The sequence below is a fragment of the Suncus etruscus genome, chromosome X, assembly GCF_024139225.1.
Source record: "Suncus etruscus isolate mSunEtr1 chromosome X, mSunEtr1.pri.cur, whole genome shotgun sequence".
Classification (NCBI taxonomy): domain Eukaryota; kingdom Metazoa; phylum Chordata; class Mammalia; order Eulipotyphla; family Soricidae; genus Suncus; species Suncus etruscus.
The window spans coordinates 62417511-62561689 of NC_064868.1; the positions used below are offsets into that span (position 1 = coordinate 62417511).

General features: G+C 40.8%; 1 protein-coding gene, 1 non-coding gene and 1 pseudogene across 4 annotated transcripts; all 3 read left to right on the plus strand.

The window, feature by feature from the left end:
• Positions 1 to 23279: 23279 nt before the first annotated feature.
• OGT (O-linked N-acetylglucosamine (GlcNAc) transferase) lies at positions 23280 to 76693 on the plus strand. Of its 3 annotated transcripts, none has more exons than XM_049767163.1 (22): positions 23282 to 23509; positions 26758 to 26938; positions 28740 to 28983; positions 39665 to 39733; positions 43201 to 43317; positions 49085 to 49164; positions 50476 to 50671; positions 50923 to 51063; positions 52266 to 52366; positions 52517 to 52670; positions 52765 to 52866; positions 53018 to 53197; positions 58879 to 59037; positions 59162 to 59251; positions 62815 to 62940; positions 63648 to 63818; positions 63926 to 64042; positions 64122 to 64292; positions 64924 to 65076; positions 70690 to 70942; positions 71624 to 71747; positions 74492 to 76693. In XM_049767163.1, exons 1-22 carry the CDS (start codon positions 23473 to 23475, stop codon positions 74664 to 74666), a joined length of 3141 nt encoding a protein of 1046 aa, XP_049623120.1. In that variant the 5' UTR covers positions 23282 to 23472; the 3' UTR covers positions 74667 to 76693. The 3 variants fall into 3 exon arrangements, with proteins under 3 accessions (XP_049623122.1, XP_049623120.1, XP_049623121.1); XM_049767164.1 differs by having other exon boundaries at positions 23283 to 23509; positions 26788 to 26938; XM_049767165.1 differs by lacking the exons at positions 70690 to 70942; positions 71624 to 71747; positions 74492 to 76693 and adding an exon at positions 68468 to 68590 and having other exon boundaries at positions 23280 to 23509.
• A 3907-nt stretch (positions 76694 to 80600) lies between these two features.
• On the plus strand, positions 80601 to 100894 carry LOC125998870 (E3 ubiquitin-protein ligase TRIP12-like; annotated as a pseudogene).
• Positions 100895 to 113989: 13095 nt separating this feature from the next.
• On the plus strand, positions 113990 to 114096 carry LOC126000118 (U6 spliceosomal RNA). The gene has a single exon (XR_007492483.1). It is a non-coding gene; the product is annotated as a U6 spliceosomal RNA (small nuclear RNA).
• The last annotated feature ends 30083 nt before the right edge of the window (positions 114097 to 144179 follow it).

The following is a 144179-nucleotide window of genomic DNA, read 5'->3' on the forward strand; positions in this document are numbered from 1 at the left end:
CTGGTTGACCTATCAAGTGTTGACATGGCCGTGTTTAGGTCTCCCACAATTAGTGTGTTATTCTTAATATCCTGTTTCAAATTTGTCAGCAATCGTATTTTTCTGGTCTCTCATTGGGTGCGTAAATATTTAGTAGTGTGATTTCCTGTTGCACATATCCCATGATTAATACAAAGTGTTCATTTTTATCCCTTACAATTTTTCTGAGTCTAAAGTTTGTGTTGTCTGATAATATGGCCACTCCAGCTTTTTTTTTTGGGGGGGGGCCACATCCGGCGGTGCTCAGGGTTTACTCCTGGCTGTCTGCTCAGAAATAGCTCCTGGCAGGCATGGGGGACCATATGGGACACCGGAATTCGAACCAACCACCTTTGGTCCTGGATCGGCTGCTTGCAAGGCAAACGCCGCTGTGCTATCTCTCCGGGCCCAACACTCCAGCTTTTTTAATGGTGTTGTTTGCTTGGATTGTTTTCCTGCAGCCTTTGATTTTGAGTCTATGTTTGTCCTGACTATTCAGGTGTGTTTCTTGTAGGCAGCAGAGGGTTGGATTCATCTTTTTGATTCATTTGGACACTCTGTGTCTTTTAATTGGTACATTTAGTCCATTGACATTGAGGGAGATGATTCTCATGAGATTTAATGTCATCTTTGTGTATAAATTTGGTGTGTCTGTTGGTCTGTCTTGTGTTAAAGTAGACCTTTCTGTTTTTCCTTTAAGGCTGGTTTTTCCATCTGCAAAGTTTCTGAGCTGTTGCTTATCCTTCCTATGCTATGTATCTTTCCTTCAAACCTGAATGTGAGTCAGGCTAGATGCAGTATTTTAGGTGAAGCATCCATTTCATTCAGTCTTGTCACAATATCCCAGCACTGTCTTCTGGCCTTGAAAGTTTCTTTTGACATGTCTGCTGTAAATCTCAAGGATGCTCCTTTGAATGTAATTTCTCTTTTTGATCTTGCTGCTTTCAGTATTCCTTTTTTTTTTTTTTTTTGGTTTTTGGGCCACACCCATTTGACGCTCAGAGGTTACTCCTGGCTATGCGCTCAGAAATCACCCCTGGCTTGGGGGGACCATATGGGACACCAGGGGATTGAACCGCGGTCCATCTTACGCTAGCACTTGCAAGGCAGACACCTTACCTCTAGCGCCACCTTCCCGGCCCCTGCTTTCAGTATTCTATCTCTATCTGTGGGATTCGTCATTTTGACTAGGAAGTGTTTTGGGGTGTTTTCTTCGGGTCTCTTTAAGGTGGTACTCTTCGGTCATGCAGGATTTGATTGCATGCAGTCTTTAGTTCTGGGAGATTCTCTGTGATGATGTCTTTGACTGTTGGTTATTTCTGGGGATCTCCTTCCTTTGCCTCTGGGACTCCAGTGATTCTCATGTTGTTTCTGTTGAGTTTATCAAAGATTTTCTTTTCATGTGTTCACATTTTTTAGTACTTTTTTCATTGTCTGATCGTTTGCCTTAAGGTTTTTTACCCAACCTCTTCTGCTATATGGGGTTTTTCTGCATTTCATCTTCCAGTTCACTGTTTTTTGTCTTCAGCTTCTGTTACCTTGTTGGAGAGGCTTTCCATTGAGGTTTTCAATTCAGCTATCCTGTTTTTTAGATCTCGTATTTTATATTGAAATTTTCTGATTTCTATCTTTGTGTTCTGTTCAGATAGAGCTATGTTTTCTTTAATTTCCATGAGGATCTTTTATATTTCTATTCTAAACTCCTTATCTGAGAGATTAATCAGATGTTTGTATTTTTTGGGTCATCAGGGTTATCATCTTCATTCTCTGTGCATGGTGTTTGCCTGTGAGGCATACTCTGTTTGCCATTTTTGTGGGTTTTTTAGGGTCACACCTGGCAGTGCTCAGGGGTTATTCCTGGATCCAGGCTCAGAAATTGCTCCTGGCAGGCACGGGGGACCATATGGGACACTGAACTGATGTCCTCCTGCATGAAAGGCATATGCCTTACCCCCATGCTATCTCTCCGGCCCCTGTGTTTGCCATTTTTAAGCTTGTAGTGTGATTTTTTTTTCTTGATTGTTATGGTGTGGTTCATTAGTAAGAAAGAGCATGCAACCACGAAGCGAAGTGGAGTGACTCTGCTCTTCTGGAGCCTCCAGGATAGTGTTTTTGCTAGGCCTTTCTTGGCCCTCTCAGGAGAGGTTAAGAAGACAGAATAGTAGGAAAACACACAAAGGTGTCAGGTCCCCTTTGTCTCTTCCAGTTGGTAATCTCACAGCAGGGTCAAACGTCTCCCATCTGGCTTCACAGACAAAGAATCTTCCTTACTGCTGGTGCACCTCTGGTAGCTGGTTTTCACTCACTCAGTCTTTTTTGGCTTTTCAGCTTGGGAACCTCTAGGAGAAAGTTTTTGCTGGGCCCTTCTTGGCCCACTCAGGAGAGGTTCAGGAGACATAAGAGTAGAGAAACGCACAAAGGCAGATTTTAAGACAAAGAAATAATTATCATCTTCCTTTTTATGTCTTTGTTCCCTCTCAGTTCTATTCAGGTCTTCATGGAGACCAGAAATAGAAGTCTTAGAAGTACCGTATTTTCTGGTGTATATGACAACTTTTATTTTTGTTTGTTTTTGGGTCACAGACAGCAGTGCTCAGGGGTTACTCCTGGCTCTATGGTCAGAAGTCGCTCCTGGATGGCTCAGAGGACCATATGGGATGCCGGGATTCGAACCACTGACCTTCTGCATGCAAGACAAATGCCTTACCTCCATGTTATCTCTCGCCCCATATAAAAACTTTTTAACCCACGAACAATTTCTTAAATTTTGGGAGTCCTTTATTACACCAGTATATGGCATGCTGAAACTTACTCCAGCTTCAGAGAGAGTGATGTGCCTTCCTCTTACCACCTCATTCCATCCATCTGTCAGGTGTCATCACTGTTAGGTGTCATCACTCAGTCCTCTGCTTATCCTGATTCATCCTTCAGGGCACACAAAGGAGTGGAGTTTCCGAGTGCTGAATCTCATCCAGCCACTGGTATGCGACTTTCCAGTGCTCAGTCCTTTGTTTAGCTTTTATGAGACACAGAGGAGTCGCTCTGTCTTCCTCTCGCTGTCTTATTAATCACTGAACCTCAGCCAGCTGCTCTTGAGGAGCCCCCTCTCCCTGTTCTCAATGTAGATCACAAAAAATCACAGTCAGGGGTGGTCCAAGTGCAGTGGTGTTTACAATTAATTGATCACAGCCAGTTACAGATTTCTTTGTTCCTTCTCCACTTCCACTGCTTCACTTGACTAGCCTAAAAAATCATAGACACTCACTACAAATGACATATATAAAATGATTGTTGGCACTCCAAAGTCTAGCTTTATTAAACATATACTTTAACCTTGAGGGTTCTACTTTTTTCTCTCCTTTTTAAATTTCCATTTGGTGTGCGTTAAAAGAGAGGTAGTCTTATATGGTGAATATAGCCCAAACCCTATATTTTAACAGGAAAAGTAGGATGTGGTCTTATACACCCAGTCATCTTATACACTGGAAAATATGGTAGTTCATGTGGATTTTGTTAACTGTGTCCTGAAAACTGAACATTTAGCTTCGCATTGCTTATCTTAATGTCTTTTGAGTTAATATATATATGTTGTCTTGCCCATAGGGGTTTCATAACTTTAACAAATTCTTTTCCCACTTGGCCTTTAGTTTCAATGCAGGTGTCAGCAATCTGTGGCTCCGGAGATGCATGAGGCTCTCTTGAAACTTTGTCATGGCTCTGGTAGCAGGGCAGATAACAGAGGTCAGGGAATGGTATCACTTACCTCTGCCACCTCCTGACACTCTGTGTGACAAATTGCCATAGAATTGGCATTATTATGCAACCACAGCATCCCTGTCCTGGCCCAGCATCCTCCCTCACATCACAGTGTGTGATTCATTGAGGGCATGCTAAGCATGCACCTTTGCACTGGGGAGGAGGTAAAAGAGAAGTGCTGACAGAGGGGACACTGAAAAATAATTTTAAAAAAGCAAATAAGAGAAAAAAGGGAGAAGGAAAAAGAAGACAGAGAGGACAGAGAGGGCTGGAATAAGAGAAAGAGGGCTTGCAATGCGACTATTAGTGGGAGTCGGGCCAGTACAGTGAGTGGAGAATAAAGTCTAAAAGAGAAAAAACAGCAGCCAGGTTAAATAAATTAACAGATACTAATTTTTGTTGTCCGTTAATCATTGAAGACAGGTCCTTTTGTAAGGTGACACTGTAGGAAAGTTGTGACTATTATATAAAAACAATTTTAAGTAAATAAATTAAATTATTATTTACATTTAATACTTGTAAATGTATGTGAGCAGGTCCTCTCCAACATTATATTAAAAACAAACATCAATCATGCCTCACAGATGATAGCTTACAAGCCTGTGTGAAAATGAAGGTAACATCTTACAATCCTTATGTGCAGACACTGTGCACTGTGGTTCAGGAGCAAAATTCTCATTAAACAGATAAATTAAATATTTAAGTTAGGATCCGGAGTGGTTGTGCAAGCAGTAGGGCCTTATGTGCATTAATCTAGGATGGACCATAGTTTGATCCTCAGTGTCCCATATGATCCCTCCAAGCCAGGAGCAATTTCTGGGCACATAGCCAAGAGTAACTCCTGAACATCACTGAGTGTGGCCCCAAAACAAAAAAAAATTTTGATTAGCTATTAATTTGCACAAATATATTTTACATTTTTAAGTGAAAAAGTGTAGAATCAAATAATTAACGATGGGGCTGGATGGCGGTGGATGGCGATGGATTTCTTTCTGCCATCCCAGGCCACGTGGCCTCGCAACCCCATCTAGCCGGCGGGTCGCAGGCCCAGGTGAACGGCGTAATGAAGACTTACTCACAGGCAGGCTTCAGGAAGCATCAGCTTTATTCATGCCCTATTCACCACATGTGTGTGGCCTATCTCATAACCTTTTAAGCATTCAGCCATTCTAGGCTACCCTGCATCTTAACCCTTTCAGCCATCTTCCCTTTGGCCTCCATGCTGGTCAAAGACCAGAACACAGAGGCCCACAAGCCAGAGCGCCCAGCAGCGCAGAAAGGGGCCGAATCCCCTTGGTTCAAGGCTTATCTAACTTTTCCAAGACCCCTCCCAGGAATGGGCAGGGTCTTGCAGGTAAGGTAACACCTAATATTCAGTTCCCAAGACCCCTCCCAGAAATGGGTGGGTCTCAGGTAGCTACACCCAGATCCAGGGTCTCAGGTACACTACATTTCCCCCCTTTCTGAAATATAAAGACCCTTTTGTAATTTTGACTCCACCTGTAGCCAAAGGTGGGTTAATATTTTCATGCACCAACGTAATAAAGTGAAAATTAATATACCAGCCCTTTTCAAAAACATAACATTTCTGCAAAATATACTATACACTTGTAACTTAAAATTCTTAATGCTTTTTTACCAAGCACTATTTTGGAACTTTCATGTTCCTATACTTTTAAACTCTATTGGGGGAACTTTCTGTTCCTATAAACCTTTCCTACACACAAGTACTACAGCATACATGCATAACATACATTTTAAAAACAGGCTAAGTACATTAAAATACACACAGTAAAACATTTTGCAATTGAAAATATTAACTATGGGGCCCGGAGAGATAGCACAGCGGCGTTTGCCTTGCAAGCAGCCGATCCAGGACCAAAGGTGGTTGGTTCAAATCCCGGTGTCCCATATGGTCCCCCGTGCCTGCCAGGAGCTATTTCTGAGCAGACAGCCAGGAGTAACCCCTGAGCACCGCTGGGTGTGACCCAAAAAACAAAACAAAACAAAAAAAAAGAAAATATTAACTATGAAAAACAACAAAACACATTTAAATTATAAAGAAAATGACTTAATGAAGACAAAGATGCAGTCCGAAATTTCCAAAGTTGAAATCCAAATTCAAGCTGAAGGTTGTTCTCAGAAAATCAGTCCACTTTAAATACAGTCTTTTTTCTCCTTCGTTTCCAATTTAGACTTTTAATAAGTCTTTGAAGAGGCCGAGGTTTTTGTTTATTGTAACAAAGTCTTAGTCCTAGGCCTGGGCCTGGGCTGGAGGTGATGCAAGCTTCCACCTCCCTTGTTTCAATGGCCTTTGAGCCCCCAGATGGGGTGTCGGCCATCTTTGAAAGTTGTTGCACGTGGCCCAGGGTTTTGGGCTCAGTGCACCCAAAAAGAGCCAAAATGAAACTGAAAAGCAGAAATCTCACCATCATCGCTGTTTTGTTGGGTCCAGGATTCAGGTCAAAGTTCGGAGCACCAGTTGTTGTATCAAATAATTAAGGATGGGGCTGGATGGTGGTGGATGGAGGCCTTTGTGCTTAGGCCCCAGCCACATGGCTTCATCCCCCATCCAGCCAGCGGGTCCCAGGCCCAGGTGAACGGCGTAATGAAGACTCACTTACAGGCAGGCTTCAGGAAGCATCAGCTTTATTCATGCCCTATTCACCACATGTGTGTGGCCTACTCATAACCTTTCAAGCACTAGTTATTCTTGGCCCTGCATCTTAAACTCCTTTCAGCCATCTTCCCTTTGGGCTCCATGCTGGCCAAAAACCAAAACACAGAGGCCCAAAAGCCAGAGCGCCCAGCAGCGCAGAAAGGAGCCGAATCCCCTTGGTCCAAGGCTTATCTAACTTTTCCAAGACCCCTCCCAGGAATGGGCAGGGTCTTGCAAGTAAGGTAACACCTAATATTCAGTTCCCAAGACCCTTCCCAGAAATGGGTGGGTCTCAGGTAGCTACACCCAGATCCAGGGTCTCAGGTACACTACACATCTTCAGATCGACAGCTAAATATGTAGTACTTATTTGTTTTAAATGCCGCAATGGTTTTGCAGCTCCCAGGCTTTTTCCCCTTTGGAAATGAGTCCAAGTGGCTCCTAATGTCTTAAAGATTACAAACTCCTGTCCCAGTGGATTTGATCTGTTAATATCATCCTAGTAATGTTTCTGGTTAAACTAATCAGTCAAACTTGAAATATTACACAGGTATTGTAAAATATTGAGTTCATGTAACATGTGTTTCCTAAATTATGAAATCTATTGAGAATTTGATAGGTTCCCTCATCTACAAAACCAAGGTTCTGTAACTGGTCATTTCTAATCCCTCTAGTTTCTGCCTCTGTGTGAGGTATTGATTTATTGTCCTGATTATCTGTTAAGGTTGTTGTTGGTTTCCTACTTTTGTTCTCTCAAATAATCTGTGTTGGGGTTGGGAGGAGGCAAGCAGTCTTTGGTTTGGAGGTTTTTTTAATCATGCACCAGTGTCTGAGTTTCATCACTTGTGAGAATCCTGGTTTTGACTAGGTGTAGTGGAACCCAGAGTTCTTTGCAGGGTTGCCATCTGTAGAAACATAAACATTTCCTCAAATGAGGAGATTACCAGCAATCCATTTATTATCAATTTTTACCCAAATAGGTGAATTAATTTTTTGTACCTGTGCATCCTCTTGAAAGTCTTTCTGCAGCTGTGTGGGGCTTTCCTTGGGGGGAAAATTCAAGATGTTTAGTGAAAATAATGTTAAGAATATATGGTCAATTGGTAGCATGCCCCTTTTCCTGTATTTTAATAATTGGAATTTAAGGGTTCAGTGAGATTTTTCAGCTATGCCTTGTCCTTAGAATCCAGTGATGTATTTGTTTTGTCATTCTTTGCAAAGTGACTAAAATTTTTTACTGGTGTAGGTAGAGCCTTTGTCTGTTTTATGGATTGGGGAACGCCCATGATGGAGAAACATGTTAGCAGGAAGGTCTAAAAAGTCTTAGCTCTTTCAGACACCACAGGTATGACCCAAAAGAAATGAAAGTAAATATCCACCGCCACATGGAGATAGGATTTTTTTGGAAAGAATTTAACTGTGTAGGGCCAGAGAGATAACACATTGGCAGGGCATTTGCCTTGTATGCAGCCAATTCAGGATGGATGATGATTTGAATCCCGGCATCCCATATGGTCTTCTGAGTCTGCCTTGAGTGATTTCTCAGCACAGAGCCAGGAATAATCCTTGAGTACTGCTGGGTGTGACCCAACCCCCCTCAATTCAAATGTGTAACATCCATTTGCCATAATTCATTTGTCTATAAACCTTAGGGGTTGGACCCAGCTTTATGTGATCTTCTATTTTATTTTGGTTTTTGGACTACACCCAGGGGGTACTCCTGGCTATGCACTCAGAAAGTGCTCCTGGCTTGGGTTCATATGGGATGCTTGGGGATTGAAGTGCGGTCCACCCTAGGTTAGTGCATGCAAGGCAAATGCCCTATAGATTGCGCCAATGTGCTGGCCCCCATATGTAATCTTTTATGAAAAGGCACTCAAATAGTACATTTATTAACAATATGTCTGGCATGCATCCATGGAATATGATAGTTTATGTGAAGACAGCAGATGTTTGTATGAAGGGTTGTATGTTCTTTTGCAGGTGACTTAAATGACCAAATGGTTATTGGTTTCATTTCCTTGAACCATTGGCCTGAGGAGGCCAGAATGAGATCTTATATGATTAATGAGAATTGGCTTGGAGAGCTTTTGTAAAATGGTAATGTAGGTACTGAAGCATATCTTGAACCACCTGGTTATGGGCATTTAAATAGGCAGTGACAAGTTCTGGAAATAAGCTGACAACATAAGCTGAGTCACTCTCTACATTGCATGATCCATGGAAACATGGGAGAGTAAGTAAAATTTTTTTAACCTTATTTATTGATTGATTGGTTGTTGGACTACACCCAGCAGTGCTCAATGGCCATTACTGGCTCTGCACTCAGAAATTGCCCATGGCAGGCTACCGGACCATATGGGATGCTGGGAGTCAAACCAGACCCCCTCCTCCATGTAAGCTGCATGCTTCACCGCTGTGCTATCTCTCTGGCCCCAAGAGTAAGTGAATTAAAGTAGCAAGTTCAATTAGTTGAGCGGATGTGTAATTTGTAGACACTGTTGTGGTCTGTGAGTGGTCAGTGATACCAGTTTTTCCTGATGATGATCCATCAATGTAAAACATGGAAGCATCAGATATGGGGGTGGAATGGATTATTGAAGAGATTACAGAATGCTCCCCTCTGAAAAAACCCCAGGCCTATCCAGCAGAATAATGGGAGGTTATTTCACCTGAGAAGTCTGATAAGGCTCTTTGAAGGACCTCACTGAGATAATATGCATTCTACTTCCTTTTATGGAATAGGTAGGGCTATGCTTTCAAAACATAACAAATAAACAGCTCTAAGCCTTGCTTTGATGATAAGGGAAGCAATCAACTCTAAGTAGGGCTCAAATATGCATTGTGTAAATAAACACATTCTAATAGCCCTGATAACTGAACAATAGCTTCCATAGGAGAATGAGGTTTTTTTTAAATTAATAGCCATACTTTATATCCTGCCATGAACCTGGAAAGATAGGACTTTAGAAGCCAGTCCATGAAGAAATCCTGTTTCTTTTAGGCTTTTTGAGTTAAATGCCTTGGGATATTTATTTCTGATGTTCCTTCTGGGGTGATAAATAATTTGCTAAATTCAGAGTTTGGAATACTACGGGAGTGATGGATTCAGTTTATGTCACCTAAGAGTTTTTGAAAATCATTAAGGGTTCTTAGATTTTTCTGACAATAGAGATTTTCTGGGGGCATACTAAAGTACTCTCTAAGACATAACTCAAATTTTGAAATGGGGGCAAAGTCTAATTTTTTTCCTGTGGCTATTTATTAGACCAGTGGCTGACAGTCAAGTGATGACATATGTATACAAATATTGTAATTCTCTGTCCATAGAGCAGGCCAGCAGTATGTCACCCATTCATTGTAATAAATATGCTTGGGAAAACTTTTTGAAAGCTGTAGGACCACATCAACAAAATATTGTTGCCCCAAAACATTGTGGATGAATTAGTCATGGCCTGAGGTAAAACAATCCATTGAAGCCACCACATGGGAGATTTATTGTTGAGAGAAGGAATTTAAAAAGCAAAATGCCGGGCCGGAGAGATAGCACAGCGGCGTTTGCCTTGCAAACGGCCGATCCAGGACCAAAGGTGATTGGTTCGAATCCCGGTGTCCCATATGGTCCCCCTTGCCTGCCAGGAGCTATTTCTGAGCAGACAGCCAGGAGTAACCCCTGAGCAATGCCGGGTGTGACCCAAAAACCAAAAAAAAAAAAAAAAAAAAAAAAGCAAAATGCCTTCTGTCCTTGGAATGTATGGAAATGTTGTAAAAAATCTTTTAAGTCAATTACTACAAAAGGCTAGTCTTTTGGAATCCTTGCTGGGGGCCACCAGGTTATAATTTATCCATGGGAATAATGCCCATGTTGACAGCTAAATCAGATAATAGTCACCAGATGCCTGACTTTTTTTGGATGACAAAACAGAAGAATTCCAGTCAGAATATGATGTCTCACTGTGTCTCAATTTTAGCTGTTCCTTAAGAAGTTTTTTTTAGGGGCCGGAGAGATTGCATGGAGGTATGGCCTTGCATGCAGAAGTACGGTGGTTCAAATCCCAGAATCCCATATGGTCCCCCCGAACCTGCCAGGAGCTATTTCTGGGTGTAGAGCCAGGAGTAACGTCTGGCTCGGCTGGGTGTGACCCCCCAAAAAAAACCCAAAAAGTTTTTTTAGTGCCCATCATTTTGTATTGTTCGTGGTACCTGAGTGTCCATGCAGGAACACTTGATTTCCATTCAATTAGAATAGGTGCCAGTGTACTCAGTGATCCCAATAAAAAGGCAAAACCTCTTAGCTAGTAGGCCAGAGGAGGTTTGGACAAGAAGGTGAAATATGTGGTCTGGTGATTTAATATGGGGTTGGGCAAGGAATGTGGTATTCCACAGCCAGTTGTGTAAATATTACCCGAGATATTAAAGAAAATTGGAGTCACACATGTTGAGAAAGCAGCTTGTTAGACTTCTGAGCCTGTGCATTTTAGCAATGTTGCACTTTGTCAAATATATAATGAAGACAAAACATCACCTATTCTTTCCAGGCCATAGGTATATCTTTCAAGACCTAATTTTGGGGCCAGTTTTGTAAAGATATTACAGATACCTCTGTTCCTGTGTCAAACATGCTTTCAAATTTCTTGTCCTGAATTTCAAGGGTTAACATTAGACATTTTTCTTTAAGGTTAGCAGTAAAGGCTATCAAAGAGTTAACAGAGGCATTGCTGTTTGTAATACCAAAACCTCCAATCCTGGGCGATCTGAATAGCCAGGCATAACATAAGGATATAATAAAATTTGAGCTATGTTTTCACTTTTTGAGAGGATTTTGGGACACACCTAGCAGTACTCAGGAGTTACTCCTGGCTCTGCACTCAGAAATCACTCCTTGCAGGCTTGGGAGACTATCTGGGATGCTAGGGATTGAACTAGGTCAATCACATGCAAGACAAGTGCAATGCTCACTGTGCTAAAGCTTTGGCCTGTTCTCACCTTTTTTTTAAAGTCAAAACTGTGGGCACAGAAGTAAGAACTATTATTTCTCCAAGATGATCATAATCTATTATTCCCAGATGAACATAAATACCTTTAATAGTCAGACTTCTAATTATCAAGCCCACAGTTCCTGAAGTAATCAGCTCTTTTATGCCAAATCTTAATTTATAAGAGCATTGTGCTGATATAGTCAGTGCCACAGGGCAGGGAATATCAATGCACAGCTTCCTGAAGCTGTAATGAGTCTGTATCTTGCAGCTTGCTTGGTCCTGATTGGGAAGCTGAATTGTTGATGAAAAGGTTCCCTTGATTTTGTGGGGACTGGGATTAGCCATTGACCCAGTTTCCCAAGACAGGATGATTAGGTCTTGGCATCAAGGGGTCAGGTTAGGGAGTAATCCTGGTCATTTTGCAAATGTCCCAGTTTGCTACAATTAAAGCATCTGACCTGACCTTGTGGACCTGGGGTTAAAACTCTTCCCTAGTTATTTGACACATGATGAAAAGGTGACAGACAAGTTCCATCCCAATAGAATCCATTGTCATACATTTGGATTAATCAGGTCCTTCCCTATTCTCCACCCCAGGTCCCTCCCTATTGTCCTTCTCAGAGTATAATCTGGATTCTTCCTAATAAAAACCTCAGGTTTCAGAGAAATGCTCTCTTGCATTTCTGGCTTTTCTCCACTGAGCTATCTACTTCTTAGTAGGGGATGGCTTGCATGTTGGAATCCCTGAACCCATTTCACCCCTTCAGTATGTGGATTATCTCCTGCACTTGCTTCCAAATCCATGTCTCTCCAATGTCCTGTGAGAGCATGAACAGTTCTTGGAGCATGATACTTCCATCACAGCCACTCCTTGGACAAAGTCCAGGGTGGCAACCTTGGATGGGGAATATTGCATGGGCCTCCATATATTCTAGAAGGATAGCTAGATTCTTTCTGGTTCCCTGGAGATTGTTTCTTTATGGAGTAGGTATCTAAAGCATTATTTTAGGGATTCACATGGACCTTGAACACAATTGATCCAGCATTTCTTTTTTATTATTATCTTTAAACACCTTGATTACAAATATGATTGTAGTTGGGTTTCAGTCATGTAAAGAACATCCCCCTTCACCAGTGCAACATTTCCTAACACCAGTGCCCCAAATCTCCCTCCTCCTCAGCCCACCCCCACCTGTAATCTAAAAAGGCTTTCCACTTCCCTCATTCATTCACATTGTTATGATAGTCCTCAATGTAGTTATTTCTCTAACTGCACTCATCACTCTTTGTGGTGAGCTTCATGAAGTGAGCTGGAAGTTCCAGCTCTCCTCTCTTTTGTCTCTGAGAATTATTGCAAGAATGTCTTTTATTTTTCTTAAAATCCATAGATGAGGGAGACTATTCTGCATCTATCTCTCCCTCTGACTTATTTCACTTAGCATAATATTTTATGTACATCATGTATAGGAAAACTTCATTACTTGATATCTCCTGACAGCTGCATAATATTCCATTGTGTATATGTACCGCAGTTTCTTTAGCCATTCATCTGTTGAAGAGCATCTTGGTTGTTTCCTGAGTCTGGCTATTGTAAATAGTGCTTCAATGAACATACGTGTGAGGAAGAGATTTTTGTATTGTATTTTTGTGTTCCTAGGGTATATCCCTAGGACTGGTATGGCTGGATGGTATGGGGGCTCAATTTTCACTTATTGTAGGAATCTCCATATTGCTTTCCATAAAGGTTGAACTAGACAGCATTCCCACCAGTGAATAAGAGTTCCTTTCTTTCTACATCCCCGCCAGCATTGCTTGTTCTTATTCTTTGTGATGTGTGTCAATCTCTGTGGTGTGAGATGGAACCTCATAGTTTCTTTGATTTGCATCTCCATGATGATTAGTGATGTGAAGCATTTTTTTCATGTGCCTTTTGGCCATTTGTATTTCTTCTTTGAAAAAGTGTTCATGGGCCCGGAGAAATAGCACAGCGGCGTTTGCCTTGCAAGCAGCCGATCCAGGACCAAAGGTGGTCGGTTCGAATCCCGGTGTCCCATATGGTCCCCCGTGCCTGCCAGGAGCTATTTCTGAGCAGACAGCCAGGAGTAACCCCTGAGCACCGCCGGGTGTGGCCCAAAAAAAAAAAAAAAAGAAAAAAAGAAAAAGTGTTCATTTCTCCTCCTCATTTTCTGATGGGATTAGATGATTTTTTCTTGTAAAGTTCTGTCAGTGTGTTGTATATTTTGGATATTAGCCTCTTATCTGATGGGTATTGGGTGAATAGTTTCTCCCACTCAGTGGGTGGCTTCTGTATCCTTGACACTATTTCCTTTGAGGTGCAGAAGCTTCTAAGCTTAATATATTCCTATCTGTTTATCTCTACTTCCACTTGTTTGGAGAGTGCTGTTTCCTCCTTAAAGATGCCTTTAGTCTCAATGTCATAGAGTGTTTTATCTACATGTTGTTCTATATACCTTATGGTTTTGGGTCTGATTTCAAAGTCTTTAAACCATTTCGATTTTACCTTTGTACATGGTGTTAGTAGAAGGTCTGAGCTTGGTTTTTTGCAAGTGATTAATCAGTTGTGCCAACACCACTTGTTAAAGAGGCTTTCCTGCTCCATTTAGGATTTCTTGCTCCTTTTTTTTTTTTGGTTTTTGGGCCACACCCGGCGGTGCTCAGGGGTTACTCCTGGCTGTCTGCTCAGAAATAGCTCCTGGCAGGCATGGGGGACCATATGGGATACCGGGATTCAAACCAACCACCTTTGGTTCTGGATTGGCTGCTTGCAAGGCAAACGCTGCTGTACTATCTCTTCGGGCCCTCTTGCTCCTTTATCAAAACTAGGTGGTTGTATGTCTGAGGAATATACTCTGAGTACTCAAGCCTATTCCACTGATCTGATGGTCTGTCTTTATTCCAATACCATGCCGTTTTGATAACTATTGCTTTGTAATATAGTTTAAAATTGGGGACAGTGATGCCTCCCATATTCCTTTTCCCAAGGATTGCTTTAGCTATTTGAGGGTGTTTATTGTTCCAAATAAATTTTGAACTCTTTGTTCACTTCTTTAAAGAATGTCATGGGTATCTTTAGAAGGATCACATTAAATCTATACAATGCTTTGGGGAGTATTGTCAGTTTAATGATGTTAATCCTGCCGATCCATGAGCAAGGTGTGTGTTTCCATTTTCTCATGCCTTCTCTTATTTCTTGGAGCAGGGTTTTATAGTTTTCTTTGTATAGGTCCGTCACATCTTTAGTCAAGTTGACTCCAAGATATTTGAGTTTGTGTGGCTTAAAGGGGGGCACACCCTGGTGATGCTCAGGTGTTACTATGACCCAAAGCCAAGCTATTGTCATAACTTTGAACCAGGTAGGAACTAGATTCTTTTTATCCAAGATTCTTTTTATCCATTTGAGTAACCACGAAATCACTCCAGGGAACATCTCTCCAGTTGTAAATGAGGTCCTAGTTCCTGGCACCCGGTGTTTTGGAAATATCATGTCCAGAATTGTTGGACTGGAAGCAATGCTGACAAAAAAAATAATCCACACAAGATTAGGAAGATAGAACATATTCAGAAATTTCCACCATAACCTCTCTGCAAGCAGGCAAAGATACCAGCAAGCAGATAGGCTAGCTGTGGAACTGAAACTGTAAGCAGTCTTTCTGATCCAAGGTTTTTTGGAGAAGAGGACAACCTCATGGATGGAGAACAGGTAGAGTTATGGACCAATCCAGAGGTATTTCCAGTTTATGAGTGACAAGCACGACCAAAGAAAAATTATCCTGAATAGAGTAAATCTCAATTATTCCAATAATCCACCATCCATGTGGTCTCTTCTAGGTTCTGGTACAGAACTGCAGCTTGTCTTGATCTTCTTGGCTCACTTGATATATATTTGGATGCGTTTTCAGCTGTGATGCCCACATGGTAATTATGGATCGTGTCCATGAGTCCATCTCAGAGGATGCTCTGACTCAGGGGGATTAATCCACTCTTTACTTCTATACGAAGGTGGGCCTAGTGTAGGACACTGCTCATGTTCTCCTTGTCTTCTGCAGCCACAATATGGGCAACTCAACCCTTAAAGACTGCAGTGTGAGACAAACAGATTTGAGGCCTTAGCTGCAGATTATCTGGTAGCTCACAAATGACTTCTGACACCTCTTTGGAAGCTGTGGTGGCCTGTAGTAAAACAGTCCTGGATGGTGATGGATGATGGTAAGAGGGATGGAGGGTGAGGCCTTTCTCCTCCAGCTTGAACCATGTGCCTCCAACCCCTACAGCCGGCAGGTCTGAGGGTTCAGGATAGTGGCGAGGAAATGATCCACAGCAGACAGGTTTTAGGAGACATGAAGCTTTCTTTATTCAAGGCTCTAGTCACCTAGGTTAACCATTTAAGCAGCCTATTTCACTGCCCTGTCATCTTTTTTTTTAATTTTTTTATTTTTAATTATGAGAACAAGGATGCAAAGAAAGAGGACAAGGTAAAGTTACAGTGGAAGGACAATCACCCATAACATAATTCTCAGAAGTCCCCTTGCTGATATCTTAACTTTGAAATTTCAGCCAAAGAACATTAAGATAAATAAGACAGAATCCATGTACAATTACTTTGTCCCTCAAGTCCCCAGATTGTAACACATTATAATATTTCTTAACAGCACACAAGGCAATCTAAAGCATAAAACTTACGTAACTCCTTAAACATTACAGGCATAGTATATTTTTACATTTCCATATACATGCATATTAGCTTAAGTTAACCTCAAATTTTAAGTGGGTTCTTTTTAAGGATTAGAGTCAAAGGAGCACAGTAAAAATGGTGTTAGAATGGCATGCCCTGTCATCTTAACATGTTTCTTCTACCTCCATCCTGCCTGCTCTCTCTCACTGAATCTCTCCAAATCCTCTTTCTGCCCCTGAGGTAATCCTCTTGATACCTCCCAAAGAGCCCTCCCAGAAATGGGCAGGTCTTACCCCCAGGCTAGGTTACACAGGAAGATGGTGGTGGGGTGACAGTGGCCCTCTTCAGAACTTCTTTAAGAATGTTGACATGGGGGGCCGGAGAGATAGCATGGAGGTAAGGCGTTTGCCTCTCATGCAGGAGGTCATCGGTTCGAATCCCGGCGTCCCATATATGGTCCTCCCGTGCCTGCCAGGAGCAATTTCTGAGCCTGGAGCCAGGAATAACCCCTGAGCACTGCCGGGTGTGACCCAAAAACCACAAAAAAAAAAAAAAAAAAAAAAAAAAAAAAAGAATGTTGACATGGGGCTGGAGAGATAGCATGGAGAGATAGTATTTGCCTTGCATGCAGAAGGACGGTGGTTTGAATCCTGGCATCCCATATGGTCCCCTGAGCCTGCTGGGAGCGATTTCTGAGTGTAGAGCCAAGAGTGACCCCTGAGCACTGAGGAGTGTGACCCCCCCCAAAAAGAATGTTGACCTCTTGCTCATGATCTGCAAAGGTAGACAGGACCCTATAAAATGCTCCTGAGCTTGAGATGATGTCTGTGCACACTGCAGAGGCAATGGCCATGCAGTCTGTACTTGTACTCCTGTCATACATTCAGTTCCCACATACAGAAAGTTATTGGTCACCTTTTGTTTTTTGGAAGAGGGGCATACTCAGAAGTACTCTAGGCTTACTCCTTGCAGGCTCTAAGGACCATATGGGACCAAACCTGGGTCGGGCATTATTCTACCTGTTGTGCTACTGATCTGGCCCTAAAAGGTCACATTTTAAAAATACATTAAGGGGGTGGGAGCCAGAGCGGTGGCGCAAGTGGTAGGACATTTGCCTTGCATGTGCTAACCTAGGATGGACCATGGTTCAATCTCCCTGAATCCCATATGGTCCCCCAAGCCAGGAGCGATTTCTGAGTGTATAGCCAGGAGTAACCACTGAGATTCACTAGGTGTGGCCCAAAAACCCAAAACAAAAAATACATTAGGGGACCTTGACATGCATGGCAATGCCCAAGCAACTATTGTATCCTTGGGTCCTTGCATTGAATTATTTCATTGATTGGTGATGATATTTCTGAGAGTGAATCTTATACTATCTGAACACCTATTGGGAACTCCTCCCTCCCAAAATTAAAATGATTATTAAGGTACCTGTATCCAGAGTGATAGTATAGGTAGTAGGACACTTACCTTGTATACTGCTGACCTGAGTTCAAACCCAGGTAATCTATATGGTCTACCCAGCACTGCCAGGAGTAATTCCTGAGTACAGAGCCAGAAATAACCCCTGAGCATCTCCAGGTATGGTCCTCAAACAAACAAAAAACAATTAAGGCTAAGCATCTCAGTGCTTCATTCTGCTCCATTCCTCTCCATCTTTCTTCCTTTGCATTGTTGGGATTGAATTTAGGGCCTCACGCTCTGTGAGTGTTGAGAGAAGAGAGAAAGTCTTTCCTCACCCTCATGGACCCTTGACCTGAACCCAGCATGCACAAAGAAGACTTGGAAGTACAAATTCTTCAGCCCTATGGCAGCTGAGAACTCTGAGATGCTGAAGGTGAAATTGCTAAAATTGCTGGATATTCACAGAAAGACCAGGAAGCACCCATCTGCCAAAGGCCATCAGGCTCTGGACTGAGGATGAGATCAGGTGCTTCATCCAGGAGTGGGAACTTCTGGGCCACTAGAAAGGGAGGAATAATCACAAAATTGCCCAACTCATCGTGTAGAGGCTCAAAATCAAGGGCATCCATGGGCCTGGAGAGATAGCACAGTGGTAGAGCATTTGCTTTGCATGAGCCCCGGGGGAGGGACCAGGTTCAATTCCTGGCATCCCATTTGGTCCCTCAGCCTGCCAGGAGTGATTTCTGAGTGCCCAGCCAGGAGTAGCCCCTAAGCAATGCTGGGTGTGGCCCCAAAATCAATCAATAAATTAAAAAAAGTTTAAATAGAATCAAGGGCATCCTAAAGAGCCATAAGCAGTATTTAGATCTGTATGAGAACCTACAAGAACTATATTGGCTCATCATCCACCAGGTCAATCAGCAGCCCTGCAGTGAGTCCCTGCCCTGCCCCTATGGAGAAGTCCTGTATGGGATCCTGGGCCCCCAAAATCAGAACCAGGTCTTTGGTTCAACTGTGACCATGAGGTCCATCTGTTCCCTCCTAAGGCCCAGCTCTTGTTCTGAGACACAGCAGGCCTTTAGGAGGGGTCAATGTGGAGACCCCCACTGATGTTCTTTGTGGGTGCATCTGCTTACAGTACACATGGCTCAATGTGCCAGATGGGAACCCAGATCCTCTATCCCAATCCTCCATTGATTCTCTCCAAGCTTGCCTACCTTTGTACCCCCAAAGGCCCTCAGTCCTCTGAAGACCACCTCACAGGCCCCAGCCCTCAGACAAAGTAATTCACCTCCTCTTAATACTGATACAAACTAGCCTGCACTCCAGATAAGCCAAACCCTCCTCCCAAAACAGTGATGTGACTGACATTTAACAAAGTGACCTTCCCCCCCAAAAAGAACCTAGAGCCTCAAATCTGCAAAGCATGTTAAACTACATCACTGACCCTACAATTTTTCAAATCTGTACTAGAGTAGCTGTCAAATAAAAAATCATGTTTTCAAAATTGATTGGCTAGATATAGTGTTTGTACTACTATCAAATCAGTTGTTTAATTTTGTATTGTTCAAAAATTTATGGGATGTTTAAAGACTAGTTTTCCTTGTTATGAATAGTTATCTCATAAGGGGGCTCCACACACCATGATTCTATGTTGAGAAAGCGGCTGAGAGGGTGAATCAAACTTGGTTGGGCAACTTTCAGCCTCATTGAGCGAGTGAGAGAGCTTTCTGCCAGAATTGCAGGTGTTTTGTTTGTTTGTGTTTTGGGACCACACCTGGTGACACTCAGGGGTTACTCCTGGCTATGCACTCAGAAATCGCCCCTGGTTTGGGGGACCATATGGGATGCAGCTGGATCAAACCGCAGTCCATCCTAGGCTAGAGCGGGCAAGGCAGAGATGCCTTACAACTTGTGCCACTGCTCCGGCCCTCAGAACTGCAGTTTTTATTGAATACAGAGACAACCTGTAAGGACAGAAGGCCTATCCTGAATCAGTCCCATTTAGGTATGCTTGAGACATGTAAACCAAGATGATAAGTAGGAAAACCTCTGTTGTGGGTGAAAACAATTTGTAAACAAACAGAGACAAAGAAACAAGGGATTATCTTTGTTTGGGTGAAACCAAGATGTAGATAAACAGATACAAAGAAACCAGGAATGATCTTTGTTTTGGGTGAAACCAAGTTTTAAATTGTAAGTCAACTTCTTCAGTATTGTCTTCAACAGTATTATCCCCCAAATATTTGGAGAGTGATGGTGCTACAGCTATGTGTTTTCCAGCGTCATTTCACCTTTGGAGCCATTTTCTGCCGCTGCCAGTAGCACCTGCTGTGGAGGTGGCAACAGCAACAACCAATGGACAACTGCCTGCTCTCTTGCTGAGCGCTGGCTCTGCTTCTGTGAATTGTGGGCTGTCTTAAAACGCGAAACCTATGGCCATTTGATTTAACAGAAAACGAATGCCTCATTAGCAGTTATTAGGTTGGTAAAATTTGGGATTGAGGTCGAAGATTCATCTGATGTATTTCAGATGATTCTAAATTTAGAAGTGCTGAACATGAAAAAAGAGCCCAGATATTTTTGGAATTCTGGGGAAAAGAAGAAACAAAATCATCTGCTTTACTATTTTAATATTTAGGCCTTCTTCACCAGCCTAAAGTGAATCTCCCTTCCACAGATATTTAGAAATACTTTTTTTTTCTGTGCCAGGGATCTCCCAGATATCAGACATGCAAACATGAACTCTTACACTGACTCACATCCCTGACCCCTAAACATGAACATTTTTTGTTTTGTTTTGCCTTTTGGGGGGGGGCCATACGCGGTGACGTTCAGGGGTTACTCCTGATTATGCGCTCAAAAATCGCTCCTGGCTTGGGGGACCATATGGGATGTCGGGGGACCATATGGGATGTCAGTCCTAGGCTAGCACACACAGGCAGACACCTTACCAACGCTCTGGACCTGACACGGATGTTTTATTTTAAATAACTTTTGTTTTGTCCTCTACTGGCTTTTTGTATGCACCTAACTTGTTTGTTTGTTTTGGTTTTGGGGCCACACCTGACGGGGCGCTCAGTGGTTACTCCTGGCTCTTTGCTTAGAACTCGCTCCTGGCAGCCTTGGGGGACCATATGGGATGCTGGGGATCTAACCCGGGTCCGTCCTGGGTCCAGCGTGGTATGCACCTAATTTGGCTTCAATTTCTTGGGGGTGAAGATAATTTACTTTTGGCATTCAGGGTTCTAATCCAGAGTCTCACACAGGAAAGTATTTTGCTGAGTGACTTCCCAGAAGAGAGCAGAGATCTTATCTAGTTGATTTGCATAACCCCTACAAGGTTTTTCTCAGTACATTCTACTTGATTGGGTAAAGATCTTTGTTCTTCAAATTAACCGTCTCCCACCTCACTGTACTTGGAGAGGATTCTCAAATTCCCACAGGGTTTTTTTTTTTACTCAATCACTGTGTGCTCCACCATTTAACTTTCTCCAGGATCAATAACATTCTCCAACTTTAAACCACCCATGGGTCAAATAGCCTATTTAACTGGGAATATAACCTTATATTTAACAACAAAATCTTTTATTTAATTACTTTAAATTAATTAGTCAATATCCAGTAATCAGTAAGGTCTAAACATCTGTCAGTGAAATCTGAGAAGTAAGTTTTCTAAGTTGAAAAGCTAAATTTATTTACCACAGATGGAGCACTTTAAAAGAGTAAATGTTTACTAATTAAATCAGTTTAAGGAAACATCCCAATTTCCAGGATAATTTATGTAATAAATTTTATCATTTCCCAAACACAATCATGTATGTAATCAAGGTGTTAAATAAAAAAAAATATCATTTCATTGACTCTTTATTGTGTGTGTGTGTGTGTGTGTGTGTGTGTGTGTGTGTGTGTGTGTGTGTAAAAAACACCCCTGATGGTTCAGGGTTTACTCTTAGCCCTGTGCTCGGGAATTACTCCTAGAGGCTCTCAGGCGACCATTTTCAGTTGAAGTTGAGTTTGCTATGTGCAAGGCCAGAAACTTACTTGCTGTATTCCAGCCTCATTTCGTTGGCTTTTGCTTATGCATATGATAGAACAACTAATATATTTCTTTATGCTCATATTTACAAGAAATAGTGTGAGCTGCCTTAAAGAACTTGGGGCCGTAGTGGTGGCACAGGCGTAGGGTATTTGCCTTGCACACGCTAACCTAGGACGATCTATGGTTCGATCCCCTAGCGTCCCATATGGTCCCCCAAGCAGGAATGATTTCTGAGCGCACAGCTAGGAGTAGCTCCTGAGTGTCACCGGGTGTGCCCCTCCCAAAAGAATTTGTAATCTAAGGACTTAGTTTTCCCACCTTTTTGGAGGAGGTGATTGGAATAGAATCCAGGAATTAATACCCTGACAGATATGTGCTTTATCAGTAGACTACATCTCCCAACAGGTATTTTGGAGGAAGTGTGTGCTGGGGATATAATCCAGGTCTTCACATATAAGTACTAAGTAAGTACTTTAAGGCTGATGTATAGACCCCACCTGAAATGATTTTTTAAATTTCTCTCTAGCTCAATGCCCCGGCAGTAGAAATACTCCTCTAAAGACATTCACTGAAAGTAATTCTTAGATCAAGAACTTTTGCAATGAAAAGTTCTGAGAAACCCAACTTGCTGCCTATATTGCTTAGCAATAATCTTTTTCCCACGTGAGATGGTACACTAAATCCTTTTTGGAATAAGAAGTGAAGTATTGCTAAAAAAGAAGAAGTGAAGTATGAGTTAACACCAATGTAACAAAATGTCTGAACAGCAGACTTAAAATTGCAGGAGGATTTTAAGACCTAATCTGTTGACGGAAGTGGAGGCAATTTTAATTCTATCTAAGATGTGTGGTTAAGGTAGATGGCAAGTGAATTCATTTATCACTGTTGAATTGTCTTTAACAATTGGACTCTCCCACTGTGATTATATGCAAAGTTCTAAGATGAAACTGAAGTCAAAGGTCAGACGAGTCACTGCATTTAAAAGGAATATGAATCATCTTGAACATTTTTGCCTTTGCAATGTAAGTTCTTTGTATGTTCCTGAAGAATTGAAGCATTTATTCTACTCCCTTAGTCAGAACTAGCCTGAATACTGAAACTATTTTGAAATGTCAGGGGCTAGGACCCAAATCAGAGCTGTTTCCGTACATCTGGAACCTTTTTCATCAAAGTGACTAAATCAATAGCTGATGTCAGAATCAAGACATGTTCAAATCGAAACCCTCTTGAGCATGGTGCTCAGGGACAATTCTGATGTCCACTCGGTAACCATTTCCAATGAACTTTCTCCGAATTGATTGGTCAATTTGGTAATTCTCCACTTTGGTGCAAACTTTTTCAGATGCTTTTGGGTAGATCGGCTACAAGCTCTAATATTAGCCAGCTAACAGATATTTTTGGCAAAAATGTATTCGTCGTGTGAGACTTCCGCTAGAGTATAAAAAAAATGAGTGCTACCCCAATTTCCTCACCAAAATTGGTGCTACCCCAATTTCCTAAGCCAGAGCGAGTTGACAGGGCTGCTCGCATGCGCTCTGGGCAGGAGCATGTTTGTCGCAATGGGCCCCGAGCGGAAGGTTACAGAGAGACTGATGATTCGAACCCGCTAATTTGTCGCTATTTCGCCTCTCGCCGCTTCCGCGCTGGTACTTGATTGTAAGAGAAAGTAGTTCCGGCCTGTGTTGTTTCGGCTCGGAGCGTTGGCCGCCATTTCAAGACTGTGCGAGACAGCTAGCCTATTAGGTTTGGAGGTTAGAAGCCTGTAGCTGCTATTGTAGCGCAAGCTTCCCGAGGCAGTACTTTTTTTTTTTTTTTTTGCATTACTGTTGCCCGTTTGCTACTAGCTCTGGAAACATTTTTTGCCAGCTGTGGCGGCAGTGAAAATCAATTACCCTCTGGTTCTCTCAAGCAGCTCCAGATGGCGTCTTCCGTGGGTAACGTGGCCGACAGCACAGGTACCGGTGTTCCATTCTACCTTGGGAGCCTCCTTGGGGTCCTGAGCCCCCCCACCCTTCCCCAACTCCTATCATCCCCGTCCTTTCCTCTGGTCATCCTCCCACCCCCATTGCATCACTCGCATTGCTGAGCTTTCCCGTCGTGTCCTAGCATCTGATCGGGATTTCCATTCTGGCTGCTTCTTAGACATGACTTGTGTGCTTGCCATTTTCTTTGCTTTGCTTTGCTTTGCTTTGCTTTGCTTTGCTTTTCTATTTTTTCGCTTTTTTTTGAACCCCGCAGAGCGCTCGCTGGTTCCTCCCCGGGAACACATCTCTGCACACGTGCGCGCTGAGAATGTCTGGGAAGGAACCGCATCCGAGTTCTCTCTCCTGCGCCACCGATTCCCTCCGATCTCCCCTTCTCGCCCCCTCTCCTGGCGTTCCCCCATTTCGCCTGCCCCCGCCCCCGCCCCCGTTAAGCTCGGGCGGGGATGCCATTACGAAGTAATCAATCCTCACTTTGCATCCCCCGAGGGCTAGGCCGAAAAGCAAGCAAGCCAGCAAAACTGCTCGCTCGCTGGTCCGTTGCCCGAGCTTGGGGGTGCTGCTCTAGACCAAGGGACCGGGAACGGCCCCCGGCGAGCGGCGCCTTCCCGGCTGCTCTGCCCGGGTGGCTGGGTGCAGCCTGGAAATTTCCAGAGGCCTGCCATCGTCAGTTTCACCCGCGGGCCCCGGGCTGGGTTTCCCTGCCCGATCCCCCTCCCCGCCCACGGGAACCACACCCTTCCCTTCCCTGCCCTTCCCTTCGCGGGGTGGCCAGACCTGCGGGGCTGCTTCCTACCTTCGGGGAGCCGCCACTCGGCGGGTTGGCGCTGACCACCCCTGCCCGCCGAATTCTTGGCTTTGTGTTATTCTCGCTGTATTCCTCCGCCGCCTCCGCCTCTGGGTTTTCCATCCCCATTCTTTCGCTCAGTATCTCTTTATTTATGCGGGGTGGTGTGTGTGTGTGTGTGTGTGTGTGTGTGTGTGTGTGTGTGCGCGCGCGCGTGTGTGTGTGCGTGTGCGTGTGTGTGTGTGCGCTAAGTTTTCATCCCTGCTTGAAGAATTTGTAAAGCAATTGGAGTGTGCCTGCACAAGTGTAATGTTGGCTGCTCTTTTAGACGATCCACACGAGAGCATTTCGTACTCAAAAGAAGAAACCTAGCCAAATAATAGGGGTGCCCTTCAGCTAGCTGCCTTTCCAAATCGAGGCCCTTTGGGGCGAGGTGGGATATATGGAATAAATTGGGCTCAGTTTCTAAGAACCCCTTTTGAGTCTCACAGTGGAGATGTGTCAAAGGTTTCGTTCTTATGGGAATTTGCGAATGTCCCATTTCCATGATTGTAGATAATAGTGTTCCCCACTTTTCCTCAGAAGTAGGTTAAAAAAAAAAGATTCGGTACTAGTTTGCCCTTTTCCTATGTGTGTTATTTAGAGAAAGTTGTCATTTCCGGTGTTAAACAGCGGATAAGTTTAAGGAGCTAGGAATTTTCTACACACTTAGTCTAAAATGTAATTTTCCAAAGTGTCTGGGAGACATTGGCCTTCCCCAGATTCTGCCTCTGCTCTTTTGTTAGTGGTAACTTCTGTCAAGACATGTACTTTTTGGTTTCCTAAATTTACAGATCATTGACCAGCTGTGACGGTAAACTCAAAATTAAACGTGTCACAGTGACCTTGGTAGTATTTAATTTGTCAATGTGTTCCCATTCCAATTCTCCGTTTCAGTTACGCTAGTAATCAAATTCCAGATATTTATAGCTGTGTAAGTCCCAATGAGACTTAGTTGTTTGTCATTTTCCCTTTCTGAGTTTTTTTTTTTTGTTTTTTTTTTTGTTTTTTTGTTTTTTGGGTCACACCTGGCGGCGCTCAGAGGTTAATTCTGGCTCTGTGCTCAGAAATCGCTCCTGGCAGTCTCAGGGGACCATATAGAATGCCAGGATTCGAATTGGGGTCCGTCCTGTGTTGGCCACGTGCAAGGCAAACGCCTTACCATACTGCTATTGCTCTGGCCCCCCTTTCTGATTTTTTAAACTGCCCTTCACGTATCTAAATTAAGCAGAATTTCTGTTACGAATGGAAGTCACATATCCACAGCAGAGTTTTTTCAGTTCGAATCTTGGCATCCCATATAGTCCCCCGAGCCTGCCAGGGCCGATTTCTGAGTGCAGAGCCAGGAGTAACCCCAGAGCGTCGCTGGGTGTGACCCCAAAACAAAACAAAACAAAAGCATTGCAGTTGTAGGTAACTGCTTGGTTTATATAGATCAGATTAACACTGTCTTAAAGCCAGAGCTCTTTGGAAAATGCTGGTGTTAAATCTGCATGGATGGGATTGAGCTAATTTGGTTTTACTGTAAGTTTGCAGTGGCAGAGAAACAATGTATTATTCTTGGGTCTTTCCTGAAAATGTTTGACCCCTTTAAACGTTTTGCCTCATGTTAAATAAATTTTCACTATTAGTTATGAAAATGGCACCATGATGATCATTATTATTTTTTGGACATAACTGTGGTGCTGAAGGACTTCTGGCACTGCTCTGAGGGATCATGTAGTGCTGGGGATTCAAACCTGGCCTTTTGTAGGCTGAGCACAGACCCACTGAGCTATCATTCTGCCCCCCTCACCGTGATTTTCAAATTTCTGTTCAACCTTTATACTGATCTAACTTAATGAAAATTGTAGAATATAAACTGTATATGTATGCACACACATATTTTAAGAGCTAAACACTTTTGGTGTCCTTAGGAAGGTGTTAGCAGTACTCAAGCACTAGAATTACAGCCTAAAATATGGGACAATATATTTCCCTGGTAAATAACTTATATTTTGTTTCTGTATTCTTCCTCAGGCATAAGGAATTGTTCAGTGAATCTTTAGATACTGCCTCTTATCATTTTAAAATAAGTATTTAGCATAACATGTTATTTCTAGTATCAATGTTATGACCCATAAATAAATGTTATTTATAATATAAATGCAAATATAACATGTTATATTTCTGTCTAGTCTGTGAAGGAAAGTTAATGGGTGAATTTCTAATGCCAATTCTGCACCTGATATTAACTTGGGAGTGTAAATTATGTGCAGAACACTCTTGTGCTTTACATAGTTTCAAGCATTTTCATCTTTTAAGTTTAATATACCATATTTTTACATTTTTTTGTTTGCTTTCTAACTTTTTGTTTTCCCCCCTCCTTCCCTCAAATGTTTTGATGATTCTCCAGAACCAACGAAACGTATGCTTTCCTTCCAAGGGTTAGCTGAGTTGGCACATCGAGAATATCAGGCAGGAGATTTTGAGGCAGCTGAGAGACACTGCATGCAGCTCTGGAGACAAGAGCCAGACAATACTGGTGTGCTTTTATTACTTTCATCTATACACTTCCAGTGTCGAAGGCTGGACAGGTAGGAGCTGTGGGGGTACCTGGTGGTGATTGCCGCCTCTGGGTGCTGGACTTGGAAAATGAAAATATTTGAATTTGGAACTTTTTCAGTGCTGGGTTTCCACTGAGCCACCAACGCACATCTGATCTCTTCCCACTTGTGACATGCCTAGCTGCCGTTTTTCTCCTGTTCTGATTGTGATTATTAATATGACTAGGTTTCATTTACAGATTTTTCTCCCCACCTAAGTGTACTACTTTCTTAACTCTTTTTAGATATAAATCATTCTAAGTATAAATCTGAGCATCCAGTTTCACCTTTCTAAGATGTGTCAGCTTGAGGAATGGAGATGCTCTAAAATGATAGTGTATATGATATGATAGATGCATATGTGGTTGAAGTTGAAAATGTTATCATAAAGTTACATATTTTAGCTAATCAGCTGTACACAACCAAAGAGAAGATTTTGCTTATCCTTTTTACTAGAAAATCTTTTTTTGTTTTTGGGTGCTCAGGACTCACTTTTGGCTCTGTGTTTATGGATCACTCCTGGCAGGGCTCAGGGGACTTATAAGGAGTGCTGGGGATTAAACGTGGGTTGGCATTGTCCAAGGCCAGTTCCCTAACCTCAGTCATCGCTTCGGCCCTGTGTACTTGTCTTTTAATAAATTGTCATTCTGATTTATTTAGACTTTTAATGTTTTTGGTACACCTGGTTTTGCTTAGGGTGTACTCCTGGTTTTGTGCTCAGGGATCATTCCTGGTGGTGCTCTCAGGACTGGATGCAGTACCAGGGATCAAACTTAGTTCAGCTGTGAGCGAAGCAAGCACCCTATCCACTGTACTAGATATGAGGCCCTCTTTTTTTTTTTAATGAGCCATATATAGCAGTATTCAAGGGTAAACTCTAGCTCTTTGTTTGGATGTCACTTGTGACTTCTCAAGGGACTGCCCTGTGGTGTCAAGGATCGAAGCTGGGCCTCCTAAGCCTGTACTCAGCACCTTGAGCTGTCTTTCAGACACTCTTTACAGTTTAGTTTAGTAAAATAGTTTTTAAATGATTTTTTGGGCTGCACCTGGAGGTATTCGGGGCTTACTTCTGTGTCTGTTCAGGGATGATTCCTGGCAGGCTCAGGGGACCATGTGGGGTGCTGGGAATTGAACTCAGGTCAGCAGCATGCAAGGCAAATGCTGTACTACTCTGGTCCCTGAAGAAAAAAAGGTTTTATTTAGGAATTATGAGAGAGAAGGGTGGAGAGGAAGGAATCTCATAAAATAAAAAAATTACATACTTTAAGCTGGGATGTAGATTATTCCAGACATTTAAAAATGTTATTAAAATAGTATAAACAAATGCAAAAAGGCATATATGTAAAACATTTTTCCCTCTCACCCTTCCTCTCACGCTCCTTTCCCTCCTTCCTTCCCTTCTTTCTTTCTTTCTTTCTTTCTTTCATTTTCTTATAACTGGTGTTGTTCAGGGCTCATTCCTGGACAGTATATGGTGCTTGGGGACCAAACCTGGGTCAACCACATTGTACTATTTCTCAATTCACTGTCTTTTTATTTTGATCTTTTTATTTTGATAATGGCTAAAATAAGGCATTTTGTTAATATTCTGGTAAGTGTTTTATTTCATGTAGGGGAAAAGTTTAAATTAGAAATTTGAAAATTTTAACCTTTTTAATATTTTGGTTTCCAGATTTTTCCCCTACTACCATAATTAGCAATAGCACAAGATCTTCAGAAACTGTTTCAATTGGGCCGTTCTTCCTGTCTTTACCATACATACCCATGCATCGACACCTTTTGCCTTTTCCAGATCTGCTCACTTTAGCACTTTGGCAATTAAACAGAATCCTCTTCTTGCTGAAGCCTATTCAAATTTGGGGAATGTATACAAGGAAAGAGGGCAGTTGCAGGAAGCAATTGAACATTACCGGCATGCATTGCGTCTCAAACCAGATTTCATCGATGGTTACATTAACCTGGCAGCTGCATTGGTAGCAGCAGGGGACATGGAAGGAGCAGTGCAAGCTTATGTCTCTGCTCTTCAGTACAATCCTGTGAGTAAAAATTTCATGGTGGTAATTATTCCTTTATAATAGCCCAGAAATTAATTTATGTTAGACATGAAAAAAGATTTTTGAATGAAGTAAAGACTTGAGTTGTGTGTTGTTTGTTTAGAATGGTGAAACTGTTTTGTCTAGGAGGTCTGCATTATTTTCTTTTTTTGAGGGGATGAGGTGGGTGTCATATCTAGTGGGGCTCAGGAGTTGTGCCTGTAGGTTTTTTTTTCTTTGTTTTGTTTTTGGGTCATACCCAACAGTGCTCAGGGGCTACTCCAGCTCTGCGCTCAGAAATCGCTCCTGACTGGCTCGGGGGACCATATGGGGTGCCGGGATTTGAACCACCTTCTGTCCTGGGTCGACTATGTGCAAGGCAAATGTCCTACCACTGTGCTATCTCTCCAGCCTCAGTTGTCTCTGTCTTTTTTTTTTTTTTTTGTTTGTTTTTGTTTTTTTGGGCCACACCCGGCGGTGCTCAGGGGTTCCTCCTGGCTGTCTGCTCAGAAATAGCTCCTGGCAGGCACGGGGGACCATATGGGACACCGGGATTCGAACCAACCACCTTTGGTCCTGGATCGGCTGCTTGCAAGGCAAACGCCACTGTGCTATCTCTCCGGGCCCAGTTGTCTCTGTCTTGATGCTCTTTTTGATACTTGCCTCTCAGCAGTGCCCATGAGCTGATTTGGTACTGGGGATTGAATCTGGGCCTCCTGTAGACAAAGCATGTGTTCCAGCCATTTGAGCCAACATGCCTGTCCTCTACAACTTTTTTGTGTGGGTAGTGAGTGGATGTGTCTCAGAAACAATACTCAGGAAGCATTAGGCCGCCTCCTTACCAACCTGGCCATAGTTCAGTGCATGAAGTATAGATTGTACAAAAAAAGAAACTCTCACAAAAACTCAACAACCCCCCAAAGCAAACAAAAACTTGTTCAGAACTTTTCTGGTGCAGTTAGATAATGAAGATAGACATAAGTTTATGAGGTAAGTATAGGATCATTAGAACACTTGTCTTGCCTGTGTGAGGATACTTGGATTGATCCTTAGCACCATAAACAATGCCAGCCCCAACAAAACCTTACAATTGCCAAACTTTATTGAAAGTCTATTACGGATTTCGACATGTTACCCATTTAAGATGTAGGTCTAATTTAATATTCACAATGATCCTTTAAAATAGATAGTATTTCTGGTTTTACAAGTGCAACTTCTCATGGGATCATGCAGTAATAAAGTAGATATCAAAACTGGAGCAGTAATGAAGTGGATATCCAAACCAGAATGTTGATATTTTGAAAGGAGACACTGAAGCAAGATGAAATAAGACTGTGCATTGGGGAGGGTATTTGCCTTGCTCCTGGCTGCCCTGGGTACTGACCTGCATACTTGCTTGATACTGATTCCCAGTGTCCCATATTGTCGTACCCTGATCCTGCCAGGAATAACCCCTGATCGCCGTTGGGTGTGGTCCAAAGACCCCCCAAAAAGGCCTACAAGGTAGCCCTTGAGCAATTTTCAAATCCTATTCTGCTGTTTCATAATTCCCTATTTTTCTGACTAGGAAGCTGAAACTAAATTTAGTATACTCAAAAGATCTGAAATAAAATTTTACCATTACAGCTGTTAACAATATCTTTTTGTTTTTGTTTTTGGGTTACACCCAGCAGTGCTCAGGGGTTACTCCTGGCTCTACGCTCTGGAATCGCTCCTGGCAGGCTCGGGAGAACCACCGACCTTCTGCATGCAAGGCAAACGTCTTTTACCTCCATGCTATCTCTCCGGCCCCTGTTAACAAATATCTTTCCAGTCGGTTTATTTGGTGATTTCAGTGCTTTGGGTTTGCTCCTAGTGTTGACTGGGGCAGGGCAGGCAGTGCTGGGGATCAAACTCAGGCCTCCCACATGCAGAATATGTGCGCTAGCTCTTTGATCTATCTCCATGAACCTTTTAAACTTTAAAAATTTGAATATGTTTACTATTGCTTTTTTATGGATACAGTGAAAGTTTCTCAGTTAACTTTGGAGATAGCTAGTGAAATTGATTTCATAGGTATTCTTTCTGAGATACTTTGCATGTATGTTTGTATGCAACTTTGAATTGCTCTACTGAGCAACTTAGTTTTGATTGTGGGTGCATTGCATGAGAACTGTTGTCTTGATCATTATGTGTTTCTGTCATGTTGTTACTCAAGCCTCATATAACTGTGCTACAGTAAATGACTTAATTCTGTGTCTTTTATCTGAGTGATCTTTTGTAATCTTTTGGCTTTGGGGCCACAGCTGGTGCTGATCAGGGCTTATACTCACTTTGGGGAGGGGGATTGAACTCAGGTTGGCCTACCTTACTGTATTATTTTTCAGACCATATCTTTTTATAATTTTTGTTTTTGGGCCACACCTGCCAGTGCTCAGGGTTGCTCCTGGTTCTGCGCTTAGAAATCGCTCCTGGCAGGCACTGGGGACCATATGGGATGCCGGAATTCGAACCAGCATTGGTCCTGGGTCGGCCTCTTGCAAGGCAAATGCCCTTCTGCTTTGCTATCTCCTGGCCCCTTTTACAATTTTTTATATTTTATTTTATATTTATATTTTTGGGTAGAGGGCCAGAGGTTTGGGATTTTGGTTTGGGATTTATATTTATATTTTTGGGTAGAGGGCCAGAGGTTTGGGATTCTGGGCCACACCTGCCATTGTTCAGGCTATTTCTTACTTTGCTCAGTAGTGATCGTAGTGATCTCTGGAAGTTCCTGGAGAATTATATAATGCCAGGGATTCGAAGTGGGATTGGCCACATGCTTGACAAAGTACCCCTGTACTTTCTTTCTGGCCTGTTGTCATTTTGGGAGGATAGTCACTACTGCCTGTGCTTAGGGTCCATTTACAGTACAGTGCTTTGGGGTTTACTCTTGGTGCTGCTCAGGGAATAGACCAAGCCGTGGTAGGGATAGAACCTAGGCTTTATGTAACACAAGCATAATACTCCTTGGAGTTATCTTCTCAGCCTCCTTTTGTGACTACCCATCTTTAGTTACCCACAGAAAGATTTTTGGAGCTCCTGTATGTACTGCTACTGGGACTGTCGTTGTTTCCAGAGCCTGGGGCTCAATAGGTGCATCAACTTTTATAGAAAGTTCTTTTCCTTTATTAATCATTGTTGGTTTCATCCTTCACTTGTTGATGTATTACAGACTTATTTTGCCTTCTTACACAACAGTGGCCCCAAATATCATGAACTCTGATTCCCTTGGCTTGGGTTTCCAGTTGCCTCATGTGTAGCTGAGCAAGCAGTTAAAAGAGTCTGTTGAGAAAGAAAAAAGTGGAAGGCAGAATTATGCTTTTCATCGTCCAATCTATCTAATTTGAAGTTTATAGTTGTGCCATACCCCTTTTAGCATTAAACTATGCATTCCCATCTGGTTCTGTTGCCATTAGAAGGTGATGCTTTATCATTCCCAGGAACAATGTTAATGGGTTTTTTTTTTAAGGGCTGCCTGGATTTCAATCAAATAAGTCACAGTGATGTTTTTATTTCAGGACATGAGGCATTCCCCCCAGTGCAGGAAATCACTGACAGTGGAGCTGTCAGTGCATATGCATGTGGCACATAGGCAGGGGCAGAAATGTTTCAACTTGTGACCTCAATCTTGCTGGGAAGGCATCTTAATTTGCTGCTGTCTTCTATATGCTCCTTGCTCCCCATATAGACTTAACTTACCTTATTGTCAGTTGCCCATTTTGGGTAAGTTCAGTACTGACATATTCTTGACTCTTCTTAAATTGTGCTTGTTTTTTTTTTGCAGTGCATTGTTGACCAGAATCATACTTACATGATATACACAATTTAGCTATTTTTTATTTAGCAGCAGTGAAAAGGTGAAATGTTGATGATACTATTTTTAATAGTATGTTTTCAGTACTGTTTATCTTTTTTGGTTTGTAGTCGAGTCATATCAAACAGTGATCAGGGTCTACTCTCACTTGGGATGTTATCCTGTGGTGCTGGGGGACCATGTGGTATTTTGCATTGAACCAGGCCTCCAACATGCTAAGCATGTGTTCAGTCCATTGAGCTGTTACTGTATCAGCAATGCTTATTTTTTTTAAATTATTTTTGGGGCCACACCTGGTAATGCTCAGGGGTTACTCCTGGCTTTGCACTCAAGAATTACTCCAGGTTGGCTTGTGATATACCAGGGATCTGATTCTAGTTAGCTGTGTACAAGGCAAACTTCCTTTAATCACTTACTTCACTGCTTTGTCAATTTAGAGGTTATTCTGTGACTAGATGTTAGAAGGTTTTTTTTGGGGGGTGGGGTCTGTGGTTTGGGGTCACACCTGATGGTGTTGAAGGGCTATTCCTACCTGTGTTTAGAAATTCAAATTGGCATTGCAAGACAAGCACTTTACCTCTGTGCTCTCTCTCCTCCTTCCTAAACATTTTTTTTTTGTTTTGTTTTTGGGCCACACCCAGTGACGCTCAGGTGTTACTCCTGGCTATGCACTCAGAAGTCGCTCCTGGCTTGGGGGACCATATGGGACGCCGGGGGGGGGGGGATCGAACCGCGGTCCTTTCCTTGGCTAGCGCAGGCAAGGCAGGCACCTTACCTCTAGCGCCACCGCCCGGCCCCTTTCCTAGACATTTTAACGACAAATATTGCATATTCTTACATTCTTAGCTTTTGCAGTATTTGCTTTTTTTTTTTTTTGCAGTATTTGTTAGGTGATTTATGGTGTCTGATTTTCCCCCCCATATCTGGCAGTGTGCAGAGGCCTGTATGGTGCTGAAGATTTTCATACCCGAGCCACGTAGTTGCTCTAAGGAGCTCTGCTTTAAGTTTGTAGTTGTTGAACCATTGATTCTACTTTGTGGATTGGTGGCATTGAGAACTGCAGTCATTCTGATCATCATGTCATTTTATTTTATTTTTATTTATTTATTTTTTTGGTTTTTGGGCCACACCCGGTAACGCTCAGGGGTTACTCCTGGCTATGCACTCAGAAGTTGCTCCTGGCTTGGGGGACCATATGGGACACCGGGGGATCGAACCGCGGTCCATCCAAGGCTAGCGCAGGCAAGGCAGGCACCTTACCTTTAGAGCCACTGCCCGGCCCCATCTTATCATTTTATTACTTATTTGTTTCTGTGGGCCACACCTTATGATACTCAATGGTTACTCCTGGCTCTGCACTCAGAAATTACTTCTGGCAGTGCTTGCAGAACCATATGGAATGTCAAATCAACCCCTGGATCAGTCGTGTGCAATGCAAAGCTTTACCAACTGTGCTATTGCTCTGATCCCCCCCCCCCTATGCCTTACTGTCACTTTTTACTGTTGTTTTTTTGTTTTTTGTTTTTTTGTTTTTGGGCCACACCTATTTGATGCTCAGGGGTTATTCCTGGCTAAGCGCTCAGAAATCGCCCCTGGCTTGGGGGGACCATATGGGACACCGAGGGATCAAACCGCGGTCCTTCCTTGGCTAGCGCTTGCAAGGCAGACACCTTACCTCTAGCGCCACCTCGCTGGCCCCCACTTGTTACTGTTTTAAACTTCATTTACATAGTGAAGCTATACAACCATATTTCTCTCTGTGCTTTATTAAAATAGAATTTGCTATGCAAATGTCATTAAAATATTTGAGTGTTTATTTTGTGTATAGTGCTTTGGGAAATTGGGGAGATGTGTGGTGGGATAAAGCTTAATATACAGGTCCTGACTCTTAAAGGAAAAGGGGAAAATTTCCTGGAGAATTGTTAGAGTATTAATCAGAATATTTTTCTTGAGTGGATGCTTATGGCCTAAAGCAGGGGTTGGCAACCCTGGCTCCAGAGCCAAATACAGCTCCAACATCAGGGCCCATAGCAGGGGGCTGGGGAGTGGTATCACTTACATATTTTAATTGGCTATTACTTTGCAAAACATGTTTTACATTGTTAAGTAAAAACGTTCTTTTTTTCTTCAGGTCCACAGCTAACTGCAACATCTTATAGGTAGCATTAACATAAGAAACAATGTATTGTAATAAAAAAGAGAAACAATGTATGCAGTGCTGTTTTGTTTTAAATGTTGCAATGGTTGTGCGGCTCCCAGTTTTTTTTTCCTTCTGAAAAGGGTCCAAGTGGCTCTTTATGTCTTAAAGGTTGCCGACCCCTGGCCTAAATGTGTGTGTGTGTGTGTGTGTGTGTGTGTGTGTGTGTGTATATATATATATATATATATATTAGGGTATATAAAAAAGGTAACTATTAAGTAAACTTGCTTGACTCAAGTGGTGAGTCCAGTAGTAACAAGAAGTGAGTGTAGTAGTCAGTTGGAAGATTTACAAAGAATGGAGACAGGAGTTTGAATTTAATTTGAGAGGACATTGAGGTATTAGGTTTTCATCAACCTAATTTTACTTGTGTGTATAGACATTAGGGAGAAGTAAGGGGACTCTAGAGGGAAAGAAGAAACCTTTCTTAAGCCCAAACACTCCTAAACTAAGCAATCCCTTCATATATCTTAGAAAGGATGGTTCTAACGGAAAATCTTAACATTTCTATATTTACTTTTTTTTTTGGGGGGGGGGGTCACACCCGGCAGCACTCAGGGGTTACTCCTGGCTCTATGCTCAGAAATCACTCCTGGCACGCTCTGGGACCATATGGAATGTCGGGATTCGAACCACAGACCTTCTGCATGAAAGGCAAACACCTTACCTCCATGCTCTCTCTCTGGCCCCTCTATATTTACTTGTAATCTCCTGTTTTCCCTTACTATACCAATTAAAGATTACTCATTCTTTAATTGCCAGCTGAAATTTCTCTTTTGACTTCATTTACTTACCTAAAATTTTTTGCTTTTTCTCTGTATAGTTCCAGGCACATTATTGATTTTTTTTAAGTGCATTAGAGGGTCCAGATCAATAATGCAGCCTGGGTTTGATCCCAAGCATTCTTTATGGTCTCCCAGTCCTGCCGGGAGTGATACCTGAGTGCATTGTCACGAATGCAGTGTCACCCCTTTAGCCATTGCTGGCAGGCTAAAATACAAAACCAAAATACACTAGGTTTGAGAAATGGCCCACCCTCCCTCCCAACCTCCCTCATATCCACGATGCTCAAGGCTTACTGCTGCTTCTGTTCACTTCTGGCATATGCATGGGATCATGTGTGGAAGCATGGATGGAATCCAGATTGACCTATTGTATATCTCTCTAGCTCCTTGAGAAATGATAGTCTGTTAGCAAATTTTGTTTTGTTCCAACGAAGGAAGAAGAATTGATGTCTTAGGTTTTAGACTCGGTACTTGAATTTTCTAGAAATGAATGAACTATTTGTGCCTAATTGTATACTAAGTAGGAGAATAGAGTTTTTTTTTTTGTTTTTTTTTTGGGGGGGGTCACACCCGGCGGTGCTCAGAGGTTACTCCTGGCTGTCTGCTCAGAAATAGCTCCTGGCAGGCACGGGGGACCATATGGGACACCGGGATTCGAACCAACCACCTTTTGTCCTGGATTGGCTGCTTGCAAGGCAAGCGCCGCTGTGCTATCTCTCCGGGCCCGAGAATAGAATTTTAATATTTAATGTGATTTTTTTTTACTTTTCCTAAAATTGTCTCATTATTTTGTGATTATCTTGAAGACAGTCTCTTCTTACCCATTATTATTGTTTTGCCTTGATTTGATATGCTGTGATATCTCTATGTCAGAGATTCCCAAATTGATTGGGCCTACCATCCCATTTTCAGAGGAAAAAATCAGAACCCTCTGTTTACATACTTCTTTTAATTTAAAAAAAGAACAAACAGAAAGTACCCATCATTTGCTCCTGAGGTTTCTGCTGCTTCCTCCCCTGGATGCCCACTTTGTGAAATATTGCTTTTCTAGACCAGTATTTCTTTTTTTTTTTTTTTTGGACCAGTATTTCGAAAGGGGGATGATGGTGCATATCTCTCCCTGTGGGTCCCTAGGATAAGTCAGTGAGGCGAGGGGACAGGAATAGGGGTGGGGCAGTGTCTAGGAAGGAAACAAAGTTGGCACCATTAGAAAAGGTTGAGAAACACTGCTCTAATAGCTACATATAGGTAAATATATGTACATTGTCACAACTTGCTTCCATCGAAGAGCTGGTAGAAGCTAGAGGGTAACATTTGCAACAGTTGCAATTTCAGTTGGCTGAAATTGTTGGAAAATGGCTGTAGGGAAAAGTCCAAAGGCTGCACAATAATCAGGTGTAGCCAAGGAAATGTGCTTGACCTGATTGAATTATTCAGGTGTTTGCCAAAACAGGTAATCCTAACATTTAGAGAAGTGACTCAAGATTATGGAATCAATGACGTCAGAGTATATATAAAGAGTGTTTAAATTCATTAGGGGGAAACGTCTAAGATAAATGATTAAATAATATACCTCTGATATTTTAACTATTAAATAGCCTTTGAGTGTTATGCTTGAGGTCATGGAAGAGGGTCTAGTATTGTTAGTCAGGCCAACTGTCAGGATACTGTTCTGTGTGGCTTATTTGCTGCCTTGGCTAAGTTTACTTGACAAATGATACTGCTCAATGATGAAAGCTTTTTTTATGTGAAGATAATCGCCTGATTCTGGAAGTCATAATGTGGTTGTACATAAAATATTATAGAAAATGATGATACTTTGGCGGGGCTGGAGAGATAGCATGGAGGTAAGGCGTTTGCCTTTCATGCAAGAGGTCATCGGTTCGAATCCCAGCGTCCCATATGGTCCCCCGTGCCTGCCAGGAGCAATTTCTGAGCATGGAGCCAGGAGTAACCCCTGAGCACTGCCGGGAGTGACCCAAAAACCACAAAAAAAAAAAAAGAAAATGATACTTTGGCATCATTGACAAGATTTTACTTTCTGGAACTTAAAGTTTGGTTGGGGCTAGTGGGTAAGTGCTTTACTCACTGTATTCTCTGGCCCTTATTGTTTTTCCCCTTTTCCCCCTTATTTTTAGGGGGCCTCACTCAGCTGTGCTAAGGGCTTCTAGCTCTGTGCTCAGGGAATCACTCCTGTTAGGTCATAGGACTATAGGTAGTGCTGGGCACTGAATCCAGTGGCTGTATGCAAGGCAAGTGCCTTACTTGCTGTAATACCTCCTCGATCCCCTAATTTTAACTTTATTAACCCTTGTAACTGGTTTGGAATGATAAACTGACTGCCTATAGTCATTGTCTCTGTTGATGATAGACGTAAGGCAAATAAGGACAAATAAAATATTTGTTATTTTAAAATATTTTGTTTCATGCCTGGTGGTCCTCATATCTTACTCCTGACTATGCTCACTTCTGGTGGCTCGGAGACTATTGGATGTCAGGGATCGAACCTGGGTGGGCCACATGCAAAGCAAGTACCCCATTTAGCATTTTATTATTGTTATAGACCTTAATACTCCTCATTGCTTATGCTTTTAGTACTGATGAACAGATTGGTAAATCATGTGACTAGTAGCAACATGGTATTACTAATAAAAAGTAGAATCAACTGCTTTTTTGTTTTTTCATATTTTGGGCCACATTTGGCAATGCTCAAGGCTTAATCCTGCCTTTGCATAGAGATCACTCTGGGGCTTGGGAGACTATATGGTATGCCATGGATTGAAGTTGGTCAGTCGTGGGCAAGACCTGATGTACTAGTCCCTCAGTTGATTTTCTTCATTCACTTAATTATAATTGCACTTGATACTAATGAATATTAGTATTAAGTGGCAGGTGCCAGAGTGGAAGATTTTGGTTAGATGGTAATCCTAATAAAATGAAATCAGATTTCTAAATATGGTAAACAGCCTAAGGGTAGGTTTACTAACAGCCAGTCATAGCTAATCACTTTTTTCCACTAAGGAAAAACTTTAATCCTTGGTTGACAACGACTAACTAGTTGGACAAAGAGGTGGTACCATTTTTAAAAGCGTGACTGACATTGAGGAAACTATAAACAAATTTCCATAATCTTTTTTTTTGAGATTTACTTATTTACTTATTTATTTATTTAAACACCTTGATTACATACATGATTGTGTTTGGGTTTCAGTCACAAAAGGAACAAATTTCCATAATCTTATCTGAAACTTCTAGGACTAAATACAATTTGATTTATTTTTTATTTTTATTTTTCATTTATTTTTCGGCCACACTCGGTGACTCTCAGATTACTCCTGGCTATGCACTCAGAAATTGCTCCTGGCTTGGGGAACCATATGGGATGCCGGGGATCGAACCGAGGTCATCCTGGGTCAGCCGTGTGTGTGCAAGGCAAATGCCCTACTATGGCGCAATCGCTTCCGCACCAAAATACAATTTGAATTTAAGGAGGTTTATTTAGGCTTTTAGAAAGTTGATGATACTATATATAAAACTCAGGTATGTCTGGAACAGCATCATCTTCTGCAGTTTATATTTCTGCAGTAGAAGGTATGAATCCCCACACTGAGCCAGATCAGTACATTCTATAAATTGCTTTTTACCAGTTCAGGTCAGGTGTAACGAGCCAAGGGGTTTTTAGAATTTTCTAAGATTGGAGTTGAAGATGGACTCACTTTAATTCTGAACTTTTAATTTTTAAGCAGTATCTTTCTTTAGTTGACTGAATAAAATGGCTAAAAGTTATAACCCTAGCAGCAATATTCAAGTTATTTTATGACTAAAGCAGAGTATAATTAATGAAAAGTTTTTCTGGGTTTCTAGGATTTGTACTGTGTTCGCAGTGACCTGGGGAACCTGCTCAAAGCCCTGGGTCGCTTGGAAGAAGCCAAGGTAGGTGTTTGCTAGAACACGTTTAAACATCAGTGTTACAAAAACTTGTACTTTTGCCAAGTCTTCAATTCTCCATTGAGCTATCTTCATAAAACAGTCCTATGAAACTGAGGAAAACTGACGACATGAATCACCCCAGACTAGAGCAGGGCCAGGCTTTGGCATATCTGTTCTAAATCTGGGAGTAAAGCAAGAACCTGAACATTTTGGAGCCTTTCTGCTGAGCTAGATCATCTTTTAACAGTGGGCTCCGACATGATGTCATGTTGGAATAAATAACATTCCTTCAAATCTGAGGCTTGCCTGCTGGTGACAAGCAGAGCGCCTGTGATTTGGCTCAAGACTCCTGTATGATGCAGGTGCCATTGAATATGCTGCTCTTCTAAGTCCTTTGTGGCTTGTAAGTGGAGAAGAATTTCATCCAAATATTACCCTGTAATACTGGCATTTAAAATTCTTATTTAACCTTCCTCCCTCCATCTTACCCTTTCAAAGTGGAAGAAAGGCTGATAAAGATGATTGCAAATTAATAATTGGAACACCCTGCCTCTTGTTTCCACGTCTCAAATTCCTTTTTCCTCTTTCCCAATCCTAGTTGTCTACCCTCCCCCTCCCCTCCCCTCCCCTCCCCTCCCCTCCCCTCCCTCCCTCCCTCCCTCCCTCCCTCCCTCCCTCCCTCCCTTCCTTCCTTCCTTCCTTCCTTCCTTCTCTCCTTCTCCCTCCTCCCTTTTCTCTTTCCTTCCATTCCTCCCCTTCCCACCTCCTTGAAAAAAAAAGTTAGAAGAACAAAGCCTGGCTTGTTTGGGAAATGGACTGATCGAAAGAAAACTTGCCAAAGTGGAAAGGTGGCTTTTAGCATTCCTTGTTTCTAAAGAATGAATTTGATTACCAGGTTGGGTTATTAAAGCTTTTGGTATAATTTTAAATTAAATTTTTAAACACAATTGTTTTGTTACAAGCCACCTTACGCAACCGCGTTGCAGGGGTGAGGAGTGGGGAGAAACCAGACTGCTTCTGAACTCCCACCTGTTGCTCTGAGCCCCACGCGCATGCTAATGCGTGGAGTGTATGCGCAGCGTAGCTGTCTGTTTGCTTCACCCAGGGAGGGAGAAGGCTTTTCAGCATCATCTAATGTTAAAAGGCACTAGTTGGAAGTGCGTAGCTCATAAATTTTGCTGACACTCCGGATTAATCTTTTGTAGGTTTCTGGCTACTTAATTGTATTTGATTTCAGTCCTAGCTGTAAATCTAACTGGTATTTTTTAAATGAATATTTGAGAAGCTCCTATTAATTATCACCCCACCAAGCGGACAGCTAACATGAATTGCACTTCACTGCAGCTTTAGAGATTGGTTTAGGCTGAGACATTGCGCCTGCCTTAGGTTGCTGACTTCTTTATTTCAGAGCTCTGGAGACATCTAGTTTGAAAAATGTTCCTCTGTTTTTGTGAGAACCTAGCAAACAAGAAAATACTCTTGTATGAAATGCAATGTATTTCTTTTGTAATCAGTGCATTTGAAAAGTCAAGCCAGCATGTTCCTAGTACCTAGAAGCAAAATTAAGTTTTCTTTGTAGAAAGTAAAGAGCCTTTCTTCCAGCAAAAAAAAAAAAAAATCCATGCTGTATGCAATAGCCCTGATTAACCCTCTCCCTTCTGCATGTTTCCCATGTTACAGACTTGAGACTGTCCTCATTCCCATATGTAATTGACATCCAAAGAATTTCAATTGCTTTGTTGAACTTTTACTAATGATCTTGTTTTTATTTTCTCTCTTGTTTTTGGTTTTTCACCATTGATATTGTATTTAGAAGGTTTCAGGTGGGTGAAACCTCCTATTCCATGCGTAAGGTGCCTCGCTGAAGGGAGCTCGAGGCCTGGATCTAGGGCAGACACACACCTCCTCCTCTTCCAGCAAGGAACGCACCGAAAAGTCACATGATGAGAAATATGGTAACGGGTTTGTAACTGCCACAGCGAAACAGTTTGCCTCCATGCCTGAATCTTCTGTCTTGTGGCTTCAGAAACAGCTTAAAATAATTTTATTACAAGCAAGTTATGTAAGAGAATGTTTTATACTATGGCCACAATTCTGTCAAAGATAAGTAAAAGTTAATTGATATTAAAATTATTAGAGATAATTTACTAGTTAAAGCTTCTAACTCTTGTTGTTCATTTTTTTCCTTTTTCTTCTTTGTTTGGATTGCAGCACTCTGCTCTTCTGATGATGCGCTGTGACCCTGCAGTAGCGCAAAGGCTGCGCAGCGTTAAAGCGCAATGCGTATGATGAGCCCCTGTGAACGGTTGACTAGATGAGTAATCTGATTGACTGGCTCCCTCAGTCCTATTCTGTAATCTTTTTGGATAAAATTGGGTTGTAACATACTTTGAGTCCAACTAATATCATTAAACAAATATTCTATCTGGGCCTGTCTAGTAGATTAATGGATCTGGTTGGCCGTTTGCTGCGTCTAGGGGTGTTCTATGTAGCGCAGCAGTTCACAGCGATTGCGCAATGCGGTGCTGTTAGGTTGCGCAGGCGATGTTTGCGCTTGCATTACAGGGACCTCAACCTAGGTGCAATCCTGTCATATGAGGTTTCGGCTTCAGTCCCTCTTGAGAGATGGAGGCATTGTAAAGATGCAACTTTAATTTTAAAACTAAAAACTTTTTTTTTACAGTGCTAGGGATCAGAACTAGGACCGTGCCCGCTGAGGCCTCTACACTACAACTGGGCTACATATCTAGTCTGTGAGGATATGGCTTTATGAGATCTGATCTGGCATAAAAGCACTTTTTTTCATTCTCTTGCAGTTTTGATGTTAGTGTGGTCCAGTAATATTTAGAGAATTTTCTCAAAATGTGTTTTATAACTTTCTGAAATATGTCCAATGAAAGAAGAGTTCCATGGTCGACTAAGTTTAGGGGATCTGGCATGCTTTTGCTTAGGAAAGTCCTGTAGTAAAGAAACCTTTTTTTATTTATTGGATTATGAAACCCCCTTTTCCAGTGATACCTATTAGTGCATTATAAAATACACTTTAGGAAATGGGATGTGTGTGGAAGAAGGCTGGGGAGGAGATGGAAAAAGTGGCCTTAAATGATACTCCAAAGATACCATTTATAAATTTATCAAGAGCCCTTAGGTATTCATTCAGATACGAGAAGTCCAGCATAGCTTTCAGACAACTGACATAAGTTCCACCCTAAGATTTGGTCATTGGTTGGCAGAACTGAAAATGGTGGTTTGCACTTGGGTTCTGGTGGCGCAAGCGCAGGAACAGCCAGCTGTGGCAGCGCATTAGTTTTGGCGCAAGCGAGCCTATGCTGCAGGGTCACTTTTGACTGGTCAGAGAAGGAATAATGATACCACTTTCTTCCCCCCCCCAATCTTTTTCCCCCTTTGCAAATTTTCCCCTTTCCCTTTACCTTTTCCCCTCCCATCTTCTTTCATTAACCCCTCCTAAGGCATGTTATTTGAAAGCCATTGAGACGCAACCGAACTTTGCAGTAGCTTGGAGTAATCTTGGCTGTGTTTTCAATGCACAAGGGGAGATTTGGCTTGCAATTCATCACTTTGAAAAGGTTAGTCTTCAATACTGGTATTTATGAAGTTTTTATGTGTGTAGGGTGTTTTTAACTAAATAATAAGCCTTTACCCATATAATGTCTTTGTTTCTCTGACACAATTGTGGTGTTTTCTGGATGCTAATGACAGTTTCTAATTTGCATTGAAAATGTACTTTAGTAGTTAACCTTTTTAAAAAGTTAGTTTTTTTTTTTTTTGGGCCACACCTGGCGGTGCTCAGGGGTTACTCCTGGCTGTCTGCTCATAAACAGCTCCTGGCAGGCACGGGGGACCATATGAGACACCGGGATTCGAACCAACCACCTTTGGTCCTGGATCGGCTGTTTGCAAGGCAAACGCTGCTGAAAAGTTAGTTTTTTCACAAAGAAGCAGAAAATGCTGAAAATAGTGATTCCAGCAATTGGGCAGGAAATGTACAAAATATGTAAATAGTGCTTTGTCACACTAGAAAACAAGGAATTTTTTTGTATTGTGTCAGAAGAACTCAGGAGGACTTTAGAATAAGTAGTAGTAAGTACATTGAAGCTATCAAAATGTATTTAGTTCTGTGATTTCATAATTATGCTAAGAGGAAATTAACTGGTCACCTTTGGAAGATGAGCTGAACAAGGGCCTAGGGATATGACTTGGTTTGGAGGTCAAGTTACTTGCCTTGCATGTATAGGATTTGTGCTCAATGCCTGGCAATAAACCCCCCCCCCCCCCGCTTAATACCTTTGTTTTCCTTCAGTATAAGAACTAGATCTCAGGGTCACCCACTAGCAACAGATGATTAAGGAATGTTTATTATATTTATTTATTTTTTTGGTTTTTGGGCCACACCCGGTGCACTTGGGTTACTTCTGGCTCTACACCCAGAAATTACTCCTAACAGGGTTGGGGGGACCATATGGGATGCCTGGAATCGAACTTGTTCAGTTGCGTGCAAGGCAATTAAACTGCTCATGCTATACTACTGCTTCAGCCCATATTTTTTATTTTCTCAGACATGAGGGGAGAGGAGATAAGTATGTGTTCAAGTGGAAAAAAATAAAGATAACAGAAGACAAACAAGAAAGATATGTATTTAAGGGGCCGGGAAGGTGGCGCTAGAGGTAAGGTGTCTGCCTTACAAGCGCTAGCGTAGCACGGACCGCGGTTCGATCCCCCGGCGTCCCATATGGTCTCCCCAAGCCAGGGGTGATTTCTGAGCTCATAGCCAGGAGTAACCCCTGAGCGTCAAACGGGTGTGGCCCAAAAACCAAAAAAAAAAAAAAAAAAAAAAAAAAAAAAAGATATGTATTTAAGGGAGAACATGGGCTTGAAAAGCTAAGTCAGGGAAAGTTTTTTTTTTTTTTTTTTTTTTTTTGTGGTTTTTGGGTCACACCTGGCAGTGCTCAGAGATTATTCCTGGCTTCAGGCTCAGAAATTGTTCCTGGCAGGCACAGGGGACCATATGGGATGCCGGGATTCGAACCGATGACCTCCTGCATGAAAGGCAAACGCCTTACCTCCATGCTATCTCTCCGGCCCCGGGAAAGTTTATTTTTATGGAAGTGCTTCTATAAATAAATGAAATAAATAAAAGAAATATAAATAATAAAATATAAATATAAATAAATGAAAGACTGATAGAGTATTATGATTAGTAGATATAGGCACTCGTCAGTGGTCTATATGTATATGGACTGAGTGATAGTGCAGTGGCAGGGCACATTTCCAACCCAGGTTTGGCATCTTGTATAATCCCCCATACCTTCCAGGGGTGATTCAGAGGCAGGAGTACCCTGAGCATTGCCAGATGTGGTCCTCAAAGATATAAATAAATAAATAAATAAATAAATAATAAATAAGTGACACAAGCAGACATTATATACCTTGGTTTAGAAGTTGTAACAGTGAAGTGACCTCACAGAAAAGAGAAAAGTCAAATCTGCTTAAGCTTTTATATTTCTTTTTTATTAAATATAATTTTTATTTTAATCATAGTGGCTTACATATCATTGACAATATTTTAGGTACATATTTCTAAGTACCACTACAGCAAATGTATGGGTCAAGGAAGCATATTCAAGGACATCATAGGTATGCAGCCAACAAAATCCACACAATGGGAAGAGTTATAGGACAGTGATTTCTCTTGAAGCAAAAATACCCCAGTTTTTATTTGGGACTGGAGTGATAGCACAGAAATAGGGCATTTGCCTTGCACGCAGCTGATCTATGACAGACCTGGTTCCATCCCTGGAGTCCCTTATGGTCCCCCTAGCCAGCAGCGATTTCTGAGCACATAGTTGGCCATATGCAAGGCAAACACACTCCCTACTGTACTATTGCTCTGTCCTGTTTTTCAGTTTTTCGGCCACATTCTGTAGTGCTTAGGGGTTCAGAGAACATAAGCAGTGCTGGTGATTAAATCAGATTGGTTGAGTTCAAGGCAAGTTCCCTACCCTCTATACCGGTCTCTACCCCCTTTATTTTTATTTTTTATTCAGATTTTTATTTTTATATAGTTACTATGACTTCCTTTTATATATTTTTGTACATACCAGCTGCACTTAGTGTCTATTCCTGGGTTTATGTTCAGGAGTAATCCATTGCTGGGGTGCCATTGTGGCGTGATGATGATTTAAACTCTGTTGGGTGGGATGCATAGCTAAGTGCCTTTTACCTCTACTATCTATCCAGCTCCCATTGGTACCTTTATTTTAATATTTTTTGGCCACACCCAGTGGCCACTCTTGACTCTGCACTTATTCCTGGCAGGCTCCAGAGATCAAACCTATGCTGGCATGTAAGGCAAACATCCTCTCTGCTGTGCTGTTGCTCAGGTCCCCATAGACACCGTTTAGAAGGAGAATTCTTACCATCGATGGTAGGGGCTCAGGAGGCTAGGCTCCAGGGATTAAGCCTAGGCTGTCTGAATGAAAATTATGCTTCCCAGCCATCTCTTTGACCCTAGATCCGTTCTTAGTATACTGCTAGGGTTGAGGATCACTACTCTAGATGTATCAGAATTAATGTGGATAATATAGCTTAATGCATAATTGCTCTTAAGTAATGTATCTCACTAAATGTGTGGTTCTAATTATGTATCTTACTAAGGTGATACTATGTATACTGTTGTAGATATTGAGTACATATTTCCTCTTTCAGTTAGTTTGCTTCCTTATTTTTTTCAGAGAATTTGGGTAATTAACAGTGTATAAAATAAGCTCAACCATTTGAATTATTCAGATCAATAAATTGGAGTAGACTCGCTTTACAGTTATTACAAATTATTGGCTGATATAACTCATTGTTTTATATAGAGAAACAAAACCAGGAAATAGATAGTATCTAACAATTTTAAATTTTTCATCCTGGATTACAAAACAGATTACCTGGAGGTGGTGGAGAAGGGCTTGAGGAAATAATGAGGTTGACTAGAAGTAACATAAGGACAGTGGTGGTAGATATAGGGCACTACTTTGTGGCGAAGTGGTGGTAACTATATCAAAACCATAACCATTTATGATACGGTAAAACATGTTACCTAAACTATAATAACAAAAGATCAGTGGTTTTTAAAAGTGTCAGAAAAGAACTAAGTATTGCTTTAACCTACTTTGGGAAAACTAATCTATAGAGGAGGCAGAGAATTTGTTTAAATGACGGGAAAGTGGTATATGGATTGAATGAATAAGAATGTATTTAAGGGGCCAGGAAGGTGGCGCTAGAGGTAAGGTGTCTGCCTTGCAAGCGCTAGCATAGGACGGACCGCGGTTCGATCCCCTGGCGTCCCATAAGGTCCCCCCAAGCCAGGGGCGATTTCTGAGCGCATAGCCAGGAGTAACCCCTGAGCGTCAAATGAGTGTGGCCCAAAAACCAAAAAAAAAAAATGTATTTAAGTGAAATATGCACTAGTAAAGGATGTTTTATATTATATGAAATTCAATCATGAACAACTCTGTACTGGGAAAATAATCTACCTTATATACTCAAGTATAAGCCGACTTGCGTATAAACTGACCCCCTCCAATTTTACCCTAAAAACTGGGAAAACTTAGTGACTCGAGCATAAGCCAAGGTGGAAACTGCAGCAGCCACCGGTAAATTTCAAAAATAAAAATATATACCCAAAACAATTACAGTAATTGAGGAATCAGTAAGTTAAATGTTTTTCAGTATTTATTGCTTATGAAAAACTGTAAACTAGCAACAGTAACTTTAAAACTTTAAATAAAGTGCAGAAAGCCATAGTTTAACAGGTAATCAATTTAAATCACATAGATTAAAATCCTTCAAAACTGAATTCTTCCTCCTCAGCATCTGTATGTCCAATCAGAACTTCAGCTGTATCTGTTGTGAGGATATCAGCATAGACATTGCCATCATCGCTGAGTTTGCAGATATCATCACTGCTGTCGGTCTCATACAAAGCACAGAATATTGTGGGTTAAATAGTTCAGTGATATACAGTTCAGTTCAGCGGCCTACCTCTTCAGCTCAGTCACGACTTGTGAACTGAGCTGAAGCACTACCTCCTTCAGCAGATGGCAGAAGATGACTGGCACAAATTTTGTGCTGAAAATCTCAGCTTATACTCAAGTATATAGGTACATCATGAACAACCTTGCAAACCACAGTGTTTAAAGTAATTTAAGAAAGAATGTTAATTTTTTGGGTACTATACTTGTCATTGCTCAGTGGCTACTCCTGACTCACCCCTGGCAGTGCTCTGGTGACCATGTGATGCTGGGGAGGACCAAACTCAGGCCTACAGCATACAGTTAAACAGTTAATTCATGCGGTTAAACTGTTGAATTAACCCTTTTGACCCATGTTTAAATATTAAAGGTTAACAGTGTCTTAACATGTGAAAGCCAGTAGTGGAAATTAAGAATGAAATAAAATATACCTTTGAAACCCTGGTATCACAAAAAATGTAAATAAATTGTATTACTTTAGGACACCTGGTTAATGGTTTTATGTTATATGAGGAGTCATAAGTAATTCTAATAATTGGGCTTTAAAATGAAAGAACTAAAGGGGGGCTGGAGAGAAAGTATAGGGATTAATGTGTTTGCCTTGCCCATGGCTGACTCTGATTTGATTCCTGATAAAAGTTCCCCTGAGCACCAAAAGTGTTCTCTGAGTACTGCCAGGTTTGGTACCAACACCTCCATAGGAAAGATTGTTTCTTTAAAAAATAAGGGTCTGGGGCCTGGAGAGATAGCACAGCGGCTTTGCCTTGCAAGCAGCCGATCTAGGACCAAAGGTGGTTGGTTCGAATCCCGGTGTCCCATATGGTCCCCGTGCCTGCCAGGAGCTATTTCTGAGCAGACAGCCAGGAGTACCCCCTGAGCACCGCCGGGTGTGGCCCAAAAACCAAAAGAAAAAAATATATATAAGGGTCTGGAGTGATATTACAGTAGGTAGGTCTTCAGACTCTCATTGTTACCTGAACCTGCTAGAGTAATTCCTGAGTCTTGCTGGATGTGACCCCTAAACTAAACAAATAAAAAATTAAGAATTTTGCTAGGTGGGCCAGAGCTATAGCAGAGCAGTAGGGTGTTTGCCATGCAAGTGGCCAACCCCGAACGGACCCCAGTTTTATTCCCGGCATCCCATATGGTCCTCTGAGCCTGCTAGGAGTAACCCCTGAGCACTGCCGAGTGTAACCCCCCCACCAAATTTTTTGCTAGGAAACAATTCTAAAATGATCTCAGCATTTAAAGGTTAAAATTGAAATTAATCCAACAAAGTCTAAACTTGCTCTAAATAACTTCTCTGTAATTTTAGGCTGTTACCCTTGACCCCAATTTTCTGGATGCTTACATCAATTTAGGAAATGTCTTGAAAGAAGCGCGGATTTTTGACAGGTAAGAGGATGTTTTATTTGATAATTTTCCCAAGTCTTTGTTTTATTGAAAGTTTGAAGTTAAATTATGGCAATGATATGTCACATACATTTTTCTTTTTTTTCTCTTTTTGCTTTTTGTTTTGGGTCACATCCAGCTGTGCTCGGGTTACTCCTGGCTCTACGCTCAGAAATCACTCCTGGCAGGCTTGGGGGACCATATGGGATGCAGGGATTCAAACCACTGACCTTCTGCTTGCAAGGCAAATGCCCTACCTCCATGCTATCTCTCTGGCCCCCATTTTTCTTTTTTTGTATGTTGCCTTTTACCTGTTTATGACTTCTGTGTTACCTTTTATTTTTAAGGTGCTGTTGCCTCAGCTTTCATTGTTGGTTTTCCAGGAAGTTAAAAAGTTTTTTATTGTCAGACTTTTGAAATGGTGTTCTTTTAGATTGTTTCTTTAAATCAGATTCAGAGAGCTAAGTAAATCCTGGATTAACATTTTTCGTTTTTAAAAAGTCAGCTGTGAGGCCAGCGAGGTGGCGCTAGAGGTAAGGTGTCTGCCTTGCAAGCTCTAGCCAAGGAAGGACCGCGGTTCATATGGTTCCCCCAAGCCAGGGGCAATTTCTGAGCGCTTAGCCAGGAGTAACCCCTGAGCATCAAATAAGTGTGGCCTGAAAAAACAAAAAACAACAAAAAACAAAAAAGGGCCCGGAGAGATAGCACAGCTTGGGCGGCGTTTGCCTTGCAAGCAGCCGATCCAGGACCAAAGGTGGTTGGTTCGAATCCCGGTGTCCCATATGGTCCCCCGTGCCTGCCAGGAGCTATTTCTGAGCAGACAGCCAGGAGTGACCCCTGAGCACCGCTGGGTGTGGCCCAAAAACCAAAAAAAAAAGTCAGCTGTGACTTCTGTATAGCTGTGACTTTATTGGATGTGCCCATTTCCTTTTCACTGTCACAGGCTTCTGGCTATGTGGTAGCAGCTGTACTTGGGTTAGGGTGGTTCTTGTTCTTGTGGGCCATGTGGTTGCTGCTGTAGGTGGCATGTGAGTTCTTTTTGATGATGTTTCACATGTGAGAGGTGGTGGCTTCTCCTTGCCTGATACCTGCTTTATGACCCCCACGATGCCCTTATAGTTGCTGCTGGTTCCACTCCCACTGTTTTATAGTGGATGAGCCTGTTGGGGCAGAAGGGCATGGTGGGCCTTGAGATTATATATAGTATGGCATGATTCATTGTAATCAGATACAGTGTTTACACTTTGTATAGTGTTACCTGAATGATAGCAAAGCATCTATTAAACGGTGGTTGTGCTGTGTGTTTCTTTACAGAGCTGTGGCAGCTTACCTTCGTGCCCTTAGCTTGAGTCCAAACCATGCAGTGGTACATGGCAACCTGGCATGTGTATATTATGAGCAAGGCCTGATAGACCTGGCAATAGATACCTACAGGCGAGCGATTGAACTGCAACCACATTTCCCCGATGCTTACTGTAACCTAGCCAATGCTCTCAAAGAGAAGGGCAGTGTAAGGATTTTTATTCAGTCATGTTTCTTTGTTACCGGATAGGATTAAAAAAAGTCTTTTTGTATTTTACTGTTTATAATTGTTGAGGTGTGGTAGATAATTTTACTTTGTATTTTTATTGAGAGGAAGACTAAAGAAAATTTGATTTCTGAAACATTACTCATTAGGTTTACCTACGCAATTGAGATAATATCAGTTTTGCCTCTGTGATTCTTTGCTATAAGTTTCGAATAGTTTGTTTTGTTTTCTAGGTTGCTGAAGCAGAAGATTGTTACAATACAGCTCTTCGCCTGTGTCCCACCCATGCAGACTCTCTGAATAACCTAGCCAATATTAAACGAGAACAGGGAAACATTGAAGAGGCAGTTCGCTTATATCGTAAAGCTTTAGAAGTATGTTGAGTTGTGGTTGAGTATTTTGTTTCTGTGCTATTAGAGGGTTAGGTTTGCCATGCCATTTGCCATTTTTTTAAAAATGCTGATTGAGTTTTTCACTGAACCAGCAATTAAGTGCCTCAGATATGACTTTGGGGTACTTGATGACCTTCAAGAAGACCTCTATGTTGGAACATTGTATGACTGAAACACAACCATCAAAAATTTTTAACACTGTATTTAATGGTGATTCAATTAAAATTATAAAAATGATCCCAAAATGCAGTTTAGTTTATGTGCATAATCTACACAAATGAACTAAACAGTTGTAGATCAGGAGGAGCCACCAGTACATACATTGACAAATTTTGACAGTTTGACTTACATTTTTTGGGGGACAACACCTGCCTGTGCTTAGAGATCACTCCTGGAGGGACTCAGGGAAACATATAAGGTGCTAGAGATTGAATCAAGGTTGGCTGCATGCAAGGCAAATGCCTTTATCTGATTTACTATCTCTCTGGCCCTCTGAACTTAATAAGATTTTATGACTGTTGGTATCAAAGTGAATTCATTCAGTGCAAACTGTTATATGATGTGATATGCTTTTGTGCTGACCATGGTCTCAGCATTTTCAACTTAGGTTATTTTTAACTTTCTTTTGGAGGAGAAGGTTGCTCCCAACCAGTCCTTAGGGTACCTGCAAACCTTTTTTGTCGATTCTTGGCTGATTGGTTCAAAGTGAGGGGCAGGGACCACTAGACTCAAGCTTGGGCAATATCTGGCACTGCTCACAGGACTATTGTGCTTGTGATTAAACTAGTGTCTGGTTCATGCTTTACCATAATTTTTGGACCTAATTTAGGTATATTAAGATTTATTGGGATGTAATTCCATTGTAAGTCAAGTCAGGTCTGCCTGCATTTTACTGTATACCTGTCAGCTGTAATGATGGTAGAAGTGGGAGTTCAAAGGAGAGGGATTTCAATTTTAGGTGGTGCTGACTTGGTGGATATAAATTCATTGTTTTAAAGCAAAGTACCAAAGAAAGAGGTATAATTGAGCTTCTTGCTAGCTAGCCTTTGAAGACTAGTCTTTGTGAAGGTAGAAATATAGGTAAAGTATAGGTATATAAAAGTCTTTGAGCAAAGTTTTTGTTGTGATAAGTTAATATTGCTATTTAGCATTTTTTAAAACCTTAGTTATTTTGGCTCTAATAGGTCTTTCCAGAATTTGCTGCTGCCCATTCAAATTTAGCAAGTGTACTTCAGCAGCAAGGAAAACTACAGGAAGCTCTAATGCATTATAAGGAGGCTATACGGTAAGAGACTCAACCCCTTTTTTCTGTTTTTTTTTTTTTTTAATGTTTGGCAGTGCATGCTGAAATTTCATTTGATAATAGCTGTAGTATTACAGGGGATTAAAATTGCAGGGGTTTGGATAAATAAAGCTTTTGTCCTTTCTGTTTTAGAATCAGTCCTACTTTTGCTGATGCCTACTCGAATATGGGAAATACTCTAAAAGAAATGCAGGATGTTCAGGGAGCCTTGCAATGTTATACTCGAGCTATTCAGATTAACCCAGCATTTGCAGATGCTCACAGTAATCTAGCTTCTATTCACAAGGTACTGCTACATGATCTTGGGATAATATTTAATTTATGGCAACCTTTAATTTATTCTTATGCAATTTTTTTTTACTTTCCCATTTTATTTTCAGGATTCAGGGAATATTCCAGAAGCAATAGCGTCTTACCGTACTGCTCTGAAGCTTAAGCCTGATTTTCCTGATGCTTATTGTAATTTGGCTCATTGCCTTCAGGTAAAGAATAACAAGCCAGTAATAAGCTTTCAGCATTATTAATCACATTTTAGTCAACATACATACTGATCCATGTATTTTAATATGTTATCTGACCTATTTCGCTTAGGTCAAAGATTGTCTGGATGGTAAATTCTTTTTTGTATTTCAGATTGTCTGTGATTGGACGGACTATGATGAACGAATGAAGAAGTTGGTCAGTATTGTGGCTGACCAGTTAGAGAAGAATAGATTGCCGTCTGTACATCCACATCATAGTATGCTATACCCTCTTTCTCATGGCTTCAGGAAGGCTATTGCTGAAAGACATGGGAACCTCTGCTTGGATAAGGTACTGTTCTTTTGAGTGTTAATTTTTTTGTGAAATAAAACCTAGGTACAAGAAATGATAAAGAAATGTAAGGCCAAATTAATTTTTATAATTGAAAATGGAAGGTCAAATAAGTGCATACTTTTCATGCAGGAGACTAGGGTTCAATCCCTGGCACCACAAAAGAAGAAAATGGACTTTGTTAGTCATTTTAGAAGCCTTCCTGTCAATTGTGTTATCTCTTTTTATTTTACATTTGATTATTCACATCTTTGTTCTTTTATTTAGAGAAAACTTTTATAATAATATTGTGATTATTAAATCTTCCAACACCAATCCCACCACTAGTGTGACTCCTCCAATGCTCCCAGTTTCACACCCATTATCCTCACTTGCTCTCTTGCAGGCATAAACAAATTTACTTCATATTGTTTGTTGTAACACTAAGGCAAAACTTAGATCGATGTGTCAATTTGTGATAATTGTTATTTCTCAGGATGATGTTACTAAAGTCATTATCTGAGGATCTACTGTGCTGGTCAGAGCTAGCTAGTCTTCTTATTGAGCTTAGTGACCTATGCAACTTTCCTATCAGATTTGCTATGATCTTACTGGGCTAACAGTCCTGTGAAATTTGAAAGTGTTGTGTAACTGCAAATGCAGTCACACTGTCCAGGAGCTGTAGAGATGGAACAATTTGGTAGTTTAGCATTTTAGTGAGGTTTAGTTTGTGGAGCTGGGCATTTTTTATGTTGGAGGATGTGGCTGTGAACTACTTTGCCTCGGGGCATAAGGGATTATTAATTTGTTTGCCCCTGTTCTGAGAAGGCTGAGTTATCAGCCTGGAACAGTCTTCCTGGGAAGATTTGGGGGGCATCATGATTTTTCAGAGATTGGTTGGTTGACTTTTGTTTTTGTTTTGGGGCCACACCCACCAGTGCTTGGGCTACTCCTGGCTCTGTGCTCATAAATCATTCCTGATGGGCTCAGGGGCCATATGGGCTGCTGGGGATTGAATCCAGGTTGTCTGGGTGCATGCAAGGCAAATGTCCTAGTCCCTGTACTGTCACTCAGGGGCTTACTCTTGATTCTGCACTCCAGGATTACTCCTGGCAGGATATGGGAACCATATGTTGTGCTGGAAGTGAACTTGGGTCCGCTGTGTACAAGGAAAGCACCCTATTAATTGTACTATGTCTTTAGGCCTTATTTTTGCTAAGTAATATTCATTCCAATGTTGTGTAAAACAGTGATGTGAATTTTAGAGTTTTGTGTAGGGATCATACTGGGCAGTTCTGGTGCCCCTTATGGCCACACTTGATGTGCAGGGGATCAAACTCCAGGCATATGCTCTACCACTTGAGCTATATCTTTGCCCACCTACACACCTTTTTTGAGGCATGGTAGGCATACTTGATGATGCTTGGGGGTTAATACCTGGCTTTGCACTCACTTGAAGGTGCTCAGGGGTCTATATGGGATGCTGGGGATCAAACCTGGGTTTAGTTTGAGCAAGGCAAGCACACACCAACTCACCTGCTGTGTTGTCTCCAATCACCAACTTCTTTGAATTATATGCTAATATAATTAGATAGTCTGTGATTGTTGGGACTCCTTTATGAAAAGCTTGTGTTCTAGCTCTTTGAAACATCTTTCTGGATCCCTGTGCCATTATATTGAATTCAGTCCTGGGGTTCTAACCCCGGAACACTGGCAATACGTGGGTCTGGAATCAGATGGGCGTCTGGAAAATAATTTACACGCAAGTATGTAAAGAGAAAAGGCTTTTGAAGAGTTAGATCCCCACATTATTTGCTGGCCACTCCCTAGGAGATCTGGAAAACAAACAATAGTTTATTTCTTTCCAACCAAGTATTGTACTGAGAGAAAACATCACACCTGGAAGGTGGGACCATCCAGTTTCCACACTAATCCAAGGTGCTACATTCAAAGATAATTCCATTTAATGAGTAACAATGCATATACTGATTGAGGTAGAAACAGATAAATCCTGTAATCTCACAATTCCCCATCTATGGAAATGTTTTCATAACTTAAGTCTTTTTAGTTAAAGCAGTGCTTCTCAATTGTTTTCTGTCATTCCCCCTAGGAAGAAGAAAACATTTTTCGCGCCGCCCCCCCCCCCCCCGCGTGATTGTAAATAGTATCTTTATTAAAAAAAAAAGCCTTTAACCTGAAAAACAAAAAAAAATAAAATAATTTGAGCTGATTTTTTTTTTTTATGGTTTTTGGGCCACACCCAGTGACGCTCGGGGTTACTCCTGGCTATGCCTTCAGAAGTCGCTCCTGGCTTGGGGGACCATATGGGACGCTGGGGGATCGAACCGCAGTCCATCTTAGGCTAGCGCTGGCAAGGCAGACACTATGAGCTGATTTTTTTAATCAGAGGTGATGTCTGGATTAATGGCTACAATGAGCACATTTTGCAATACATAGCTTTTCGAAGTGGGGTTGGAAGCAGGACACAGCAACTCTCAGCTCCAGAGACATACAGAGACGTAAACACGGGTTTAGCTTGTTATGACAGTGTTTGCTGGGGGACGCGCCCCACTATTTGTGAAGCACTAGGTTAAAGACACCTTTTTTTTACTTTTTTAAATTGTGACTGAAGTTCATTACACAGAATTATTTACAGTATATAGTGACAATGAATGAAGGGCTTTCCCACCACCAATGTTGTCCTCCCTCCACTCCTGTTCCCAGCTTGTCTCCCACATATCCCTCCTTTATGCACATTCTTTCTTTTTTCTCTTTTTGTTTCTCAGATTGAATATAGGTACTAACACATGATTAACAAGTGCTCTACCATTAAGTTATATCCCTGGCTTGAATAAATTTTTTTTGGTTTTGTTATATAAATACATCTTTATTTGGTTGATATCATCTAAAGTCTTCATAGTAGTTATTTTAAATTGTTTCTCATTCCTGCGTTAAGCTGGATTGTTGAAGACTATTTTACAATGATGCAAGATTAAAAATTTTTAGGGGATTGTATAGATCAGGGTCTCAAACTCAATTTACCTGGGGGCCGCAGGAGGCAAAGTCGGGGTGATCCTTGAGTGCAAAGTCAGTAGTAAGGGCCCGGAGAGATAGCACAGCGGCGTTTGCCTTGCAAGCAGCCGATCCAGGACCAAAGGTGGTTGGTTCAAATCCCGGTGTCCCATATAGTCCCCCGTGCCTGCCAGGAGCTATTTCTGAGCAGACAGCCAGGAGTAACCCCTGAGCACCGCCGGGTGTGGCCCCCCCCCAAAAAAAAACAAAAAACAAACAAAAAAAAGTCAGTAGTAAGCCTTGAACATTGGGGGGTGTGACCCAAACAACTAAAACAAAACAAAACAAAAAAAGATTCCTCTAGGGCAGTGCCACAGAATGTTGTACGGAGAGCTGTTTGCGGCCCGCAGGTCGCGAGTTTGAGACCCCTGGTATAGATAGTACAGTGGTTAACACACTTACCTTGCATGCAGCCATGTTTGGGTGTGGACCAAAAATCAAAAGATATTTATTGGTATTTGTTTTGTTTGTCTTCATTTAGTATAGTAGAGCTATTTTTTAAGGCCCTAGGATTTGTGTTGGTAGAGAGGTCAGTCTCTTGGATTCTTTTTATTATTTTGTTTTGGGGCCACATCTGGAGGTGCTTATGTGTTACTTCTGGCTCTGTGCTCAGGAATTACTTCTAGTGGTGTTTGTGGAACCATATGGGATGCCAGGAATCAAACCCAGTTGGCTTAGCTCTGAGGGTTTTGGAAAAAGGGGTCTCTGCTTTAGTTTGTCTGCTCACAGTACCAGCATCTTTTTGGGGGGCGGTTTGAAATAGCTCACTGCGGGTCTGAAGAGTTATGTGTTCTGTTCCTTACTTATACCATAGTCTGTTGCCAGTGAAAACTCAGTGATCTCCTGCTGTAGATCAGTGTGTTATTTTTTTTTTGAAGTCACAGCTAATAGTGTTCAGCCCTTATTCCTTACTCCTGACTCTGCTCAGGGATCACTACTAGTGTGCTTGAGGGGCCTTATGTGATGCCAGGATTCTGAAATGCATCAACAAGTGCCTTAACCCCTGTATTATGTGTTGTAGGTTTTTTGTTTTGTTTTGTTTTTTTGGGTCACACCCGGCAGCTCTCAGGGGTTACTCCTGGGTCTTTGCTCAGAAATCGCCCCTGGCAGGCACGGGGACCATATGGGGATGCCGGGATTCGGACCACCGTCCTTCTGCATGAAAGGCAAATGCCTTACCTCTGTGCTATCTCTCTGGCCCTGTAGGTTTTTTTTTTAAATAGAGGCCATGTGTTTGTGTAGGGAATGGAGCTTCTTGTGTTTCTGTTCTACCTTTTGATCTGTCTTACCAGGGCAGGTATCTTTAGCTGAAGGCTATTAGAACTTAGCATTAAAAGCAGACTTCCTGCGGTAGGATGTTGGGAGAGTACAGATTCAGAATGCTACTCTGTGACTGATAAAATTCTGGGGTTCATAGAATGTTAATACTACCTAGTTTCTTGTATCCATGTAGGGTCCTTTCTTGGTTAGTGGAGGGCTTCATTGGATTTATAGAGCTGTAATTTTCTCCCAAAAACTTGTTTTCTGAACCCCCTCCTGCCTTTTGATTTGTAGTTCATGCAATAGTGCCACTCTGATTTTTTTTGTGGAGGGAGGGGGATATCACATCTGGCAGTGCTTGTTATTGGCTCTGTTCTCAGTTTCACTTATGGTGGGGCCTGGAAGACCATAGGGGATACTGGGAATGGTATCTGCATTGGTTCTGCAAGTTAAGTACCTTGTCCACAGGCAGTCTGCTTCCTGAGGTTGTGACCAATTTATCTCAGGTTTGTGGCTACCCAGTTTTAAAACACAGGTTCTCTATTGATCAGATGTCCTCTTATGACAAACTGATGTGAGCTGTATGAGACAAAATTGCTTTTTGGGGGAGTGCACACCTAGTGTTGTTCATGGCTTTTTCTTTGCTTTGTACTCAGCAATCACTCTTGGTGATACTCAGGAGTGTGGTGCTTGGGATTGAACCTGGGTAGATTGTGCATGGCAAGTAAGTTTCTTACCCTTGGCACAAGCTTTCTGTCTCCACATAGTTCATTTTTTTTGTTGTTTTTTGGGCCACACCCAGCAATGCTCAGGGTTACTCCTGGCTATATGATATATATACATATATATATATATGTGATATATATATATATACCATATGGTCATATGGGCTGCTGGCGATTGAACTTGGGGTGGCTGCTTGCAATATAAGTGCCATACCTGCTGTACTATTACTCTGGACTCATTCCTTTCTATATAGTTTATTTTTTGGAAGGGTCACACTCTGGTTGTGAAGGACTATTCTTGTCACTTCTCAGACATGTAAGGCAAGTGCCTTAACCTTTGTACTGACTTTCCAGTGCCTTGTGTAGTTGTTAGCAATGCTCAGGACTTAATCCTGGCTTTTTATTCTGGAATTGCTCATGATTTTGCTTGGGGAACCATATGATATACTGCTGATTGAACTAGGTCAGCTGCATGCAAAGAAAGCACCCTAACTACTGTACTATTGCTCTGCCCCCCTTTGTAATCATTTTAAGGTCAGAGTCTTTCCTCAGTAGATAATTACACTGTTTTATGGAGATGTTCTAGTTTTTCTTGGTGAAAACGTGTTTACTCTACTGATGATAAGCATTGCATTTCATTGTTAGATTAATGTCCTTCATAAACCACCATATGAACATCCAAAAGACTTGAAACTGAGTGATGGTCGCCTGCGTGTAGGATATGTGAGTTCTGACTTTGGAAATCATCCCACTTCTCACCTTATGCAGTCTATACCAGGCATGCACAATCCTGATAAATTTGAGGTAAGATGTGTTTCCTTAGACTCCAAGCACTATATGTTATATGAACAAATCAACTCTTATTGTCACTGGTAGGTGTTAAGGCTAATGACATTTGAGTTACTGTTTGCTCTGCTTTGTCTTTTAGGTTTTTTGTTATGCCTTGAGTCCAGATGATGGCACAAATTTCCGAGTGAAGGTGATGGCAGAAGCCAATCATTTCATTGATCTTTCTCAGGTAGGTTAACTCTTAAAATTTTCAACTTTTTATTTTGAGCAAATTAGGAGTAAAACTGTACTAGCATATATTCGTAAGATATTAAACATTGCTTGTTACTGTCAGTAGCTCGGATATTATTTATTGACATTTACAATTATAATAGATGTGGACTTTGCTTAGGATTTAAATATAAATATGTGTATTTGTGTTTGTACTTAAAATCTTTGGGGGTCGAACCAGCCCTTATGACATATTCTTCATATTAATTGAATGAATTGAGCAAGATAGTGCCTTAGAATAAATAGGTTATTTAAAGAAATAAATGAATTTTGATTCAGCCTTGCTTATTTTTCTTAGTGATACAAAATATTCTTTAAAGAAATTTACTTAGAGAAATCTGAAAGAAAAAAGAGAGAAGAGAAGAGAGAGATGTTCAAAAGAGAACATGGGCTTCTTCCAGAATGGAAACAGTTCAGTGTTTGCCTTTTGGTTATATTGATTTCAATACATGCTCTATTACTATTTAGGCACATACAAGCTTTATGATAAATTAAGATTCAAATCTTTTTTATTTCCTTAACCTTTGCACTAGCACTCCAGTACCTTGTTGTGTAGTTGTTAGCAATGCTCAGGACTTAATCCTTAATCTAACCCTTTTTTATTTCATATAGACTAGCTTATTGATTATTGATCACTTTATAGACTTACAGAGATAATGTATGTAGTATAACTACTAATTCCTATCTACTAACTCATACATACATTATTAAAGTTCTAGTAGATTGGTAAGACTTTCCATCAAATAAATAATACACCACAATATTTTTTGCTAAAAGCTGTAGCTTCAGTATTATATCTGTTCATTTTTTAAAAGCAGTTTATTTATTAACTGATTGGTTTCTGGACCACTCACAAAAGGGTTACTCGTGGCTCTGTGCTCAGAAATCACTCCTATCAAGCTCGGGGGACCATATGGAATGCCAGGAATTTAACTGGGTCCCAGGTTGGCCTCATGCAAGGCAAATGCCCTACTGCTGTGCTATCTCTCTGGCCCCCAAATTTTAATTTTTTTCACTTTTTATTTTTTTTATTTTCTTTTAAATAATAACTTTATTTAAGCACCATGATTACAAACATGATTGTAGTTGGGTTTCAGTAATAAAAATAATACCCTTGGGGCCGGGCGGTGGCGCTGGAGGTAAGGTGCCTGCCTTGCCTGCGCTAGCCTAGGACGGACCGCGGTTCGATCCCCCGGCGTCCCATATGGTCCCCTAAGAAGCCAGGAGCAACTTCTGAGTGCATAGCCAGGAGTAACCCCTGAGCGTCACAGGGTGTGGCCCAAAAACCAAAAAAAAAAAAAAATAATACCCTCCTTCACCAGTGCAACATTCCCCAGACCAATGTCCCCCATATTTCAATGCCAACCCACCATTGTCAACTCCCATCAGTAGTGTTCCCATATTCCATTGTTTTGTGCCCTCACCCCTTTCCTGCTAACTTGTTAGGCACATTAAAAAGTTCAGTGGTTGCATATTAAATCTCATATTACCAGTGTTATTGAGTCTGTGATTTGGATTTACAGCTACCTAACTCTCCCGTACCACTTGTATAACAGAGGCCCCAAACCCCATTACTTTCCTTTCTCATCTTTCTTTCTTTTTTTTTTAATAATATTTTCTTTAAACACCTTGATTACAAACGTGTGTGGTTGGGTTTCAGTCATGTAAGAGAACATCCCCCATCACCAGTGCAACATTCCCATCACCAATGTCCCAAATCTCCCTTCTCCCCACCTCCCCACCCCCGCCTGTACTCTAGACAGGCTTTCTATTTTGAAACCTCATACATTGTTATTGTTAGGATAGTTCGCAATATAGTTATTTCTCTAAACTCATCACTCTTTGTGGTGAGGTTCATGAAGTGAGCTGGAACTTCCAGCCCTCCTCTCTTTTGTCTCTGAAAATTATTGCAAGAATGTCTTTTCATTTTTCTTAAAACCCATAGTTGAGTGAGTCTGTCTGTCTGTCTGTCTCTCTCTTTTTCTTTCTCTCTTTCTCTGACTTATTTCACTCAGCATACCAAATTTTAATTTTTTTTTTTTTTTGTGGTTTTTGGGTCACTCCCGGCAGTGCTCAGGGGTTACTCCTGGCTCCATGCTCAGAAATTGCTCCTGGCAGGCACGGGGGACCATATGGGACGCTGGGATTCGAACCGATGACCTCTTGCATGAAAGGCAAACGCCTTACCTCCATGCTATCTCTCCAGCCCCACCAAATTTTTTTTTTTTTTTTTTTTTTGGTTTTTGGGCCACACCCGGTAACGCTCAGGGGTTACTCCTGGCTATGTGCTCAGAAGTCGCTCCTGGCTTGGGGGACCATATGGGACACCGGGGGATCGAACCGCGGTCCGTCCAAGGCTAGCGCAGGCAAGGCAGGCACCTTACCTCTTGCGCCACCGCCCGGCCCTGCCCCACCAAATTTTAATTTAATTTTTTTGGTTGTGTCAGATGGCACTCAGGGGTTACTCCTGGCAGGCTCAGGGGACCATATAGGATGCTGGGGGATCAAACTTGGGTCCATTGCGTGCAAGGCAAACACCCTACCACTATGCTATCGCTCCATCCCATCTGTTTATTGTTTTATTTTTTTATTTTTTTTGTTTTTGGGCCACCCCCGGCGGTGCTCAGGGGTTACTCCTGGCTATCTACTCAGAAATAGCTTCTGGCAGGCATGGGGGACCATATGGGATGCTAGGATTTGAACCAACCACGTTAGGTCCTGGGTCGACTGCTTGCAAGGCAAACACTGCTGTGCTATCTCTCCGGCCTCATCTGTTTATTTTTTGATGTGTAGAGTTGAGCTATTTTGTGATGAAGGAGCCTACAGTTTTTCACTTGAGACCTTCAGGAATTTACTGTTTATTGACTGACATCTAATGTCTTCAGCAAGATATAATATTTTTTATTTATTTTTAGGCCACACCCAGCAGTGCTCAACATTATAACATTTTTTTTGGGTCACACCCGGCAATTCTCAGGTTACTCCTGGCTCTACCCTCAGAAACCACTCCCGGCAGGCTCAGGGGACGATATGGGATGCCGGGATTTGAACCACCGTCTTTCTGCATACAAGGCAAACGCCTACCTCCATGCTATCTCTCTGGCCCCTCAACATTATAACTTCTAAGTTTGATTACAATATGTTTGAAAATACTTTATACCTACCATTCACCCTAATGTATAATACCCTGTGCTAAACAAAATTCGTTAGAAAAACCCTATCATGTACTTATTCTGGTTCTTCATTGATATATTTTTTTCTACCTAGACTTTATTCTGTCCAATACCTTTAAACTCATATTCCTTTTTAAGCTTTTTTGTGAAACCTTGTTAATTATACATTTAATCTAGAAGTAAATTGTGAGTACTTGTTTTATATTTTGTTTCTTAAAATGCTTTGAGATTAGGTTTTTTGGTCAGCATTAGTAAACGTTTTATCCTTAAACTTTCACATCATATTCAGTTCTGTCTTATGACATTAAAAGCAATTGGTTTAATCTGAGTTTATACTTTTATTTTATAGATTCCATGCAATGGAAAAGCAGCTGATCGCATCCATCAGGATGGAATTCACATCCTTGTAAATATGAATGGTTATACCAAGGGTGCACGAAATGAACTTTTTGCTCTCAGGCCAGCTCCTATTCAGGTAAAGAACTAATAATTATTATTTACAATATGTGTTGGACTAAAATTAGTGATGTTATATCCCCAGCTTGTTTAAAACAGTAGGGTTGGGGTGGCATATAAACCAGGGCGTAGGGGCTGTGGCTTAGGAATCAGTCCAAACTGTGTTACTACATACCTTCTGAACACTGCTGGCGAGCGCTGGAGCCCCCATACACTTTTTGCATGGCCTTGATGGTCTCTGGCACCACAAAGGCCAAGCAGCACTACATTTTCTGATACTCACATGGAAACACGGACCTCGTTGGGCATTAAAAATGTTTAGTAGGGGCCGGAGAGATAGCATGGAGGTGAGGCATTTGCCTTTCATGCAGGAGGTCATTGGTTCGAATTCCTGTGTCCCATATGGTCCCCCATGCCTGCCAGGAGCAATTTCTGAGCCTGGAGCCAGGAATAACCCCTGAGCACTGCTGGGTGTGACCCAAAAACCACACACAAAAAAAAGTTTAGTGAGTTTAGGCCAAAATGCCCATAAACACATGAATATAGAGACATGCATTGACAGTTTGGTATAAACAGTTGTTTTGTTTTGTGAATTGGAAGACTAAGTCTAGCACTTTGAATAGTAGTCTAACATCCTATTTGATTGCTCTTGCTTGCCTAAAGAAATCGATTCTCCTTATTTATCCAGTTTTTGATCTGAAATTTTCTTAAATTTCTTTCTTTCAGGCAATGTGGCTTGGATATCCTGGGACTAGTGGTGCACTTTTCATGGATTATATTATTACTGATCAGGAAACATCGCCAGCTGAAGTTGCTGAGCAATATTCTGAAAAATTAGCTTATATGCCTCATACTTTCTTTATTGGTGATCATGCTAATATGTTCCCTCACCTGAAGGTAGGTAGAAAGACAGTGCTATTGTAGAATTACAATAAATTGTACTTTATTTCCTTGCTATTTTTTGTCTGATTTCTAAAACACATGTCTGAAATTTTTTTTGTTAGAAAAAAGCAGTCATTGATTTTAAGTCCAATGGGCATATTTATGACAATCGGATTGTTCTGAATGGCATCGATCTCAAAGCATTCCTTGACAGTCTGCCAGATGTGAAAATTGTCAAGGTCAGAACCTGAATTATACTGCCATAGAAATAAAGTTTTCTCTGTTTTCTCTAATGATGCAGTATGTATTTTTTCCTAGATGAAATGTCCAGATGGAGGAGACAGTGCAGATAGCAGCAATACTGCTCTTAATATGCCTGTAATTCCTATGAATACTATTGCAGAAGCAGTTATTGAAATGATTAATAGAGGACAAATTCAGATTACAATAAATGGATTCAACCTTAGCAATGGGTTGGCAACTACCCAGGTAAGAAGAGAATGGCAAACCATAATGTTTAACTAAGCGTGCATTTATCTCCTAATAATTATAGGAGGTAAGTATTAGAAGAACATCCTTTCAGTGGAAATCATCTTATAGAGGTTTTTCTGGTAATAGTTTCTTGGTTTTCTTGTTTGTGGTTTTTACTTGCAGAGATGCCCCAAATTAAGATGATGTTATAACTATTTAAAACATTTTCCTTCTCTCCTTCCTTCCCTTTGCTCATACCTGGCCCTGGCTTTAGGGGTGACTCCTGCAGGACTCAGGGAAAATTATGTAGTGCCTGGTACGGAACCTGGGTCAGCTGCATGCAAGGCAAGCTCTTTATATGCTGTACCATTTCTTCCCCATCTTGGGGGCCAGCATTAGGCCTTACCTGGCTTGCTCAGAGTTTAACTCTTGGCTCTGTGCTCAGGGGTCACTATATAGTGTTAAAGATCAAACCTGTGTCAGCTGCGTGCAAAGCAAATATCTTCACTGTACTATATCTCTATGGTCCCCAAACTTAATATTTTCTCATAGCTCATTGATCTGACAGATTATATTCTTTTGAATCTTAAGGATTCTTTATTAAGAAAAAGATTATGATAACTTTAAATGTCTGATCATGTTTTTCTAGATCAACAATAAGGCTGCAACTGGAGAGGAGGTTCCCCGTACTATTATTGTGACTACGCGGTCTCAGTATGGATTACCAGAAGATGCAATTGTGTATTGTAACTTTAATCAACTATATAAAATTGATCCTTCTACTTTACAAATGTGGGCAAATGTGAGTATGTGTATATAATTTTTGTTTGCTTTTGGGCCACACTCTCTGGTGCACCTCCAGGGACTGTATAGGGTAGCTGGGGAATTGAACTCACGTCAGCCATGTGCAAGGCAAGCACCCTACCATCTGTACTGTTCAACTGGCCTCATTTGTACATGAATTTTTGTTTTTGCCCACACCCAACTATGCTTGAGTTCTATTCCCACTCAACAATTAGAGGTTTTTCCTGGTAGTGCTCAGTGGTGAGGATTATATCAGGATACTCAGCTCACTGAGCTTTTGCTCTGGCCCTTTATTTTATTTCCATATATCTAGTGTCTAGAGTAGGGGTCCTCAAACTTTTTAAATGGGGCCAGTTCACTGTCCCTCAGACCATAGAAGGGTCTGACCATAGTCAAAACAAAACTTATGAACGAATTCTTTTTTTTTTTTTTTTTTTTTTTTTTGGTTTTTGGGCCACACCCAGTGATGCTCAGGGGTTACTCCTGGCTACGCGCTCAGAAGTCGCTGCTGGCTTGGGGGACCATATGGGACACCGGGGGATCGAACCGCGGTCCGTCCAAGGCTAGCGCAGGCAAGGCAAGGCACCTTACCTCTAGCGCCACCGCCCGGCCCCACGAACGAATTCTTATGCACACTGCATATATCTTATTTTGCAATGAAGAAACAAAACAGATACAAATACAATATGTGGCCCGCAGGCCATAGTTTGAGGATCACTGGTTTAGAGATTAGTAAAATGTCTGTAATAGGCTCATCTTGCTGAAATAACCTTTTTCTAATAGCTGTTGAGTTCACTATGCATTTTTAATATTAAATTTCTTATTTTGGGCTATACCCAGTGACGCTCAGGGGTTACTCCTGGCTTGGGGGACTCAGGGGGATCGAACTGTGGTCCATCCTAGGTCAGACGTGTGCAAGGCAAATACCTTACTGCTGTGCCATCTTTCTGGCCCCTAATATTAAATTTCTTATTTTAAACACTTTGATTTGCTTATATTAGTTATTTCTGGCATTCAATGTTCCAGCACCAATCCCATCACTAGAGAAACATTTCTTCTACAGTTGTCCTCTCTGAAGCCTGTCTATTGGCAGGCAACAAATCATTTACTTTATATTGCTTGGCACAAATAAATGGTAATAAAATTGTTGGAAAAAAACTTTATTTAGGGGCTGGAGCGGTAGCACAGGCTAAGGAGTAACCCCTGAGCATCATTGGGTGTGGCCCAACCCCCCCCCAAAAGAAAAAAACTTTATTAAAAATTTTTGTGAAAATTGTCATATTTTGCAGTGGGTCAGTATGTGATTGAAAATTCATTATTGACTTGTTAGTTGGGTTTACATGGTTTCTATGATAATTGTATTGTAATTTTGTATATTCCTACTGCAAAGTCAGTATTAAAACCATAAAAGTGTCCAGAACTTGGAGGATCATATGGCAACAGTAGCATTTCATGGACATTGCTGCCAGAACTTTTGGAAGTACAGAGGCATAAGAGAAGGTGTCATGGCACATCCTGGCTCTAGCAGGGGTCTCAAACTCAATTTACCTGGGGGCTGCAGGAGGCAAAGTCGGGGTGATCCTTGAGCGCAAAGTCAGCAGTAAGCCTTGAATATTGGGGTGTGTGACCCAAACAACTAAAACAAAACAAAGCACAAAAAGATTCCTCTAGGGCAGGGCCACAAAATGTTGTACAGAGGGCCACAAATGGCCCACGGGCCGTGAGTTTGAGACCCCTGCTCTAAAGAGTCCTCAGAGATGTTAGCCACTAAACCAGCATACCTGGTGTTTTTGGTGGTTAGAAGTCTGCAGTGATTAATGGAAAAGCAGTTGAAGGGTGTGACTGCGTGGGCAGCTGCCAGGCTTCAGCAGGTCAGGGGATTGCACTACTGCAGCTGCCAGCCCTCCCTCCCAGGTCAGCTGCAGACTGGTATATTTGAGTTTCTGCTGTTTTTTGTCTCTTTCCAGAGAGTTTTAGATTAGCCTCTGGCTCTGACTTATAGACAGATATGGCTCCCGATTATGGGTATGGCTCTCTGCATTTCAGATGAGTTTTGGGCAGTGGTTGTAGCTCATTAATAGAGTGCATACCTTACACAATGAGGCACTCTGATTTCAATTCCTTGAAAACCTCTCTCTCCAAAGAAAATAAAATTAATTGTAGAAACATTAAGAACCTTTTTTTCATTTTGTTAACAAATAATGATAAGGTGCTATATGATAATTATGTTCACTTTTGTAGTTTATATTATCACTTCTATTTAAGCACTAGGAAACATTATAGTTTGTTATTTACATTATTTATAAAAATGGACAACTTATGCCAGATTTAGCTCACAGACTAGCTTAGCTGATTGCATATTTTCATGTATATTAACTCATGTTTAACTTATTGTAGATAATAACTAGGAAGTGACTGATAAATGTCATTATTATTTTCTTTTTTCTTTTGGCAAGAGAGACCTAGGCAGTGCTCAGGAGACTATATGGTGCCAGGTATAAAGTTCAGAGTCTTTTAGTCATGTGTGCATTTTGTTTTAGCCTTTTGAGTTATATACCTAACTGAAGCCAACACTTTTAGTGTGGAATAAGAAGGACCTTGGATAGGGCCGGAGCGGTGGTGCAAGCAGTAAGGACCATGGTTCGATCCCCCCGCCCATAAGGTCCCCAAAGCCAGGAGCAATTTCTGAGTACATAGCCAAGAGTAACTTCTGAGCATCACTGGGTGTGGCCCAAAAAGAACAAAAGGACCTTGGAAAGTTCTAAACTTTGTTCCACATAACTGGCTGCCCTCTTTTTTCTTTTTTTTTTCCCAGGAGTGGACACACCTTATGGTGCTCAGGACATACTCCTGGCTCTTTGCTTCATGATCAGTCCTGGCAGGGCTTGGGGGACCATATGGTGTGCTGGAGATTGAGTGTGGGTTGGCTGTGAGCCTGGAAAACAGCTTACCCACTATACGATCTCTTCAGTCCCTAATTGGCTCTTCTTTAGATCTGGGATGAGGGACCCTTTTTCTGCCAACATTCATTTGTATAGTGGGCAATACAGCATAGCCATATGGACCCATGGCAACGGTGTGGCAGTTCTGTCTTATATAATGGGTGGTTTAGCCCAGTGTGTGTGTACACATACGTGTGTACATGTGCTCATGTGTGCGTGTATGTACTGTACAGGTACCTGTATTTCCTAGTATTGGGAAAACATCTGAAAGACAAAGTAATTTTTATAAATTGTGGCAGATTTGTTTGGTAGGAAAACTATCTGAACTTATGTAAGACTTATTTCATTAATTCATTAATTATTTCATTAATTCATTAAGTGTGAATATTCTACATCTCCATAGTATTATATAATATATAAGCATTATTTAATTTATTTTTGGTTTAGGGGCCACACTATTGTTCCCAATAATCAATCCTGTGGTACTTGGGGATCATCCTGTACCAGAGATATAACCTAGGCCTCCTGCATGCAAATGACTATACTTCAGTTCTTTGAGCTATTTCTGCAGTCCCAGCAAGTATTTTTTAACATTTTTTTAATATTCATGACAGTATTTCTATTTTGTTTGTTTTTGTTTTTGGGCCACACCTGCTGTGTTCTAGGCTTCTGCCTCTGCACTCAGGGATCTTTTCTGGAGGCATGGGGACCATGTGGGGTGCCAGGGATCAAATCTGGGTTGGCTCTGTGCAAGGCAAGAGCCCTACTGGGCTGAACTATAGCTCCAGCTCCCATTTTTATTTGGGTTTCTGTCTATGTCTGGTAATGCTGTAGTTGCTCTTTAGAACTCAGTGTTCTGGGACTCATTCCTTACAGTGGTTTGGGAACCACGTGGTGCTTGGGATCAAACCGAGGACTCACACCTGTTGAGCTTGTTTTAATCTGTACTACCTTTAAAATACTGAACTATTTAAAAATCTGGTATTCTTCTGTTCCTATGATTCTTCAGGACAGACTGGTAAACCTCTGGGTCATTGATTAGAGAGAGAGATTTTAGTCAGGGGTTGGCAAATTGTGGCCTATGGACCAATTCAACCCAGTAAAATAGGGCTTTATCAACTTTTTATTGTTTTTTTTTAAAAACAAATTTATTTAAAGAACATGCATCACATAGTTGACATAGTTGATTGTAATACATTTGTTTCTAAATAAGGGAGAACACAGTTATTAAAAAGTATAGAAAAATAAAAAAGGAAGAAAGTAAATTAAAAAAATACATTGACAAGTTAATTTGTGAAAATTTTTTATCTCCAAATGTCCTTAAGGCATTTGCAGGTCTAGTAAGCTTTTGTTGCTAGCTTACAATTCTGTTATTTAATTTTTTCCAAACATTAAGTGACCTCAGCTATACATTGGCTTTCAAATTGGTGTGTTCCAATGGGGATGACAGCATCAAACAAATAAAGTTATCCAGGAATTCAAAGCACTATCAATGATACTAAAGTTTTTGCAGGGTGTGTTCTCAGCTGCCAGGTCTCCCAGAAGTGGTAGAATGCTGGGTGAAAGGAGACATTGCCTGCACTCACTTAAAAAAGCTCTAGTGGTATCAGTCTAAATGCTAGAATACCTGGAGTTCGGTCAGACTGATGTCTATAGAGAATTGCAGAGGACTGGTGAAGCAGGGCCATAGGCAAAGTGGTGATTGCAGGGTGGCAATTGCAGGTCTAGCTTCAGGAGGGCGGCGAATGTGACTCGCCCTCTCCCTGTAATTTCCAACTTTCAGCAGCTTGGTCTGTATGGCTTGGTTTATATCTCTTTCAAGAAAGGAGTGAGTCTGTGGAGCTGGCTCAGTGTGAACATGGCCTTGGCTTTTTTTTTTTTATAGTTGAGCCTATGTAAATATTGTTGATGGCTGTTTTCTATAGGTCAGAGTTCATATGGCTGAAAACTGAAAAAGATTTGCTCTCTAGTCTTTTACAGAAACAATTTGTTGATATCTGATCTAGATCAGGCAAATAAAGGACTAAATTATTTAATGGCACAGGAAGGGATTTAAATTTTGAATTCGATGAGATTAGTAAGGTGTTACTTACATGTGTTAACCCCAGTTAGTCCCCCTGAGTGCTGACAGGTGTAATCCCCAAGTACAGAGCCAGCACTAAGTCATGAGCAAAGCCAAGTGTGACTCCCAAAATAAAAAAGATTAGAAAAATTGAACTGGAAAATTTCATCATCACTAACCACACTGTCGGTTTCAATTCCTATAAGACGTAGCTGCCTTAGATTTTGCCAGTTAGTAACTTTGTGCTGTCTTATATCTCTCTTCCTTCTTTGAACTCTGGGGATAGTTAAGCAGAACTCAGTGCATATGGGAGGAGTCATTGACTCCCTGGCAGTTTTGGTGGAGGCCACCGAGGCCTGGCGATTCTTAGGAGCTATGTAATATATGCATAATAAGGGTTGAACTTGTTCTGGGATATATAAAGGCAGGTGATCCAAAGATTTGATTTATCTTCTGATGCTAAAGGAAAACTCTTAATTTATTTACTCTGATTCATCAAATACTTAAATTCAGTAGGCTTCTATCTGGTAGAATCATTACAGGATTGGGGGAAGTCATGCTTTGGAGATCAGAATGGAAATTAATAACTCTCATTTCCCTGTTCTAGATTCTGAAGCGTGTTCCCAATAGTGTGCTCTGGTTGTTGCGTTTTCCTGCAGTAGGAGAACCTAATATTCAGCAGTATGCACAAAACATGGGCCTGCCTCAGAACCGTATCATTTTTTCCCCTGTTGCTCCTAAAGAGGAGCATGTAAGGAGAGGCCAACTAGCTGATGTTTGCCTGGACACTCCACTTTGTAATGGACATACCACTGGAATGGATGTCCTGTGGGCAGGAACACCTATGGTAACTATGCCAGGTGAGTTTCTGATAAATCAATGAAATCTGACCTCTTGAATATTTCCTTTTATTTTTTTTTCTCGGTGGGATTAGATAGGACTTGAACTCAGTGTCTCTTAACATGAGAGACATGAGCCCTTCTCTTGAACGACCTCCCCAGCCCAACCTATTTTTTGCTATATTTATTAGTGCTCAGTGCTTACTCTTGGGTCTGCTAAGGGATCCTGTTAGAACTTTAGGGCTCATTTGTGATGCTGGGTATTGAACTCAGGTTAGCTATGTGAAAGGCAAGTGCTCTCTACCCACTGTGCTATCTCTCTTGCCCACATTTCCTTTGGGAGAGATACTTCCTGGTGAGATTATTGAAAACAATATTTAGGGCAAGATCACAGTAAATAAAACTTAGAGAATCTCAGCATACTATTGTCAACTGCATTTTGTGGAAACATTAATTTTAATAACTACTAGGATCAGGACAATAGTACATACAGCCTTTCATGTGATGTGGCTGAGCTGAGTTCGGTTCTTGATATCCCATATGGTTTCTGAGCCCACCAGGAATGATCTTGTAGGGCAAAGCCAGGAGTAAGCCTTATATACTGACAGGCGTGGCCCCAAAACAAAAATAAAAAGAAAGAAAGCCCAAACTACTGTACTATTTACATTCTTAGATGTGTAATTAATTGCCGTCTTATTACAGGAGAGACTCTTGCTTCTCGAGTTGCAGCATCTCAGCTCACTTGTTTAGGTTGTCTTGAGCTTATTGCTAAAAGTCGACAAGAATATGAAGACATAGCTGTGAAACTGGGAACTGATCTAGAATAGTAAGTAAACTTCCATGAATAACTTAAATATATGGTCACGTGAAGGAAATAAGGAAAATTTCTAATGTTACAAAACTAAAATTTGAATGGAGGGTAGATGATTATAATCTAGCTATTAACCTTGATGGCTATATTTTCTGATGGGAGAGCTTTCTAAACTTGCATTAATGAAGGAACATTTTTCCATGTGAATGGCTGAAAATTATGTCAAAATACTATTTTTACTACAGAAATAGCCAAAAAGTGTCAAAATATTAATAGATACCTTTATAAAGACTAAAGAACATTTTTATTTGGGTTTTTTTTGGGCAACACCCAGTGTTACTCCTGGCTAAGCGTTAAGAAATCGCTCCTGGCTTGGGGGACCATATGGGACACCCACGGATCGAACTGTGGTTTGTCCTAGGTTAGCACATGCAAGCAGATGCCCTACCGCTTGGACCACCACTCCGGGCCCCATTTCATTCATTTTTGAGTTTGGGGGCCACACATGTCAGTACTCAGACTATTTTGGCTCTGTTCAGGGATCACTTCAGGCAGTATTTGGGTCAGGCACATATGTAGTGCAGGGTATTGATCTGGGGTCAGCCTCATGTAAGGCAAATGCCTTAACCCCTCTATTCTTTGTTCCAATTTACATTTTAACTTCCCTGATAGGAAAATAAGTTAGAAAATGATCAGACCACTTATTTACTTAGAAATACAAATGACTTAGACCAAGATTTTCTACCTCTATAGTAGAAATGTGGCCTAAAATAATACCGAGGTATTCCTTTAATTTTGGGTTGCCTCTCTAGTAATGCTCAGGAAATCCATGTGTAACTACAGTGATACTCATCCAACAAAGTGGGTAGTTCAGTGTTAGGACTTGAGGGTGAGGTACTGCATAAGCCCTCTGGTGCTGGGGCCCACGAGGGCCACCCCGGTGGTGCTTCAGAGGCTATATGGTGCTAGAGATTGAAGAGGCATTGGGTAAATGTACGTACTCTATGTTCTTTACTATCTTCTTAGCCACTAAAATGCTTTTAAGTATGTGTTCACTGATGAGATAGCATTGAGGCACCAACCATTTTACATTACTTTTGTTTTGGCTTTTGGGGTACATCCAGTAGTGCTCAAGGTTTTAACTCCTGTGGTCTACTGTATGCAAGACAAGCACCTTACCCCCTGTAACATCTCTTTGGCCCAGTATTTTAATGAAGGAAGATAGTTTTTATTGAAAGAAATCTATATGTAAGGGGAGAAAACCTGTTATAATGGGTTTCCTCAGAGTAGAGAAAGCAGAGGAGAGAGAAAAGAGTTGTGTTTGCTCAAGCACTGTTAGAAGTTAGTTATTCCTGAATGCATAGCCAAGGGTAACTTATGAACATCAACGGCATCCAAAGCCATGATAACAGCAATCATAATAATAATGTTTTATATTATAAAATAAGGACCAGCCCTGTTTCCTTCCTTCCTTCCTTCCTTCCTTCCTTCCTTCCTTCCTTCCTTCCTTCCTTCCTTCCTTCCTTCCTTCCTTCCTTCCTTCCTTCCTCCCTCCCTCCCTCCCTCCCTCCCTCCCTCCCTCCCTCCCTTCCTTCCTCCCTCCCTCCCTTCCTCCCTCCCTCCCTTCCTTCCTCCCTTCCTCCCTCCTTCCCTCCTTCCGTCCCTCCGTCCTTCCCTCCCTCCTTCCGTCCTTCCTTCCGTCCCTCCCTCCTTCCCTCCTTCCTTCCTCCCTCCCTCCTTCCTTCCTTCCTTCCTTCCTTCCTTCCTTCCTTCCTTCCTTCCTTCCTTCCTTCCTTCCTTCCTTCCTTCCTTCCTTCCTTCCTTCCTTCCCTCCCTCCCTCCCTCCCTCCCTCCCTCCTTCCCTCCTTCCCTCCTTCCCTCCTTCCCTCCTTCCTCCTTCCTTCCTTCCTTCCTTCCTTCCTTCCTTCCTTCCTTCCTTCCTTCCTTCCTTCCTTCCTTCCTTCCTTCCTTCCTTCCTTCCTTCCTTCCTTCCTTCCTTCCTTCCTTCCCTCCCTCCCTCCCTCCCTCCCTCCCTCCCTCCCTCCCTGTCTCCCTCCCTGTCTCCTTCCCTTCCTCCCTTGTGTTTTTTTTGTGGTTTTTGGGTCACATCCGGCAGTGCTCAGAGGTTATTTCTGGCTCCAAGCTCAGAAATTGCTCCTGGCAGGCACAGGGGACCATATGGGGCGCCAGGATTCGAACCGATGACCTCCTGCATGAAAGGCAAACGCCTTACCTCCATGCTATCTCTCCGGCCCCTCCCTTCTGTTTTTTGACCCTCTCAGCAGGGCTTGGGGCTTACTCTGCACTCAGGAAACACTCCTATCGGTGCTGAGGGGACCATATATGATGTAGGGAATTGAACTCAGTTTGGCTGCCTATATGTCAAGCACCTTACTCAATGTACTACCTTTCTGGCCCCAGTCAATCCTTTTTTAAAGGTAGTAACCAGTTGGAATGAAAAAGGCAGAATAGTTCTTGGTTATACTTATTCGGAAAGATATTTTTAGAGGATGCAAACATCAAGTCACTTATTTGTGGGATCTAGATATAGCTCACTAATAAAAGCACATGCTTCACACGTGGAACATTTAGGTTTGCTCCTTGCAAAAATAATTATTAGTATCAGATGTGATTCTGTACCTTTTCAGCATGGAGGTATTTGGAACCAATCAGAAAATAAGTTTGGTCCCATGATGAATTTCTATTTCAGATTTTTTTTTTCCTGATTTGTAAATATGACTTTCTTTTTAATTACTCAGCCTGAAGAAAGTTCGTGGCAAAGTCTGGAAGCAGAGAATATCTAGCCCTCTGTTCAACACTAAACAATATACAATGGAACTAGAGAGGCTGTATCTACAGATGTGGGAGCATTATGCAGCTGGCAACAAACCTGATCACATGATTAAACCTGCTGAAGTCACCGAGTCATCCTAAATAATGACTGTATATACAGCAAGGCACCCCTGTACTTGAGCCTCAACCTGGGGGGAAAGGGAACCAGATTATGAACTTTAACTCCTGTATAGTATCATGTTGCAGATGGGTGACACTTGATGAATATAGAATAGCACAGCCAGACTTGCATCCTGCATGTTGGGAGACACAGAGATGGGAAACTGCTGTTTCACAGGGAATCTCCATAGAATTTGGCAGTAACCTGATGGAGTATGTGTCTGGAAGTTCTGACCTCCCTCGGTCTTTCATAAGATGGTTAGAGTGGAGGGAAGATAAGGATTATCCAGCTATTATGTGATTTATGGATTGTGTACTCTGACTTGATTTCTTTATATTTTGGGGAATTGAAGCTTTTTAAAATGTTTGGTTTCAGTTATTTTTATTCATGTGAAGTGATTATCTTGAGATAGGGTTTTAAGCTAAAGATCATGGTAAAATTTCTGAAGTCTACAGATTAATAGGGACTTTGCTGGTGTAGTCTTTTTTATAGGTTTTATAAACCACTTGAGTCTATATCAGTTTTAGTGTCTTTGAAGCGTATCAGTGCAGTGTTGATGATGACTTTTTTCTGTTCTGTTTGCCATTTCCTTTTCTTGTTCTCTTCTGACTTTAAATTTCCTCTCATATCTCCTAACAAATCCAATCAGGCTCAGAATGTCCTAGGGTTTTTTTTTTAACACATCTGGTGCCAAATGAAAATTCTTAGGAGTGATTGTTACTAAGGGCACAGTTGTGGTACTGTCATTAATAATGGTGTAGGATTTTTTTTGCCTACTTTTGATCTATTTCATCAGTGTTCTGTTACCTTTGATTGCCCCTTTCTTTATGCTGCTTCCAGAAGTGATAATTGTGTGATAAGATTTTTACATTCTTTTCTTGTTTGATTTTTTTTTTAAGTTGAGTCCTGTTCTTCCTATTTCTTTCAGCAGAAATGAAATCCCAGGTAAGTATAAGAATTCACATTTTATCAGTAAGTTAGTTATTTCTCATATACTAAATATTGTCCATTAAAAATTTATAGGTAAAGTCTGAAGGGTCAGTTGTTTTGGTATTACATAATAACCGTCTTCTGAACTCTGTCTTGATGTCTATATGGATTCAGCCTTAGTAGTGAACCACTCTGCTATATGGTTTGGACTTGAGCCCTCATGGAGCTTGAGTTCTAGGTTTAAAAAAAACAAAAAACAAAAATAAAACTGTTGAACTTCAATAAAAGATTGAGGGCTTGAAACGTAAACAAGCCAACATATGTTGATATGTTTTGTCTTTGCTGTACTGCATGTATGCTATTCAGTAACAGATAATTTTTTTCTGCTATTAGCTTTCCAGATCATAATGTCTTTCCAAAGTGTTGAGGCAGTGCACCTATTCTGTAGTTGCAGCTGATGCCTGAATGTATCATAGTTGACAAATATTGATTAATAAGAACTTGAACTTGAATTTCTGATTTTTACTGTTAACCAAAATCTGTGCAAGGAGTCTCATGTAATTCTTAGCCAGAATTACATGTTAACGAACTGTGTACCTTTTAACAATTGTAAATCAAGAAATAATCAGTGTAGGGGTTTCTTAATTTATTTTTCTAATACCTGATTGAGGTATCAGGTAAATTAAAGATTGTTGGAATGGAATGATGTGGATAAGCTGATATTTGAACTTCACTGAACTACTTGATATGGAATAGGAGGATATACTTCTGATGCCCTTGGAGCTGTGTAACCTGACAGACATTTTTTACATAGCATATCATTTGTTCTACAGGGATGGACTTTTTCCTGGCACAAAATGTTAAGCCGCTCTGAAGCTTTGCTTATTGTAACAGGCTTTTGTTTCCAGGTTACATTGTCTGTGTGGAAAACTTAATTCTGAATAGAAATTATTACTGAAAACTAATAGTTTTTTCTATTATATTCTGCTTTATCATAAAGGTAAAATGTTTAAATCGTGGTACAGAAATTCAGATGTGTCTTGCGATCTTTAATCAATAAATGAATGATTTGCCCTAATGTAACTAACTTATTTTGTATTCTGTTATACTAAGTGCTGGATAGAATAACAGGGTTATCCAATGATGAAATCTACATTTGAGCAACTCCCGAACAACAAAGAGACCAGATTTTCACATGACGTTCATAATTTGTTTCATAGCCAAATGTAGTGGCTTGGCATATGATCCATTAAAACAGGAATACCTTTGACTTCTAGCACACCTATTCATTTGGTTCACTTTACTAGGACAACTCCAGCTTCATCTAGCTTGTTTGCAGTGTCTTTTTTATTATAATTGATTATTGGCTAAATATTTTCCTTGTTTGTAGTGTCCCTCTTTGACTATTTTTGACTTAGCTAAATTATTTTCCTCCCTGCTTGCTCCTTATTTGAGTAGTATTTAGAGGCTGGTGGCTAGTTTTTCAGACATAAAGGTGGAAATGTTTCCAGTAAAATAATTGGATAATTCCCAACATCTGTGTATTCTTTTTTTTTTTTTTTGTGCTTTTTGGGTCACACCCGGCAGTGCTCAGGGGTTATTCCTGACTCCAGGCTCAGAAATTGCTCCTGGCAGGCATGGGAGACCATATGGGGGGCCGGGATTCGAACTGATGATCTCCTGCATGAAAGGCAAATGCCTCACCTCCATGCTATCTCTCCGGCCCCTACATCTGTGTATTTTTTTCCTCAAAGTACTAATGTGGATTTGTGCTTATTTCGGGAGGGGTCTTACACAGCAGCACTCAGGGGTTATTCCTGGCTCTGCACTCAGAAATCACTCCTGGCAGGCATGGAGGACCATATGGGATGCCAAGGTTCAAACCACTGTCTGTCCTACATCAGCTGCATTTTTTTTAAATGTCAAGAGAGACCTGTGAGGTAGTACCAAGGGTAAGGTGTTTGCCAGGCATGTGGATGACTCTGGTTTGACTCTGTTACCACATGTAGTCCCCTGAGTACCACCAGAAGTCATCTCTGAGCATTGCCAGGTGTGTCCTGACACATTTCCCCATACTTCTGGGAAAAAACATTGAGGCAAGGGAGGTATTTAACTTTTTCATATGTGATTTAGCCCCCTTCTATTGGGAAAAATGTATCAAATTTATTTCCAATCTACTTCAGCTCTAGTCGAAAGATGTTATTTGTGGGGCCCGGAGAGATAGCACAGTGGCGTTTGCCTTGCAAGCAGCCGATCCAGGACCAAAGGTGGTTGGTTTGAATTCTGGTGTCCCATATGGTCCCCTGTGCCTGCCAGGAGCTATTTCTGAGCAGACAGCCAGGAGTAACCCCTGAGCACCGCTGGGTATGGCTCAAAAACCAAAAAAAAAAAAAAGTTATTTGTGTACTTGTGTAACTTGGTAGTGTTTTGTAGACTGTGGTGCTTGGGCCAATCTGTACCTCCTGCATGGAAATACTGAGCTATTTCTCTGGCCCTATAAGCCTTTCAAAGGAAAGGCCACTGTCCTTTGTTGTTTTCCTATACTTGTGACACTTATTTTCCAAAAATGTCTTGCAGTAGTAACTGTAAGTTGTTTTAGAGGTAAAATAATAATGAGACACTTACTCTATTTCGCATCAATTTAGAAAGTACCTTTATATATGAAAACTTATATTTAGTTTTTGGAACTAATGGTATTATAAAATAAGTGTTTCAGGACTTATTCCTGGTTCTATGCTCACAATCACTTCAGGGGGTTTTTATGGGGTTCTAGGGATAGAACTTATGTTGGCTGTATACAATGTAAGCACCCTACCCATGGTACTCTTCAGCCTCCAACCCTTATCTTTTTTGGAGGGGAGTGAGGGTAGGTAACTGATGTTGCTCAGGGATTACTTCTGTCTGCACTCAGAATTACCCCTGGTCGTACTTGGGAATCATACGCCAGAGATTGAACCTTGGCTGGCTCCATGCAAGGCAAGCACCCAACTCACTCTCTTACTGCCTCTGTCCACTATTGTATTATTAAAAGAAGTGTCCTGGTGCTGGAGTGATAGTATAGCTTGTATGGTATTTGCCTTGCATGCACCCAATCTGGCTTCTATCCCCAGAATCCCATATGGTACCCTGAACCCTGCCAGAAGTGACTCCTGAGCTCATGGTATGGCTCCAAAGTAAAATAAATTAAAAATAAATCATCCTAAGGACTTAAGTCTACATAAGATTTGGTAACAGCAGCTAACACAAAATAGACTACAATTATTTAAAATTTATTTATTTATTTATTTTGGGTTTTGGGCCACACCCGGCAGTGCTCAGGGGTTACTCCTGGCTGGCTGCTCAGAAATAGCTCCTGGCAGGCATGGGGGACCGTATGGGACACCGGGATTCGAACCAACCACCTTTGGTCCTGAATCGGCTGCTTGCAAGGCAAACACCACTGTGCTATCTCTCCGGGCCCTGAAATTTATTTTTAATCTCAGTATTTGAAATCCCAGGCATTTATATTTTTTGTTCAGACACGTAAAATGTGTAGTGCTGGAGAAGAGCACAAGCAGAAGAGGGGTTTAGATTACATCACATGTTCCCCAGCACTGTCTGAGTACTGATTGGTGTAGCGCCCAAACCAAAAACAATTAAAATAACCTGTAAACATTCCTCCTCCTCCTCCTCCTCCTCCTCCTCCTCCTCCTCCTCTGTCACAGCCAGTGACACTCAGGGGTTACTCCTGGCTATGCGCTCAGAAATCACTTCGGGAGACCATATGGGACGCTGGGGGATCAAACCTCGGTCTGTCCTAGACTAGAGCGAGCAAGGCAGCCAGCCGCCTTACCACTTGTGCCACTGCTCCACCCCTGTAAACATTTCTTAAAAAGTATGAATGGGGGGCCGGTGAGGTGGCACTAGAGGTAAGGTGTCTGTCTTGCAAGCGCTAGCCAAGGAAGGACCGTGGTTTGATCCCCTGGTGTCCCATATGGTCCCCCAAGCCAGGGGCAATTTCTGAGCGCTTAGCCAGGAGTAATCCCTGAGCATCAAACGGGTATGGCCCGAAAAACCAAAAAAAAAAAGTATGAATCGGTTTAAACATTGTGGTTTACAGAATTAATACAGTTACTTCAGAAAACTTGTAAACATTTTTTGGAGTCACTCTGCTATACTCACTGGTTACTCTTGGGTCACTCCTGGTGGTGAAGAAGAGACTATGGGGTGCTGGGGATCTAGCCCATATCATCTGTTCGAAATGAAAGTCTCCCATTTGCTGTACTATTGCTCCGGTGCTAGAAAACATTTTTCCTTCCATTACTAATTTCTGCACTTCAGAATGTTCACCAAAAGGCCTTGTGTAGCTCTGAGGTTTAGAGAATTGTGGGGTGAATGCCATAGTTAGGAACTGCTGCTAAGACACCAACATCATTGCACCCGCTCAGTTGTTGCTTAACATGCTAACTATCATGATCTCAGGAACTGTTTTGGAAACAAACCCTTCCACCCTCCTCCACCCTGTCCCATTCTCGCTCCCCCTTTTCAGCAATTTGCTAGACAATGGGTAGAGAAGACTCAAAAATTCAAAGAATGAACTGAGTTCACCAAACTCCACTCAAATTAAAATCATGTCAGTCCCAATCCCCATCATGCAAAATGAATTTGGGGGTCCCAGGATACAGAAATAGGGTTGGGCTCTGTTCATAAAATGACATTTTTTTTATAAAATGGCATTTTATACCAGATGCTGGGACATGTATTTGGGGGGCTTACTCCAGGATGTGGAAACTTCCTTTTTGTATCATCTATTTGCAAATAAATTGCAATGGGATCTTGAAACAGTAAGTGGTGCTGTGATAGATGGGTATTGGTAGCATGTCAGATTTCTGATGCCACAAACTGTAGCTCTATATAAACCTGCATACAGTTCATACTGTGTAGTGGTCTCAAATCCTGAGTTCTGAGTGGCGTCTTTGTGTCCAGTGTGAGTGACTTGGCTATACATGGAAGCAGCAGGTAGGTGACCAGCAGGGATGTGATGGGCACTCAAGTGGGGCCATCCTGAAGTTCATACTAGTTGAGCAGATGATTAAAATCAGGATTGGAACATTTCTGGACACTTGACACCCACTACACTTTGGAGCTGATTTTGGCTAAATGGCCTGCTTTCATGGAATTTTAAGACCCTATAAAATACTGTTTGTTGGGACCAGAGTCCTTGCATGCGACTCATCCAGGATGGACCTCTGTTCGATCCTCAGGGTCCCATTTGGTCCCCTAAGCCAGGAGCTATTTCTGAGTGTTAGCCAGGAGAACATGAGCATCACCGGTTGTGGTGCAAAAAGAATATTTTAAATTTCCCTATATAGTGTTATGAACTATGGCAAAAGTTTTTTTGTGGAGTGGGATAAGAAATCTCAGGGTCATAAATACCTTGGTATGTGTGGGGTATGGTGGTGTGGGTGGATTGATCTGGAAAGGCTGGCTGACTGTATGGAGGTGGCAGGTGGAGGGCAGATGGGATGCCTGCTTGGCTGATTGATGGCATTGAATGGTAAAGTTGATGAGGGTCACATTGTAATGGTGAACTATAGAGGCCTGATTGAGATTCCTGGTTACAAGGCCCTAGACCGAACCATTTGGGAGTGGATAGCTTAAGGCCCCCTTAGGCGGCAGCCAGGTAGGGGGCTTGAATGTGGTGCAGACCTTAAGTATAAGAGCCTAACTCCTCTGGAAGGAAGGAGTGGTAGTGGGGGGAAAGGGTATATCTGAAGATGAGTCTAGCCAGGAGGTGTCAGGGTCGGGAATGGAAGGTTTGAGGCCTTAAGCAAACAACTAGCAGAGTGGGACAGGCATAGCTTGACTGTAGAGATGTACTACAGTGTGCCTTAAGGACAGCTGTGTTTGTGCCATGAAACGAAATCATGGGAGAGGAGAGTGATTTGGGGGGTGGGGATGTGTGGGACCCCTAGTGGTTCTCAGAGAATATGGGGGTTTCTCCCTGCAGTATTTATACCCACCAGGTGGCGCTATAATGCCGATAGATTTGATGTTCTGGACCAAGCCACCCCAGACATGAGAGTGAGTCTATTTCAGCATACTGTCTCCTGGCCCCTAAACTGGTTGATTTAAGATTGGGGCACCAATAAGAAAGACGGGTCCAAAGACTTAGTGGTATAAAGCTGTGGTGGTGTGGTATTAAGAGTCATGGAAGGAAGAGTGCAAGCCCCAGGATGTATTTGAAGATATGCTTGGGGGCGTGGCCAGGAGGAAGTAGAAGGCTTGGGGAGGGCTGGTGAGTGGAGGACTGAGACTTGATGGATACTAGATTAAAGAGAGTTTGGAGAGGTCAAAGGCAGACCAAAAGCATTCTTGCACACTGAAAACCCAGGACTGATCCCCTGCACTGCATGGTCCTCTGAGCATAGCCAGTTGTGTACCCAAACAAAACGATTATTGTGTGTAGGGGTGGACTGTTTAGTTTTCTATTTCATAATTTTACTTTTCTGGTTTTCAGTAGGGCCTCAGATGTGCTCAGTGGACTCTGGTTATTATTCCTGTAATAAGCCTGATTCCTAGGTGATGTTATAGTCCCAGGGCCTACAGATTTGCCTGGCCTGTGGTGCTGGAGGTTATCTAGACCACCTCAGAAGTACTCAAGAGCTTCCTAGATCCTGGTGATCTAACTTCCACTGTACTGTCTTCCAGCCTCTAAGAAGTTGGAGTAGATACTAGGCTGATGTATGTGGGAATTTGGGGACACCAAATTCTGGGATGGAACAGGGGTTAATATATGCTCAAACCCTATAGTGCTATACAACTGTAGGGCTAATTACACATTGACTACTTTTTCCAGAACACACATGGTTGATTCACTTATGTTCCCAGAAGTGATCTCATAAATCATTGTGATATTAGGGGGGCAAAGGACTGGGGGGACAGGTAGAGGCATGCTTTGGCATTTCTCTACTTTTCTTTTTCCATTAAAAGTATCGAGAGCTGGAGAGCTAGCACACCAGGTAAGGCATTTGTTTTGCATGCAGTCGACTCAACCAATTGTTGCAAAACTATTTTGTTGAAGAGATTGTCTTTGTTACATTTCAAATTCTTGGCTTTTTTGGTCAAAGATTAGCTGACCATGTACTTCAAGGTTTGTCACAGAATACTCTTTTCTAAACCATTGGTCTAAAAGTCTATCTTCTTCCAATATCCTGTGTTTTGATCACTATGACTTTGTAGTTGAGCTTCAACTTAGGTAATAAGTATCCTCACAGTTTCTTGTTTTTCTGTATTGATTTGACTATCTTAGGTCTTTTTTTTTTTTGTGTGGTTTTTGGGTCACACCTGGCAGTGCTCAGGGGTTATTCCTGGCTGTCTGCTCAGAAATAGCTCCTGGCAGGCACGGGGGACCATATGGGACACCGGGATTTGAACCAACCACCTTTGGTCCTGGATCAGCTGCTTGCAAGGCAAACGCCACTGTGCTATCTCTCCGAGCCCAAACTGCTTACTTTTTTAACATCTTTATTTAAACACCTTGATCACAAATATGATTGTGGTTAGGTTTCATTCATGTAAAGAACACCCCCCTTCAACAGTGCAACATTCCCATCACCAATGTCCCAAATCTTTCTCCTCTCCACCCCACCCCCGCCTGTGCTCTAGCCAGGCTTTATACTTCCCTCATTCATTTACATTGTTATGATAATTCAGTGTAGTTATTTCTCTAACTGCACTCACTACTCTGGTGAGCTTCATGTAGTGGGCTGGAATTTCTAGCCCTCCTCTCTTTTGTCTCTGAAAATTATTGCAAGGATGTCTTTTTTTTTTTTGTTTTTGTTTTTGGCCACACCCGGCAGTGCTCAGGGGTTACTCCTGGCTATCTGCTCAGAAATCGCTCTTGGCAGGCACTGGGAACCATATGGGACACCGGGATTCGAACCAACCACCTTTGGTCTGGGTCGGCTGCTTGCAAGGCAAACGCCGCTGTGCTATCTCTCCGGCCCCGTCTTTTATTTTTCTTAAAATCCATAGATGAGTGAGACTATTCTGCGTCATTCTCTCTCCCTCTGACTTATTTCACTCTGCATAATATATTCCATGTACATCCAAGTATAAGAAAATTTTATGACTTCATCTCTCCTGACTGCTGCATAATATTCCATTGTGTATATGTACCACAGTTTCTTTAGCCATAAATCTGTTGAAGGGCATCTTGGTTGTTTCCTGAGTCTGGCTATTGTAAATAGCACCGCAATTAATATAGGTGTGAGAACGGGATTTTTGTATTATATTTTTGTGTTCCTAGGGTATATTCATAGGAGTGGTATATATAGCTGGATCGTATGATAGTTCAAATTCCAATTTTTGGAGGAATCTTTATATCGCTTTCCTTAAAAGGCTCGACTAGACAGCATTTTCACCAACAGTGGATAAGAGTTCCTTTCTTTCCATATTCCCGCCAGCACTGCTTGTTCTCATTCTTTGTGATGTGAGATGGTACCTCATAGTTGTTTTGATTTGCATCTCTCTGATGATTTGTGATTTTTTCATGTGCCTTTTGGCCATTTGTATTTCTTTTTTTGTCAAAGTGTCTGTTCATTTCTTCTCCCCATTTTTTATGGGATTAGATTTTTTATTTTGGTAAAGTTCTGTCAGTGCCTTGTATATTTTGGATATTAGCCCCTTATATGATGGGTATTGGGTAGTTTCTCCAACTCAGTGGGTGGTTCTTGTATCCTGGGCACTGTTTCCTTTCAGGTGCAGAAGCTTCTGAGCTTGATATATTCCCATCTGTTTATCTCTTCTTCCACTTGTTTGGAGAGTGCAGTTTCCTCCTTGAATATGACTTTAATCTCAATCTCATGGAGTGTTTTACCTACATGTTGTTCTATATACCTTATGATATCAGGTTTGATATCAAGGTCTTTAATACATTTGGGTTTTATCTTCATACATGATGTTAGCTGGGGATCTAAGTTCGCTTTTTTGCAAGTGGCTAGCCAGTTGTTGAAGAGGTTTTCCCTGCTCCATTTAGAAATTCTTGCTCCTTTATCAAAAATTAGGTTATTGTATGTCTGGGGAACATTCTCTGAGTACTTATGCCTATTCCACTGATCTGAGTGTCTGTCATTATTCAAATACCATGCTTTTTTGATAACGGTTGCTTTGTAATACAGTTTAAAGTTGGGGAAAGTGATGCCTCCCATATTTCTTTTCCCAAGGAGTGATTTAATTATTTCAGGGTGTTTATTGTCCCAAGTGAATTTCAGGAGTGTTTGATCCACTTCTTTGAAGAATGTCATGGGTATCTTTAGAGGAATCACATTAAATCTGTACAATGCTTTGAGGAGTATTGCCATTTTAATTTTATTAATTCTGCCAATCCATGAGCAGGGTATGTGTTTCTATTTCTTAGTGTCCTCTCTTATTTCTTGAAGCAGTGTTTTATAGTTTTCTTTGTATAAGTCCTTCATGTCTTTAGTCAATTTGACTCCAAGATATTTGAATTTGTGTGGCACTAATGTGAATGGTGTTTTTTTGGGGGTGTTGTTTTTTTAATGTCCATTTCTTCCCTATCATGATTGATGTGTAGAAAGGCCATTGATTTTTGCGTGTTAATTTTGTAGCCTGCCACCTTGCTATATGATTCTATTGTTTCTAGAAGCTTTTTGGTAGAGTCTTTAGGGTTTTCTAAGTAGAGTACCATGTCATCTGCAAACAGTAAGAGTTTGACTTCTTCCTTACCTATCTGGATTCCCTTAGTACCTTTTTCTTGCTTAATCGCTCTAGCAAGTACTTCCAGTAATATGTTGAATAGTAGTGGTGAGAGAGGACAGCCCTGTCTTGTACCAGAATTTAGAGGAAAGGCTTTTAGTTTTTCTCCATTGAGGATGATATTTGCCATTGGCTTGTGGTAGATGGCCTTAACTATATTGAGAAAGGTTCCTTTCATTCCTATCTTGCTGAAAGTTTTTTTCTTATCAAGAATGGATGTTGGACCTTATCAAATGCTTTCTCTGTGTCTATTAATATGATAATGTGATTTTTATTTTTCTTGTTGTTGATGTTGTGTATTATGTTGATAGATTTATGGATGTTAAACCATCCTTGCATTCCTGGGATGAAACATACTTGATCATAGTGAATGATATTCTTGATGAGGCATTGGATCCTATTTGCCAGTATTTTGTTGAAGATTTTTGCATCTGTTTTTATCAGAGATATTGGTCTGTAATTTTATTTTTTGGCAGCATCTCTGTCTGGCTTTGGCATCAAGGTGATATTGGCTTCATAAAAGCTATTTGGAAGTGTATTAGTTTTTTTTCAATTTCCTGAAAGAGCCTGGCCAGGATTGGTAGTAGTTCCTCTTGAAAGGTTTGAAAGAATTCATTAGTGAATCCAACTAGGCCTGGGCTTTTGATTTTGGGCAGCCATTTGATTACCATTTTAATTTTCTCAATGGTGATGGGGGTGTTTATATATGCTACATCATCCTTATTCAACCATGGAAGGTTGTAGGAGTCAAAGAATTTATTCATTTCTTCCAGATTCTCCTATTTGGTGGCATAGAGTTTCTCAAAGTAGTCTCTGATTACCCTTTGAATCTCTACAATATCTGTAGCAATCTCCCCCTTTTCATTTCTGATACAGGTTATCAAGTTTCTCTCTTTGTGAATTTTTCCAATGCTCTATCAATCTTGTTTATATTTTCAAAGAACCAACTTCTGTTCTTGTTGATCTTTCGGACTGTTTTTTGGGTTTTCACTTAATTGATTTCGCTCTATGCTTTGTTATTTCCTTCTGTCTCCCTATTTTTGGTTCCTTTTGTTGATCATTTGCTAATTTTATGAGCTGCGTCTTTATGTTATTCAGGTATGCCCCTTCTTCCTTCCTGATGTGTGCTTGAAATGCTATAAATTTTCCTCTCCGTACTGCTTTAGCTGTGTCCTATAAACTCTGATAGTTTGTGTCTTCATTGTCATTTGTTTCCAGGAAAGTTTTGATTTCCTTTTTGATTTCATCTCAGACCCACTGGTTGTTCAGTACAGGCTGTTTAATTTCCTGTGGTTAACATTCTTTTTCTGTGTCTCTTTGTAGTTCACATCTAATTTCAGGGCCTTGTGGTCAGTGAAGGCAGCCTGCAAAATTTCTATCCTCTTGATTTTATGGAGGTATGTTTTATGTGTCAGCATGTGGTCTATTCTGGAGAATAACCCATATACATTGGAGAAGAATGTGTATCCAGGTTTCTGGGGATGGAGCGTCCTATATATATCTACTAGTCCTCTTTCTTCCATTTCTGTTTTCAGGGCTAGTATATTTTTGTTGGGTTTCAGTCTGGTTGACCTATCAAGGGCTGTATTGAGGTCTCCCACAATTATTGTGTTATTATTTATTTCCCTTTCAGATTTGTCAACAATTGTATTAAATACTTTGGTGGTCCCTCAATGTGTGCATATATGTTTAGGAGAGTGATTTCTTCCTGCTCTACATATCCTTTGATTAGTACAAAATGTCCATCTTTGTCCCTTACAACTTTTCCGAATATATAGTTTGTGTTATCTGACATTAATATGGCCATCTCAGCTTTTTTATGGGTTCTGTTTGCTTGGATGATTTTCCTCAAGCCTTTCATTTTGAGACTTTGTTTGTTCTGACTATTCAGGTGTGTTTCTTGCAGGCAGCAGAAGGTTGGGTCTCTCTTTTTGATCCATTTTGCCACTCTGTGTCTCTTTTTTTTTTTTTTTTGGGTCACACGTGGTGGTGCTCAGGGGTTACTCCTGGCTATCTGCTCAGAAATAGCTCCTGGTAGGCACAGGGGACCATATGGGACACCAGGATTTGAACCAACCACCTTTGGTCCTGGATCGGCTGCTTGCAAGGCAAATGCCGCTGTGCTATCTCTCTGGGCCCGCACTCTGTGTCTCTTAACATTTAGTCCATTGACATTGAGGGAGATGATTGTCATAGGATTTAATGTCATTTTTTTGTATAAGTTTGGTATGTTTGTTGGTCTGTGTTGTCTTAAAATAGACCTTTCAGTTTTTCCTTTAAGGCTGGTTTTGCATCTGTGAAGTTTTTCAGCTGTTGCTTATCTGTGAAGCTAGGTATCCTTCCTTCAAACCTGAATGTGAGTTGAGCTGGGTGCAGTATTCTAGGTAAAGCCTCCATTTCATTCAGTCTTGTCACAATATCCCACCACTTTCTTCTGGCCTTGAAAGTATCTTGTGACATGTCTACTGTAAGTCTTATGGATGGTCCTTCAAATGTAATTTTCCTTTTTGATCTTGCTGCTTTCAATATTCTATCTGTGGGATTCGTCATTGTAACTAGGATGCGTCTTGGTGTGTTTTTCTTTGGGTCTCTTCTAGCTGGTACACTTTAGTCATAAATAATTTGATTGCATGCAGTCCTTAGCTCTGGGAGTTTGTCTGTGATGATGTCTTTTTTTTTTTTTTTTTTTTTTTTTGGTTTTTGGGTCACACCCGGCATCGCTCAGGGGTTACTCCTGGCTCTATGCTCAGAAATCACCCGTGGCAGGCACGGGGGACCATATGGGATACCGGAATTCGAACCACCGTCCTTCTGCATGAAAGGCAAACGCCTTACCTCCATGCTATCTCTCCGGCCCCTGTGATGATGTCTTTGACTGTTGATTGTACCTGGGGATCTCCTTCCTGGACCTCTGGGACTCCAATGATTCTTATATTGTTTCTGTTGAGTTTATCAAAGACTTCTATTTTCATCTGTTCGCATTTGTTGAGTACTTTTTCCATTTCCTGATAGTTTGCCTTAAGGTTTTTTCCAGTCTTTTGCTGTATGGAGTTGTTCTGCATTTGATCTTCCAATTTACTGATTCTGTCCTCAGCTGATGTTACTCTGTTGGAGAGGTTGTTCAGTGAGTTTTTCAGTTGAGGTACCATGTTTTTCAGATCCGTTATTTCAGTTTGGAGTTTTCTGATTTCTGTCTTTTTGTTCTGTTCAGCTAGAGCTATGTTTTCTTTGATTTTGATGAGGATCCTCCATATTTCTATTCTAAACTCCTTATCTGAGAGGTTAATCAGATGATTGGTATTTTTTGGATCATCTGAGCTATCTTCATTCTCTGTGCATGGTGTTTGCCTGCAGGGTTTCCCCATTGTCACGCTTGTAGTAGATTTTTTTTCTGTGTGTTGTGCTGTGCTTCATAAGTTAGAAAGAGCACTTTGCTGTGAAGCAGAGCGGCCATGCTCTTCTGGAGCCTCTAGGAGAGTGATTTTGCTGGGCCCTTCTCAGCCCACTCAGGAGAGGTTCAGGAGACAGAACAGTAGAGAAACATACAGAGCCGACAAGCAGAGTCTCTCCCAATTGGTAATCACACAGCAGGGGCAGATTTCTCCAGCCTGATGTCACAGACAGAGGGCCTTTTATTCCTTTCATATGTAGGCCTCTATCACTGAGTTTCTCCTGTTTTTTGTTTGTTTGTTTGTTTTTTGTTTTTTCTGTTCCCATAGGTTTTTGAGTAACTTGTTTCTTCATTATCATTAGTCTCGAGGAATCTATTTCTCCCTTTATTTCCTCTTTGATTCAGCTGTTATTAAGCAGCATGCTGTTCAGTATACAGGTGTTAAAGAGTTTCTCCACGTCTTATTTTTTTTTTTTTTTTTTTTTTTTTTTTTTTTTTTTGGTTTTTGGGCCACACCCGGTAACGCGCAGGGGTTACTCCTGGCTATGCGCTCAGAAGGCGCTCCTGGCTTGGGGGACCATATGGGACGCCGGGGGATCGAACCGCGGTCCGTCTCCTAGGCTAGCGCAGGTAAGGCAGGCACCTTACCTCCAGCGCCACCGCCCGGCCCCCACGTCTTATTTTTATAATCAATCTCTATCTCTGTGGGATTGTAGTTTAATAAGTTGATTGGCATGCTACTTAAGTTTGTGAATTTCTGTAAGTTGGACTTATATCCTAAAATGTGTTCTGTCCTAGAGAACGTCTGTAAACCAGTGAATAATGTATATTTACATTTTTGAGAATGGATGGTCTCTAGCCATTGGTCCCAGCTCTTCTAGTTCCTAATTCAGGGGGAGATTTTTGGTCCACATCCTGGGGCACTCAGGGGTTACTCCTGGCTCTGTGCTCAAAAATTGCTCTTGGCAGGATTGGGAGACTATGGGGTCCATCCTGTGTTGGCCACTTGCAAGGCAAATGCGCTACCATTGTGCTATCACTCCAGCCCCCTCATTTAAGACTCTTATGTACTTACTGATGTTCTGCCTAGTGTATCTGTTCAATGATGAGAGTGGCGTGTTGAAATCTCTCACCAATATCACATTTCCATTCATGTATTTCTCTAGGTTTGTGAACAAATGCCTAATATACTTTGTTGACCCAACATTTGGTGTGTATATCTTGATTAGATTTAGTACTTCTTGGTCTATTGTTCCCTTGATCAATTAGTTAGTGTCCATCCTTGCATCTCATTTCTTTTTTGAGGTTGATTGAAATTCAGTTGTCTCAGATATTTTTTGTTTTCCAGTGGCTTGTATAATTATTTTCAATCCTTGGTGTCTGTCCTAAAATATGAGGTGTTTCCTGTAACTTTTATTACAGTGCTCATTATGTAAATGTTTTAGCAAATTTATTTTCAAACTATATATATCTGCAGAAATGTTCTTGTGATTTTGTTTAACGAAGTTTATGGAAAGGAACTTGGATATTCTAGACTTGTATTACAGTGCTTGGTGGAAGAATTTTGAATTAAGTGTATCTGCATAAAAGTTCTAATGTTTATGTTTAGAGAAGTCTGTGAAAATGTATTGTGAGAGAGATAAGGGGAAAAGCTGATTGTTTTGAGAATGATGTATTCAGTCTAAACTTTGATGCTATTACAGCCAACTTTTACTGTGCCTATGCAAAATAAGAAACACTTTTTTTAAGTTCTAAGCTGTGGTTACTGCCTCTTACAAAGAACAACAGAATATGGCTTATGTATATCTCTCAATTTTTTGAATAAAGAAGGGGTAGTTCTTAGGTTACACTTTATTTTACCAAAAACAAAGATCATACCTGGTTTCTTTGTATTTGTTTGTTTACAACTTGGTTTTAGCTCCAAAAAGAGATTGTTTTACATGTAAGCCTCAGTGGGACTGGCTCAGGATAGTCTGAGCTATATGTACTTACTCTGCTCTTACTGCCCACCTGAGGTTGGTCTCTGTACTCATAAAAACAGTTCTGAAAGGTAGCTTGGGGAGAGACAAGATAGAAGACAACCAGACTATACGTGTTTCGCCCTCAGCCTGGTTTGGTTTATTTCACGCACGACCCTATTCAGACTCATTCACCTGGACTTAGAGATATTACATGTGGGGTAATTTTACATACAAGTTGTAAGAATTTTACTTCTTGCTTTTCTTTTCTTTTTTTTGGGGGGGGGTCACACCTGGCAGTGCTCAGGGGCCACTTCTGGCTCTACACTCAGAAATCGCACCTGGCAGGCTCGGGGGACCATATGGAATGCCGGGATTCAAAACACCATCCTTCTGCATGTAAGGCAAACACCTTATCTTTATGCTATCTCTCCGGCCCTTTCTTGATATCTTTTCTATCTTGATATCCTTGATATCTTTTTTTTTTTTTGCTTAATTGATATGGCATGTACTTTCAGTACCATATTGAATAGAAGTGGTGGGAGTGGGCAAACGTTTGTTGTGCTAGATCTTAGAGGAAAGTCTTCTAGATTTCTCCCTTTAAGTAGAATCTTTGTGTGGACTTCTGGTAAATTGATTTTATTTTAGTGAGGAAAGATCCTTCAGTTCTTATTTATTGAGTTTTTATCATGCATGGGCACTGAATCTTGTCAAATGCTCTCTCTGCATCCATTGCTATTATCATCTGATTTTATGTTTTGTTGATATGGTGTATATTATTGCATATGTTAAGCCATCCTTTCTTTCATCCCCGAGATGAATTCTAATTGATCATAGTATACATAGGATTTTTTCATTTTTTTGTTTTGTTTTGTTTTGGGGCCACACCTGTGATGCTTGAAGGTTACTCCTGGATCTACACTCAAAAAATTTTCCTGACAGGCTCAAGGGACTATATGGGATGTTGGAGATTGAACCCAGGTCAGGCGCATGCAAAGCAAACAACTTACCCAATGTGCTATTGCTCCAGCCCAAGTATAGCATATTTTTGATGATTTGTTAGATTCTATTTGCTAGTTTTTTGAGAATCGTTGCATCTCTGTTCATTAAGAATATTGGCATCTGGGCCCAGAGAGATAGCACAGCGGCAATTGCCTTGCAAGGAACCGATCCAGGACCAAAGGTGGTTGGTTCGAATTCTGGTGTCCCATATGGTCCCCCATGCCTGCCAGGAGCTATTTCTGAGCAGACAGCCAGGAGTAAACCCTGAGCACCGCTGGGTGTGACCCAAAAACCAAAAAAAAAAAAAAAAAAAAAAAAGAATATTGGCATCTAATTCTTTGTGTGTTTGTGTAGTGTCTCTCTCTGTGCATTTGGTATCAGAGTGATGTTAGTTTTATAGTAACTGTTTAGGAGTATTTCTTTTTTATAAAGGAATGGAAGAAAGTTTAATTTATGAGATTTTACTTTTACAATATTCTATACCCTTGACAAAGGAAGACCCTGTTAGGTTCATAAAGAAATATTTAAGTTGATTTTATAAAACATCTAGACATTAAGTTTTATAAATTATTTATAAGATTTTGAATACATGATCATAATAGAAATGGTAAAATGAAAAAAGACCAAACATTAAGAACCCAAAAAGCAGAAATTAAAATGCAATTTTCTAGTTAACATTTATTCCTATGCTGTATTTATTTTGACATATATTCCACTTTATACTGATTTTGCAAATTGAAATGTACTCATAATCATATTTTATCAGGGGGTCTCAAACTCGCGGCCTGCGGGCCACAAACAGCCCTCCGTACAACATTTTGTGGGCCTGCCCTAGAGCACCTTTTTTTGTATTGTTTTGTTTTGTTTTAGTTGTTTGGGTCACACCCCCCAATGTTCAAGGCTTACTACTGACTTTGCACTCGAGGATTACCCTGACTTTGCCTCCTGTGGCCCACAGGTAAATTGAGTTTGAGACCCCTGTCAGTTCTTAATAACAGTCACTTATTTTACTTTACCTATATTTTTTATCATTTACAGTAGCATATACTTATTAAGCCATTTACATTTGAGTAATTTTATGAATGAAACAAATAAGAAATCATTATAGTTTATCATTGATCTCATCCAAGGAAAATTAGGTTTCAAAAGCAGAAGTTTTGCCTGATAAACTCCATGTCTAATAAACTGTAAGAAAAATAAAATTATGGAAATTCTGTGATAGTTTAATAGACATTGTGTGATTTTCTTAGTTCAACACTAATAATATGAATAACTAAAAGTAAATTAATACACTAACATTGAAAACGTATGCTTTAATAGTATAAAGTGTATAAGTGGCTAAATAAGCTTGTGGAGAAGCTGACCAAAACACATAAATTGGAGATATAGGTGTCCTTCTAAAATTTCTCTATATTTTAACATATTATTTATTACAGTTATTTAATGTACATTTTCTCATTTGCTATTTTGGAAGTCCTTTATTGTAAAGATTATTTTTTTCTGATGACAAATAGCAGCTATATTCTTTTTTTTACTGTAAATAGTATCTGTAAATTTAACCTGCAAAACGAAAGTATATAAAATAATGTGAGCTGTTTTTTTAATGAGAGGTGATGTCTGGATGAATGGCTACAATGAGCACGTTTTGCAATGCATAGCTTTTTGAAGTGGGTTTGAAGCAGGACACAGCAACTCTCAGCTCCAGAGACATACAGAGACATAAACACGGGGCTTAGCTTGTTATGACAGTGTTTGCTGAGGTCAAACACGCCTTTCTTTATGGAGCCTTGCGCCCACTATTTGAGAACCACTGCCCTAGATGGATTGCTGACCTGGGTCTTTTCTCCACTAAATACACAAACTCCCTTCTGGCTCACCACACTCTCTTCCGGCCTTTTCCACCAGGTCTTGCTGACATTCTGACATTCTCACAATTCATTGTATTATTGTCCCACTTTTTGTTTTTATTTTTGGGCCACACCCGGCATTGTCCAGAGGTCATTCCCAGCTCTGTGCTCAGGAATCACTCCCAGTGGGCTCCTGGGACCCAATACAATGCTGGGGATCAGTTGGCTGTGTGCAAGGCATGCACCTTCCCCTCTGTGAAGAGGCTGTGGCTCCAGCCTCGACTCAGTTTTGACTAGAGGGATCCTTCTTTCCTCTTTTCTTTTTTCTATCTTTCTTTTTTTTAAACTAGTCTTCTTGTTACCATTGAGGCTCACTGAGCTTGGTAATCTTTCCCATCAGATAGGCTATGATCCTACTGGGCTGGCACTACTGAGAATATGGAAGATTGAGAGAAGATGATGAAGACAGTAATGATGAAGAAATAGATGAGTCTTTGGCTGATTAGTTCTTAAATTCAGGAAATGTAAGACACAGGCTTCAGTTTTTACTAAAGAACATTTGCTACCATACAATATAAATGTGTACCAGGCAGTGCGGCAGTTCACTATTCAGGCTGAGGATAAAAGGTAGTCCACAGACGATGAGAGCAATCCTTTTGGAAGAGTCAGTATTTGGATAAGGACATATACTATATGGTACAAGCCCGTGAGAGAGGATGAAGAAAGTAAATAAAGATTGTGTTGGTGGTAAACGAGGAAGAGCCCAACGAGCTCCCCAAAAACTTTCCCAAGAAATGCAAAAAACCATGATGAACTTTGACATGATGGAGTGTGTCAAATCCTTTAGAAGTTGGGGCCAGAGAGAGAGCACGGAGGTAAGGCATTTGCCTTGCATGCAGAAGGTCAGTGGTTCGATTCCCGACATCCCATATAGTCCCCTGAGCCTGCCAGGAGCAATTTCTGAGCATAGAGCCAGGAGTAACCCCTGAGCTGCTGGGTGTGACCAAAAAAACCCAAAAAATCCTTTAGAAGTTTATCTCATACCAGGGTTAGGGGACACCCTATGCTGTTGGCATTCTCCCTAGCTTGGTGGTGCTGGGAGGCTTGGTAGGCCTCCAGCCATTCCCCTATTTCCCCCTGGACTCTAGGCCTGGCCTGAGTGCCACCTCAGGCGGCCTGCTGTGAGTTCCAGGTGGACTCTATTAGGTGTCTCCAGGCTTCCCCCCTCCCTACTCTAGGGAGGAGGAGCAGATAGCTGGCTTCTGGTGCCTTGATCCTGGAGGCCAGCTCTTCCCAGGTATGGGGTTAGGGGACACCCTATGCCTTTGGCATTCTCCCTAGCTTGGTGGTGCTGGGAGGTTTGGCAGGCCTCCAGCCATTCTCCTATTTCCTCCCCTACTCCAGGATTTTCCTGGTTACCAGCCCAGGTGGACTCTATCAGGCTTTCCCCCTTTCTCTCCCGAAACTAAGGGGGGGACATATGGGGTGGATAGCAGGCCGATGCAGCACTGGTGTATGTCGGGATAATACATCGTGACATTCACTGGTATTTTTTTTCTCATTGGTCTCCATTTCAAAAACCACACGGGGACCAGCGCCCCTGTGTGTATCATATATATTTTAAATAAAAATGGAAGGATGGACTCTCAGGTTGGGAAGAGACCAGTTCAGGTGGGGGTACCATATATTTTCTAAATAAAAATGAGAGGATGGACTCTCAGACTGGAAAGAGGCCAGTACTCTTTACCTACTTGTTTACTCTCAGTGGCCTCTTGGTCTCTTCCTTCTTTCATTGTGTAACTGTGGTTGCTACCATACTAGGTTTCTGATTAGTTCCCAGAAATGGTGACAATTGAGTCCACTGTCTTAAGTTAGATTGTTTATTTTCCCCACTTTTTATCTTTTCTCCTCTTTGTCAACTGTTCAATAACGTATTTTGGTGAAAGAGTCCCTCTCTATCTTTCCTTCCCTTTGTTATTTGTTAAATAAGGAAGTTTGTAGAAGTGTCCCTCCATTTAAGGTTTATATAAGATCCAAGTCAATTGGATTGTTGGACTTGTTCTAGCATCCCCATAGGCATCAATCTCGCCATGTGATACTGTTCTTTCTTTGCATAGGTACATTAAAATGGGAAATTATATACAAACACTTTCTTATCTTATAAAGATGGGAACACACAAATTTTCTTAAACGGTGACAATAGTGTCCATTGTCTTAAATTAGATGGTTTATTTTCCCCACTTTTTATCTTTTTTTTTCTCTCTGTGAACTGTTCAATAAGGAATTTTGGTGAAAGAGTCCCTCGGTTTAATGCTTATTTTTGAACCAGGTCACGGGGATTGTTGGACCTGTTCTTGTGGCCCCTTATGCGCTGATAATGCCAGGTGGCATTATTCCTTGTTTGCATGGGTACATTAAAATGGAAAATACTGTACATACAAATAAGTTCTTAATAGAGATAGGAACACACAAATGTTGTGGTGCAATGGAACTTTACAAACCAACCCTGAACATTGACATAATGACCTGAACAGGCCTCAGAAGTTTGGGCATTTTCCAGTCACTTCTGAACCAGGGAAGCCATTTATGAATCATCCAAAGTTGTCTATGACATCACCTGGAAGCAATCCTCTACCAGGGAAGACCCTACTGCTGCTCTGACATCGATTTACTCAAAAGAGTCTTCCCTTAACACTGAGAAGATTTAAACAACAATGACCTGCGTACTGGACAGGTCTTTCTGCATTGCCCGTTAATTGTGAGTTGAAATTAGATGCCGCTCCGCACCATCCTGACTTCAATGTAGGATATACAGATTCCAGGACCTTCAATACAGAAACATGAGACCAATAACAGAGACTGAAAAATATAACTGTATGGGCACTACAGACAATGACTGGGATTGGACAAACTAGTTTGCCTGGAGCCTAGAAATGGTCTTATGTCAGGAAACTTCAGGGGTAGGGTCTCCTTGTACTTAGGCCAAAGTTTTTCCTTCCCATGACCCCCATACTTTGGTGGGCCCATGCAAACGATAATTGCCACACTAACATTGGTTTTACAGTGATACTTTGACTCTAAACCTTTTAGAAACCACTAGTAAAAATATCTGGAACTGCAAAAAAAAGTTTGCATTAGTGTTAACATATATGCTTTTAGTTACACTAGCATTCTGGGGGATAAAGGAGGGAGATAAGGGATATATGCTTGGGAACAGGGATGAAGGCAGGACAACACTGGTTGTGGAAAGGCCCTCATTTATTGTCACTATGTACCTTAAATATCACTGTGTAAGATTTGTAATTCACTTTGGCCACAATAAAAATAAAAAAAGGTTTATCTCATACCCACACCACTTGAAAACATAACTTTTGAAGACCCATCATAAGATGTGATTCTTAAGAGATTTACATGCATCAGTTGATACTGGTATTATTTGTATGATAATGCAGTATGTAAGAAGATTATTCCAACTAATGACTTTATTAATAGTAAATTGACAACAAAGGCAAATAGACAGCTTCAAGATCCTTTAGTACATGACAAGAAACATCTCAACGTGGCTTACTGAAGTAGGAAAAACCTGCCTTTTTTCCCTTTTGATACTCAACTGTTATATATAAAAATATTTCCATAAGATTATTATTTGCCTGTTATCCCACCTGGACCTTCCAGGTGTGGGCGCTGTTGAGAGCTGATTAAATAGTTTGGGAGCAAGGTGTTCAGGGTCTTTTTCCAGAGTTGGCTGGCTGGCTCCAGGTATTTTTTGGAGCGTGCAGCAGGCTGAAAAAGGAACCTCTTCTCTCAACCTTTTACCCCTCAACCCTCTTGTCTGTGTGGATTATTTGCTGTGGATAAATGTTACCAAGATCTCCCCCAAAAGGGGATAAGAAGATGGGGATCAATTTCTCATTCTGGGAGCTCTTTGTGGACACACAAACAATTAACAAAGGAGTAAATGGGACCCAACAAATGGGGCAACAAAAAATGCTCTTTTATGTAACTGCATTTGATCAGCACTGAGCAATGCAAAGATTACTTGATACCAACTCAGAAATCAACCAGTCTAATTCTGAGTATAACAGAGTTGCACCTAGATTGGATAGGGAAAAACCCACACAGGGATCTTGGCAGCTTCAGGGCCATGTTGGAAATCCAGTATGAAAATGAGGTTGGTACAGGTCTTGGACTTACACTGGAGTTTTATGCACTTGTGTCTCAGGAGCTGCAGAGAACTGACATGAGTCTGGAGAGGTAAAGAAGTCATTATTAACAATCCAAAAGGAAGCTAAGAAGGGACCAATTATATTCAAAACCTCCAGGGCCTATTTGCTCTTCCTTTTGGTAGGACAGCTAAGCCAGCTCATATTGCAAAGGTCAAGATGAAGTTTCATTTATTAGGAAAACTAGTGGCTAAGGCTATCCTGGATTTCAGGGTGGTGGATCTTCCCCTTGGCTTATCCTTTTATAAGTGGATGCTGAGGCAAGAAACCACTGACATCACACAATTTGTTTGGCATTAACCCAGTTGTAGCCAGATCAGTGTATTACTTAGAAGACATTGATATCATCTGCTGTAAATAAACAGGTTTCCTTTAAATTAGTTTCATAGTAGAACAGTAAGACAGCTGCAATAAAGTGCTAAAATTTCAATGATTAAACACAAGAGCATAAACTATGACTATTAAAAGTATGAAAAACTGACTTTAAAAAACAACTGTTCCTACTTTGAAGACTTCGAGTGAATAATTTGTAAAAAATATATACTGTGCCCGGAGAGATAGCACAGTGGTGTTTGCCTTGCAAGCAGCGGATCCAGGACCTAAGGTGGTTGGTTCAAATCCTAGTGTCCCATATGGTCCCCCGTGCCTGCCAGGAGCTATTTCTGAGCAGAGAGCCAGGAGTAACCCCTGAGCACCACCAGGTGTGGCCCAAAAACCAAAAAAAAAAATTATATACCAAATTAACAAAATTTTTAGATCATTATAAAATATAGTTAAAGACATTTGATGCATTTCCACACCTAGAGCTTAAGACCGAAATTATATTTTATACTTGTTGTCAACCTGCTTATAAAATTTAGTTACTTTTTATAATATTAATTGCTCCTAAAATTAACATTATTAGTCTAAAAGGCTAACCTCAACATTTTCCACATAATTTTACTTTTTTGTGGGCACAGCTCCACTTGTAAATATGTCAATAAGAGGTAAATATATTGAACAGGATGAAAAACAGGATCCGGGCCCGGAGAGATAGCACAGCGGCGTTTGCCTTGCAAGCAGCCGATCCAGGACCAAAGGTGGTTGGTTCAAATCCCCGTGCCTGCCAGGAGCTATTTCTGAGCAGACAGCCAGGAATACAGGAATAACCCCTGAGCATGCCGGGTGTGGCCCAAAAACCAAAAAAAAAAAAAAAAGAAAAACAGGATCCATTGGCAGGTGAGATGGAATGTGCAGATAATGAGCTCTATCTCCATCATGTCGGGATGTATTGTTAATGGAACCTAACTCCCGCAGGTGGAATATACAGATAAGGGGATCTTAAATGTTTACCTTTACTTCTCGAGGCTCCCTGTTTTATGGCTCCCTGTTTGGTGCTTTTAAATCTTAAATGGTTAACAATCAATTCTCAAATCTGCCTGCTTTTAGCAAAATTCTATGCCTGTCATAAGGCTCTTCATTTTAATCCTGCATTTTCTGTCTGTTCTTAGAGGGTCTTTAGCTCCCAGATCAGGTGTTGCCTGTATAACAAGAGGAGAAGGAAGTCAATGTTCCCATGGCAATACTAGAGAAAATTGTCCAAACATAGGAATATAGCCAATACGTTGTTGCTTAACAGAGAGGTCCAGGTGTCCATTTAAGGTTAGCCCACTTTACATGGCAAGCACTGGATTATTTTCATTTAACCTGTTTGGATTAACTTTATCACTTTCGTCATGCAAATGCCAAGCAGTGCACAGATTTTGTAGTTAAAAGGAGTTTCACCGAGGTATATCGCCTACAGTATCCCACTGCAATGGACGGTACTCAGTTAAGGTGCCCAAAGTGGTCGTGTTCCAGGGTCTCCTTATATGTCACTGTGCTTCGCCATTGCATAGGCTCAGCCCTCATGAATGATGTTTTCGTGCTCTAATTCCAAATACTCTGGGTCTGATTGTGTCCTGTCATAGTCAGGTTTTCTAGTCCTGAGATTCCAAAGGAACCAGTGCGTGGCCTCACTAGAAGATTTCAGGATAGAGATGGGCAACTCTATTAAGCAAGATGTGAAAAAGAGAAACCTTATTTTTTGGATTTTCCCAAACTGCCCTATTAATTGACTTAACCTTGCTAAACTTAGCCCGCAGGCCATGCAGTATTCCTTGACATGCCGTTTTAAGGGCCCATGCTGGGGTAAAGTACCATGCCAGGATGTCTTCACAGTTGTTCCTGTGAAGCCTTATTATAACTTATGCGGTGTTGTTTATAGTTTCACAGGTTTCCACTGGGAAGCCTTTGTCCTGTAAGTCTAAGCGATGATAATGTACCTGAATAGGTTTTACCTGCAAATCATTAACTTGATGCTTAACAAAATTAGCCAATATATATATTTTAATGTCTTAAAAATCAAAATAAATTTTCTAATAGGAATATAAAAGACTCAAATTTTAACTCTTTTGTGTCCGTTTGAATTTTAAAACACCAAAAGTTTTTTCTTTTACTAAATCTATTATTACAAGTGATAGAGTTGTTATCTTGCTCAAGTTCCTGAGGCATAAACAAAGAAAGTTTAGTGCCCTTATCTTCCTGTTGCTCTTTCTCCCTAGAGAATTTTTTAACCCTTACAGACCTGAATTTAGAAGGTTTTTTAATGTCCAATGTTTTAATAATTACTTTACACCACCCAATGGACAAAACTTAATTACACAAATGCTTTTAGAAAAGGCACACTCATGCTGCATAATTTAATACACAAATCTGACAATAATTCTTATTATAAATTCCACATAAACAGAGTTGCTGATTCTTTTTCTAATCCAATAGATGTCAGAGGAACCTGGTTCTGAGAGGCCACGGGGTTGATCTATGGCTGGTGTGGAGGTATCAAGCAGGAGTGGCAGGGCCTGAGCTGGCTGTTCCCCGAGGCTGGCAGGAAGGAGGCTAAAAGAGGGGCCCGGGGCTGGCCCCTTTGTCCATTTCCCTGAAGGGAAGGCAGAGAATTGCCAGCCGCATCCGTTTTGGAATGGCAAGTATTGTCCACCTGCAGCGGGGGCAGATCGAGGCTGGCACCGGGAGCCTAGCAGCCTGCAAGGTTGGAGGGCGGTTCCTTTTCCCCGGGGATAGGCAAGCAAAATGTCCCATTTTTCCACACTTAAAACATTCTTTATTGGCTGCTTGATTAAAGGCAGCCCAGGTGGCCAAGTGAACCGTCTGAGAAACCTTATGGGCAAAGGGATCAGCCTCACTACACACTCAGATCATTTCATATAAGATCTTGTCCTTATCAATAGCCTCTTCCTTCAAGGCTCTTTCAGCTGCTTCCATTAGGCGATTAATAAGCTCACTATAATCCTCTTCAACACTTTGCACAATTTGGGTGATGGAGGTTACAGCCAACCCTTTAAAGGGGATTGCCCTCCAGGCTCCCAGGGCTGCAGTGGTGGTTTGGGAGAAGCGACCTTGTCCACTCAGTTGTTCATAAGTCCAGGGGGTGCCCTGAGGCCCTGGGTGTTTGGTAACGATGTTTTGGCAATGCTCCAGGAAGTCGGCCTGCCAAGCAAGAAATTGAGCACTGGTGAGGACAGTATGGGTAAATGGGGCCGGGAAGATGGCGCTAGAGGTAAGGTGTCTGCCTTGCAAGTGCTAGCCAAGGAACAGACCGCAGTTCGATCCCCCGGCATCCCATATGGTCCCCCCAAGCCAGGGGCGATTTCTGAGCACATAGCCAGGAGTAATTCCTGAGCGTCAAACGGGTGTGGCCCAAAAATCAAAAACCAAAAAAAAAAAAAACACCCCAAAACACTTTAATCCATTCACATGGAAGCAACAGCCCCCCAGCTGAAAGGGCATTAGGAATGCACTGAGTAAAGGGCGCATCAGGCCCATAAGTTTTAACAGCAATGTGCAGATTTTGCAAGGTTTTATGGCTTAGCTGCTGATATTCTGTAATTCTCCGGCTCACTGGGTGCTCGCGATTATCCGCAGGCACCTCAGCGGTTTCTGCCTCACAGAACTCGGCCTCACCCTCATCAGCCTCTCCCTCTGGTAATGCGATCCTGGGTCGGCGAGGTCGGGCCTCTAATGGATTCTCAAGAGGGGGGACTGGCCCTTGGGATCGGGTGGGCATAGGACAGACAACTTTAGATTCAGGAGGGTGGGGGAAAGCCTGAAGGGCAGAAACTTGCGAATTAAAGGAAGCAACCTGTTTTTGAAGGCTCAAAATTCGTTTAAGATCTTCAGTTTGGCCAAGTAATTCCTTTTCTATAGCCTTAAGAGGGGGTGGAACGGGGCCAGGCGGTGGCGCTAAAGGTAATGTGCCTGCCTTGCCTGCGCTAGCCTTGGACGGACCCCCGGTGTCCCATATGGTCCCCCAAGCCAGGAGCAACTTCTGAGCACATAGCCAGGAGTAACCCCTGAGCGTTACCGGGTGTGGCCCAAAAACCAAAAAAAAAAAAAAAAAAGAGGGGGTGGATCAAGGAAGGTGGGGCACAAAAATCCTGAATAGGGGGATATGGAGGAGGCTGTAACGGTGCAATCCCTTGAAGCGGCTGGTCACGGTCATGATAATGGGCAGTCTTATTCTCCAAGGTTTGGGTATCCCTTGGATCAAGGGGCTCCTCAGGGGGGAAAGACAGAGTGAGGTAAAGACTTTTAGGCAGGGGGAGATCATCTGCAATAGAAGGTGAAGGACTAGTATGACAGGAATGATCACATTTGGGAAGGGAGTGGAGGGAAGTCTCAGAGTTTGCCCTAGACTAGAGGCAGCTCGAGAGGCAGTATGAGACAAAGGGTGTGAGCAGAATTCAGCTACAGAAAGAAGTTGATGTTTCTTGGGGTTACCAAAGATGGTATTTGTAACATCCTTCTGGCCTTCCTCTATTAGAATGATATTTCTCAGCCCACTTTTGCCATTTTGAAGGATGAATTTCTGGGCCAGATATGATAAAGTATGGGCACTTGTTATGAACAAAGAGAAAAAATTTCCTTTCTCTCTAAACCCTAACACTTCTTTCCCTGAGAGATGCCTTCAGTTTTTTGACAAAGGCAGCCTCTTTAGACAAATGTTGACCCATTCTGATGGGTGCTACCGATACACCATAAGACCTTAGAATAGGGGTCCTCAAACGATGGCCCGTGTGCCACATGCAGCCTGTTGATGTCATTTATCAGGCTCAGAGCCCACTGGATAGGCTGCTGCATGTCATTTTTTTTTACAGGACAGTCATCGGTGGGAAAGGGTTGGGGGAATTATGGGAATCGATGTCTGGCCTTCAGGCGGTGAGAGGATCCGAATATTGCAGCTGGGCTAGAACTACCCAGGATTCAGAGGAATCATTTGGGAGGGCCATCTGCATGGTGGTATGTGGGTAGTGAAGGTCGGAGAGTGGGAGAGAGAGAGCGTGGGAGACAGGCACAGCACAGAGATAACTTGGACAAAGTTGGCATCATTCTTAAGAGGTGAGTCCCATGGTCACTACCAGAATGAATTGTGGATAAGAAGAAGAAATGGGGGCTGGAGCCATAGCATAATGGTAGAGCATTTGCCGTGCACGTGGCCTACACAGGATGAATCCCGGTTCGAATTCTGGCCTCCTACATGCCTCCCCGAGCCTGCCAGGAGTGATTTTTGAGCACAGAGCCAGGAGTAACCCCTGAGCACCACTGGGTGTGGCCCAAAAACAAAAAGAGGAAGAAGAAAAAAATGTAGTTAATGGTGAAAAGAAGGAAACATTGAAAGGAAATGTAGAAAAGAGGAAAAAAGTTTTGGTGTGAATAAGGAAATAAAGTGAAACAAGAAAAGGGGAAAAGCAGGAAAGGAGGGAAGGTAGAAAGGAGGAGAGAAGGAAACATGATAAGCTGGATGGGTGGTAACAGAGTGATCTCTGATCTCTGTATGGGCTGCCTGCTATTCTTCCCTGCTGGTCAGTGACAAACAGCTGAGGAGTAGCAAAATCCAATTTAAAATACAATGAGTGCATTTATATTCAGTTGTATAATGTAATATGTGTAAACCCCAGTTAATACTGTTGTGATCTATGAACAAAACTTCAGGTGTAATTAACTTTTTTACTGTGTAGGGACCGTGTATTTTAAAATGGTAATAAAAATTAACATTTATTATACTTTTTCATTAATTTACAAAAAAAAATAGAAGGTGCAGAAACAATCAAATAGTCTTAAAGGAAAGCAATAGATGTGGTGGTGAAAGTGCGTTGACCTGCTCGCTTGTACTACGTGGTATGTCTGTGCAATAAACCCTTAAAGTCCAGAGTGCAATATTTCTTAAAGGGGCCAAGTTATTAAGGAGGCGGAACACTGCAGATGTCAAATGGTTAATGGCACATACCCCAGTGTGAGCCTGAGGTAAAAGTGGAGTTTATTTTGCAGTCTGATTGGTGAAAATCTGCATTACAGTCTGTATGTCTCTGTGCAGACAAAGTTATTGCTGGTATATTGTTGTTGTAGCCCTGTGTGTGTATGTTTTACTAAGTAATTTGGAATCCCTAGGAAACAGTGATGTCAAGAAAGAGAAAAACTGACTTGGTCTGTAGGATATTCAAAGAAGAGTGCACTTTTTAATATAAAATATTTATTAAACATCATGATTACAACATGATTGTCATTGGGTTTTAGTCATACAGAACACCCCCCCTTTAGCAGTGCAACATTCCAACCACCAATGCCCCCTACCCTCTTTCCCAACCATGTCTGTATTCAAGACAGGAATTATACTTTTCTCACTCATTAAAATAGTCATGTGTAAGTATTTCTCTTGCTGCTCTCACTACTCTTTTTTTTGTTTTGTTTTTGTTTTTGGGTCACACCTGGCAGTGCTCAGGGGTTACTCCTGGCTGTCTGCTCAGAAATAGCTCCTGGCAGGCATGGGGGACCATATGGGACACTGAGATTCGAACCAACCACCTTAGGTCCTGGATGGGCTGATTGCAAGGCTAACACCGCTGTGCTATCTCTCCGGGCCCGCTCTCACTACACTTTGTGATGAGCTTCATAATGTGAACTGGCCCTTCTGGCCCTCATTTTTATAGTTTCTGGGCATTATTACAATAATGTTCTTAATTTTTCTTTAAGCCCATAGATGAGAGAAACTATTCTGTGTCTATCTCTCTTTCTGACTTATTTCACTCAGCATAATAGATTCCATGTCTATCCACATATTGGAAAATTCCATGATGTCATCTCTCCTGATGGCTGCATAATAGTCCATTATGTATATGTACCACTGTTTCTTTAGCCATTCATCTGTTGAAGGGCATCTTGGTTGTTTCCAGAGTCTGGATATTAATAGTAAATAGTGCTGCAATTAATGTAGGTGTGATGAAGGGGTTTTTATATTGTATTTTTGTGTTCCTAGTGTATATCCCTAGGAGTGGTATAGCTGGATCATATGGGAGTTCAATTTCCAGCTTTTTGAGGAATCTTCATATGTTTTCCATGAGGGCTGGACTCGATGGCATTCCCACCAACAGTGCATAAGAGTTCCTTTCTCTCTGCATCCTTGCCAGCACTGATTGTTCTTGTTCTTTGTGATGTGTGCCAGTCTCTGTGGTGTGAGATGGTACCTCATAGTTATTTTGATTTGCATCTCCCTGATGATTAGTGATGTGGTGCAATATTTCATGTGTCTTTTGGCCATTTGTATTTCTTCAAGGAAGTGTCTGTTCACTTTGTCTCCCCATTTTTGATGGGGTTATATGTTTTTTTGTTAAGTTCTGTCAGTACCTGTATATTTTTATTATTAGCTCCTTATTGGGTATTAGGTGACTAATTTCTCCCATTCTGTGGGTGGCTTTTGTATCCTTGGCACTATTTTCTTTGATATGCAGAAAATTCTCAGCTTAATATAGTACCATCAGTTTATCTCTGCTTCCACTTGTTTGGAGAGTGCTGTTTCCTCCTTGAAGATGCCTTTCATCTCAATGTCATATAGTGTCTTACCTATGTGTTGTTCTATATACCTTATAGTTTCAGGCCTGATATCAAGGTCTTTAATCCATTTGGATTTGACCTTTATGCATGGTGTTAGATGGGGGGGTCTTAGTTCACTTTTTTGCAAGTGGCTAACCCGTTGTACCAACACCACTTGTTAAAGAGGCTTTGCTTGCTCCATTTTGGGTTTTTTGAATCTTTATCAAAGATTAGTTGTTTGTATGTCTGGGGAACATTCTTTGAATACTCAAGACTATTCCACTGATCTGACACTCTGTATTTATTCCACTACCATGCTGTTTTTATAACTGTTGGGAACTGACTTGTTTGAGGACATTTTGCGGTTCTTTCTGCCATAGCCCAGCTTTTCACCTAAAAGCAATATGCAGTCTTGCTGCAAATTTTTGAGCTAAGAGAAAAGAATGTGCAGCTGCAGGACATAATTTAGCTCTAAGCCCGGAGGAGAGTAAAAACTGCCTGGTACAGTTATCAGAAACTAGGCCCCATTCCTTAAGACCACATTCCGGAGTGAATTAGGCTGTTTTCAATAAGTATATGCTACATTGTCTGTTCAAGATCACTGAGACAAGCACATCTTGCACCATTTCCTGATAGTCAAGCAATTAGGAATGCAGCTAGAAGGACACTAAAAGTTTCCATTGAAACAGCACGTTCAGCATAGCTTGAAGGTCATCCAGCCCCCTAACCCACTGTCCATTTCGCGCCAAAAGTATGATTGACAGCACCTTTGTACTGCCCCCTTCTCCTTCACTATAAAAGAAGGAGTTGTATTTCAATAAACGCCTTTGAGCAGTGAGATATTGTCTTAGGCCATTTATTATTAACCTCTCTTAAATTTCTTACAGTGTGGTTGTGCTTCTACTCAGCAAAATAGAAGTGCGGTCGTCTGAGAAGCCTTCCCAGCTAATTCCTGCTGGCCGGGCCCCCCTGGGGGGCTTCTGGACCCTGCATTTTGGCGCCCAACGCTGGGCTCGAAGATCACCGCCACACTCCGAACGACTACAGGTCGGCGAGTCTGGAGCTCTTTCGTAAATCGCGGTACCTCATCAGGGTAAGCGTTGAAACGAGTTAGCCTTAATCAAAAATTTAAACTGCAGTTTTTTCAGTCGTTCTGATCGCCGCCCCTGATTGGCTTTTGGGGCTTCACCCATAGGATACGCTACCATGGGTGTTTTCGTTGAGTACTGAACTTAAATTCATTAAATATATACAGTCTGAGTTGAAAGCCAGACATGTAGAGGTTACCAAAAAAGATATTTGTAATTTTTTAATGTTTGTACATGATGTTTGCCAGAAATCTAGTGTTCCTGGGCTCCCTCTCGCTCTGACTCTGTCTCTCAGTTTCCTTCCTCTTCTGACCCTTCATCTTTACTTCTGCCGCTGCACCCTCTGTGCAAAATCCTAAACAGCCCTTCACTTCCCTAGTCTCAGCTCCGTCCCTGTTCCACCAAAACCTTTACTCCCCTCACCACCCTCCCCTCCTTAGCCAGCAATTGCAACAATACAAAGCCTTTAATTAAAAAAGCCACACAGCTGTTTCAAGCCGTGTGACCCCAGCCCCTTACACGCTCTCCTGCTTGAAATCTATTGGGGGCGGCGCTGTCTCCCCCGCTGAAAAGCTGAACTCTTGCAAAGTTAACTTTTTCTCCGCAGTAAAATCTTTCCTTCCAGCAAGCAAGCACACATTCTAATCTCTGAGCTCATCGCTGGCTTCACCTTAAAGGGACAGCGCCCATTTTCCAAATCCCAGCTTAAACCCGGTTCCACACGTGGCAACAAACTTTTGCTACTCCCCCCCCCCTCTTGGCCATGCGGCCGCTTCAGCAAAATTCAGCGAGCAGGGCGAAAACCTCCCATCCCTTACTATACAAATGCCTATCTTCCCTCAGGCTTTTATAATTGTCTCTCTGGTGCTACAAATGTTCCTTTTTCCTGAGTTGGGATGCCTAAGTTGAAATGTTTTTCTAAATATAAAGGCCACAGTTGGTAAAATTAAATGTGTTACAAAATGTCATAAATATAAAGTTTGTAAAGTGGTTCAGGTCATGGGCATTTTTTAATAGTTTAAGCTCCTTAATCTGCGTTTAAATAACATTTTGTAACATTTTTAACTTTGTTTTTGAGGAATAATTTGTAAATATAACACAGGTGTCTTTCTTACCTCTGCATTGGGAAAAAAAGCAAAACTCCTTTGTTAAAATTACTGCACATGTTTAGAAAGTTAATTTTTTAAGAACTAAAATAATACAAGTGAGCAAAATAAGTTGGTCAGCTTTCCTTAACAATAATGTGTAAACATTCCAAAACTCTAAGCTAAGCCTAAGCTCTTTTGAATGCATATAAATATAGCAAAATAGCATTGCCATTTGAAAAACTTAAACCAAATAATCTAAACCTTAAAAGTGGTTAGGCAGTTCAAATAGTGGCATAAAAGCCATTTCAATAACAAAAACAATATGATAACTAGTTAAATAAATTTGTTCATAAATTATTGTTCATAAACTTAAACCTTAAGTAGCTTTATTTCTTTTCTTAATTTCAAGCTTAATTTTAAACTCAAAGGTAAGTACAAATAATTTTGCATTTTCCAAGTTTAATCTTAAGTTGTCTCTGTTCATGTTGTGGTTAGCCCTTTTTAAAATAATATTGTTAATTAGTATCATAAAAGTAACTAAATTTTATAAGCAAATTAACAAGTATTAAAAATAATTTTGGTCTTAAGCTCTAGGTGTGTAAATGCATCAAATGTCTTTAACTATATTTTATAATGTCTAAACATTTTGTTAATTTGGTATCTAATATTTTTTACAAATTATTCACTTTAAGTCTTCAAAGTAAAAACAGTTGTTTTTTAAAGTCAGTTTTTTATACCTTTAATAATCATAGTTCATGCTCTTGTGTTTAATCATAAAAATTTTAACACTTTATTACAGCTGTTTTACTATTCTACTGTAAAACCAATTTATAACAAACCTGTTCCTTTACAGCAAATGATATCATACTTCAAAGTAAAAACTCCTTCTACAGCGCTCATTTTTTAACTGCTAACATTTTCCTTCATGATTTAAACTTCAAATTAAAATTGTTTTAAAAATGTTTTGTGTTAAAGCTAAACCTTAAAATTTATTTTCAGCAGTTCCACTCCAGCTACGTTAACAATTTTTTACAAACATGCCGGCTAAATATTTAAAAGCGCTTGTCAATTTTTCCAATGCAAATTTTGAATAAGTCCTCTTGTCTGTTCATGTGTGTGTGTTATGCGTGAAAGTGGCCACAATGTGTGTTTCGTGTTTGTTCTGTCTGTCTATTTGTTATTTTTGCATTTCATATAAATACAATTTTTAAAGCCTTATCCATTTTTAAAATTTCAATTAATTTTTTTTACCTGGCTTAGTCTCGTCATCTATAAACTGTGAAATCCTGCCAAAAATCCTGTGCTCAGCTAGCTTTGTTCTATCAGCATGGCAAAAAAGGTAGGGGATGGTAAACCCCAAAAATTTCTCAAATGGCCATCAGGAATAACTTTTTCCTGGAGAATTTCTGGACTTTGCAATCCCCAGTTTTTCTGCTGTGTGTAGTTAAGGCCAATACTATAAGGCCAAATGTGGCTAGAAAAAGAAGCATCTAGCTTTAAAATAATAACTAAGAAGTTTAAAAGAAATCATTTAAGTTCAGTTTAAAGGCTTTTGAACAATTGGCTATCATTAATTATAAGATTTTTTAAAAGTGCTAAAGTCTGGCAAAAGTCAGAAGGCATTCCTGTGGCATTCAAAAATAATCATTTTACCTCCTGCCAAGTTGTTTTCTTATAGACCTCCTACAGCTTCCTGCAGTCCTGTCCTCATTCACTTCAAAAAAGCCTGCCACCCCACCTGCTAGCTGCCATTACTGCAAACCTGTTTCTGACTGACTCCACCTTTGACAATGCTGAATTTGGTACTCTACCTGGCTGTCCTTGATGCCCACTGCCACCAACCACCCCCTTCGCACCAAGTCTTCATTAATTTGTTTGCTCCACTTCACTCTCCCTTGCAAGACGATGACAACACCTCTGGTTCCTTCTCTTCACCCTTTGCTGCCCATGCTGTCCTCCGGACCCCCCTCCTCTTCTCAGCTCATCCTTGTCATGATCAACGCTTCCGCCCTCCGTCCAAACGCAGACGCCTTCGGTACCTGCTATTCACCCACCTCGAACCTCATCCTGCAGATGGCCAACGCCTCCACCATCACCGACCCTGCCTGCTTTGGCAAACCTCCTGTAACCCCCTGCCTGTCTCTGACCCCTTCGCTCTGCAATCCAGCCCCAAGCCTCACTTCAGCATCACCTTCAAACAGGTGGTGAAACTTGAACTTTGCCTTTTGGTACCCAATATAATTCCCCCTATTGAAAATTGTAATCAAATTCTTGTCATTAATTCCTCCTTTTAGTTCATAATTGCCCCCAATTTAACGTTTCTTGCCTGTTTTACTGGTTTATCTCCCCACATTGTTTCACATTTGTTTTTTCAGTCCTAGAACTACTGTGTTTTAGTTGTTTTAATGCCTAAATTAACTGTTACACCTGAAACTAATTTATTACCCCTTAAAAATAACTCTGTGTCTCTCTCCCTCCGCAGGAAATAGCCAGTTACTGCTCTTACCCTTGCCTTATTAATGGGCCTGGGTATTATTGGTGCTGGCACAATAATTTATTCATTAATTCATACTCTAAAATCTGTCAATGCCTTAAGTATAACTGTTGTTAATAATGTTTACAAACTTAAACTAAGTTTACAACACTTAAAGCACATTGTTAAATCCCTAGCAAAAATAGTACAGCAAAACCACCATGCTTTAATTTGGTTTCCTTTTTTTTGAAGAAAGGGGGAGTCTGTGTAGCCCTTAAGGAACAATGTTGTATTTTTAAAGACAAAACAGGTTTAGTTAGAGATAGCGTTCAACATATTGGTGATGGTATAAAAGATTTTGAAAAACATTTCGATGAAGAACAAGGTTGGTACCAGGATTGGTTTTTCTCTTCCCCTTGGTTCCACACAATCTTGTCCACCGTTGTGGGCCCTCTTATTAGCCTCATGCTGCTCTTTTCTCTTGGCCCATGGATTTTCCGCAAAATTACTGCCTTTATTAAAAACCAGGTAGATGAAAAGGCAAAAACCTCTATTCAGGTTAACTACCAGCGTCTAACCCCGCGTGACTCCTGTGAAAACTTGGCTTTAGTCACCAAGCCGCCTTTCCAGCCACTAAGTTTCCAGGAGATAGAGCGCATAGCTAACAGACGGAACTCGCTCCGGCACTTGTGCTCTCGGCTGTGGAGACACCTACGACGGGATTAGCAAGGTCCCAGTTAGGGCACGGCCCTAAAAGGCTACAACGCATAATTCGGATCTCTGCGCACACCCACGGCGTTTGTAGCCACCTTTTAAATGCGGCTTTGGCCGTGTCCGACCTGGTCAAACCTTGTATGCCTAAGACACGGTTCTTCCACCCGCTCACGACTTTCCTTCTTTTATTAGAAGAGAAAGGGGGAGATGTTGGGAACTGACTTGTTTGAGGACATTTTGCGGTTCTTTCTGCCATAGCCCAGCTTTTCACCTAAAAGCAATATGCAGTCTTGCTGCAAATTTTTGAGCTAAGAGAAAAGAATGTGCAGCTGCAGGACATAATTTAGCTCTAAGCCCGGAGGAGAGTAAAAACTGCCTGGTACAGTTATCAGAAACTAGGCCCCATTCCTTAAGACCACATTCCGGAGTGAATTAGGCTGTTTTCAATAAGTATATGCTACATTGTCTGTTCAAGATCACTGAGACAAGCACATCTTGCACCATTTCCTGATAGTCAAGCAATTAGGAATGCAGCTAGAAGGACACTAAAAGTTTCCATTGAAGCAGCACGTTCAGCATAGCTTGAAGGTCATCCAGCCCCCTAGCCCACTGTCCATTTCGCGCCAAAAGTATGATTGACAGCACCTTTGTACTGCCCCCTTCTCCTTCACTATAAAAGAAGGAGTTGTATTTCTTTTTTTTTTTTTTTTTTTTTTTTTTTTTGGTTTTTGGGCCACACCCATTTGATGCTCAGGGGTTACTCCTGGCTATGTGCTCAGAAATCGCCCCTGGCTTGGGGGGACCATATGGGACGCCGGGGGATCGAACCGCGGTCCGTTCCTTGGTAGCGCTTACAAGGCAGACACCTTATCTCCAGCGCCACCTTCCCGGCCCAGGAGTTGTATTTCAATAAACGCCTTTGAGCAGTGAGATATTGTCTTAGGCCATTTATTATTAACCTCTCTTAAATTTCTTACAGTGTGGTTGTGCTTCTACTCAGCAAAATAGAAGTGCGGTCGTCTGAGAAGCCTTCCCAGCTAATTCCTGCTGGCCGGGCCCCCCTGGGGGGCTTCTGGACCCTGCATATAACTATTGCTTTATAATAAAATTTAAAATTGGGGAAAGTAGTGCCTCTCATATTTCTTTTCCCAAGGATTGCTTTAGCCATTTGTGGGTGTTTATTGTTCCAAATGAATTTTAGAAGTGTTTGATCCATTTCTTTGAAGAATGTTGTAGGTATCTTTAGAGGGATTTCTTTTAGATCTGTAAAATGCTTTGGGGAGTATTAACATTTTAATGATATTAACCCTGTCAATCCATGAGCAGGGTATGTGTCTCCATTTTGTTGTGTCCTCTCTTATTTCTTGAAGCAGGTTTTTGTAGTTTTCTTTGTATAGGTCCTTCATCTCTTTAGTTAAATTGACTCCAAGATATTTGAGTTTGTGTGGCACTAATGCGAATGGGATTGTTTTTAATGTACATTTCTTCACTATCATTATTAGTATCTAAGAAGGCCATTGATTTTTGCGTCTGAATTTTATAGCCTGCCACTTTACTATATTAATTAATTGTTTCTAGAAGCCTTTTGGTATTATCTTTAGGGTTTGCAAAATGTAATATTATGTCATCTGCAAACAGGGAAAGGTTGACTTATTCATTTCATATTTAGATGCCCTAAATATCTTTTTCTTGCCTAATTGCTAGGGAAAGTACTTCCAGTACTATGTTGGATAGGAATGGTTAGAAAGGGCAGCCGTGTTTTGTACCAGATTTTAGAGGAAAGTTTTTGAATTTATCTCCATTGATAATATTTGCCACTGGCTTGTGGTAGATGGCCTTGACTATATTGAGAAAAGTTCCTTTCATTCCCATCTTGATGAAATTTTTTTATAAAGAATAGGTGTTGGACTTTATCGAATGCTTTCTATGATTCTATTGGTACGATAATATGATTTTATTTTTCTTTTTGTTGATATGGTGTATTATGTTGACTGATTTAAATTGTTATACCATTCTTGCTTTTCTGGGATAAAACCTACTTGGTCAAGGTGAATGACCTTTTTGATGAGGCATTGGATCCTAATTGCCAGGATTTTGTTGAGGATCTTTGCATGCATGTTCAGGGATATTGGTCTGTAATTTTCTTTTCTTTTCTTTTTTTTTTTTTGAAAAGGAGTCACATCCGGCAGTGCTCAGGGGCTACTCCTGGCTCTATGCTCAGTAATCTCCCCCAGCAGGCTTGGGGGACCATATGGGATGCTGTCATTTGAACCATTGTCCTTCTGCATGCAAGACAAATGCCTTACTGCTGTGCTATCTCTCTGGCCTCTGTAATTTTCTTTTTTGGCAGCATCTCTGTCTGGTTTTGGTAACAAGCTAATGTTAGCTTTATAAAAACTATTTGGGAGTGTTCCTGTTTCTTCAATTTTGTGGAAAAAAAAAGCCTAAAATGTATTGGTAGTAGTTCCTCTTGATAGGTTTGAGATAACTCATTAGTGAACTAATCTGGGCCTGTGCTTTTGTTTTTGGGAAGACTATTGATTACCATTTATTTTTCTCAGTAATTATGGGGCTGGCATTTGACCACACCCCTACCCCAGACTGAGGAAACTCTCTGAGCACTGGGACCAGGCCAGGTAAATCTGTGCCCTACCCCCTACTCCAGACTGAGAAAACTCTTTGAGCACTGGAACCAGGCCAAGTGAGTCTGTGCCCCATCCCCTACCCCAGGACTCGGGAACTCTCTGAGCACCAGGATCAGGCCAGGTGCATTTGTGACTCCAGAATGAGGGAAATCTCCAAGCACCAGGACCAGACCAGGTGCGTTTGCACCCAACCTCTTACCCCAGACTGTGGGAATTCTCCTCCAGGCACAAGGTTCAACCACAGGCCAGAGCAGCAGACCACTTTATTAAATAACCCTAAACTTGTGCTCGCTTCGGCAGCACATATACTAAAATTGGAACAATACAGAGAAGATTAGCATGGCCCCTGCGCAAGGATGACATGCAAATTTGTGAAGCGTTCCATATTTTAAAAAAATGACCTTAAACTTTAACATTCAAAGTCACAAAATGCAAATAAATATGGGTAAACTAAGGAAGACACTAGCAGCTGGGGAATTAGAGAGAAATCCTAGCAAGTTTCCAAGCCCACTAAAACACAGTAGCCCAATAGATAAGGACCTAAAAGTGGCAAAGAATGTCCTAGCAATAGAAATCAAGGAATCACTAGCCTGTGAAATCAAGAAATTTATAGATGAACAATTCAACCAACTCAAAGAAGAACTTTTACAGAAGATGAGAGAATTCATACAAATGAATTAAGGGAAATAAAAAACATGGTAGCAAGTCATAATAGTAGAATTACACAGTTGGAAGAGTGCATAGAGGAACTTGAAGTAAAACTACAAACCAATAATGACAATAAAGACATTAACGAAACAAGAGACAAAATATTGGAAGAAAATATCAGGTACCTAATGAATAATGACAAAAGAAATAACCTACGAATTGTAGGAATACAAAAAGGGGAGGAAAAAGGGAAAGAGCAAGTAGTGAAGTAAATAATAGCAGAAAATGTTCCCACCCTCTGGAAAGAGACACCTGTACAAATACAGGAGGCATGAAGAGTTCCTAATAAAATAGATCATAACAGACCAACACCAACATATATAGTAATCCAAACGGCAAACAACAAAGAGAAAGACAAATTCCTTAAAGCAATAAGGGAGCAAAAACACTAAATTACAAAGGAAGGAACATAAGAATCAAACCAGACCTCCCATTTGAAACAATTCAAGCAAGAAGACAGTGGAATGACATATTTATTTATTTATTTTTTCAAGTATAATAATATGACTTTATTCTTTTACTATAATTATTTTATATTTCATTTTTTATAATAATTTTTATTTTGACCAAAGTGGATTACATATCTTTCACAGTAATATTTTAGGTACATATTAACATGGAGTCAGGGGAATTCCCATCACCAAAGTTGTCCTCCCTCCACCCCCTTTTCCAGCTTACATCCCATATCCCCCCCCTTACCCCCCCCCACAGCTGCTAGTATAAGAGGTCCCCTATGTGTATAGCTTACTACTTAGTGATCATACAACTGTTTGGTCTTGGTAACCTTCATTATTTTCCCCTCAATTTGAGAGGCAGAACTAGATGGTTCAAGTTATGTGGTTCTGTTTGAAGAAAAGAAAAGCAATAAAATGAGGTAAAAATCAAATAAGCTGAAAATGGGTGGAGTCCTTATAGAGGCTTTCATCATCAGTATGAGAGAAGAAAGGGAAAAAGGAAGAGAAACACCACAACAATATAAAAAGAAACATCAAACAAAAAATCCAAATGATCACTACAGCAATAAAGACAAACACCACATAATAACCACGGTCCTGAAATAAAAACAAAACAGAGCACAAAAATAGAAACAACAATAACAATAATATCAAAACCAAAAAATAGATAAATAAAAACGATTACTTTGTGCTGTTTTTTTCCTGCATAGGCACAGTAAATATTGGGGACATTAGAAAGGGAATTCCCTTGGCCTAAAATATACAGGGTTTCTCCACCCTTGAAGTATACTGTCATGGGAATAATTACAGACTCCTTGCATGTTCATTTACTCTCTCCTAGGTGCTTTTGTGGTGGATGGAAGACTTCTGCTCCGTCATGGGTGATAAAATTAAACCTCTGTATCTAGAGATCTTTTTTTTTTTTTGGTTTTTGGGCCACACCCGGTAACGCTCAGGGGTTACTCCTGGCTATGTGCTCAGAAGTTGCTCCTGGCTTGGGGGACCATATGGGACACCGGGGGATCGAACCGCGGTCCGTCCAAGGCTAGCGCAGGCAAGGCAGGCACCTTACCTTTAGCGCCACCGCCCGGCCCGTATCTAGAGATCTTGGTATCTGCACAGGTCAAGGAATGGAGCATATGATGAAGTCTTTCTTTGAAGTTCTAGAAGTTCTGTTCCTTCACTGTCATTTTAATCAGTCTTCTGTATTTGGTGGTCTTGGTCATTGCGCTGATCCTAGGATGAAGGGAATGACATATTTAAACTACTGAATGTAAGAAATCTCCAACCTAGAGTCCACTATCCAGCAAAACACTCATTCATATGAGAGGGAGGACTAAAAACATTCTCAGACAAAAAAAAAAGAACTTGCACTATTTGTGCTAACAAAACTGACTCTAAGTGAACTACTCAGAGATGAATTGCACAATCCAAATACCCAATTGTATCAACAATCACTCTAGAAAATACAATGACATAACAATCCTCTCTGTCAATAATCTCCTTAAATGTCAATGGACTAAATTCTCCCATTAAAAACACAGAGTAGAGGGTTGTATTAGAAAACATAAACCAGATATCTGCTGCCTTCAAGAAACACACCTAAAAGAACAGGATAGACACAGACTTAGAATAAAAGGATGGAAATTAATTATTCAAGTCAATTGAAAGCAAAAAAAAAAAAAAAAGCTAGGACAGCCATTCTTATACCAGACTAAATTTCATTCAACCTAAAGAAAGTGCTCAGAGACAAAGAAGGTCACTACTTAATGACTAGGGCAACATTAGACCAAGAAGTACTAGCTCTGATTAACATTTATGCACCAAACGTAGAACCAGTGAAATATGTAAGGCATTTGCTTACACACATAGAGAAACATATGAAAGGAAATGTGATATTAGTAGAAGGTTTCAATATGCTATTATCACCACTAGACAGATCCACCAGACAGAAAACTAGCAAAGATATAAGAGCCTTAAATGAGAAACTAGAAGAACTAGGATAAATGGACTTAAATAGGGCCCTCCACCTCCAGAAAACAGAATACACATTCTTTTCAAGTGCACATGGAACTTTCTCTAGAATAGACCATGCCTTAGGTTATAAATTTAACTTACACAAAGTCACAAATATAAGGATTTTAAGAAGCACCCTATCAGATCATTATGCAACAGAGATCAAGATTATAAAAACAAAAGGTCTGGAGAAAATCCAACACCCAGAAATGAAACAACATGCTGCTCAACAACAGCTGGATCAAGGAGGAAATCAAGGAAGAAATAAAAAAATTCCTTGAGATGAATGATAATGAAGAAACAAATTGTCAAAATTTGTGGGACACAGAAAAAGCAGTTATTAGGGGGAAATTCATACAGGCCTTCATTAGGAAAGAGGAGAACAATAAAATGAACACTCTAAATGAACACCTCAAGGATCTGGAAAAACAGCAGCTCAGAAATCCAAACACAGGCAGAAGGCAAGAAATAATAAAATACCAAAGCAGAAATAAACAACATTGAATCAAAGAAAACAATACAAAAAATATGAGAATGGGAGTTGTCTTTTTGAATAAACAAACAAACAAACAAATAAACAAGGTAGACAAACCGCTGGCAAGACTCACCAAAAAAAAAGGGAAAACACCCAAACAAATAGGAGCACAAATGAATGGGGAGAAATTACAACAGAATCTCAAGAAATCCAAGACATCACAAGGGCTTATTATGAACAACTGTACACAGTTAAGTTAGAGAACCCAGAAGAAATTGACAGGTTTATGGAAAAAATATCATTTTCCAAGACTTAATAAGGAAGATGTAGAATGCCTAAACAGGCCAATCACAGCCAAGGAAATTGAAACAGCAATCAAGAAACTCCCCAAGAACAAAAGTCCAGGACCATATGGTTTTATAGTGAATTCTACCAAACATTCAGAGAAGAATTACTACCATTGATCCATGAGCTCCTCCAAAACATCAAAAAGACAGGAATCCTTCCAAATTCCTTTTATGAGGCTAATATCACACTTATTCCCAAAGCTGGCAAAGAAATCATCAAGAAAGAAAACTACAGACCAACCTTACTAATGAACATGAATGCAAAAATCTTCAACAAAATCTTAGCAAACCGAATCCAACAATACATCAAAAAGATTATACACCATGGCCAAGTGGGTTTCATCCCAGGGATGCAAGGATGGTTAAACATACGCAAATCAATTAATATCATACACCACATCAACGATAAGAAAGACAAAAATTACATTATCATGTCAATCAATGCAGAAAAGGCATTTGACAAAATCCAACACCCATTCATGATGAAAACAGCAAAATAGAGATGAAAGGAACATTCCTCAAGATAGTTACAGCTATCTTGGAGAATAAATTTGTACATTTGAATAGAATGTGTATCCAGGTTTCTGAGGTTGGAGTGCCATATATATACTAGTCCACTTATATATATTTATACATATACATATACTAGTCCACTTTTTTCCATTTTTTCCTTTTCTCCTTTCAGAGCTAGTATATTTTTGTTGGGTTTTAGTCTGTTTGACCTATCAAGGGGTGACAGGGCAGTGTTGAGGTCACCCACAATTAATATGTTTCTATTGCTATTGATATATTCTTTCAGATTTGTCAACGATTGTATTAAATATTTTTCTGGTTCCTCATTGGGTGCATATATGTTTAAGAGTGTGATTTCTTCCTGTTGTACATATACCTTGATTAGTATGAAATGTCCATATTTGTCCCTTACAACTTTTCTGAGTTTAAAGTTTGTCTTCTGATATTAATATGGCCACTACAGCTTTTTAAGGGTGTTGTTTGTTTGTATGATTTTCATACAGCCTTTTATTTTGAGTCTTTGTTCTGACTATTCAGGTATATTTCCTGTAGGTAGCAGAGCTTGGATTCAGTTTTTTGATTCATTTAGCCATTCTTTGTCTTTTAACTGGTGCATTTATTCCATTGACATTGAGAGAAATCATTATCATGGGTTTTAGTGCCATCTTTATATAGAAGTTAGTTGTGTCTATTGATTGGTCTTGTCTTAACGTAGACATTTCAGTATTTTTAAGGCTGGTTTAGAGTCTGCAAAGTTTCTGAGCTGTTGTTTATCTGTGAAGCTATGTATAATTTCTTCAAACCTGAATGTGAGTCTGACTGGGTGCAGTATTCTAGGTAAAGCTTCATTTTATTGAGTTTTGTCACTATGTCCCACCACTGCCTTCTGGCCTTTGGGTTTATTGTGACTGGTCTGCTGTAAATCTTAAGGATGCTCCTTTGAATGTAATATTCTTTTTTGATCTTGCTGCTTTCAGTATTTTCTCCTATTTGTGGGATTCCTTATTGTAACTAGGATGTGTCTTGGGGTGCTTTTCTTCTGGTCTCTTTTAGCTTGTACTTTTCTGGTGAGCAGGACTTAGTTGCATGCAGCCTTTATCCCTGCGATTTTCTCTGCAATGATATCCTTGATGTCTGATTATTCCTGGGGATTTTATTCCTGGGTATCCAAAGATTCTTATGTTGTTTCTGTTGAGCTTATCAAAGACTTCTATTTTCACCTGTTTACATTCTTTGAGTAATTTTTCCATTGTATGATCATTTGCTTTAAGGTCTTTTCCCAATCTCTTCTGCTTTATGGAGTTGTTATGCATCTCATATTCCAGCTCACTTATTCTACTCTCAGCTTATGTAACCCTGTTGGAGAGGCTTTCCATTGAGGTTTTCAATTTGTCCACAGAGATTTTCAGACCTGTTATTTCAGTTTGGAGTTTTCTGATTTCTATCTTCATATCCTCTTTATTCTTATTTGTGTTCCCTTCAACTTGATCTATGCTTTTGTTGAGTTCTATGAATATCTTCAATATTTCTTCTCTAAATTCCATATCTGAGAGACTAACTAGGTGGTTGTCAATTTTTGGGTCATCAGAGTTGACATCTTCATTCTTTATGCCTGGTGTTGCCTGCACTGTTTCCCTATTGTAATGCTTGTATTTGGATTTTTCTATATGTTGTGGTGGTGTTCATTGGTAGAAGATGTGCACAGCTGTGAAGTGAAGCAGAGTGGCTTCACTCTTCTGGCTCTACCCTCTGGGTGGGGCTGCTCACTTCAGTGAAGAAGCGCCCTCGGAGAACAATTGAGGAGTGTATCAACATCCCAGGCCATAGGACAGCATAGAGAAGGCCCAGAACATCTGCCATGTTTCAGGTCACACAGCAGGAACAAGATTTAATGTCTGTGGGCAGGACTGCTTACCTCATAGAAGAAGTGCCCTTGGTGAACAATGTTGGAGAAGAAAAAAAAACAGTGGGCTTTTGGTTACTTTTTCATGCAGTACAAGGAAATAGCTGTGTATCTGATATGCCAGAAAATAGTGACTGTGTTCAAAGAATACAATTTGCTTCGACACTATGAAACTCAAAACAAAGATAAAGATGATTGATTGGAGAAGTGAGAAAATATAAAATATTAAAATTTAAAACTACATTGAGAACTCAGCAAAATACTTTTTTGAAGCAGAAGCAGCTAAATATTTCATCACTCCAAGCAAGTTTTCAAGTTGCAAGCTAATACTACACACTGGCAGACCATTTGTGGAGGGAGAATTTGTATAAAAATGCCTTCTTTCTGTTGCCAAAGAGATGTGTCCAAGAGTAGGCTGATTTATTTAGTACAGTGTCTTTCAGTATCTAAAATTACATGGAGGATTGAAGAAATGAGAGACAATTTGCATCAGCATTTGCAAAACTCCACCAATAAACTTTCATATTTATCCATGGCATTCAACAAAAGTAACGTTATTTGTGATTCTGCACAACTTCTAATTTTTATTCCTTGGAATGAATGATTATTTTGAAGTCACAGAAGAGCTTGCTGCACTGCAAAGCATCAAAGAAACAACTATAGGCAAGGATATCTATAAAAAGGTTTGCCAAACTGTGAATGGTTTGGAGCTTCACTGGGCTAAACTAGCCAGCGTGACAACTGATGGTGCTCCTAGAATGGTGGGGTCTAAGAAAGGTGTAATTGCTCATAAACAAGAGATGGACAAAAATAACCATTCTCATCTAATAGCCATACACTGCCTTATCCACCAAAAAGCACTGTGTTGTAAATCACTGAAGTGAGACTGTTATGAAAATTGTGGTATCTTGTGTTGACTTTATTAGACTCATGCACAGACAATTTCAGGAATTTTTTTTTTTTTGGTTTTTGGGCCACACCCGGCAGTGCTCAGGGGTTATTCCTGGATGTCTGCTCAGAAATAGCTCCTGGCAGGCACGGAGGACCATATGGGACACCGGGATTTGAACCAACCACCTTTGGTCCTGGATCGGCTGCTTGCAAGGCAAACGCCACTGTGCTATCTCTCCGAATTTCAGGAATTTTTGTCTGAAATAAATGTTGACTATGAGGATGTTCTGTATCACAAAGAAGTCCACTGGCTGAGTCGAGGGAGAGTTTTGAAACGTTTCTATGAGTATTTCCACAGATTACAATTTCTATGCTTTTAAAAAACAAAGATGTACCAGAGTTCAATAATGCAGAATGGAAATGGCACCTTGCCTTTTTGACAGATGTAACAGAGCTTCTCAACCATTTCAATGTGCAACTTCAAGGAAAGGGGAAAGCTCATCTGTGAAATGCAATCACATGTCAAAGCATTTGAAGTGAAATTAGGCCTCCTTATCAAACAAGTTAAGGAGGAAAACTTCTGTCATCTTCCCACAACTCAAAATCTGTATGTGGAAAAACCATTAAAGAGGAAATCAAATTATTCATTAAAACAAACAAGAATGACAACACAAATTATCAGAATTTGTGGACACAAAAAAGTGGTATTAACATTCCTCTAGCTGAGTCTCAATTGGCCAAGTCTAGTAATGCATTCCCAATATAAAACATGGGTGGATTTACTGGAAATATTGCAAAAGGAGTTCCAAATTAGATCTTCATCTCCACGAACAGCTTTTGCATAACCCATTTTCTATTGACATTGAAAATGTGGATACAATTTACCAAATAGAACTGGCTGAACTGCAAAATTGTGACTCTCAGAAAGACAGATTCAAGTTAAGCAGCCTTCTTAATTTTTATGCATCTCTCCCCTCTGAGACATATCCTTATCTCAAGAACAATGCACTCAAAATGGCAGCCATCTTTGGCAACACTATGACTGTGAACAGGCTTTTTAGAGAATGAAACATTTGAAATCTCCCACCAGATGAAGACTAACAGATGCATCATTTGTTACAACTATCAGTGACAAATATGGAACTTGAAATTGACCATTTCATTAGCCAAAAGCAGGCCCATCATTCTTATTGAAATACTGGTAAGTCTGTTGATTTAATTTTACTTCATTTAAATATTGTATGTGTTCCCATTTTGTTTCTTCACTTCAAAATAAGATATATGCAGTGTGTATAAAAATTTATTAATCATTTTTGTTTTTACTATAGTTTGGCCCTCTAATGGTCTGAGGACAACAAACTGGCCCCCTGTTTAAAAAGTTTGAGGACCCTGCCTTAGAATTATTAGTGAACACTCTGATATGCTCTTTGTACAGACTACTAGATGTAAAAAAGGAGGATTAGGTAGATAAACCCAATAAGCATGATTGACCCCATTAGTAAAGGAACAAACCCCAGTTTGTAGGGCTAACACAGATAACATAGCAAAAAACATTTCAGTTATTAATAGCTTATCAGATGCAGCCACGTGTTTGGCCTCAGCTACCAGCTCCATCATCTGTTTCCAAGTGGGAAGGGCAGGTGGCTGTGTCGTCAGGGCTGAGACAATGTCAATTGGTCGCATAGAGTTTCTCAAAATAACCTCTGATTAACTTTTTGTTTTTGTGGGATTTTTGTGCCACACCCAGTGACACTCAGGGGTTACTCCTGACTATGTGCTCAGAAATCGCTCCTGGCTTGAGGAACCATATGGGATGCTGGGCAATAGAACCTTGGTCTGTCATAGGCTAGCGCCAGCAAGGCAAATGCTTTACTACTTCATGCCACCACTCTGGCCCCCTGATTAACTTTTTAATTTATTTAATGTCTAGTAATTTCCCATCTTTATTTCTAATTAAGTTTGTTAGGTTTCTCTCCCCCCTTTCTTTGTGGGTTTGGCTAATGGTTTGTCAAGCTTGTTTAATTTTTTAAACTTTTTTCTCTTTATTTAAACATCTTTATTTCAAATATGATTGTGATTAGGTTTCAGTCATGTAAAGAACACCCCCCCCTTCACCAGTGCAACATTCCCACCACCAATGTCCCAAATCTTCCTCCATCCCACCCCACTCCCACCTGTACTCCAGACAGGCTTTCTAGTTCCCTCATTCATTCGCATGATTATGGTAGTTCTCTGTGTAGTTATTTCTATAACTGCACTCACCACTCTTTGTGGTGAGCTTCATGAAGTGAGCTGGTGTTCCAGCCCTCCTCTCATTGTCTCTGAGGATTGTTACAAAAAATGACTTATTTTTCTTAAAACCCATAGATGAGTGAGACTACTCTGTGTCTCTCTCTCTCTCCCTCTGACTTATTTCACTCAGCATGATAGATTCCATGTACATTCATGTATAGGAAAATTTCATGACTTCATCTCTCCTGATGGCTGCATAATATTCCACTGTGTATATGTATGACAGTTTCTTTGTTTAATTTTTAAAGAACTAACTTGCCTTTTTTGATCTTTCAGACTTTTTGTATTTCCAGTTTATTAATTTACTCTAAGTTATATTTTTCCTTCTCTCTGATTATTTTTGGTTCATTCTGTTGTTCTTTTATAAAATTTTATGCTGTGCTATTAAATTATTTCTTTATGGGGCCGAAGAGATAGCATGGAGGTAGGGTGTCTGCCTTGCATGCAGAAGGATGGTGGTTCGAATCCCGGAAGACACCATGTCTGAGACCCTCACCCACACTGACACCCCTTCCCTGCCTTTCATACACATCCCTTGCCATGGATTTCCATTTAGTGGAGCTTAGTTCTGTCAGTTTCCAAGGTTGTTTATTCCTTGGCCCACTGGTGTTCTACTTTTTTTTTTTTTTACTAAACCGAATGTTTTCTACCAATGCAAAATGTATATCTGTGCGTGTGTTGGCTCTATAAAAAGGGCTCACCAAGGATAAAGCTCACTCACAGGAAGGCCTGTGAATGGATCTGCTCTAAATGGATCATTCCTGGCGATGATTGGGGGGGGGAACCATATGGGATGCTGGGGATTGAACCTGGGTCAGCACATGCAAAACAATTGCCCTCCTTACAGTACTGTCATTCCAGCAGTGACAGCTTTTCTTTATTTTTATTTTTGGTTTTTGGGCCACATCCAGCAGTGCTCATGGTTACTCCTGACTCTGCGCCCAGAAATCACTCCTGGAAGGTTGAGGAACTATATGGGATGGTGGGGATCAAACCTCCATTGGGTGTGTACAAGAAAAATGCCTACCTGCTGTGCTCACTCCTGACCTGTGTCTGCTTTTCTGATATCTGTCAGGGACAGAACAGGGCACTGGCAGGATCAATAAAGGCACATCTGTGCCAGTGACCCTGGGCCCTGTCCCTGAGACCTGGAGACATTACTACACTTGGCCAATTGAGACTCAGCTAGAGGAAGGTTAATACCACTTTTTTTGTGTCCACAAATTCTGATAATTTGTGTTGTCATTCTTATTTGTTTTAATGAATAATTTGATTTCCTCTTTAATTTTGTCTGTGACCCACTAATTGTTTAGTAGTAAGTTACTTAATTTTCAGTTGTTAAATTTTTTCCCCTGTGTCTGTTTGTGATTCACAGTTGGATTAACCATGTTCTATCCTCTTCAGAAAATGCTTGTTACTCATTCATTGGTTGGAAAAACCTTAGGATGGAAACATTCTTTGGATTGATGACTGAGACCACCTGTTATCCACCCCAGAGTGTGATCTAGCACTTGATAATAAAGACCCATCAAAAAATGGGGAAAAGAATTGGACAGACAATTTGACAAAGAAATACAAATGGCCAAAAGGCACATAAAAATGCTCCACATCACCAATCATCAGAGAGATGCAAATCAAAACAACTATGAGGTATCATTTAACACCACAGAGATTGGCACCCATAACAAAGAATGAGAACAAGCAGTGCTGTCGGGGATGTGGAGAGAAAGGAACTCTTATCCACTGCTGGTGGGAAGGACATCTAGTCCAACCTTTATGAGAAGCAATATGGAGATTCCTCCAAAAACTGGAAATTGAGCTCCCATACGATCCAGCTATACCACTCCTAGGGATATGCCCTACGAACACAAAAATACAATACAAAAATCCCTTCCTCACACCCATACATTTATTGCAGCACTATTTACAATAGCCAGACTCTGGAAACAACCAAGATGCCTTCAAGAGATGAATGGATAAAGAAACTGTGGTACATATACACAATGGAATATTATGCAGCTGTCAGGAGAGATGAAACATGAAATTTTCCTATACTTGGATATACATAGAATCTATGCTGAGTGAAATAAGTTAGAGCAAGAGAGATAGACACAGAATAGTGTTACTTATCTATGGGTTTCAAGAAAAATAAGACATTCTTGCAATAATTTTCAGAGACAAAAGAGAGGAGGGCTGGAAGTTCTAGCTCACTACATGAAGCTCACCGTGAAGAGTGATGAGTGCAGTTAGAGAAATAACTACATTGAGAACTATCATAACAATTTGAATGATGAGGGAAGTATAAAGCCTGTCTAGAGTACAGGTGGGGGTAGGGTGGGGAGGAGGGAGATTTGGGACACTGGTGAGGAGAATGTTGCACTGGTGAAGAGGGGTGTTCTTTCCATGACTGAAACCCAACCACAATCATGTTTGTAATCAAGGTGTTTAAATAAAGATATTAATTTTAGAAAAGAATGAAAAAAAATTTAGTTGGCTTGCAAAGGAAGAAGTAATAAAAGTTAGTTTTAGGAGTGCAAGGCTTGAGTGCATGAGTTCCCAAACTTGTTTTATCCCCTTAAACATGTGTGGATTATTTCCTGCATTGGTGTTTGCTTCCAGATCTTCCAATGCCCTGGATTTTGGGCATGAGGCTTCTACTTTACCTTACTCCTGAAGCAGGGACTTCACCTACAACTGGTGAGATGATAATTTAGTGGATTTTTAAATTTGCTTCTATTTGGTTCAAAGTTGTGACAATGGCTTGCTTTTTGGTTGCGAAACCCTGGCTGTTTCTCACGCAAATTGCTATCTTCTTTATTCCAACAGCCAAGGTAAAACATATTTTGTGCATTGATAGCTCTGATAGTGGTTCTTTTTATTATAGTTCATATGTATCATAAAATGTAAAAAATGTGGGCTGAAACCATACTTAAAGTATCTGAAATGCTTTAAATTGTTTCTTAAATGTGTCTTATTGTTTTATAAGTCCTATAAAGCTGGAACGTAAAAAAAAGTATTTTTGATAATCATACGCAGTAAAAGCCAAAAGCCCTGAGCCTGATATTCTGACACCCCTCACTAATGCTAGACCAGAAGAGCTGATAGTTGCTTTGACGGCTGATATTGACTTGCTAAACAAATGACCAAAATGAGATAATAATAGCCCAATCAAATGCTGAATCAGAAAGCAGATCTGTAAGATTATCACCACCCCCACTGCAATTCTTTAGAGAGAGGGGAGTGGACATGCCCCCACAACAAAGGCTAATTATGTGGGAAACTGGTATTAATCAGAATCAGAAATAAATCTTCCACATCAGAAAAACAATCAACGACATGGAAAATCCTTCGTGAAATTGGTATTAAAAGAGAATCAGAAATGAATCCCTCCTATCAGGAAAACAATTAAACTTCAACCTCTGAAGGTTTAAAGGTGAAATATCTTGGTTGGTTTAAGAAAGCGTGCCCAGAGTATGGTCCTCTTTCTCTGTTTTCTGTTGAATTCCTTGGTACCTGGAGTGACAGTGAGTGTTGGACCCATCAGAATTTTAATACTGTAGCTAAGACCTGCCTGAGTGTTTCACAATATTTACAGTAAATAATGTAGTTCTTGAAAGATGTTAAGAGTAAAATTAATAGCCTAGATCACTCTGGAAGGATGGTTGCAGGAATCATGCTGTCTTATGAGCTGATGATAGGAGAAGAGGAGTTCACAGAAATAAATAAGTAGGCAAAATTACACCATGCTGTTTTGGGACAAATCAGGGAACTTGTGTTGGGCTTGTGAAAATTTGACTAGGAGGGCCCGGAGAGATACCACAGCGGTGTTTGCCTTGCAAGCAGACGATCCAGGACCAAAGGTGGCTGGTTCGAATCCCGGTGTCCCATATGGTTCCCCGTGCCTGCCAGGAGCTATTTCTGAGCAGACAGCCAGGAGTAACCCCTGAGCAACGCCGGGTGTGGCCTAAAAAAAACAAAAAATATTTTTGACTAGGAAACCGAATTTAACAGTAGTTATATAGATATTTCAGGAAGTTATGGAGCCATAAGCAAATTTTCTGGGGAAAAGTCAGAGGCTATTAGAAGGAAGATTAAAAATGCATGTGCTCAATAACTGACAAAAACATTAGCCTTTGACAATTCCAATGAAAATTGTCAGGTTAAATTACATCCATAGGGAGAAAGAAGTACTGGGATTCTACATGCTCATAGAAATGTTGGAATTTACAATTCTCCCCCCCCCCCAATGCCCCCTGCTGTTCCACTTTTAACATTTGCTATTCAGATGCAAACTCCTGTTAATCAGATCCGTGGCTTCCACCTGAGGAGACTACTTGATTTTTTTTCTGACATGTGGCAAAATATTTCTTTGGGGGAAGAGAATGTCTTTTATCTACTTATTGTCTCACTGGCACCAGGGAAGGAGTCCAAAATCATCCCTGCAAGTTCATATCAGATGCTTTAACTGTGGTATATGGAATATCTATGTAAAATCTGCAGGATTTTATTTGTTCCGGTTCACACACCTGTGCCTTCAAGGCCAAGACTTAATCAACCTGTTTCTGAAACTGGGTCAGAGGCCATTTACAGGCCTCAAAATCAGGGAACCCTTTGGTCAATATCAGCTTTCCAGCCTAGCCCAAGAGAACTCCACAGTATATGCTATTAAAGCCTGCCACTTCAGGAAGCTGTGCCCTCAATATACCTTGCCCTGATTTAACTATAATACCAGCTCAGTGCCCTTACAATGGAACATGGCATAACAGGGAAATTCCTCCAAGGACGTTGGTGCTAATGTTAGGAAGGAGTGATTTGGCACTCAAATGAATTTTTATTCACCTGGGAATTATAGATTCTGAGCATGATAAAGAAATAATAGTACTGGGGTCGAAGAGATAGTACAGCAGTAAAGCATTTGCCTTTCATGAAGCCAACCTGAGACGAACTCGGTTCCATTTATGGCATTCCACATCGTCCCCTGAGCTTGCCAGGAGCAATTTCTGAGCACTGATATTGCTGGGTGTGTCCCCAAAACAAATAAGCTGCTAAAAAATAAAAAATAAATAGTTCCTGTTTCAACAGTTTGGTCTTTTAAAGAAGGTAAAAATATGGCTCAAATGTTACTTCTTAATCTTATGCCTGGTAAATCAGAATGCACCAGGAAAGGGGGTTTCAGAAGTACAGACTTTATGGCTTCTGCAAATCCATTAATATCTTTCACTGCTAAGTTTATTTATTTATTTATTTTTATTTATTTATTTTGTGGTTTTTGGGTCACACCCAGCAGTGCTCAGGGGTTATTTCTGGCTCCAGGCTCAGAAGGCACGGGGGACCATATGGGATGCCGGGATTCAAACCGATGACCTCCTGCATGAAAGGCAAACGCCTTACCTCCATGCTATCTCTCCAGCCCCATCACTGCTAAGTTTAAAGAGAAAAATCTAATGTTAACCCTTGAAATTTAGGGCAGAAAGCTTGATTCTGAAGGACTGTTTGACTGGTATAGAAGCATCTTTCATCACATTAAAATTTTGGCTATGTAATTTGGCACTGCAGAATATTCTTACAGTTTAGAAGGAACAAGTGGCATTTTGCCTCCAGATTCTATTTTTTCCAAGTGTATAGAACTGTAAAATCAACAGGATTTTTTAAGGTCACAAGTAGCTCCAGGTTTTGTAAACCTCTGGGAGTACAATGTGCATAAGTAATGGACGGTGGAATATCACACCCTTCACTCAACCTCCTCTCATTTCACAAGCTCAGATGTTTTGCCTAATCATCAAACCACCTTCCAGCATTCCAGCTCAGAGGTTTTATTTTTATTCTAATTTTTTTGGGGTCACACCCGGCAGTGCTCAGGAGTTGCTCCTGGTTCTACGCTCAGAAATTGCTCCTGGCAGGCTCGGGGGACCATATGGGATGCCAGGATTCGAACCACCAACCTTCTGCATGCAAGGCAAATGCCTTACCTCCATGCTATCTCTCCGGCCCCAGATGTTTTTCCTTTCTTTTCTTTTCGGGCCACACCCCGATGTTCAGGGGTTACTCATTACTCAGAAATTGCATCTGGCTTGGGGGGACCATATGGGACGCTGGGGGATTGAACCGCAGTCCTTCCTTGGCTAGCGCTTGCAAGGCAGACACCTTATCTCTAGCGCCACCTCACTGGCACCATTTTTCAATTGGGGACATTGGGTTAAAGTACCCAGAACCCATTCCCATTGAATGGTTGTCCAATATTCCAATCTGGATTCTCCAGTGGCCATCAACAACGCAAAACTAGAGGTGCTGAGAAACTTGGTTTATAAACAGCCGAGACTGGGACACATTGAAGCCTCTTTTTATAAATGTAATTCTCCTATATTTGTAATAAAGAAGCAATCAGATAGCTGGAGACTGTTATTTGGTTTAAGAACTGTCAATGCATCCATAATTCCTATGGAGAAATTACAGAATGGCTTTCCTTAGCCAATAGCCATTCCAAAGTCTTTGATAATAATTGACTTAAAAGACTTTTGTAACATTTCCATTCACCCAAAAGATATAAAGTGCTTAGTTTTCTTTTTTGTTCCTTTTCTCAATAATAGGGCTTTATACAGTGACTTCAATGGATAGTTTTGCCTCACGACATGGCGAATTCATCTACCATGTAACAATATTTTATTGATGCAGTTTTACATCCAGCTTGTAAAAAGTTTCCCCAGTCATAGTTGTTATACTATATGAATGACATTCTCATGGCCTGTTCTATGCACAGAGAATTACAGTATGTGAAGTACTTCTCCCCCAATGCCCTACATTAATATCACCTGAATGGTCAAACTCACCCACACCTGGGAGGGAACTTCAGTTTGAAATAAAGAATATAAATTGTTGCCTGGGGGAAGGGAAGGAAGAAAAGAAGTGAGGAATCATGGAGATCAGCAGAAGGGATACAGAGAGCTTCTGAGAGAAAGAGACGAGTTAAGCAGACATGGCACAGAATCTGCACATGGCAAATAGGGCCATGGAATAAATTGAGCTGACTAATAAAAATTTAACTGACTGCTTGTGAATTAATTTGTCCACCAATACTACCCTGCATCTTCAGATCTATCACCAAAGGGTTTAGAGGGGCTGTGCCTAGGAAGGCCTCACCCAGGCACTAGGACTTTAGACTATATTTTATATTAAAACAATAACTGGCAACTGAACATGGACATAGGACCTGAGAAGACTTCAATGATGGTGAGTGCCTATTGTGCCTTGACTCTTCGATGGGTAATCTTGGCATTCTTGAGTTGGAATGAGAATGAAGAGTCCAGAATGTTGGGGCATATAGCAGAGAAAGCCAGAGTAGAGCATTAGAGAAGAAGCTGTTTGGAAAAGGCTTAGAAGCCATGTAATGAAATGCACATGCGATTAGGGCTGTGAAATAAATCTGGATGATTCCTTTGAAACAAACTGACTGCCAGTGAAATTATTTTGCAGCTATTACCCTTCTCCATGCCAAGAAAGACCTACCCAGACAATAGGACTTTAGACAATATATATAATGCTCAGGGGTTACTCCTGGTTATGCACTCAGAAATCACTCCTGGCTTGCGGAATTATATGGGATGCTGGGGGATCAAACCGTGGTCCGTCCTAGGCTAGTGCAGGCAAGGCCTTACACTTTGTGCCACTGCTCCAGCCCCACACTTTATATATTTTATATTAAAACAACAACAATGTTTGTATGAATATGTCATCAGCTGCTTGCAAAGTGCTGGTTTAACAATAGCCACAGAAAAAATCCAGACTTTACCTCCATTTCAAAACTTGAGCTTTATATTGTACTTCAGTGTGTCCCCAAAAGATTTATATTTATCAGAAAAATCTAAGGACTCTTAAATGACTTTCAAAATATTAAGGTAATATAAATTGGATATGTCCTTACCTTGGAATTCCAAACTCAGCACCCAGCAACTTATTTAGTACTTTTTTTTGTTTGTTTTGGCTACACACACTGGTGCTTAGGGGCTACTCCTGGCTCTGCACGCAAAAATTGCTCCTGGCTCAGGGGACCATATGGGATGCCAGGGATAGAATCCACGTCTGTCCTGGATCCGTTGCATTCAAGGCAAATGCCCTACTGCTGTGCTATGACTCCACCCCCTTATTTAGTAATTTTGAAGGAAATATAAACTTAAATAGCCCCCATGTATTTAACTCACAAGGCCCAACAAAAATTAGATATTTTTCATGGACTGGTCCAAAAGTCTTACATTCCTAGGTTCAGACCTGGAGAGAAGGTGAGGCTTTTAATTTTTTCAAGCTCTCATTTTCCTACAAGTGCTATAGCCATCTATCTGGGACTCTAGAATGAGTTCATTTATGTAGCAAGCAACCTGACACATTTGTGTTCTATTTGAATTTGATCACTGCTCTTATCATCAAAGCAAGGCTCAGAGCTGTTGGGGACTGACTTGTTTGAGGACATTTTGCTGTTCTCTCTGCCATAGCCCAGCTTTTCACCTAAAAGCAATATGCAGTCTTGCTGTAAAATTTTGAGCTAAGAGAAAAGAATGTGTAGCTGCAGGACATAATTTAGCTCTAAGCCCGGAGAAGAGCAAAAACTGCCTGGTACCTTATCAGAAGCTAGGCCTCACTCCTTAAGACCACATTCTGGAGTAAATTAGGCTGTTATCAATATATGTATGCTACACTGTCTGTTCAGAATCACTGAGGCAGGCACATTTTGCACCAACTCCTGATAATCAAGCAGTTAGGAATGCAGCTAGAAGGACACTTGAAGTTTCCATAGAAACAGCACGTTCATCATAGCTTGAAGGTCATCCAGCCTCCTAGTCCCACTGCCCACTTCCTTATTTAGAGAATGCTTAACTTTCTTTGTTCCTTGAAACCTGAAATATATCCTTGCCTTGTATGGGCCTTCGCGCCAAAAGTATGACTGACATCACCTTTGTACTGCCCCCTTCTCCTTCACTATATAAGAAGGAGCTGTAGCCAATAAAGACACCCTTGAACAGTGAGACGCTGCCTTGGGTCTTTATTATTAACCTCTCTCAGATTTTTTACAGTGTGGTTGTGCTTCTACTCAGCAAAATAGAAGTGCGGTCGTCTGAGAAGCCTTCCCAGCTAATTCCTGCTGGCCGGGCCCCCCTGGGGGGCTTCAGGACCCTGCATTTTGGCGCCCAACGCTGGGCTCGAAGATCACCGCCACACTCCGAACGACTACAGGTCGGCGAGTCTAGAGCTCTTTCGTAATTCGCAGGAAATTACCTCATCAGGGTAAGCGTTGAAACGAGTTAGCCTTAATCAAATATTTAAACTGCAGTTTTTCCAGTCGTTCCGATCGCCGCCCCTGATTGGCTTTTGGGGCTTAACCCATAGGATACGCTACCATGGGTAATTCTTTGAGTACTGAACTTAAATTCATTAAATATATACAGTCTGAGTTGAAAGCCAGACATATAGAGGTTACCAAAAAAGATATTTGTAATTTTTTAATGTTTTGTTCATGATGTTTGCCAAAAATACCCATCGAACTCGCTACCATGGGTGTCACGTTATTTGTAATTTCTTAATGTTTTGTTTATGATGTTTGCCAAAAATCTAGTTTTCAGGTTCCTGTCGCTTTAAATCTCTCAGTTCCCTCCCTCCTTTAACCCTTCATCTTCACTTCTACCGCTTCAACCTCTGTGCTAATCCTGTTAAAGCCGCTGCTTTTTTCCCTGAGCAGCTCTCCCCGGCGGGCAGGCGAAAATTCCGCCGCTTTCCACCTACTACCTTTCCTGTCTTTCTCCCTAATAAAAAAAAAAGTCTTTCTCAGCCTACTCAGTAGCCTCTGCCGCTAACAGTCAGCCACTCTCCTAACCTTGCCTCCAGCTTTTCTGTCGCTGCAAAACTAAAAGCTGCCTTTAAAAATCTCCCTGGCGTTTTCTCCTACCCTGCCATAGCCTGCCTCAGCTCCGTCCTTGCTCCGTCAAAGTTTTTACTCCCCTCCTTAGCCAGCAATTGCAACAATACAAAGCCTTTAATTAAAAAAGCCACACAGCTGTTTCAAGCCGTGTGACCCCAGCCCCTTACACGCTCTCCTGCTTGAAATCTATTGGGGGCGGCGCTGTCTCCCCCGCTGAAAAGCTGAACTCTTGCAAAGTTAACTTTTTCTCCGCAGTAAAATCTTTCCTTCCAGCAAGCAAGCACACATTCTAATCTCTGAGCTCATCGCTGGCTTCACCTTAAAGGGACAGCGCCCATTTTCCAAATCCCAGCTTAAACCCGGTTCCACACGTGGCAACAAACTTTTGCTACTCCCCCCCCCTCTTGGCCATGCGGCCGCTTCAGCAAAATTCAGCGAGCAGGGCGAAAACCTCCCATCCCTTACTATACAAATGCCTATCTTCCCTCAGGCTTTTATAATTGTCTCTCTGGTGCTACAAATGTTCCTTTTTCCTGAGTTGGGATGCCTAAGTTGAAATGTTTTTCTAAATATAAAGGCCACAGTTGGTAAAATTAAATGTGTTACAAAATGTCATAAATATAAAGTTTGTAAAGTGGTTCAGGTCATGGGCATTTTTTAATAGTTTAAGCTCCTTAATCTGCGTTTAAATAACATTTTGTAACATTTTTAACTTTGTTTTTGAGGAATAATTTGTAAATATAACACAGGTGTCTTTCTTACCTCTGCATTGGGGAAAAAAAAAAAAAAAAAGCAAAACTCCTTTGTTAAAATTACTGCACATGTTTAGAAAGTTAATTTTTTAAGAACTAAAATAATACAAGTGAGCAAAATAAGTTGGTCAGCTTTCCTTAACAATAATGTATAAACATTCCAAAACTCTAAGCTAAGCCTAAGCTCTTTTGAATGCATATAAATATAGCAAAATAGCATTGCCATTTGAAAAACTTAAACCAAATAATCTAAACCTTAAAAGTGGTTAGGCAGTTCAAATAGTGGCATAAAAGCCATTTCAATAAAAAAAACAATATAATAACTAGTTAAATAAATTTGTTCATAAATTATTGTTTATAAACTTAAACCTTAAGTAGCTTTATTTCTTTTCTTAATTTCAAGCTTAATTTTAGACTCAAAGGTAAGTACAAATAATTTTGCATTTTCCAAGTTTAATCTTAAGTTGTCTCTGTTCATGTTGTGGTTAGCCCTTTTTAAAATAATATTGTTAATTAGTATCATAAAAGTAACTAAATTTTATAAGCAAATTAACAAGTATTAAAAATAATTTTGGTCTTAAGCTCTAAGTGTGTAAATGCATCAAATATCTTTAACTATATTTTATAATGTCTAAACATTTTGTCAATTTGGTATCTAATATTTTTTACAAATTATTCACTTTAAGTCTTCAAAGTAAAAACAGTTGTTTTTTTTTAAAGTCAGTTTTTTATACCTTTAATAATCATAGTTCATGCTCTTGTGTTTAATCATAAAAATTTTAACACTTTATTACAGCTGTTTTACTATTCTACTGTAAAACCAATTTATAACAAACCTGTTCCTTTACAGCAAATGATATCATACTTCAAAGTAAAAACTCCTTCTACAGCGCTCATTTTTTAACTGCTAACATTTTCCTTCATGATTTAAACTTCAAATTAAAATTGTTTTAAAAATGTTTTGTGTTAAAGCTAAACCTTAAAATTTATTTTCAGCAGTTCCACTCCAGCTACGTTAACAATTTTTTACAAACATGCCGGCTAAATATTTAAAAGCGCTTGTCAATTTTTCCAATGCAAATTTTGAATAAGTCCTCTTGTCTGTTCATGTGTGTGTGTTATGCGTGAAAGTGGCCACAATGTGTGTTTCGTGTTTGTTCTGTCTGTCTATTTGTTATTTTTGCATTTCATATAAATACAATTTTTAAAGCCTTATCCATTTTTAAAATTTCAATTAATTTTTTTTACCTGGCTTAGTCTCGTCATCTATAAACTGTGAAATCCTGCCAAAAATCCTGTGCTCAGCTAGCTTTGTTCTATCAGCATGGCAAAAAAGGTAGGGGATGGTAAACCCCAAAAATTTCTCAAATGGCCATCAGGAATAACTTTTTCCTGGAGAATTTCTGGACTTTGCAATCCCCAGTTTTTCTGCTGTGTGTAGTTAAGGCCAATACTATAAGGCCAAATGTGGCTAGAAAAAGAAGCATCTAGCTTTAAAATAATAACTAAGAAGTTTAAAAAAAATCATTTAAGTTCAGTTTAAAGGCTTTTGAACAATTGGCTATCATTAATTATAAGATTTTTTAAAAGTGCTAAAGTCTGGCAAAAGTCAGAAGGCATTCCTGTGGCATTCAAAAATAATCATTTTACCTCCTGCCAAGTTGTTTTCTTATAGACCTCCTACAGCTTCCTGCAGTCCTGTCCTCATTCACTTCAAAAAAGCCTGCCACCCCACCTGCTAGCTGCCATTACTGCGAACCTGTTTCTAACTGACTCTGCCTAAAGAAAATGCTGAAATTGGTACTCTGCCTGGCTGTCCTTGATGCCCACTGCCACCAACCACCCCCTTCGCACCAAGGCTTCATTAATTTGTTTGCTCCACTTCACTCTCCCTTGCAAGACGATGACAACACCTCTGGTTCCTTCTCTTCACCCTTTGCTGCCCATGCTGTCCTCCGGACCCCCCTCCTCTTCTCAGCTCATCCTTGTCATGATCAACGCTTCCGCCCTCCGCCCAGATGCAAACGCCTTCGGTACCTGCTATTCACCCACCTCAAACCTCATCCTACAGCTGGTCAACGCCTCCACCATCACCGACCCTGCCTGCTTTGGCAAACTCCTGCCTGTCTCTGACCCCTTCGCTCTGCAATCCAGCCCCAAGCCTCACTTCAGCATCACCTTCAAACAGGTGGTGAAACTTGAACTTTGCCTTTTGGTACCCAATATAATTCCCCCTATTGAAAATTGTGATCAAATTCTTGTCATTAATTCCTCCTTTTAGTTCATAATTGCCCCCAATTTAACGTTTCTTGCCTGTTTCACTGGTTTATCTCCCCCATTGTTTCACATTTGTTTTTTCAGTCCTAAAACTACTGTGTTTTCATTGTTTTAATGCCTAACTTACCTGTCAAACCTGCTCTCACCCTAGCCTTAATCATAGGCCTGGGTGCTACCGCTGTAAGCACAATAATTTATTCATTGGTTCATACTCTAAAATCTGTCAATGCCTTAAGTATAACTGTTGTTAATAATGTTTACAAACTTAAACTAAGTTTACAACACTTAAAGCACATTGTTAAATCCCTAGCAAAGATAGTGCAGCAAAACCACCATGCTTTAATTTGGTTTCCTTTTTTTTTTGAAGAAAGGGGGAGTCTGTGTAGCCCTTAAGGAACAATGTTGTATTTTTAAAGACAAAACAGGTTTAGTTAGAGATAGCGTTCAACATATTGGTGATGGTATAAAAGATTTTGAAAAACATTTCGATGAAGAACAAGGTTGGTACCAGGATTGGTTTTTCTCTTCCCCTTGGTTCCACACAATCTTGTCCACCGTTGTGGGCCCTCTTATTAGCCTCATGCTGCTCTTTTCTCTTGGCCCATGGATTTTCCGCAAAATTACTGCCTTTATTAAAAACCAGGTAGATGAAAAGGCAAAAACCTCTATTCAGGTTAACTACCAGCGTCTAACCCCGCGTGACTCCTGTGAAAACTTGGCTTTAGTCACCATGCCGCCTTTCCAGCCACTAAGTTTCCAGGAGATAGAGCGCATAGCTAACAGACGGAGCTCGCTCCGGCACTTGTGCTCTCGGCTGTGGAGACACCTACGACAGGATTAGCAAGGTCCCAGTTAGGGCACGGCCCTAAAAGGCTACAACGCATAATTCGGATCTCTGCGCGCAACCATGGCGTCTGTGGCCACCTGTTAAATGCGGCTTTGGCCGTGTCCGACCTGGTCAAACCTTGTATGCCTAAGACACGGTTCTTCCACCCGCTCACGACTTTCCTTCTTTTATTAGAAGAGAAAGGGGGAGATGTTGGGGACTGACTTGTTTGAGGACATTTTGCTGTTCTCTCTGCCATAGCCCAGCTTTTCACCTAAAAGCAATATGCAGTCTTGCTGTAAAATTTTGAGCTAAGAGAAAAGAATGTGTAGCTGCAGGACATAATTTAGCTCTAAGCCCGGAGAAGAGCAAAAACTGCCTGGTACCTTATCAGAAGCTAGGCCTCACTCCTTAAGACCACATTCTGGAGTAAATTAGGCTGTTATCAATATATGTATGCTACACTGTCTGTTCAGAATCACTGAGGCAGGCACATTTTGCACCAACTCCTGATAATCAAGCAGTTAGGAATGCAGCTAGAAGGACACTTGAAGTTTCCATAGAAACAGCACGTTCATCATAGCTTGAAGGTCATCCAGCCCCCTAGTCCCACTGCCCACTTCCTTATTTAGAGAATGCTTAACTTTCTTTGTTCCTTGAAACCTGAAATATATCCTTGCCTTGTATGGGCCTTCGCGCCAAAAGTATGACTGACATCACCTTTGTACTGCCCCCTTCTCCTTCACTATATAAGAAGGAGCTGTAGCCAATAAAGACACCCTTGAACAGTGAGACGCTGCCTTGGGTCTTTATTATTAACCTCTCTCAGATTTTTTACAGTGTGGTTGTGCTTCTACTCAGCAAAATAGAAGTGCGGTCGTCTGAGAAGCCTTCCCAGCTAATTCCTGCTGGCCGGGCCCCCCTGGGGGGCTTCAGGACCCTGCACAGAGCAGTATTCTTGTTAGGTTTTGATCCTAAAATAATAGTGCTGTTTATTCCAAAAATACATAATACATCTCAGTTATTTCCTTTGCCAAGCCTGATCGGATTTTTTTTTTTGGTTTTTGGGCCACACCCAGCGGTGCTCAGCGGTTACTCCTGGCTGTCTGCTCAGAAATAGCTCCTGGCAGGCACGGGGGGGGGGAACCATATGGGACACCGGGATTCGAACCAACCACCTTTGGTCCTGGATCGGCAGCTTGCAAGGCAAATGCTGCTGTGCTATCTCTCCAGGCCCGCCTGATCTGATTTTTTGAGGAGTAATTTCCTCCCATTTTTCTGATAGAAAGGCATGAGACTTCTTTAAAAGGACACATTTTGTGATTTCCTCTATTATCCCCTCATCTATATCTGATGCTCCCATATTTTACATTAACAGGTTGTTATAGGAAAATGCATTTAAAAAGGTCATACCAATGGACTTTTACTGACCACAATAGTGCATACTAATTACATATCTGCTCAACAAGTGGAACTTGCTACTTTAAATCACTTACTTTCACATGTTTCAGAGCCATGCAACATAGTAAGCAATTCAGCTTATGTGGTAGTATTGTTCCCAGGCATAGTAACCACCTCTTTAAATGCTCATAACCAGGTTATTCAAGTTTGCTAAAACAAAACATTTGGAGACAATTTTTATCATCCACATAAGAGCCCCCTCTGGCCTCACAACTGCTGAGTATCTGGCCATGTCGATATTTAAGTCACCTGCAGAAGAACATGCAGTTCTACACAAAAAAGCCTGCCACCTGCATATAAAGTATAAGTCCATGGAGGCAAGTCAGACAAATAGTCTATACATCTAACATTTGTGTGTCTTTGAAATAAAGACCACATATAGCTGGGGACAACCCCTGAGGTTTACAGAGAAATGAAATATGGCAAATGGAGAAATTACACATGTTGACTTATTTACAAAGAAACTCTTATCTCCATGTGGTGGTGCATAGAATTAGTCCTTAGGTTCTAAAGGCAGGACACTGGAGAGATGCAGGTCTGGAAGCAAATGTTGAGCTAGGAAATAATCCACACACATGCAATGGGGAGAAATGGATTCAGAAATTTCAACATGTAAGTCTTTAGCCCATAAGAAGCAGCAAGCTCTATGGGAAGTCTAAAAAGCAAGGAAGTGTTTTCCTGGAAAAAAATCCCAGTATTTACTAGGAAGGAACAGACCACACACAGAAGTGGGATTTGGTGGTCTAAACATCAGTCTAAGGTGCTACATTCAAATATGTTTCCAACCAATGAGTAACAGGCATATTCTGAGTGAGATGGGATCCGATTAATCTCATAATTATTCCAAGGTGGTTGGTATTTATTTTCATTTTACATGTGTCATACCAATGACTTCTGAATGTGCTAATGCTGTTTGCAACTTCAAGCAACAATATTTTTGTTATGGGTGCTTCCCAATTCATAAAGATGGACAATGGCCTTGCCTACACTAGTAAAACTTTTCAATCATTTTGCAAAGAATGGAAAATGAAACATATCACTGGAATCTCCTATAAATAACAAAGAAAATCTGTTGTAAGAGCTCACAGAACCCTCAAAGTTTAATTATTAAAATATAAGAAGAGGGGCATGCCATAGACAAATATTCCTTTTTTAATTTTTTTATTTAAACAACTTTATTACATACACGATTGTGTTTGGGTTTCAGTCATGTAAAGAACACCACCCATCACCAGTGCAACATTCCCATCACCAATGTCCCAAAACTCCCTCCTCCCCACCCAACCCCCGCCTGTACTCTAGACAGGCTTTCCATTTCCCTCATACATTCTCATTATTAGGACAGTTCAAAATGTAGTTATTTCTCTAACTAAACTTGGAAAGGATGTTTGAAAAAAGTAGCACCTGTAAGATAAGATGATTGAAAAGATAAATTGTACACACAGGAATTAGGGTCCTGAAAAAACTTTGGTTGACTGTCCATGAGGCACTTGGGAAATAAAGGGATGTAGCAGTGGACCATATGGGACGGTGGGGATCAAATCCAGGTCTGTAGCAGGTTGGCCACGTGTAAGTAAATGCTCTACCGCTATGCTATCTCTCTAGCCCCATTTTGGATTAACTGGGTTCCATCCTATTTGGGATATTTTTGTTACTCATTGGTTGGAAGCACTTTTGGGTAGAAGCATCCTTTGTGCCTTAAACCATCCAATCTCCACTCCAGGATGTGGTCTGTTGCTTGCTAATAAAGACCCTGGGTCTCAGGGAAAAACTGCTTGTGTTTTTTTATTTTTTCCAACACTGAGCTATCTGCTTCTTAAGAGTAGAAGGCTTGTGTGTGGGATTTCCTAAACCCGTTTTAACCCCTTAGCCATGTGTGGATTATTTTGTGCATTGGCATTTACTTTCATACCCCCATCTCTCAAATGCTCTGGATTTTAGGCATGAGCCTTCCACTTCAATTCAACTCTAATTTCAGTGCATTATGATTTGATAAGGTAGTTCTTACAACTACTATCCTATTGATCTTATGGGTGTATGTTTTTAAAGCCCAGCATGTGATCTTTCTAAAAAATGACCCGTGTACATTGGAGAAGAATGTATATCAGCTTTCTGGGGATGGGAGCCCTGCATATATCTACTAAGCCATTCTCTTCAATTTCTTCCTTCAGAGCTAGAATATTCTTGCTGGGGTCTGATTGACCTGTCAAGGCATGACAGGGCAATGTTGAAGTTCCTACTATTATTCTGTTGCTATTGATATCTTTCTTTATATATGTCATCAATTGTTTTAAATATATTACTGGTCCCTTATTGGGTGCATATATATTTATTAGCATAATTTCCTGGTGCACATATTTCTTGATTATCAAGAAATGTTTATCTCTGTCCCTTATCACCTTTTTAAATCTAAAGTCTGGGTGATGTGATATAAGTATGGCCACTCCTGCCTTTTAGCGTTGTTTGCTTGAATGATTGTTCTTCAACCTTTTAGTTTGAGTCTGTTTGCTCTGACTATTCAAATGTTTATCTTGGCAGCAGCAAAACTTTGGATTCAATATTTTGATCCATTTTGACACTTGGTGTCTCATAACTGGTAATATTTAGTCTATTGACATTGAGAGAAATGATTGTCATGAAATTTAGTATCCTTTTTGTATGAGTTTTGTGTGTTTGTTGAATCTGCCTTGCTATAACTAGACCTTTCAATTCTTTTAAGGTTGGCTTAGAGTCTGTAAAGTTACTCAGCTGTTGTCTACCCGTGAAGCTGTGTATCTTTCCTTCAAACATGAATATAAGTCTGGCTGGGTGAAATTCATTTTGTTGAGTTTTGTCACTATATCCCACCACTGCTTTCGGGCCTTGAGGGTTGCTTTTGACAAATCTGCTGTAAACCTTAAGGATGCTCCTTTGTACATAATTTGCCCTTTTCAAATCTTTCTACATAATTTTCCCTTTTTATCTTTGTACATGATTTCCCTTTTTATCTCTTCAGTATTCCATCCTTATCTGAGGGGTTTGTCATTGTGACTAAGATGTGTCTTGGGTGTTTTTCTTCAGTATCAAATACTCTGGGAGTATTTTTCTTTTCTTTTCTTTTCTTTCTTTTTCTTCTTTTTAAAAATAATATCATTATTTAAACACTGTGATTACAAACATGATTGTAGTTGGGTTTCAGTCAAAAAAAGAACACCCCCCCTTCACGGGTGCAACTTTCCCATAACCAATGTCTTCATCTCCTTCCTCACCCACCCCTGCCTGTATTTGAGACAGGATTTCTACATCCCTCATTTAATGACATTGTTATGATAGTTCTCAGCATAGTTATTTCTCTAACTGCACTCACCACTCTTTGTGGTGAATTTCATATCTTGAGCCTATCCTTCTGGCCCTAATCTCTGGGAATGATTTCAATGTCTTTAATTTTCTTAAAATACATAGATGAGTGAGACTATTCTGAGTCTATCTCTCTTCCTCTGACTTATTTCACTCAGTATAATAAATTCCATGTACACTCATGAATAGGATAGTTTTATGACTTCATCTCTTCTGACAGTTGCATAATATTCCATTGTGTTTATGTACCACAGCTTCTTTAGCCATTCATCTGTTGAAGGGCATCTTGGCTATTGTAAATAGTGCTGCAATGAATATAGGTGTGAGGAAGAGATTGTTGTATTGTGTTTTTGAGTTTGTAGGGTACATCCCTAGCTGATTCAAGAGGGAGCTCAATTTTTAGGTTTTTTTTTAGAAGTCTCCATAATGTTTTCCCTAAAGGCTGGACTAGACAAGCATTCCCACTAGCAGTGAATGAGAGTTCCTTTCTCTCCACATCCCCACCAGCACTGATTGTTCTTGTTCTTTGTAAGGTGTGTCAGTCTCTGTGGTGTGAGGTGGTACCTCATTATTGTTTTGATTTGCATCTCTTTGGGAGTATTTTTCAATGATATACTTGACTATTAGTTGTTTTTCTTTATTTGTTTGTTTTGGGCCACCCCCGTTTGATGCTCAGGGATTACTCCTGGCTAAGCGCTCAGAAATTGCCCCTGGCTTGGGGGGGACCATATGGGATGCCGGGGGAATTGAACCGTGGTCCTTCCTTGGCTAGCGCTTGCAAGGCAGACACCTTACCTCTAGTGCCACCTTGCCGGCCCTGACAATTGGTTTTTCATAGAGATTTTTTTCCTGGGCCTGCCTCTGGGATTCCAATGATTCTTATGTTTTTTTTTTCTATTAAGTTTATCACAGATCTCTATTTTTATTTGTTGACATTCTTTGAGGAGATTTTCACCATCTATCTGATCATTTGTTTTAAGGTTCTTTTTCCAGCCTCTTCTGTTCTATGGAATTGTTATGCATTTCATTTTTCTTTTTTATTAAATATTTTTGTTTATGAACCATGATTACATAAATGATTCTAGTTGGTTATCAGTTATAAAAGAACGCCCCACTTCACCAGTGCAACATTCCCACCAACAATGCCCCCCATCACCCTCGTTTCCCCAACCCCTGCCTGTATTTGAGACAGGAATTATACTTCTCTCACTCATTAACATGATCTTGATAATAGTTAGTGTAGTCACCTCTCTAACTAAACACACTATATGGTGAGCTTCACATAGACAGCCAATCCTTCCAGCCTTCATCACATTTATCTCTGGGCATTATTACAAAAATGTCTTTAGGTTTTCTAAAAACCCATAGATGAGTGAAATTATTCTGTGTCTATCTAATTCATTCTGACTTATTTCACACTCGCAAAATAGATACCATGTACATTCATGTATAGGAAAATTTTATGACTTCATCTCTCCTCATAGCTGCATAATATTTCATTTTGTATATGTACCATATTTCTTTAGCCATTCATCTGTTGAAGGGGATCTTAGTTGTTTCCAGTATCTGGTTACTGTAAATAGTGCTGCAATGAATATAGTTGTGAGGAAGGCATTTTTATATTATGTTTTTGTGTTCCTAAGATATATTCCGAAGAGTGGTATAGTGGTATAGTTGGATCATATGGGAGCTCAATTTTCAGTTTTTTGAGGAATCTCCATATTGTTTTCCATAAAGGCTGAACTCAATAGCATTCCCACCAGCAGTGAATAAGAGTTCCTTTTCCACCATTATTGTTTGATTTGCATCTCCCTGATAATTAGTGATGTAGAGCATTTTTTCACGCATCTTTTGGCCATTTGTATTTCTTTTTTGTGGAAGTGTCTGTTCATTTCTTCTCCCCATTTTTTATGGGGTTAGATTTTTCTTGTTAAGTTGTCAGTATCTTGTATATCTTAGATATTAGCCTCTTATCTGATGGGTATTAGGGAATAGTTTCTCCCATTCTGTGCATGTTTTATATCCTAGGCACTATTTCCTTTGAGGTGCAGAAGCTTCTCAGCTTATAGAGTCACATTGGTTTATCTCTGTATACACTTGTTTGGAGAGATCTGTTTTTTCCTTGAAGATGCCTTTAGTCTCAATGTCATGGAGTGTTATATGTAAGTGGTGTTCTATATACCTTATAGTTTCAGTCCTGATATGCTGACGTGTCTTCTGGTTTCATCTTATCAGTAGGTGATTAGATAGGACAACCTGATCGAGTTGTTGCCATTTTCTCATTGACAAGATGTCAGATCAGAACTGGCTCACATTGT

Bases quoted from the DNA above. Each gene is read 5' to 3' on its own strand.
- OGT (XM_049767163.1), top strand. From the start codon at position 23,473: ATGGCGTCTTCCGTGGGTAACGTGGCCGACAGCACAG. The intron at 53,198-58,878 runs GTACTGTTCTTT...TTTCATTGTTAG, and splicing joins GGAACCTCTGCTTGGATAAG to ATTAATGTCCTTCATAAACC. The intron at 62,941-63,647 runs GTAAAGAACTAA...TCTTTCTTTCAG, and splicing joins TCAGGCCAGCTCCTATTCAG to GCAATGTGGCTTGGATATCC.